Genomic DNA, 144,179 nt, shown 5'->3' with positions numbered 1-144,179 from the left:
AGTCCTACTTTATTTTGGCACATAAAATATACATGTATATATTTTAAATTTGGCAAAATACTTGTTTTCAATGCATTGCAGTATTTGTGCATTAGCATACATATGTGCATATGTTGTGGTGTAGAGTTATGCGTATTTTATAATACACGTGCATATGATATGCACAGATCATTAAATACTGTTGTAGATCTACTCCCAACCATACAGGTGCATATTTGTCGCCACGTGGAGTTGTTTGAAAGTTACCCTTACTGTTACTACTCCATGCATTTGCTGCATTTCCAAGGACTTGTAAGGAAGCTCTTTGCAAATAAAGTGGTTGGATGTTTCTTTTTTTTTTTTTTACAGTACACTTCATATTGATGGCAGTTCTCTTAGTCTCCAGCACAGATTCAGCCAGCAGACAGTACACAAATTACAGCATCAACATGTGCACGTGATCTACAGCCGCTCTTCAGTCAACTTCCACATCATATAGGATTCACTGCATATCTCTCTTTTCCTGTGCATCTAAAACATTGGGCCTCCATAATGCCCAAATCCTATTAAAATTGTCTTTTAGGTCTGTGAATTTATTCTCACACTCTATAACACAAGTACACAGCCCCCTAGACAATCTCCATTAGTTGATCTGCTCTCATATTTTCTATTTAAGCTATAGGCTGTTGGCAAACCTTACTAGTTCATATTCATAATTAAACTGTATGTTGGCATGCCATGAGAAATGCAGAGGTTACAAGTTGTTCAAACTTCGGTCACACATTTGGTAAAGGGTATTAGGTTCTGAGATCACATTGGAAGACACAACCTTGGCTTCCAGTAAAGTTGTGTGTCCAATTTAAAATTTTGGTACTCACGTTTAAAGCATTCAGTTGCTTAGGCTCTTCATATTTGAGGGCCAAATTGATTAAATACATCCTGACCCAACATCTCAGAAGGAAGAATTTCTTCAGTTGTCATTGCCAAGAGAAGTGAACTTACAGATAACAAGGAAATGCAGCTTTTCATATGTGGCCCCCATTTCTCTGGCATCAACTTGCAAGAGAAATTTGTATACTAAGTAATTTTGCTTCTATTTTGAAAAAGTCCTAAAACATGGCTGTTCTCTTTAATCTTTGCTTCCTGAGTTTTAAATGGATTTTCCTCCGGTATTTTTATTTGTTTTGTTTAGCTATCAGCTGTAGCAGTAATACTTTGCCACTTTTAAGTTTGCTTGTGTTTACTGTATACTTATTTTATATTGCTTTTATGTTACTATTGCATATGTAGTTTTATGTGTTTTTGTTTTAAACTGCATTGAACTGCAACTAGGGAATGTTATAAAATGTAAATAAATATTATAGCAGCACATATCTCCAAGAATTTCATATAAACCTGAATTACTATGATATATTCTCCACTTGTCTATTATATTTCATAGGAAATATCAGGAAGAACTTTCACATTGGGTAGATACACTACAGCACTCCAATTTGTTTTTATGGTAAATTTTTGCACATAATCAAATTTCAAGTCATGAACAAAATATGCAAGCAGATGTAAAACTCTAAAACTATACAAGCTTCATAGGAACCAGCTCGCAATAATTCCTCCTCACAGATTTTTTTGCAGTTAGACCAGTTGTAATCAAGTTTCTTACTTAAACCTAAACATGTCTTCCTCCAGTACTCTCCCGCTACCTTAAATAATCCTCCAGTGCTTCCTCTCTGATGGGACTGGCCATCAATGTATACTACAGAGCTATTGAAGCTGCGCACGTGCCTTTGTTCACTGTTCCCGTGGCAGTCTTATAGTCCTCTCTACTTTCAGTCCTGATGATTTGCATATACAAGACCACTGTGGGGACTGCATGGACACTTGTGTTGCTTTCAACAGCTGCACAGTGCACGCTGTTGGCTATGCCCTACTGTCGTGGGCTCCAGGTTTTTGACTGCGTGGGGGTGGGGTTAGAAGATAGAAGATCTAGATGCAGTTGACAGCCAGAGTGCCATGAGAAAGGAAAGCAAGAGAGTGAAAGAAAGTGTGTGTGTTGGGGGCAGAAAAGGAATAGGTGACAGAGAGATGGAGATTAGAAAATGGGAGAACATAACGTAAGACTTACCATACTGGGTCAGACCAAAGGTTCATTAAGCCCAGCATCCTGTTTCCAACAGTGGCCAATCCAGGTCTGAAACTCTACCTTATTAATAGTTAATGGACTTTTCCTCCAGGAACTTGTCCAAACCTTTTTTAAACACAGCTACACCAATAGCTTTCACCACAACCTCTTGCAAAGAATTCCAGAGTTTAATTATGCATTGGGTAAAACAATATGTTCTCTTATTAGTTTTAAATGTATTACCTAGTAACTTCATTGTGTGTCCCCTGGTCTTTGTACTTTTTGAAAGAGTAAACAACTGATTAATGTTTACTCATTCCATTCCACTCATTATTTTAAAGACTTCTATCATATCTCCCCTCAGCCATCTCTTCTCCAAGCTGAAGAGTCCTAATCTCTGTAGCCTTTCTTCATAGAGGCATTATTCCATCCCCTTTATCATTATGTTCACCCTTCTCTGTACCTTTTCTAATTCTGCTATATCTTTTTTGAGATGTGGTGACCAGAACTGAACATAATATGCAAGATTAGGTCACACCATGGAGCGATATAGAGGCATTATGATATTCTCTGTTTTAATCTCCATTCCTTTCCTAATAATCCCTAGTATTCTATTTGCTTTCTTGGCTGCTGCTGCACACTGAGCAGAACATTTCAACATATTTTCAATGATGACATCTAGATCCTTTTCCTGAGTGGTGACCATTAATGTGGAATCTTGCATTGTGTAGCTATTATTTAGGTTACTCTTCCCTAATGGGCAGATTTTCAAACGGTACACGCGTAACATACACGTGTAACCTGAGGAAATCTGCCCCTGCGCGCGCCGAGCCTATTTTGCATAGGCTCGGCGGCGCACGCAAGCCCCGGGATGCGCATATGTCCTGGGGCTTGCAAAAAGGGCCGGTCCGGGGCGTGGCCAGGGGCGTGGTGTCAGCTCGGGGTGTGGCGGCGGTCCGGGGTGGACCAGGGGCGTGGCCGAGTGCCCTGAGACAGTGGCCTGTGTTGGGGCCTGCCACACCAGCAGACATTCGGCGCGCGCAAGTTATGACTGCCCGGAGGCAAGCGTAACTTCCTGGATAAAGGTTAGGAGGGGGATTTAGGTAGGGCTGTGCGCGCCGACCCCGGATTTTAAAAGATACGTGCGGCTACGCGCGTATCTATTGAAATCCAGTGTACTTTTATTTGCGCCTGGTGTGCAAACAAAAGTACGCGCTCGCACTTTTTTTTTAAAATGTACCCCTAAGTGCATCACTTTGCACTTGTCCACATTAAATTTCATTTGCCATTTTCATACCCAGTCTCCCAGTTTTGCAGTGTCCTCTTGCAATTTTTCACAATCCTCTTGTGATTTAACAACTTTGAATCATTTGGAGACATTGCCAAATTTGATCACCTCACTCTTTGTCCCTATTTCCAGGTTGCTTATTTTCTTTTTCTATGTGTTTTATATACCGTCGTTCCAAAAGAAGAACACAACGGTTTACAAAATCAGTTTTAGAATTCTTGGTCAGCATTCACATCTTTGTTGGCTTTCATATTTTAGATCATGTCCATACATATTCTAGGTCAACGCATCATCATATCAATAATCTAGTACATATTCATACATTTTCTAGATTGACACAACAGCAACTACAGATTCTGATTCTAATAGCAATACATTTAATGTCATTCGGTCCTTATTGCTCACTCCGCTAACATAAGGGTAGATTTTAAAACGTGCGTGCGGGCATCCATGTGTGCACGCTACTCGGTGCGCACACATAGACACGCCAATTTTATAACATGTGCGTGCATGTTATAAAATACATGGGCCGTGCGCACATACGCGCCAGATTTTATAATCCGCTCCAATTTAGGAGCGGACTGAGAGGGAACTTTCCTACCCCCTACCCTAACCTCCCTTCCCCTTCCCCTCTCCTCCCCACCCTCTAAATACCTTTTTTTTTTTTTACCTTTTTTACTTTGAGTTACTTCAGGGCCCGACCTGAAGTAACCTGTGTGCGCCAGCAGCCGGGACAGTGAGGAATGGTGCTGTCCCGGCCTGCCCCGCTCCGCCCCCTGGACCGCCCATTTGTCAGGGCCCGGCCCTTATGCGTGTGGCCAGGCCCTTTCTAAAATGCGCGCAGCGCCCAGCCACGCACATAAGTGGTGATTTCTACGCCCGTGGCCAATTTAAAATCTGGCCGTTGGTCTCCGGTACTGACATTGCAGTTATCAGCATTTTTGGATTTGACGTTACGTCGTACGCCTTTCTGAAGAGCCATGTTTTCAGCTCATGCTTGAAACTCCTTATTTTCTGCTATTTGACGTAATGACTCTGGAAGACGGTGCCATAACTTGGGGCCCGCTACGGAGAACATTCGTTCTCTTATTTGCGTTAGGTGTGTGTTCTGAGTAGGCGGCACTTTTAGAAGACTTTTGTTTTGTGATCTTAGGGCTCTCTGCGGTGTGTAATGTTGAAGTGTCACTCCTAATAAGCATGGGTTAGTATTGTTGATGATACTGAAAATCAGAGTTAACGCTTTGTAATAAATTCTGGATTGTACCGGAAGCCAATGTGGTGCGATCGGCGAGGGGGTGATGTGGTCAGATTTCCCTGTCCATTTTGGAACCGGACCCTGATGGGCAGGAGAAACTGAGGATCATATCTGGCAAGTTTGGGCAGAGCCCAGGATGGGATAAAATACCTCAGTTTGGAAGGGGGGGGGGGTAATTTTAATGTTTTGGTGGCTCCCATTGCTTTTTTTTGTTGACTTTCAAAAACAAAAGTCAACAAAAATAACCCTGAATTTCTTGGGGGCGGGTGTTGTTTCATTTTTAAATGAAATGATGTGTAGGCATTCTGACCCTTTTTTTTTTCATTTTATTGAAAACTGAATGCATATCCTCAGTGTGGAATTTTCTTGGTGAAAATATAACTAAATGGTGGTGAACTTGTTGCTTTGTTTATGGAGCTGTCAGATCACATCGTCTTTTCAAAAGGGCTTAAAGTGGGACAGAATCCGGCTCCTTCCACTCTTTCACTGTAATGCATTCAAATTTTCTTTCTAATGAAAATGCCCCAGGACCTCCCTACTGCCACCCCACTCAGTCTACCTTTAGCATTAATATGGATTAGGAAACTCTGCAAAAATAACTTTTGCACAAGTTAAACCTACGCACTTTGGAAATGCTGCAAGTTTTGTTTAAGATCCAGGTTTTCTGCAAAACAAAAACATCCACAACACTTTTAAAAGCAATTTTAGAAATGCACCCTGGCAGTTTTGGGTTTTTTTTCCATCAGTCCTTAAATGTGGGATTAAATCCTTTCAGAAGAAAAATGAGGCCTAGTTGTGGAAGACCATGGGGGTCGATTTTAAAAGGCACGCGTGCACGCCGGATTTTCATGTCTGCGTGCGCATGTGCGGACAGGTGGCCTGCTCCGCGCCCAGGGGAGAATTTTAGAATAATACGCATGGCGACGCAAGTAGGGCTTCCTCAGTTCCCTCCCAGTCCGCTCCTACTCGTGTCGCCTTTATTGGAGCGGACTGGGGGGGGAACTTCCTTATCCCTAACCCTGTCCTTCCTCCCTCTTCTCCTCGACCCCTAAACTAACCCTACCTATCCCCATTTTTTAATTTTTTTGTACTTACTGCGCCTCCGGAGCAGAAGTGAACTCCGTGCGGCTGCCAGCATGCGCTTCCCCGGGACAGTGTCTAATGGCGCTGTCCCGGCCCGCCTCCCTTCCCGCCCAGACCCCACCCCAGCCCACCCCTTTTCAGCAGGCCCGGCACTTGTGCGCGTGGCCAGGCCTGTTCTGAAATGCGCGCAGCGAGCACGAGGCCCGACCACACACGTAACCCCCGATTTTTAGACGCCCAGGCCTTTTAAAATTTGGACGCATGTGTTTAGGCCTAAGGGAAAAGCCTTGATTCTGTCACGTGAGCTGATCTGCCACGTTTGAGTCAAGAAGGAATTTGTTTTCATTGGCAGATGATTAGCTCCAGAATGGGAGGGGGGTGGGGGGAGTGGAGAGTTTTCACTTTCCTCCGATCGTTTTCCAATTTATCCGGCTCTTCATCTAGTCAGACTTTCTGAGCTGTATAAATGGCTGACTACCTGGAGATAGTTGATCTTGACTTGAATTTTTCTCTCATTCTACAAAAAAAAAAAGTTTGAGCCTGTTCGGGGGGCTGTTTGGCTCTGTGTGGTGGAGATGGCTACCAGTGCATAATCGTAGTTTTAAAAAAAACCTCTCCAAATTTTGCAGAATGAAAATCAGCCTGAACACAGAAAACCTAAAGATTTACAGTTTTGCAGAATTATTTTTTGGGAGGGGGGGTCTCAATGTCCACTTTAACTTATTTTAAATTTTCTACATGCAGAGTCTCGTTTGACTTCCTTCACATAAAAAACTCATTATTGATTGCTGTCATTCCAGGCAAGCAGCCAGTGCAAGATCATGTATTTCTGTGTTTGTGTATTTAGACAAAAAACAGTGTCTGTTGTCTTTTTCGTACTCTGCAATTAAGCTATTACTGCATGATGGCACAATGCTGAATTAATTCCTTGCAGCATCTGTTCTATTTTTTGTTGTTGCTTACTGAGGACAAGCTTTTTGTTCAAATATTATGGTTGTTTTCCTAATAAGGCTGTTAGACATAGATACCCCTAGGGCCGGTACAAGGGTATTAGGTCCTTGCACCCACTCCTCCCAGCTCTCCCCACACAAAATTAAAAGTTATCGGCCAAATTTTAAATCCCCCACGCGCGTTAAAAACAGGGGTTACGCGTGTGGCCGGGCTTTGCGTGTGCCGCATGCATTTTCAAAGGTGTCCAGCTATGCGCATAACTCCCGATACGAGCAGAATTGCCAGGCCTGGGGGGGGAGGGGCGGGGCAGGGGGGGAGGCAGGCCAAGACAGTACCATTCATCGCTGTCCTGGGGCCTCGTGCGCCGGCCAGTTGCCAGCGCGAGCAACTTATTTTAAGTCGGGCCCTGAAGTTGTTGTGGGAAACCCCGGGTAGCGGACCCCATCTCTGGTGATTTTGTGTACCCTTGGGGCCACGAAGCAGCCACAGAGGAGCTCTGGCAAGCGCTGAGGCAGGTGAAGAGTGTGCAAGCATGGGCTGATGTTGCTAGAAGTATTGGAAGTAGCATCCTGGCCACTGTCGAACCTGTACACAGCAGAGAGACCCACAACGCAATGTGGTCTCTGGGGTAGTCCTCCGACCACTCGATAGCCCTTTCGGACCTGCCGCATGGGAGCAGCAACTGCAACAGGAGGACAGTGGTTGAAGGAAGAAGACATCGAACAAGACAAAGACTTGAAGTGAGACAAGACTCTGAACACGTAGAGAGAAAGATTCTGGATATGTGGAGTGAAGTGAGACTCTGGTCACGTAAGGAAAGAAACTCAGGAAGGTCATGAGTTGCTTGAAGAGTACTGAGTCGGTTCTGCACATCACGCGCCCTACACAACCTAGCCGGATTGGTCCTGGACCACACAGGCAGCGCGCCCTACACAGCCGGGTAGGCTGGTCGCAGACCACGCTAGTGGTTCCCCACTCAATTAACTTGCAGAATGCTGAGTTGGTACTACCACCTCACGTGCCCTACTCAGCCAATGAAGACAGGTCATGGACCACGCTGGAGGTTTCTCACACAGGGAGAAGAGAAGATGAAGTGAAGACTCCGACGAAACCTGCACCGAAGTGCGCCCTGCACAGCCAATCAAGGCCAGGCACGGACCGCACCGAGACGGAACAGGAAACAGAGTTCATTCATGGAGTGGAGGCAAGTAGAAGACTCCAAGGATCCAGACAAGAATCAGGATTCGAGGGAATGCCTCAGTGACGAAGTCAGGATAAGGAAGATAAAAGCTGGAACCTCTTGGAGACTTGCATTGCCATGAAGAAGGAAGGTCATCTGTAAAAAGGAGACATCTAGACATGAAGAAATCTGATGGACAAACATCAGGAACATCTGGAACACAGAAGCTTGACGAAACGAGAGACCTGGTGAAGACAAAGACACGGGATCCCACATAGAACGAAGTGCTTTGAGAAGCTTGATGACGAGAAGTCCTAGGGAGGACCGACTCCTTGCGAAGGCAAGGAAGGAATGAAGACTGACGCTTTTTATACTGCTAGAGAGGCGGCTCCCAAGATGGTGTCAGAAGTGCACCACTCCCACTCTGTCCCTTTAAGAAGGGAGAAGAGGCGCCGCTTTGCCCCTTAGGAGAAGGGGCAGGACCTTGGACAGCAGCCCTGCTGCGATGAAGATGCCGAGAAATGCAGGAGCAGGAACTAGGCTGCAGGACGGGCCCCGAGGTGAGCGGCAGCGTCCAGGCCGCTGAAGATGGATCCAGGATGGCCTCGGGCATCAGGCAAGGCCAGGGATGATGGCCTTCTTCCACGAAGGAACCGGAGGTAAGTTGGTGGCCTCCGGGCCACATGGGGATGTGAACGGCAGCCTCCTGGCCGCATTAGGAGTAGTCGCGCACGAAGCGTGTCAGTGGCCTCCTGGCCGCTTGGTGTACGGCAACGTGGCTCCAGCCGCAAAAAGAACGTTGGCGGCCCCAGGCCGCAGGAAATATTGTAGCAGCGCAGCTCCAGCCATGCTGAGGGAGCAGAAGAGAAGGGAAAAAGAGGTGAGATACTGCCCAATGGGGCAGAATCACAACAGAAGTAAGTTGAAAAACAAGGGAAAAAAAAAAGGTAACATTTAGGGGTTGAGGAAGAGAGGGGAAGGGGAAAGGGAAAGGGAGGTTAGAGTAGGGAGTAGGGAAGTTCCTTCCCAGTCCGCTCCTTAATTGTGCGGACTGGGAGGGAACTGGAAAAGGTACCAGCGCATTGGAGAAGAGGAGATTGAATCAAGAAACTTGCTCAACAGGAGCAAAGATGGATTTTATGACTTCAAACAGTCATCCCGCTAGGTATGAATAAAGAAACTGAGTGGGGTGCTTTTTTGTAGCCTTATTTTATGTGACATCGTTTTGTCACATCACCCAATGATGTCATTCACATATAAGCTACGTACATCGTAAATGAGTGCGTAAAATAAACACAGCACAGGTGCCTGTGTAATGAAAGCCGACACATGTGAGATTTCCTGGCATCCAGTAAGTGCTCTCTCGATGACATGAATATTGTCTTCTATGTGATGTGGTGTTTTATCGTTTTTCAATTTTTATTTTCCGGAGAGTCCTTCATCTAAACGTTAGTGAGAATTGTGACTGCCATTCTCCTCACCAGTAAAGAATAATTTGGGAGACCCTGAAGCAGTCACTATGAAACATGATATTGGGTCGAGCTTGTTTGAATTGGACTTGTTGAAGGGGAAGTATACACTTTTGTAAGCATTAAAACATTTTTCAAAAAAAAACCTTTTCTAAAGGAATTCACTGCCCTAGGACTGATGATTATAAGTGATCCTTGCTGGTATAAATACTGAACATAATTTAAGTTCAAATACTGTAGGGTGGTATGATGGTCCTTTCTTCCAAGAACTGGATTAGCTGTTGAATGTAAAGATTAACTTGCAAATGTCTTTTGTACTTTATGCCTCCCCCATGACATGGCTTCCTCTTCTGGCCCGCATCATCAGGAAAGAACAAGAAGGAGTAAGCACTGCAGTCCTGCCCACTACTGCGCCTCCCCTCTCCTCGCCAAAACAGTGGCACTCTAGAAAGCTACCCAATCCACCTAATGCTCCCACCACCCTGGCTATTCCCTCACTCCCATAAGCAGAAAGAAAGCATTTTTCTCTGGTGGAAAAGCGGTGTTACCTTCACCTTGTGCCTCTCCTTTCTAATCTCCCACTGCAAAATGTAAAGAGGTAAAAGTGAAACCTTTTTGTTGGAAAGCTTCCTCCACATTTGCAGCTTCCATTAAAGTGCTTTTTATCATTGCAGAGGTGAGCTCCGGTTCAATCGTGGGATAAAAAGGCTCTAGGGCTAAATAGTTCTGACATTACAACCTTACCAATAGACTGTTCAGAGTAGAGGGCAAGCATACCTTTGTGGGAACCATTAACGTGAGACCGGGGAAAGACCTGCTCTATTATTATTATTATTATTTATTTATTTTTTTGCAGCGGTCACACACTCCTAAAACCCACGGCCCTGCAGGATGTGTTAGTGATAGGCTAACAGACCTTCACCAGCCGTACACTTTACCCAAACTGGAAGCGTCTTTATTGCTTGGTCCCATCTGCTGCAAGCTTTCAATATTTGGTTCTCAGTCAGGGATCAGTCCGAGAGCAAATACAGAGCCCTGTATCTACCCAGCTTTATCAGCGAGTGCTAATTGAATTGGATTTGATTTGAATAAAGTGCTAGCATTTGAAAATTGAAAGAGCATTCTGTATAGATCTGGGAACGAATTTTGTTTTACACCAGTGCGACCTATTTATTTAATTAAAAGAGCTCAATCCAACAAGCCTCTTGCTGCCAAGGAAAAGGGAAAAAAATGCATTTGGTGAACATGAAAAGGGCCTGTTCTCCAGATTTCATTCTACAAAAACAAAGGCCAGAAACGGGAACAAAGAGCTTGCAAAAAACAGGGACTAGAAATGTAACTTACTAATACACACTGGAAATCTGAAAAATAATACATTCTTTTTACTCTCCTGTACTCCCTCCAGCAAACTACAGAATGGTGAGTTTGACATTCAGTGTTGGAAAAAATGGTTAAAAGGATTCTTAAAAACCCAAATTACTGGCTATATAGACAGACATGGGTTAATGGGAAACAGCCAACATGGTTTCAGCAAGGGGAAGTCTTGTCTTACCAATTTATTATATTTTTGTGAAGGGTCAAACATATGGGTAAAGGTGAGCCAGTTAATATAGTGTTTCCTTTTTATCCAGTTAGATCAATCCAGATGAGTAGGTTATGCATGCCAACCAGCAGATGGAGACAGAGGACAACAAGCTCACTGATGTCATTCCTTTTATGCATTCTGGCTTCCAGAGGCATTGCAAAAGGGGCTCAAAGTGTGAGTGTATGAGACCCCCTTTTGTTGCATAAGTTAAAACATGTCTGCAGCAGTCCATCCGAGGCTGTGAGATTTTTATTTTTTTGCGGGGCGGGGCAGGCCAAGATTCTAGCACAGGGGCATAGATAGGAGAACTGTCTGGCACAAAGCCGGACATCTGGTCACTCTAATGATATATGGTACAGGAAAAATAAGATAAGAGAGCATCAATGTAAGAGCAGACAATGTTTTGAGGCTTGGTAGTTTGGCTTCTGTTTCGGGTTCAGACTGTGCACACTGGTATCCTGCCCAGGGGCTCTGACCTGGGGGGCTAATCTCATATAAACACACACAATTACTGAGATTATAACTGGGGACTTGAACCCAGAGCTTATCCCATACACAAATGGCCACACATAATTACCGAGATTATACCCGAGGACTTGAACCCAGGAGCTTATCCCCTACACAAATGACCACACACAATTTTGATTCAGTACATCATGGTTCCAGGTAAGAAAGTAGGTTTATATGAGCAATAGGAAGATAGAACAAATAAAATCAGATCGTACAGAAAAAGTATTGGTAGATAATAACAATTGCTACCTAGATATAAACTTATATTTCCAAAGGATCAGCTGTACCATCACATCCAGGGATCTCTCTCCCCTCTCTTTCTCGGTTTCTCCTTATACACTACAAACACTTGTGAAAGCAGCGGTGTTCCCTTCCTTTGAGTTCTTATCAGATTTCAGACACAGCTGTGTGGCCTTCATTCTTTCTCTCAGGCTTTAGTTAATTTCTAGTTTTCTCATCATAAACTTAGTGGAATAACTAAATAAACAGACTTTTGCCTGTTCGTAAACATTTCACAGTGCAAGACAGTAAACAGTTCATTCAGAGGTTGGCCTGTGACCCTCAAACTAGTTTGTGTCTGGGTGAAAACTCTGAATCCATATGGCCTATCCTCTACATACATCCTCAGCAAAAGTAACAAAAAATGACTCCAACAGCTTCCCACTGCTATTGCTGATGGCGGTTGTGAAAAGTTTGAAAAGAAAGCCTTTCAGATAAGTTTGAACTAGAATTGTATTTCTACGCATGGCACTTAAATACAGTAGTTCTTTCAAGAAAGATTTCAATAAAGATTTTGTTTGGGGATTAAGGTAGTACATGATTATAGATGTACCATGTTTGATTAGACATAGAGCCCATTGCATGGTGAAAGGTTTGCAGATCTAAATCAGGCAATAAAGCTATTCTGAAACCACTTCTTTGGGCTAGAAGTTTGGCTTCCTTGATGTTTTTTGAGTGTATTGTTTCTCCTATTTTTTTGGACAGGAAAAAGTACCCACAAACTTTGCATCAGTATTTATGAAAATTACCCCTTAAGTGTGTTGTTTAAGATTTATGCCTGGCTTTTCACATGAGGCTGAGGTTATTGCAGTCACAGGGATTCTCAGCTCCATCCTCGAGGGCCACAAATAGGTCTGGTAGGCACTGAGCAGTGAGGCCCTGCGGTGCATAAGTTCTTAGTTGAAAATGTATAGATCACAAAGAACTTTGCGTTCTGAGGGACAATGTTTATTAGTGATCCTACAGTTTGTCAGGTTCCACTTGAGGACTCTCGCAAAAAGCTTTTTGCTACAGTGAGCCCGATCCTTTGGAACCCTTTGCTAGCAGCATTAAGGAAGTTATCCGTAGTAAGATTTTTAAAAAGGAATTAAAAGACCTTCCTATTTTGGAGGACCAAGATGGCCGTGGTCTGAGAAGCAGCGTTTTGAACCTTCTCTGTTTTCCTTTTGATTATTTGTTTCATTATGCCTCATACCGAGCGAAAGGGCTAGACTGAAGGAGAATATTCAAGCTTCTCCCTCAGCAGACCTTTCCCAACCATGGATTGAGGGTTTTCTTACCCCTACACCGTCGACTTGTCGGGGAGAAAGAACCATTGTGGTGTCTGACATAGAGCGAACGCCGACACTGCTGGCTGAGGAGACATCACTAGTCCCGGCTTTCTGAGGACACCTTCCCCTCCTTTTCATTTGATGCCCTGAGGTGCAGATTTGCTGCAAGATAGTCCCAGAATCAATCGGGGTTCAGCGATGCTTGGAGGGACTGCTCCCATTTTCAAATCCGGTCCTGGAACTGTGGTCCTTATGGAGGACCAAACTGATGTGGGGGGAATTGTTCATCTCCCATCTGGGTGTGTTTCTCTGGACAGTCCCCGGATTCAGGCCTCGACTCTGGTGCCTAGAAGGGATATTGATAACAAGAACATCGGTGAGAGGGAACGTGGCGAGGATTCCAGCTCGATTCAAAGAGTGACGCTAATCAAGCCTCCAGTTATTACCTTAGAGGCAGTTTGCAATGCCCTAGTTTCTTTGGAATCATCTATTTCCTGTCTAACTAATGTTACAATGGACACTAACCGGCGTGTGCAAGTTACTGAGGACCTTGTTGTTTCTCACGGAACCAGACTGGAAGCCCTGGATACTCATTTACCCAGGGTAGAGAAGATTGAACGTGGTTTGATTCAGGGAGAATTGGTACATGCAAAGAGACTGGCGAACATTAAGAATTCCATCAGAAGTTTAAACCTGAGGCTACTTCATTTTCCGGTTGTTAATCTTATCTCACCGTTGGATTTGTTTAAGAGTTTATGTTTCCCAGATTTTAAAAATTCGATCTGAAGCTATGCCTTTTATTTCCAAGGCATATTATTTGCCATCGAGGGAGGTAGGCGCCATCGGAGAATAGGCTCAAGAAACATCTTAAAACCTGCTAGATCTCCTAAAATCCCCACAAGAGCTTTCCATTTCAAAAAGAGGGACATTATTGATTGCCTTTGCTTTTTGGAAAGATAGAAATTCTGTTCTCAGATTCTTTTTCCGTAATAGGTTGATCCCATTTTATGGACAGAGAATATGGATATATCCAGACATTTCTAGGGTTACTCGAGATCTTAGGAAAAAGTTTCTTCTTATGCGCCTAGAGGTTTCTGCACTGCACTTGGGGCACAGTTTATACTGTGATATGTAAATGTAAATGTCTAGTGAAACATCATAATGTTAATTATGTGTATTTTGAACCTACCCAGTTAAGATCTTTCTGGACTCCCACCTTAACAATTAGCTCTCTTTGATGGCTCGGTTTGAAATAAAGGTGGGGGTAGCTTCTCATTCTTTTCTTTTTTTCTTATATTTCAAATATTATTCGCTCTTTTTCTTTTTGGTATCCCCTCAATTTTCTTATTACATAGAGGTATGTGTATGAGGAATTTATTACTGTGTTTATAACCCTTTTCTTTGTGATATTGTATTACACATTTCCCCTTCTCTTCTGGTACGAGGATGCTTGTGTTAGATGTATAAATTCATTAAAATAAAAATTTAAAAAAATATATATACGAGATCATTTTTTCAAAATGTGCCTTAACTTCTAGGGAGTCTGCTATTTTATTTTTTTATGTTTTAGTCTGTTTTATTGAATTTGCTTATTTGAATGGAGTTGTGTATGTGTTTTTATGAACATATCTTTGTAAACCGCTTAGAATTTTACACAACACGGTATATAAATGTTTAAATAAATAAATAAACATCTGTGCTGACTGCAGCCTGTCTCCAGCAGATGGTGGATGAGCTTCCCATGCTGGAGGAAGCTAAGGTCTGGTTAGGCTGGATGAACAGGAACATTTCGGTGGGGCAGCTCCTGTGATGACGGATGAATTCTTCCCCCCGCCCTTGGTTGAACGTGGCCCTGTTGTGAAGGAAATGACAGTGTGGTTGGCAACTCCTGAGATGAAATCTTCAGGCTTCCTCCCCTCCGTGGACCACTGCTGGTACCTCTCTCCCCCCATCCTCTTCCCACCCTCTGCTTCTCCTCTTCTCTTCCTTATCTGTTAACAAAAAAAAAAAAAACAACAAAAAAACCAGGAGAGGCATTGCTGCTTCTTGCAGTTTAATACTGTTATATTTAAAAAAAAAAATAAAGGGAAGGAAAAGGGGGAGGTGGGAGATAGGGGAAACAGCAACTCACTGGCAGGCACCAGGCGAGTTCGATGGCTTAGTTGCTGCTCCTTGAAGGGATGTTATAGCTCCTGCGGGGGAATGCAGGAATAGACTGCGCTGCTTGATGCCTGACATTATACCAGATGCAACTACACCTTGAGTATTTCAAAAAAAGAGAGCAGAACTAGAGAAAGTACGGGGGGGGGGGGGGGGGGAGTGTGTGTGTGACAAAAACGATGAGAGGCTGCACAGGTTAGGGCTCTTCGGCTCGGAAAAGAAACAACCGGGAGGGGACCCGATAGAGGTTTATAAAACCACGAACGGGGTGGAATAGATAAATACCCTTTCAACCAATACTAAAACAAGGGGACATTCCATGAAACTAACAGCCAGCAGATTTAAAGCAGATCATAGAAAGGTCAAGGCATCGAGCACAATGGGGTTTAACATTAGCCAGGCAGACTAAGGAAAGCCATTGTTATCCCTGTGAATGAGTAACAAGAAATAGATCTACTTTATTGGGATGGGCTTAGGTAGCTGTGACTTGGACAGAGACAGAATGCTGGACTCGATGGACTTTGTTCTAACCCAGCCTGGCATTTCTTACATCCTTCTGTCCTTAAATATTCATGGAAGAAACGGTCGGCAGTCGCCCTAGGTTATGACGTCACCGAGTCACGTGGCTGTCTCCACCCCCCCTACACTGCCCCGAACCACCCAAATCTCACACCATCATCCCCACCGCCCGATATCTCCTCCCCTCCCCCCCCCCCCCACGGACCTTCGTTGGTGCGCCGCTACCATCCCTCCTGCGGGCGCTGGAAAAAAATGGCTTCCCCGCCCACTTCTGGGGCCCTAGGCTATCACCTACTCCCACCTACTGGTCGTGTCAGGGCCTGGGTAGAAAGATTACTTGAGAATCCTTAGAAAAATAATGATAAAATAATAAGGGACGACATATGCTGCTTTTTAAATGACAGAGTTAAAGCAGCACCTTTTTTTTTCCTCAGAATATTAAAGTGCGACTTTCTTTAAAATTATTATTATTTTTTAAAAATTTTATTAAAAAATAAATGGGAGGGAATAGGGAGCATCTTTAGTGAAGCACGGGCACTCTCTTCCAGCCTTCTGGTAACATTCTCTCCTTCCTTTTTCCCCTGTTTCCTAAGTTTGACCCTTTCTGGCACACTACGGTCAATACAACTAGAAAATACATTCAGAACCCATTCTTCGTCCATCTACTTACAGGGGCTTAATACAGAGGAACATAATTCACCCCAAGAGAGGGCATAGTGACTAGCAGGATTATAGGGATTATGATGTTATCAGAATTCCTACTGCTCTTTGTGCCAAGGGAATTGGACTCTGTACCAGTGTGATAGTAGGGGCTTATGAGAAGGAAAATAGCATGAGGCGTTTGTTTGACTCAAATATACTCTGTCATGCTTGTTTGAGAGACAATTGGTTTTAGTCCACAGCTATTACCTGTTCTGGAGACCGCATCTTAAACGGGACAAAGACAGGATGGAGGCGGTCCAGAGAAGGGCGATCAAAATGGTGGGGGGTCTCCATCAAACGACTTATGAGGAGAGGTTGAAGGACCTAAATATGTACACCCTGGAGGAGAGAAAGTGCAAGGGAGATATGATAGACTTTCAGAAACCTGAAAGGTTTTAATGATGCACAATCGACAAACCTTTTCCGTTGGAAAGAAATCAGTAGAACTAGGGGGTCACATAATAAAACTCCAGGAAGGACGACTCAGAAGCAACGTCAGGAGATATTTCTTCATGGAGAGAGTAGTGGATGCCTGGAATGCCCTTCCGGAGGAGGTGGTGAAGACATAAACAGTGAAGGATTTCAAAGGGACATGGGATAATCACTGTGGATCCCTAAAGGCTAGAGGATGGAAATAACGAAAAGAGCACATGGGGGTAACTTGCTAGTGTGGCGGTTACTACCCTTAACCAATAAACCTTCGTACTGTTGATGCAACTCCATTATTGCTCTCTTCTTTAATGGCAGGAGGGAAAGAGGAAAAGGGGAATTAGATTCAGACAGCATCCAATAAGGACATTGAATTTTACAGTCTGGAAAAATAAATAAGCACGGGCTTAACTTGCTGATGTGGCTGTTACTACTCTTAACCAATAAGCCTGATACTTGTGATGTAACTCCAACATTGCTCTCTGCTTCAGTGGCAAGAGGTAACGGGGAAATGGACTCAGACAGCAACAAACAAGCGCCCTGACTTTGACGGTCTGGGAAGCTAAGTATGGGGGTGACCTGTATGGCACAGCAAATGCTATCATAAGCTTGTGGTCCTTTTCTGCCATCATTTCTATGTTTCTATGAATGTGTGAGCAGAGCCAGGATTCTTGGTTTGAAAGGGATCTCTATCAAAACCGTAGCTACTACCCATATAAACAGCTGAGCTGAGAGAGTGTCCCTCTATCCTTCGGGAGAACTCTAACCATGAGCCAGGGCCAATCGGAGGAGGGGGGAACAGGAAGGCCGTTTAGTCTGGGCCTCACGCTCAAAGGGAAGCCTCAAATTTAGACCACATCAATTTTGGTATCTGATAAGTTTCACACAATTTATTTATTTTTTTATGGCTGAGACCCTTAAAAGCTGAAGGCAGCGCAGGCCTTTCTGGCCCTCTGAAAGGACCTGCCAGAAGCAACTCAGGATGCAGGTTTCCAGGCACAACGATCTCTATAATATAAAACAACGCCTCCCCACCCCCCAACAACCTGGAGAACAGGCTTCAATGGAGTAACATCCTCAGGTGACCCATCCAAATGATCTCCATGGTTTCCCAGTACCTTAATGCCAAAGGGCCCCCCCCCCCCCGACAAAGTATGTCATCCTGAATATTGTTTCTGGGTATCCTGAAAGCAGGAGTTGTCTGTGGCACCTGAGCACCAACGCACAGGCTGCAGAAAGATGAGAGCATGCCCGCTACCTCTACTTGCCTACCAGGACCTGTGTTAGGGGACTGACAAGTGCCCCAGTGCCAAAGGAGGCCCCAGGAAGCTAAGTTGTGTCATAGCTTCAGAATCGCTGAGGGTCAATGCAGGGCTAAACAAATCCCAGCTGCTAGGTCGCCTTGAAATTACATTGTGGTAGCTAAGATTTGCTACTGCTCTACTTTATTTTCTGCCTGCCTTCCCTCAAGATGTCATTACTCTGCTCCAGCTCCCACCAACGCTCCCTCCTTTCCACTCAATCCCACCACCACTCGTCTCCGTCTCCCATATACCCAGTCTCTTTCCCAATGCCACTGCCACCCAGCTCCCTCTATCACCCACACACGCTCCCTAAAAATGCCGTTGCCGCTCGGCTCCACCTCCCTGCCTTCCCTCCTTTCTTCCATGTGCTGCCACTGCTCCGCCCTGGTCCCCACTCGCTCTTCCAATGCCACCTCGGCTCATCGGCTCATTCCCCACCCACTCTCTCTCTCACTGCTCTACATTTCATATCTACCCTCCTTCCCGGGACTGCTGCAGCTGCTACTCAGCCCCATACCCCCAGGCAGCCTCCATTCTTCTTTCCCGATGCCGCTGCTCCTCAGCTCCAACTCCCACCATCAGTCCATTTCATCTCCCTCTTTCCCTCCAGGTGGCGCCATTTCTAAGCTTCACGCCTCTGACTTGTTCGTACTTGCTCCCTCCTGATACTCCTGCCAGTCAGCTCCGGTGGCACATCCACCAGCCCTCCTGGTGCAATTGTCCATATCTCCCACCAACTCTCCTCTCTCCCCGCCTGAAGCCACCAGTAAGCTCTGCGTTTCCCATCATCCCACCCTCCCGATGTCACCACTGCTCAGTTCCATGTCTCCTGACCACTCTCCCTTCCAATGTCCCAGTCACTCAGCTCTGCATCCCTCATCCACCCTTCAGCTGCCACCGCCACCACTTAGCTGTGCATCTAGTTCCCTCCTTAGCCAGCAGGACGAGAGCAATGCTGCACACTACAGCACCCTCCTCCGCTTCAACCACACAGTGCCGTAGAGCATTATGGAACCTGCTGGCGCTGTACATTCAAATCATGAGACTGAATCCAGTTGACGTAGGAAGCTGACGCAGAGATAAAGGCTGCTCATCTCCTGCCAGTTGGGGGAGGATCAGGGTTGGAGTCCTGGGAAAGGGAGATAAGGTGGATGCCCACTCCTTAGTTTCTGTCCTAGTCGTCGTCACCCATTGTGTCTAACACCAGCCCTGCTGTCAGCCACTGAGCACAGGACTTAGTAAATTGCCTAATGCAGTAGGTTCACAACCTAATACTGGTTTAGTGGATGAGTAAAACCTCTTAAGTGGTCTCTAGTGTTCTCCCATTTGGTGTCTGAAGTGTCACGTTACCCTCCATTGCCTCAGGTACAAACAGGCCGGTGAATTTTCAAAGGAGTTGCACCCACAAATGTAACCTAGTATCGTAGCAATTTTCAAAAGCCGCTTAGGCGAGTAAATCCTACGGCCAAGTCAATGACATATATATAGTAGCAATGTTCAAAAGCCCACTTACACCGGTAAAGTGCACTCACACCTGTAAATATCGGTTTTACGCCGGTAAATGCTTGTGAAAATCAGGTCCTTCGATCGTGAGCCCTCTGGGGATAGGGAAATTCCCACAGCACCTGAATGTAATCTGCTTTGAAGTGTCACAAAGCAGAATATAAAATCAATAAGTACATACCTTTCCCACTGTATATGCCTTTAAGGGGGTGGGGGAAGCTAGTCATAGATGTGACTTGGTCACCTGAGGTGTAATGGCACGAGAGGCAAAGGCTCCCAAGCTTGAAGCCCACCAGCGCTGCTTTCTCAGCAGCTGTATAAAGCATGCAGGGAACACCATTACAGCTAAAATGAGCCCTTGGGTGTTAATATTTTAGCTTCTTGTGCTTTCCCTGTTTTTTTCTTTTTCAATTTGCCACTAGAGAAGCTACGACACAGCTGTTTTGGCAAATCAGTTTTTTCCTGGCAATTAGGAGACATTCTGTTGGGTTTATAATTACTCAGTAATTATAGTAAGCTTATTTGGCCACATGCTACAGGCACTCCACGGTCCAGGAAAAACAAATCGGCTTTATTATTATGGAAACATGACTGTGCAATCAATGCAGAGTCACAGCATAAAAAGCCAGGATAAATAAGGAATTTGTATAAAACAAAAAACAAAAAAAACATAGAAATATAGAAGCTATAGGCAAGGAAAGGATGATGTGGGTCCACCCAGTCTGCTCATTTGTACCTGCCTACGGGGGCTGTCCCAGGTCTTACTCGCTCTGTATTCTTCTCCCCCTTCCACTACTAATGTTCCTCTGCGGTCAATTTATTTTTCAAAGTGTCTGAGTGCCTAATTTTCAGAGTTAGGCTCCTAACTTTGGGAAACTAAAGTAGGGTTGAACTCCTAAATGTGGGTGCCTATTTTCAATAGGAGCCTACACTTAGGCACTTAAAAAGTGGGTGGCGGAAGGAAAGTTAGGCATTCAGCGTCGATGTCCAGCACTGGGTGCCAAATTTAAGCACTGACGTTTGTAAAATGAGGCCCCAAGCTGGCACCTTCTAGGCCTGGATGCCTCTACTGGGTCCAAAATAATGAAGAAGTTATAAGGATTCACATAAGGGTTATTGTACAAGCTTTCAGCTCTTGTTGCTTAACCTGTGGGGCCGGTTAGGCACCCCCTTAACAGAAAAACTTAACCACCAGCTGGGTTTTATGTCACCCGAGTTAAGCTGTTGGGAAATCAGCAGCCAGCTAACTCTCGACAGGGCGAGTCTCTGCAAGTCATCCGTCCTCCTCTCTCTGATGTCCTCCACTCCACCAAGTCTCTGAGATGCCCATTATATCTAACTCTTCATGCACTCTAACTCTCCCATTTTATTTTTTAGATTTTTAGCATTTGTAGACAGACATTTCAAAGTATGTTTTAGGTTTGACAAGGGTAATTTGGAATCGTTCTGCACTTTACTTAAAGGCTCCTGGTCTGCTTTAGCATTGATTGCAATCTCTCTCTGTTCTCTTAGTATCCTTCAAAGATACATCATTCCGAATCATGCACTTCTGAGCGACTGTCGGCTTTTCCCCATCATCTAGTTTAAAAGCTGCGCTATCTCCTTTATAAAGGTTCATGCCAGCAGCCTGGTTACACTCTGGTTCAGGCACTCCTTCCCCAAAATGAGGCCCATTTTCTAACAAACCTAAAACTCTCTTCCTCGCACCATTGTCTCATCCACGCATTGAGACTCTGGAGCTCTGCTTGCCTCTGGGATCCAAATATACACTTATTTCTCACTGTGTAATGGACTTATGGAGTGCAATTACTGTATGGACTCAGCAACCATCATATTGCACTAGGTTCCTGGATAATATAACGGGTAACCTGAAAGAGCTGAAATGCTTCTATGTGCAGGGGTTTTAATCAACTTCAGGGGTGCAGCAAGCTTGTAAATGCGGCAGATTCTGTGGACATACAACCAGATGTCTGCGCTAATCCCTGCATTGACAGGAAGATTCTTCAAATTCAGTGCTGATCGTAGACATCTGGTTGTATGTCCACAGAATCTGCTGCATTTACAAGCTTGCTGCACCCCTGAAGATGATTAAAACCCCTGCACTTAGAAGCATTTCAGCTCTTTCAGGTTACCCGGTATATTATCCAGGAAACTAGTGCAATATGATGATTGCTGAGTCCATACAGTAATTGTACTCCATAAGTCCATTACACAGTGAGAAATAAGTGTATATTTGTATTTGATTTGTTTTTCTCACTATAAGAGGTTCTTTCAATATATAGTATTGCCTCTGGGATCCTGCACATGGAACGGGAAGCATTTCTAAGAATGCTATCCTGGAGGTTCTGGATTTCAGCTTTCTACCTGAAACCCTAAATTTGGCTTCCAGAACCTTCCTCATACACTTTCCTGAGCACTAGCTATAATCCTATTGATGTGATGTGTGAGGTCCGCCATCTTTGCACCAGGAAAGCAAGTTGCCAAGTGATCCTGATGTCCACCAGCCACCCTATCAAACAATCTTCCTAATAATTAAATCCCCCAACTATAATGGCCGTCCTAACCCTTTTCTCCTGGGCATGAGTCCCTGGAAACCTAGCCTCTGTGAGAGAGGATATTACATCACCTTGAGGGCAGGTCCTAGTTACAGGATTGCTTCCTGCCTCATCAAGCTGATGCTCTCCTTCCAGGTGACCTTTCTCCTCTAAGGCAGTACAGGGGCTACCAGATTGGAGGTGGGACTTCTCTACTATGTCCCTGAAGGTTGCCCCTCTATACCTCTCTGTCTCCCTTAGCTCTTCCCAGTCTGCCACTCTACCAGGGCTGGTGCAAGGGGATTAGGTGCCCCAGGAGAACCTTCTGCCTTGCACTTCCACCACCCCCAGGTCACTCTGTCACCCCCCCCCCCCCCCCCCCGGGCTCGGACCTGACTCCTGCCTTGTTCTCGATCGCGTCCACCAAGTGTGTGGTTTTCTGGACAGTGAGCAGGTTGGGCGCTGCTCGTGGCCCACCAAATCTCCACTCCTCTTTGCCACCATTTGCAGCCCCATATGGCTCGCGCCAGTGGCGCACCAAGGGTCTCTGGCACCCGGGGACCAATGAATTTGTGTGCCTCTCCAGTGCCCCCAATCCTTCTTGTACTAATTCTTACGGCCACAGAAAATCAGTGGCAACTCTAGACAGAAGAATGTTGGGGGGGGGGGGGGGGGGAGGGAGCCAAAATGACATTTCCTCATCACACCCACCTCTATAGCATGACTCCCTGCTTTAAAATTGGTTTAAAAAAAGGTCTTAATAAGAAAGTCCAAAGGGTCTTCTGCATAATTTAAAAAAGCTGGCTAGTTTCACACTTATAGAAACATAGAAATGACGGCAGAAGAAGACTAAACGGCCCATCCAGTCTGCCCAGCAAGTTTTGCACTTTTTTTTCTCATACTTATCTGTTGTTACTCTTGGCTCTTAGTAACTTTTTGATTCTATTTCCCTTCCACCCCCACCATTAATGTAGAGAGCAGTGTTGGAACTGCCTCTAAGTGAAATATCTAGCTTAATTAGTTTGGGGTAGTAACCGCCGCAATAAGCAAGCTATACCCATGCTTATTTGTTTACCCAGTCTAAATAATTCAGACCTTGTTGGTTGTTATCTGTATCTAGATCCACTTTTCTTCATTCCCCCTGCCGTTGAAGCAGAGAGTTATGCTGAATATGCATTGAAAGTGAAGTATCAGACTTTCTCCCCTGCCGTTGAAGCAGAGAGCTATGCTGGATATGTGTGAAGTATCTGACTTTCTCCCCTGCCATTGAAGCAGAGAGCTATGCTGGATATGTGTGAAGTATCAGTCTTTCTCCCCTGCCGTAGAAGCAGAGAGTTATGCTGGATATGCATTGAAAGTTAACTATGAGACTTTCTCCCCTGTCGTTGAAGCAGAGAGCTATGCTGGATATGCGTGATGTGTGATGTATCACCTCTAGTAAAACTACTATTAAAATTGTTTGATAGCTTCATTCAACTAATTCTATATGGCTATAAGAGTGAAGTCTGGAATGTATACAGGAAGGGACAGAATGTCAATATAAATCCTGCACCTCCAGTTCTGTAACTCTGTGCATCCACTGAAATTCCCCCAAACAATGGAGCTTGGATGTTTCCCTTACAGCTCATCATACAAAAAGATATTTTCAAATTCTGATGTCACCTCACAGTAATAGCAGCACAAACACCTTCCACTGCCAGACACATTGTGAACTAACACAAAACCCTGCAAAAAAACCCACTCTAAATCTATACAGCAAGCCTATCGTAACATAACAGTAATAACACCAAAGACTCAAACAACAATAACCCTACCTGTGAAAAAGCACAGGCAGATATTACACTGGGTCCTAGAATACCACTACACAACCGACTGAGGACATGAAACAAATCCGATTGCTATAGATCCCTACACAGACACTACATGCTAGCAGAATCTCTCATGGTCACACACACAGAGCAGAGACAGACCCTCACCAAATACAGAATAAAGGATCCAAATTAGACAAAAACTGAAATGGAAACCCCAAGAAACCAGATTCTGTGTGTAATAATGGAAAAACACACCATTCCTGATAAACCAAATACAATCAAGAAACATAAAGCATCAGTTATAATAGTAAAACCATACTAATAAAAGAATATTTTAAAATTACTGATAAATAAAATAATTTATATTAATTAAAATCATATATATTTTTTAAACATTTCCCAAGCATCAATAAAATATTTCAGAACAGCATATACTGTATATCAAATAACACTCAATAATTAAAACTAATAAGTATTTTCAAAAGCCCCTGCTGTCTATACCTGGGAACTCTTGATTTCCAGTCACACTGAGATTGTCAAGGATTAGGAGGTTAGAGGAGCGCACAAACTTTATCCTCTCTCTCTCTCTCTCACACATACACTGTCACATATACACACATACATGCTGTTATACACACCCACAACCTCTCTCTCTTACATACACTGACACACTCTCATGCTCTAAGACCCTCTCTCCCCCCAACCCCCCCACACAAGCTCTTACTCCTCTGGATTTTCTCATACACACACGCTCTCACTGGCTCCCTCACATACACACAAACACACACTCAGGCAGGCTCCCATTCATTTTCACACCACTCCCTCCCCACCTCCCAGGCAGGCACACATTCATTCACACACACACACACACACACACACACACTTATTCTCACACACACAGACCCCCAGGCAGGCCCCAATTCATTCACACATACACACACACACACACACTTATTCTCACACACACAGACCCCCAGGCAGGCCCCAATTCATTCACACACACACACACACACACACACACACACACACACACACACACACTTATTCTCACACACACAGACCCCCAGGCAGGCACCCATGCATTCACACACATACACCCCCAGGCTGACTCCCATTCATACACTTGCACACACGAAAGGCAGACCCCCTCTCTTTCTTTTGCCAACAACTTTGGAGCTTCTCTCATTCCTCTGCTACCGCTATCACTGATGGCGCGTGGCTATTTGTGGAGGCGCTGATTGCTGCTACTGGCACTGAAGCCCATTCTCTGCCTCCTCTGTGCAGGCCTCGTAGTATTAAAAATTTGCAGGCTTTCACTTCCTCCATGCTGATCTCGTACTCTTGCACATTCCTAAAGATAACATATGACAATCACTAAAAAGTAATTTATTTTTTTTTACCTTTGCTGTCTGACCTTAGTTTTCTAATTGGTTGGTCACAGGCTTTTTTTTTCCACCTTCCCTTTCTTGTTTTTTTTTTGCCAATTCCTTTTATAGAGTCTTTTTTTTCTATTTCTTTTCTCTCCATCTGTCTTCATCCCTCAAATACACAGTCAGGTTCTCATTCTCACATGCTTTCTCTCTCTCACACATACACTCTGGCTCTCATGCTCACATGCTCTCTCTCACACATATACACCCAAGCACCCACAGCTCTCACTTTCACATGCTCTCTCTCATACATACATACACACACTCTCTTGTACATGCTGCCTCACTCTCACACACACAGGCTCTCTCACTCCCACATGCTGTGTTGCTCAAGCACAGGCTCTCACTGTCACATGCTGTCTCTCTCATACACACAGAGGCTCTCACATGCTGTCTCTCCAAACATTCAGGCCCTCACTCCCACACACAGTCTCTCAACTCATTCTCACATACACAAAAATGTCTCAACTCACTCTCATACACAGACACACAATCTCTCACACTCTCATATACACACACACACACACACACTTTACAGGCCCTCAGCCTCTCTCTCGCCTCTAAGCTTTTAGCTTTTTTATAACTTTTTTTTTTTTTTAACTTTTAAAAAGAAACTCAAGACATGGCTTTTCAGTCGAGCCTTTCCCTGTTCCTAGCCCAATAGCTTGACTCAGAATTGTTCCCATCTCCACTGTAATTAAACAAGCACTAAGTCATACAAATACGTCATTATGAGGTTGCTCCTCTGCCTCCCTCCCACACCCTTACCTGTATATAGTAAACTATCTCTGTTCTCCCCTCTTTATTTTCCTATCCCCAGTTTTTGCGCCCTTGTTACAATGTAACTTTATGCTTCATCTAATTTTGTCTCTTGTTATTTGGTTACGGTTAACCGCTTAGTTCGATGTAAACCGAGCTGATTTGATCTGTATCAAGAAAGTCGGTCTATAAAAGCCTTAAATAAATAAATAATAAATAAATAAGCCTCCTCTTCGTGGGTCGCAGCAGGATGGGCTCTGTGGTGGCTCTGATCTTCTTGGGCTACCCGCAATGTGGGATCCGCGGCAGCCCTGCTACCGGGCTTCCTCCTCTTCTCGGGCCACCGCAACATGGGATCTGTGGCGGCTCATAAACGCTGCTCCTCTTCTGTACGCGGCTGATGCTCCTCCTTCTCCTTCTTCCTGCCCGTGTGGCTCCAGCAACTTTTTTTTCTTACAGGGCCGTGCAGGCAGGAAGGAGGAGGAGCACCTGCAGGTTTGGACATGACGTTTTTCTTCGGGCTGTGGTGAGATGAGCTCCATCATGGCCTCGCCAATCTTCCTGCTGTGTGCGCCCAGCACACAGTACAGCAGTAGTTCCCTGCTCAGCCACTGGTGGGATGAGGTCCACTGGTGGCCACATGGGCCTCCATGTCGGCCATCAGTGCACCCCTATGGCCCTGCGCCCAGGGGCATTGGCCCCCCCTTCGGTACACCACTGCTCGCACCCCTTAATGGTCGGTGCCCTAGCCCCAGGCCTAGTTTGCCTAGTGCTTCCGCTGGCCCTGCACCCTACCCTTCAGAGATTGGACTTGTTCTCTGAGGGCTTGGAGCTTTTTGCTTTTAGGGGTTGATCTTAAAAGGCGTGCGCACATGGACGCACCGATTTTATAACACGTGCGCATGCATGTTATAAAATAGGGTTCCCGCGTGCCCATGCGCGCCAGATTTTAAAATCCATGGGCGCATGGGCGGGCGGGTCGGGACTCGTGCACATTGTGGGGGTGGGGGGGGGGGGGGAGATTTTGTTATCTACACGCAGCGACATGATTGGGCCTTTGCCCAGTTCCCTCCCAATCTGCTCTAATCAAGAAGCGGACCGGGAGAGAACTTTCCTTTATCCCTATCTACCCTTCCTCCCCAACCCCTAAACTAACCCTAACTAGCGTTTTGGGGGTTTTTTTTGTTTATTAACTTACCTGCTCCTTCAGAGCAAAAGTAAGTTACACGTGCTTGCCGGCTGCCGGCACACGCTTCCCCACGACAGGGCCTAATGGCTGCTATCCCAGCCGGCCCCTACCCTGCCCCTCCCCATCAAGACCATGCCCCCCCCCCCCCCCCCGGCCCGCCCCTTTTAGTTAGCCTGAGGGCCCCCTTTCAAAAATGTGCGTAGGGCCCAGCCACACACACGTAACCCCCAAAGTTTACGCATGTGGGCCTTTTAAAATTCGCCTGTTAGTGCACACATGCAACCTCTCGCCAGCTGGGAGATAATCATACATGGGGCACTCAGTCCATAAGACTGGAAAGCTCCCTCTCGCTGCTGGACTACTTCCTGCATCATAATTTTGGTAAATTGTTTTCGAGTTAAAATTGCTATGGAAGCAGGGATGTAAAGCTAACCTAAAGTACTTTTAGTCTATAGATTTATTTTGCATTTGTCTGTTAATGACCCTCAAACATTAGAATTGATCTACCTATATCTTCCTAGTTACCCAGCTTATTGATTCTTGTTTTCAATTAAATTCTGTATAAAATCTGTAGCAAATTACTCCTACCAACCAACATTACTATGTAAAATCAAAACATAAATCAAATTAAAACAGAGACATTGTAGTAAACACAAGGAATAGCAAGGTAAATGGACAGAGCACAGTAAGGAAGTTGAAGGTGCGGACGCTTCCAGTCTTCTTCTGCAAGGGGTGCGGGGCTTCTGGAAGCTGGAGCTGTGGAGTTTGAAGCCTGGATCGCTTGCTGTGATCTATGGCGTCCTCTCCCGGGGTCTGCTGGGAACCATATGCAGATAAGCCTTCCGGTCCTCCTCTGCTACAAGGGGAGTGGGGCCTCTGGAACTGGGGCTGTGGAGTTTGAAACCTGGACTGCTCGCTGTGACCTCTGGAGTCCTCTCTTGGGGGCTGCTGGGCAGGATATGCAAATGAGCCTTCCGGTCCTCTTCTGCTTTATCCCTTGCTTTTACCAATTTGGCAATATATGCCTCTGTCTGAGCCTTTGCCTGCTAATGGCCCTACTTAGATCATAAATACAACATAAAACAGGTAGACAGTGTCTCCATGTAAATGTCCCTCAGAGAGCTGAGTGGCACATTTAAGACTAATCGGAGAAAATTCTTTTTCACTCAAAGCACAATTAAGCTCTGTAATTTGTTGCCAGAGGATGTGGTTAGTGCAGTTAGTGTAGCTGTGTTTAAAAAAGGTTTGGATAAGTTATTGGAGGGGAAGTCCATTACCTGCTATTAATCAAGTTGACTTAAGGAATGGCCTCTGCTATTAATTGCATCAGTAGCATGGGATCTTCTTAGTGTTTGGGTAATTGCCAGCAGTGCCATAGCCAGGCCATTCGGCACCTATGGCCAAGTGAAAAAGTGCGCCCGCACCCTGAACACAACATACAACACCACAGTCTTAGAGACTCTGTAACATGTTGGGAGCTTTGATTTTTATATTTATTTTGATCCAGCAATTTCCTTCTGTTCCTTTGGGTTTCCAGCTCAATTGGAATCAGTACAGGGATCCTGGTGCCAGGAGCCTTATTTATAAAAATGTATAACCCCTCTCTCTGCAGTTTTAGGCAGGGTAAAAATGACATGCATATTAAAACTTATAACCATCAAAAGGCTCACAAACAAGACAACAATATTTATACATCTTCCCATCAAATATTGTTCACTGTGTTTAAATTAGTTGGGCTTCTAATGTTGGAATAATGAGCATGGACAACATTTGTATCTTATAGACAGATCAGATGATTCAGTAACATCAGACATCTCCAATGTACTGGGAAACGGCCTCTGGGGGCCAGCACACCCGCAGACTTTGCTCTTGCTTTATAGCAGATACAAATTCAACACCATAAAGGACCTGCAGGAATTGCAAAATGAAATCCCAGCATGATGTGTGCGGTTCCATCCTCCCCCTTAAAGCCTTGCACTCCCCCTTCCCCCACACACAATTAAAATTTATAGTTTAGAATACCTGAAAAAGAACATTCAAAGTACAGCCTTCTGAGTAAAAGTATCACTAACAACAAGTATATTATATTTACATGCACTGCTGCGGTGCCAACCAGAAAAGCAAAAAAAAGATGCTTGGAATCCACATGGTAGTAATGAGCGCTGGGTGTGGGCTTGTCCCCGAGAAAGCCATGAGTAAATACAATTCACTCAATGCACAATAAAGCTCTGGAATTTGTTGCCAGAGGATGTGGTTAGTGCAGTTAGTGTAGCTGGGTGTCTTCTTTAAGTTGGCGGGCAACCTGCCTTTTCTCCTCCCGACGATTCATCTCGCGCTCCGCTGACCGCACTGCTCCAGACTGCAGAGGGAGGGGGTTCTTGCTCAGGCCGCCGCCGCCATTGATATTTTTGTTTCGGTTTCCCCCTTCCCCTTTCAAGGACGGCTCTGAGGGAAGGGAGGACAACAAGAACAGGTGCAGCATTTCATTTTCTCCCCCCATCGGCAAACTGCTGAGCTGTGTCGGGGGTGGGAGGGGAGGCGGCTTTTCCGCAACACTGTGTGAGAGCAGCGGCGCCTTCAGGATGGATGGCGCCTGTGGCTCCGGCCTTATCGGCCATTGGCTAGCTAGGGCTCTGCTTGCCAGGTACTTGGAACCTGGATTGGCCACCGCTGGAAACAGGAGGTTGGACCCTTGGTCTGACCCAGTATGGCAACTTTTTATGTTCTTATGTTTTTTTTAAGCTGGAAAATGTAACGAAGTGTCGTAAAATTTCTGAGGCTAGTGTTAGTCTATGGCAGGAGTGGCCATCCTTTCACATCTCAAGAGCCACAAAACCCGACTCCATAGTAGCAAGGAGCTGTCTCACTTTTGGGAGAGGAGAAGCAGGATGCTCCTTGAAGGCTAATCCTCTCTCCCCCACCCTGCTCTCTCAATACCCCTCTCCATTCTTGCCCCATCAGTTGCACCCTAACTCCCTCTCCCTACCCTGGCCCCACCAGTTGCTTTCTTTCCCAATCCTCTACTTGTCCCCACCAGTCTTATTCTCTGCGTCCTCACTCATTTATCCAGTTCCTCACCGCCAAGCCAGTGACATTACCTCCATGTCCCTGCTGTACCTGTTTAACAAGAGGTTAAAACTTTTTTTTTTTGTTTTTTTGTTTTTTTAATACATTGGTGGCCAGTGGCCAGGATGCTGCCCTTTCACAGTTCTGAAGTCAGAAGGAGCTTTCGTGGCTGCAAAAGGCAGCAGTCCTCCACGGTTGCTTTTAGGAGAAAGCTGCCCGGAGCTCAGGGGAGACAGGAAGCTTGTGTTGACAAGACGAGCTGCCTGGAATCTCAATCAATACCATCCCAGAAGAGACAGGGCTCGTGCCACACTATTAACTTCCATTCGGTAACAAAGGCTGCTGACACAACTCCTTTTCTTATCTTTGGCCCACACAACTAATCACACTGCTGCATATTCCCTTACGCAGCATCGTCGCTCCGCATCTTTCTCTCTTTGGTCCATGCAGCCAGCGATGGCACCATCCCCTCCCTTCGGCCATGATGGCTGATGACCACATGGCTGCTGTTGCTGGCAGCACTGCAAAGAGGCACATGTTCAGAGTCAGGGAGCCCCTTCTGGCTTGTGAGATGCTGGCTGGCCGCTTGTGCTGGAGAGGATTGATTTTCATCAGTGGTGGCTCTGCCTACTGGGGAGGCAATTGCTGTGGGTGGTGCTTGAAATTACAAATTTGTTATTCTGCATGTGACCTCTCATCCTTCAACCAAAAAAACCTAGGACATCCCCTAGCAGGCACAGTAATGTCAGGGACGAAAATTCTGTATCTTCACTTGAAAGAAAAACAAAGTGTTAGCTGTCAAAATGATGTGCAACCCCCACAAGGAATGATTGCATTCAAATACTGCATTATAAGAGAAAGGTTTTAAAAAAAAAAATCCCATTTTATTGCAAGAGTCCTTTTCACCTTGTAAGCCTCTGAGTAGTTGTCAGGAAACACTTTACAGCAGTTTGATGTTACCTGGAATTGATGCCATTCACATTAATGTCCACAGGGAGAATTAGAGCGTTGATCATTAACCTACTCCAGTCTAATTTCCAGCTACTCACAGCTGCTTTGTGCAGGCAGCCCATGAATGCAAATTATATGAATCATTTTACTAAAATCAGTTCACGTGAGAAAAAACACTTCACAGCTAGGGTGAGGAAAGCAGGGAGAAGTTCACCCTAGTGAGGGTGGTGGTGGAGGCGGTGCACTGTACTATTTATATATTATACGATGCACTGCTCACAAACCATGCTCTTCAGCTGTTTGATCCCATGAAACTGATTATTTGTATGTAAACATGTAGACCACAAGATAAAATATGATGAGTATTGTAAATTCAAGAAAGCAGAGGGTCCTCAGTGGTGAGTATAGCGAGGACAACACAAGCAATCAAATACGAGTCTGTGATTCTGCCACCGGAAAGCAAGATGGGCTGACAAGCTGGGGCTTTCTCCGGGACGTGCTACCAATATTTTAGCATGGGGCTTTTGCCAGCACTGCTCCACTTCATGAGGCCCTCAGTTTTCATAGAATGATTTAACAAGAGTGTCCACGAGCCTCTGGGAATCACCTCCAGCACATCCGTGGGCCATTTGGGTTTTAGCTGCTGTCATTTTCTCTAATAAATAAATAAATAAATAATAATTACACATGAACTAGCGATAACCAACACTTCCTGTGGGGGGCTGAACAAGGACATCCTTTGAGTGAGAAATATTCAAGCAAATGGCTGAAACTTCAATATTTCACAAGGATCATGATAACGCTTCTAGCAAGCATGAGGCAGACACAAAAGCTCGTTAGTTTCAGGGAAGCAAGAGTACAGCTAGAGATCAAAGTAGGATCTGTGGTACTACAAGATGTAAAAAGATAAGAACATAAGAATTGCCATGCTGGGTCAGATCAAGGTCCATCAAACCCAACATACTGTGTCCAACACTGGCTAATTCAGGTTGCAAGTGTCTCCGTTCCGCCCTGATAGGTAGATCTAGGTAAGAGAAACATTAATAAGGAGTTCCCTTATGTTGATCAAGCCATGTCCTAGATACAGAAAAATAAATAATAAAATTAATGGTTTCTTATCATACACAAATTAATTTGCCTTAGTCCTGGGCAATAAATACATTGGAATGTATTGCAGCCCCGAGAACTTACATTTCATTGTATTTATACCTTTTTCTTGCTGTCTGCTTATAGCCTTAATGATACTTGTGCTTCCTCTCAGAGGCACATGCTCGCATTTTTATATACAATATTTCTTATTAAAACTGTGTAAAAGCAATAGTATTAAAATTGATATATTTTTGATAGCTGTAGATTGTAATATGCGTGCATATATATTTGTATGGAGAAGTATTCTGTACTAAAAATTATATCCATGGAGATTCACATCACACATGCTCAGCTTAGCTGGTTAAGTGCTTTGCCTTGCCTTTAATCAAATATTCAAATATATAATTATGTATTAAAAAGAAGTTGATATATTAAAAGAAAACCCTATTTAATGTAGTCTGTAATACAGATAGGGGTGGATTTTAAAAGAGTTACGCGCGTAACCCTTAAAAAAAAACCCTGCGCCCGCCGAGCCTATTTTGCATAGGCTCGGGGGCACGCGCAAGCCCCGGGATGCGCGTATGTCCTGGGGCTTGCAAAAATGGGCGGGGTGTGGGCGGGGCCACGATCCAGGGGCATGACAGTGGTCCAGGGGTGTGGCCAAGTGTCACGCCCCCAGACCAGACAGCCGGCGCGTACTCAACAAAATAAGGTATGGGGGGATTTAGGTAGGGCTGGGGGGAACAAAAAAAAAAGTTCCCTCCAAGGTTGCTCCGATTTCGCAGCGGCCTTGGAGGGAACGAGGAAAGCCATCGGGGCTTCCCTTAGGCTCGGCGCGCGCAAGGTGCACAAGTGTGCACCCCCTTGTGCACGCCAACCCTGGATTTTATAACATGCGCGCGGTTATAAAATCGGGTGTACATTTGTGCGTGCCGGGTAGCGCGCACAAATGTACCCCCCCCCACGCGCGTAATTTTAAAAATCTGCCCCATTATTTATAAAATAAAACTCCATAAACTAGTGAATAAGTAACTATAAATGTGTTTCTTAAACATACTAGAAAATAGATTTTCTTGATTGTCAAAGACCTCATTCAGAAAGCTGGAAGCATTGCTCAGATCATCTCCTATTACTGAGCCATCTTAAAGCTGGGCTTTCTGCCAGGGCTTTCCGTGGCTGTCTTCCTATTTAAGCACACAAACTGTGAAACCATGCCTTGGTTTTTAAATCAGAGATGTTTACTTTCAAACACACATACTTTAACCATATTTAACAGGTAAGGAATTCCTGAACACTAATGGGGGGATGGACCCAGGGGTCAGATCCCATGTCACAAGAAGCTGGGAGATCCCATAAAGTAGATGCAACTCCTGTCACTTACTCCCAGGGATAGGAACAGTCTACCTGGCTAATAGTGTGTTATGGGCTTTCCCTCCAGGAATGTTAGCCGCCTTGATTACATCCTCTAGAAACAGATCCCACAGCTTGATAGTTTGCTAAGTGGAAAAGTACTCTACGATTTGTTTTGAATCTGCTGGTTGCTAGTTTCATGGCATGTTCCCTTGGGTTTGTATTTATTTGAAAGGGTAAATAACCTTCTTTTAATTACCCATTCCACCTCCCTCATGACTTTATAACTTCTATAATGTTCTAGCCTAAGTAGCCTCTCATCCTACCAGACACATTCCATCCCCTTCATCATGTTTGTTGATCTTCTTTGCAACTTTTCCAGCTTGCTATATCTTTCTTGAGAGGGGGGAGACCAGAACTGTACACGGTACTCACACCATAGACTGATACAGAGGCAACATAATATTTTCTGTTTTATTCTCGGTTCCTTTTCAGATCATTCCTAACATTCTATTTGCTTTTTTGTTTTTTTTAATATTTAAACTTTTATTAGTGTTGTCAAACATATCTGTACAACGTGAAACAAATGTGATACATCAATAAAAATGACATAAAAAAAAGAAAATCAACACCGATTTTTTTGTTTTTCCCCAAATCCCTTAACTTTTTCAAAAACCAAACCCTTCTAAACCCTCCCCAAGTTTAATCTACAGTATGGTTGAAAGGCCCAGAGGCCCACATTTGCTCATATGGAAGGAACACATATGAACCATAATACAAACCTGTATGTGGCCTTATACATGTCGTAGCTTAGTTTAATCTATAACATCTCCAAGCCTTAGGTCAGTATTACAGTATACTATCCCTAATTTAGTTTTTGATACCACCGAAGAAACGGTTCCCATACTTGAAGGCAACAGTGTCTCTCTGTGCTGCTGTCAGATAAGACCAATAGTGCACATTCCAGTTCCTCCTCAGAAAAGCTAATTTGGTGGGGGCTATCACTTTTTGCCATCCTGCCGCCACTTCCTGCCTAGCTGCACAAAGTATGAAATTTGTAAGCGCCCGATCTGCTTTTGGCCAAGATTTTGAATAGTCTGAGAGAAGATATATAGTGGAGAGAAAAGGACCTTTAATTTGAGCAGCTCAGAAAGCACCTTCTCAATCCACCTCCAAAATGGTATTGTTTTGGGGCAGGTCCACCAAATGTGATAAAACGTACCCTCCAAGTGGCATTGTCTCCATCGTTGATTTGAGTGATTAGGATATATCTTACTCAGTTTAGTTGGGGGTGAGATACCAGCGGTACAAGAGTTTGTAATTAGTCTCAAGAATATTAGCCGATATAGAACTCTTAGCAATATTCAAATAGCATTTTCCCCACTGGTTCTCTAACCAAGTAAACCCCCCATCCTCTTCCAGTTAGAATGATAACCAAACTTGGATCCCCATGTGAGCCCCAGCTATCTGTAGAGTCTGGATATTATCCCCTTCTTAGCATTATGGTAAAAGCACATTGTTTCAAACTCAGTCATCTCTCTGGTAACCTGATTCCATAGACACCTATCTTTAAGACTATGTTGCAGCTGTAGGTATCGAAAATATTCAGATTGTGGGAGATTAAATTGTAGCTGTAAATCAGAGAAAGGGATTAACTTCAAACTATCGACTAGTTGCCCGCAACACCAGATTCTGCATTGCTTCCATTTCCTAAACAGATTCTCTGTGTGGGGTACCAGGTGCCGTCCCTTATATATTTATTTATTTAACTTTTTTTATAGACCGACATTTGTTATGAACATCACATCGGTTTACACAGAACATGAAAGCAGCGTAAAAGGCTTTACAAGGAACTGGATTCAAACCATATAATATCTAAAATTGGAACAGAAACTTTAACAAACAGTGCCTAAACATTTTAGTAACAAAAGGTATTGCAATGGGAAGGGAATTGCATTTCTAAGAAAAAATAAGGGTTTAGAAGTATGAAATGCCATAGAGTAAAACATTTCTAGGGAGAGGAGAGATAACAAGGTAGAAACACTTCACAGAATCATCAGATCCAATCAGGTAATAAAACATATCAATGTACTCTTATGAATCCTCTTTCCAAAAATGCAGAATATATATTTACAATAAAACAGCAATAATCATAAGAATGATAAGAACTTAAGATTTGCAATGGTGCAGAGCATAACTAGGATTTTTCATATTATAACCCAACATGCAGAAAAATATATATTCAAATATTGGTGTCTCCTCAGTAACAGTAAAACAAATTCCCTCCACTGCCAAGTAATACAAACCCCTACAAAAATATAATAAAAAACCATGTAGAATCTTGCCATACCATACCATAACAGCAGTAACTCTCAGGATTTAAACAGCAGCAACCTTATCTATGAAAAGGCAGCAAAGCAAACATTACACCAGGCCCTAGAACAATAATGCACCACCTACTGGGCAAACAAGCTGGACTGCTACAAATCCCGATAGAGAAACTGCATGCTAGCCGAAATACTGCAGTTCTGTCACACATGCGCAACACAGACAGTCCCTTACCTAATACAAAATAAGAGATTACATATTAGAAACAGAAACATGCAGACAAGACTGAAATGGAAAACCCAAGAAACCAGACTCTGTGAACAGTGGAATACTGAAGAGAAAGTTAAATACGAATATATAAGAAATGTACATTCCCAAAAATGGCATATTTCAATCACTGAAAGTCAAAATATTTCTTTTTACCTTTGTTGTCTGATCTAATTTTTCTACTCAGTTGATCAGTCTCATTTTGACCCTTGTTTTTCTTTTCCTAATTCCTTTTTCAAGTTCTCTTATCTTTCTGTTTCTTCTCTCTTCTCCTGTCTTCTTTCCTTCCTCCCTCATATAGGCTTCCATTCTTACACACTCTCCCAGGCTCCCACTCTCACATGCAAGTTCCCACTCCCACACACTCTTTCACACACACACACACACACACGCACAGACTCTCCACTAGACATGCTCTCAATAACACATATAGGCTCACTCCCAAATGCTCTCTCTCACACACACTCCCAATCTTTCTCTTACACACATGCTTCTCACTCCTATGCTGTCTCTCACGCATATGCACACAGACAGGCCCCTCACTCCCACACACTCTATCAGGACTTTCCCTCTCTTCTGGGCCTCCTTGTTGCGAAGACCTCCTTTTATCGAGCCGTGCGGGATATGCTCCATGATGGCCCTTTGATGGGCCTCCTCTTCTTGGTGCCAGGAAACTCTAGGTAGGCCTGAGTGCAAAGTAGGTGGGCCACGGCCCACCCAGACCCCACCTGTGGCTATGCCACTGCCCCGTGGTCTAGTTTAAAAGCTGTTCTATCTCCTTTTTAAATGTGGGCATCAGCAATCAGGTTCTATTCTGCTTAAGGTGAAGCACGTCCCATCGGAATAGGGTCTTCCTTTTCCAAAATCTTCCCCAGATTCTAACAAATCTAAAACCCTCTTCCCTGCACCATCATCTCACCTAAATATTGAGACTTTAGAGTTCAGCCTGCGTGCAACAGGAAGCATTTATGAGAATGCAGTCCTGGAGGTCTGGATTTCAGTTTCCTACTAAAAGCCTAAATTTATCCTCCAGAACCCTCCTTCCTGTACCTTCCTATCATTGGTACCCACATGACCTATGGCAGTCAGCTCCTCCTCAGTATGCTCTAAAATCTTATCGAGGTGGCGAATGAGGTCTTCTACTTTTGCCCTAGATATGCAAGTTACCATGCAACCCTTACATCCACAACCACTCAGCTATCTCCATTCCTAACGATCAAATCACTTGCTACAATAGCCGTCCTAACCCTTCATTCCTGGGCACATGTCCCTGGAGAGAGACATCCTCAATGCGAGAGGATAAAGCATCACAAGGAGGGCAGGTCCTAGCTACAGGATCACTTTCTTCCACACCAAGGAGATGGCCTCTTGCCAGGTGACCTTCCTCCTCCAAAGCAGCACAAGGGGCTGATTGACTGAAGTTGGAACCACTCTACTATATCCCCAAAGATCTCCTCTGTATACTTTTCTGTCTGCCTCAGCTCCTCTAAGTCAGCCACTCTGACCCATTCTCATTCTCTGAGAGCCAGGAGCTCTTTGCACCAGCCGTACACACAATCAGCCTCTCACCATGTGGCACTCAGTGCAGAAGACTGGATAGTCCCCACTTTGCTGCTGGACTTCTGGGCACATCTTGGTTTTATTGAACTGCTAAAGTTTTAAAAGTTGATTAAGGAGTAGGTATCTCTCTCTCTCGATTTAAGGGTTTTAAAATTATTTATTTGTAGGTAAATATTCAAAAGCCATTTAGATGGATAACCTAAAAGTTATCCTTCTAAATGACAAGTTTTGGTATATTCAGCACCTTATCTGGCGGAGGATAAAAAAAAAAAAAGAAGTATTCCGGGAGCATTTCGGGATGGAGTTAGATTATCTGGCTAAGTAATCTGATTTTTAATGAAACTGGCAAGGTTAGCTGGATAACTTTAATCCTGCTTCAGAGCAGGTCTGAAGTTATGAGGCCTTAGTAGAATATCTTGAAAAGATATCCAGTAAAGCAGCACTGTTAAAGGCAAGGGAAAAAAAAAATTAAAGGGGCCTATGGCCCGATTCTTCCCACGCTCCCCAAATTTCGTAAATGGCCCTGTTGGCCATGTACTGCCCACATCGCAAACCCCTCCTAAAATGTTTTAAGCCGCCGTATTCAGCAAGTCACCAGCCCTCACAACCCATTTAACGAACATATAAAACCTGCTTCCTCCCTTCTTCCACTCACTCACCCATAGTCTCCATAGGCCAGCCAGACCCCCCTATCCCAACCCCCACTACTAAAAATCAACCTCTGCTTGATCTGTGATCTTAACGGCTCCCGGCGATGCAGCATGGCTTCTGCGCTGGAAGTGTAACTGCCCACAGTAACTTTGAGATATTTAAATATCTGTTACGTCCCATATCCCACCCTTCCTCAAGGCATACATATGTAGGTGTAAGTTTCATTTCATAGGGTTTAAAATGCACTACATTGTCAAAGGGAAGTTGCTGTATGTAGATGTGGATCTGGAGCAGAGTAAATGTTAGATTAATTACTGTATATGCACTCACTGAGCTCAGCTAACACTTAACCGTATTAGTAAAAGTGTCACTCTGCTGTTTCTAATAGAATAATTAATCTGACAGGAGATTTTAGCACAATCATGATTAAGGAGGATAGGAAATCCCACTCAGAGGCAGAACAAGATGGAAGTTCCTCTATGCTAGCTAATTTAACCTAACAGAGGATTTGGGGTTCCAAGAAGTGTTCAGAGAGGTGCATCCAGGCAATTCTAGTTTCATGTAGAAGAACGACAGGGGTTGACATTTGTCTGTTCAAGTGCATAGTGCGCTCTTTGATTCTGTCTCTTTCACAGACCATCAGCTGCTTACGGGGGGGCTGAGTTGTGAGAAGGTGGAAGGCGGCTGAGGTTAGTGGAAGTTAAGTGTGGAACTGTTAAAGAACAAGAAAATAGTGCTACAATATGGCAGAAGATATCAATATTGGCAAACGATTAAAGATTTTTTGATTGGGTGACTAGAGAATTGGATCGAGGAAGAACTCTTGATATGATCTACTTGGATTTCAGCAAATCTTTTGATACTGTCCTGCATAGAAGACTCTTGAACAAGATGAGAAGCTTGGGAGTGGGTGCTAAGGTAGTGGCATAGATTACAAACTGGTTGACTAACAGGAGACAGCATGTAATGGTAAATGGAACCTACTTTGAAGAAAGAACAGTGTTCAGTGGATTTTGGGGCCAGTTCTGCTCAATATCTTTCTGAACAACACAGAGGAATGGATAGAGGGTAAAGTTTGTTTATTTGTGAATGATACTAAATCTGCAACAGAGTGGACACACCTGAAGGAGAAAATGAGACGTGATTTAAGAAAGCTTGAAGACTGGTTGAGGATTTTGCAACTGGGATTCAATGCCAAGAAGTGTAGAGTCATGCATCTGGGGTGTGGTAATCCAAAAGAGCTTCATGTGATGGGCAGTGAAAGACTAATATGCATGGACTGGGAGAAGGACCTTGGGATGATAGTGTCTGATGATCTAAAGATAGTGAAGCAATATGACAAGGCGATAGCTAAAGCTAGAAGAATGCTGGGCTGCAAAAAGAGAGGAATATCCAGTAAGAAAAAGGAAGTGGTGATGCCCTTTTACAGGTCCTTGGTGAAGCCCCACCTCAATACTGGAGCCCATATCTAAAAAAGGATAGAGACAGGATGGAGGCAGTCCAAAGAAGAACAACCAAAATGGTGTGGCGTCAGCATCAGAAGACGTATGAGGAGATGCTGAAGGATCTGAATATATACACCCTGGAAGAGAGGAGATGCAGGAGAGATATGATACAGACCTTCAGATACCTGAAAGGTTTTAATGATGCACAATTATTAAACCTTTTTCATTGGAAAGAAAGCAGTACAACTAGGGGTTACAAAATAAAACTCCAGGGAGGATGACTGAGAACCAACAAAATATTTCTTCACGGAGAGGTTGGTGGATGTGTGGAATGCCCTTTCGGAGGAGGTGGTGAAGATGAACAGTGAAAGAATTCAAAATGGCATGGGATAAAAACTATCGATCTTTAAAAACTAGAGGATGGAAATGAAGAAGGGTGCATGGGGTAACTTGCTGGTGCAGTTGTTACTACCCTTAACCAATAAGCCAGATACTTTTGATGCAACTCCAACCTTGCTCTCTGCTTCAAAGGCAAGGGGTGAAGGAGAATTAGATTCAGACTGCAACCAATTTTACAATTTGGGAACAGTGGCAGATTCCCAATGAAGACCGGCCCGGGGATTCGCCGCCCAGGCCTGCCCAGGAGATACCACATGGTCTGCTGAGCGCAGCTCTGTCACGGCCGCGCTCGGTAGACCACATGACTAGCGTGACCGGCCCACTGGGGGATGCCCGATCCCCCGATAGGCCAATCCGCCCCTGTTTGGGAAACCGATAAGCATGGGGGTAACCTGCATGAAGCAGCAGATACTATTATAAGCTTGCTGGGCAGGCTGGATGGACTATTTGGGCCTTTTCTGCCATCATTTCTATGTTAAAATAGGCAACTGGCTACATTAAAATAAGCTAAGCACAAACCTAAAAAAACCCCAAAAAACCCAGATGCTTTTGATCAGGAACAAAAACCCATCACCTCCTCTCAAATGTAACTCTCGTCAGAACAACCCTAACTTTCACCTGGCAAATACAGAGGCTTCATACTAGACTCCCAACTGATCAAAGCCCAGATCCAAGCTGTATCCAAACTGGCTTTTTTCCAGCTCCATCACTTCGACCCATTTTGGACATTACCAAAGCCTGAATGACAGCTGCTAAGGTAGACTTCCACCTTGACTACTGTAACTTCCTCTATGTTGGAATCCAACGCCCTATATATCACCACAAGCAGCTCATACAACACACTGCAGCCCACAATATAGTGAAGAAGCAAACTTGGCCACATAAACTGTTCTAAAAACAGAGAGTAGGATTATATGGTCGGTTTTCACAGTGGAAAAAGGTAAACAGTGGAGTGCCTCAGGGATCTGTACTTGGACCGGTGCTTTTCAATACATATATAAATGATCTGGAAAGGAATACGACGAGTGAGGTTTTCAAATTTGCGGCTGACACAAAATTATTCAGAGTAGTTAAATCACAAGCGGATTGTGATAAATTGCAGGAGGACCTTGCGAGACTGGAAGATTGGGCATCCAAATGTGGACAAGTGCAAGATGATGCATATAGGGAAAAAATAACCCTTGCTGTAGCTATATGATATTAGGTTCCGCTTTAGGAGTTACTTTCAGGAAAAAGATCTGGGTGTCATAGTTGATATTACATTTAAATCATTGGCTCAATATGCTATGGCAGTCAAAAAAGCAAACAATGTTAAGAATTATTAGAAAGGGGATGGAAAATAAAACAGAGGCTGTCAAAATGCTTCTGTATCGCTTAATGATTAGACCGCATCTTGAATACTGTATGCAATTCTGATCACCGCATCTCAAAAATCTTAGTTGTACTGGAGAAAGAACAGAGAAGGGCAAACAAAATTATAAATGGCATGGAACAGTTCTCTATGAGAAAAGGTTAAAGAGGTTAGGGCTGTTCATCTTGGAGAATAGATGGCTGAGGGGGGATATGATAGAGGTTTACAAAATCATGAAAGGACTTGAACAGGTAAATGTGAAATGGTTATTTACTCTTTTGGGTAATACAGTGACTAGGGGGGCACTCCATGAAGTTAGCAGGTAGCACGTTTAAAGCAAATTGGAGAAAATTATTTTTCACTCAACTCACAATTAAGTTATGGAATTTGTTGCCAGAGGATGTGGTTAAGGCAACTAGTGCAGCTGGGTTTAACAAGGGTTGGAAAAATTCCTAGAGGAGTCCATAAACTGCTATTAATCAATGTATTTATTTATTTATTTAAAATTCTTTTGATATACCAATGCTCAAGACTAGTGTCTTATCGTACCGGTTTACATTGAAACAAGGGGTAACCAATTAACTAAGAAGATAAAGTTACAATGAACAAGGGGTCTACAGAGTGGGAGAGTTGAGATCAAAAGCATACGATTAACATATCAAAGAGAAGCATAACAAAGTTTAAACATAACAGAGTTTAACATAGGGATAGGATGTGGCAAGCTTTGACAATAGCTTAATCTTTGGGTCTATAAAACTGCAGGCACGAAGGTGGGAGAAGGAGGGGCGGATCTGTGAAAATGAAGTGCAGGGCTGTGCTGTTAGAAGGGTGTCCATCAAGGGAAGGCTTGAGTGAACAGCCACGTTTTTAGTTTCTTTCTGAATGAATACAGGCATTGTTCTAGCCGGAGTTCCAGGGGAAGAAGGTTCCAATGATACGGTCCGGCCGTGGACAAGGTTCTTTTCTGGATGGAAGTGTGACTAGAGGCTTTGTTAGGGGGGGCTTGGAGCATTCCTTTGTAAGCCGATCTGATTGGTCTTGTGGAAACGTGAAGTTCGAGTGGCATTTTGAGTTGTAGAGTAGATCGGTGATAGATGTTTTTGTGGATGGTGGATAAGGTCTTAAACATTATTCTGTGGTTGATCGGTAGCCAGTGTAGGTTTTTTAGGATTGGTGTGATGTGGTCCTTACGCTGAGAATTAGTGAGAATCCTTGCTGCGGCATTTTGAAGCATCTGTAGTGGTTTCGTGGATGCGGCTGGAAGGCCAAGGAGGAGCGCGTTACAGTAGTCAATCTTTGAAAACAGAATGGCTTGTAGTACTGACCGATAGTCTTGAAAGTGAAGGAGAGGTTTTAGTTTTTTCAGGACTTGAAGCTTATGGAAGCATTCCTTGGTGGTGGTGTTGATGAATGTTTTGAGGTTCATTCTGGTGTCAAGTGTGGCTCCTAGATCTCTCACATGGTTCACAAATGGTGAGAGATGGAAAGTGAGGGGGTTGTTGTCCTTAGGAGAGATTAATAGAAGTTCTGTTTTAGAAGTGTTAAGAACTAGATTGAGACTTGCGAGTAGACTATTGATGGAGTTGAGGCAGTTGTTCCAGAAGTGCAGGGTGCTGGAGGTGGGATCTGCGACAGGGATTAAAATCTGTACATCGTCTGCATATACAAAATGGGTTAGGTTGAGGCTCTCTAGATGCTGGCATAAAGGTAACAGATAAATATTAAACAGTGTGGGGGATAGCGAGGATCCTTGGGGGACGCCATGGTTAGAGTGGATGGGTTGGGATTCTTTATCATTTATTCTCACTTTGTATTTCCTATTATTGAGGAAGGATTCGAGCCATTTGAACGCCAGGCCTGTGATGCCGATTTCCATTAGACAGTTGATGAGAATTGCATGGTTTACCGTGTCAAATGCTGCTGAGATGTCGAGAAGGGCCAGAATGTAGGATTGGCCTTTGTCTAGGCCCATTAGGATATTGTCAGTTAAAGATAGTAGGAGCGTTTCCGTGTTTAAGTATTTACGGAAACCGTATTGCGATGGGAAGAGGATGTTGTAGGAATCTAAGTAGTCTGTGAGTTGGTTGTTGATTAGTTTTTCCATTAGTTTGGCGATAAATGGTAGATTTGCTATAGGGCGAAAGTTTGCAGGGTTGGTAGGATCCAGATTAGGTTTTTTTAGTAAAGGTTTTAGAGAGGCTGTTTTCAGAGAATCTGGAACGTATCCTTGAGTCAGGGAACAATTTATGATGTCTACCAGTGGTTTAGTTATGGTGTTAGGGATTGTAAGCAGGAGTTTGGTGGGTATTTGATCGGATGGGTGTGACAATGGCTTCATTTTCTTGATTAAAGATTCGATTTCCAGGGCAGATGTGGGTTCAAATGATTCTAGAAGCGGTTTGTGTGTGGAAGGGAATAGGGAATAGCCACTGATTGTTGCCAGCATTAGTAGCATGGGATTTATTTAATGTCTGGGCACTTGCCAGGTACTTGTGGATTGGCCACTGTTGGAGACACTGTTGGCCACTTGCCAGGTACAGTGGATTGGCCACTGTTGGAGACAGGATACTGGCCTTGATGGACCCGTGGTCTGATTCAGTATGGCATATCTTATGTTTTTAAGTACATAAAATTAGGTTAGCCCTACATCGTAATGGCATTTTATAATTTTTCTAAGTTACATAATTTTAACAGTAATTCCCCAAAACCACAGGTATACAATTTTGCATATTTTCCATTCTGATGCTGAGAAGTGAATAAGCAGAAACGTTTTACCTCAACAAAAGTCCAAAGAAGGTCCAAATAGTTTCCACTCCATTCACTCCGGGAGTACGCGAAGGCGCAAGCCCCTTTGTTGTGCTCCTTCGTGCATACGACAGGAGCGTGCGGCCCTCCGGCGTCCACTCCTGCCATTTAAACTCCATGCGGCCGATGACATCAGTGGGTGGGGTTAATGACCCGGAGAGGAAGGATATGACAGGCAACAGACTCCAGCGGTGATTGGGTAAGCAAAGCCACAAAAACGCTGGGGAATAATGGGAGCTAGGTTTGGTTTTTTTCTGTGTGTGGTGGGTGAGGGAGAGATAGCAAACACATTTCTTTGTTTGGGGTGGCTGCTGAAGAGATGCTGAGAGATTTTTATCGTACGCCACCTTGCTGTGTAAAGTGAGGGTGGTTTCTCAAACTTTATTACAAATAAAGAACCAGCAGTGTGGATAGAAGAAAGGAAGGCATTGGCCATCTGTGCTCTGATCCAGGAGTCAAGAGGAGAAAAGAGAGAAGAAAGAAAGAAAGCACAAATCAAGTAACCAAGGAGAGTCCTTGAGAGGCAGGGAGCCCAGCATCTGTCTATGGGAGTCTAAATCCTGAGGAGGGAGTAACAGCCAAACTTAGAAACCCCCTAGCTCCCACCTTTTCATTGGTAGCTCAAAGCGATTTGCATTCAGGTACAGTAAGTATTTTCCTCTCTAGTCTCGAGAGCTTACAGTCTAACTGCCTGATTTACTAACGCTTTTCTCCCAGTCTGTCTCAATGGGAAAAATGCTTAGCAAATGAGGGCCTAAGTTTGTACATGAAGCAACGGAAGTGAAGTGTTAGGATTTCATCTGCTACACAGCCTCATCCTACCTTGCTGCCTCCTGCAGTGATGCCTCCCCACCAGCAGAAGCCCTCAGTAAGCCTCGCCAAGCTCTTCCTCACTGCTCTTGCCACACCCAGGCTCCTTCCCTATGTAAACCTGCCTTCCCATTGTTTCGTCGTCTTCGCATGGTGTCACTCTTGGCTCTGTGACCTGAACCTCATTTCTTGCCTTACAGGCTATGGGCATTCTTGCTCTGTGCCTTGAGGTCTTTGGGCCTACTCTGTCTCGTATTTTGCCTTGAGGTCTTTGAGTCTACTGTTTAGTACCTTGTTTTAAGGTCTATCTAGGCTTTCCTATTGCCTTTGGCCTACAGGCCTCCTCCCTTGTAGCCTTCAGGCTTATATGTTCTCTGTTCGGTGTTATTCTTGTCTAACTCCTGCCTTAATGTGCCTTGTTCTTGATTAGTCTTGGCATGCCCTGCTAGTCCTATTTGTTCTAGTATCCTGTCTAGTCCTGCCTGTACCAGGGGTCCTGTCCTTGTCTTGCCTCAGCTTGTGTCTTGTCTAATTCCAGGTCCTGCCCAATACCCAGTCTTGCCTTGACTCCATGTACCAAGCCCTGTCTTCCTCGTCCAGCCTCGCCTTGTCTAGTCTGGTTCCAGCTTGTATGGACTCATTGGGGTAGATTTTAAAAGGGTTACGCGCATAAGTTGTGCGCGTAACCCTTTAAACCCCCCCTGCGCGCCGCCGAGCCTATTTTGCATAGGCTCGGCGGCGCGCGCAAGCCCCGGGACACGCGTAAGTCCCTGGGCTTTGCTAGGGGAACGTGTCGGGGGCGGCGCGCTATTTGGGGCGTTCTGGGGGGCGTGATCCCGGCCCGGGGGCATTTCGGGGGCGTGGCTGAGGCCTCCGAAATTGCTCCCAGGCCAGGGAATTGTGCGGCAGCCAACCGGCAGGTGTAACTTTCGCGATAAAGGTAGGGGGGGTATAGATAGGGCTGGGGGGGTGGGAGGCTGAAGGAAAGTTCCTCAGAGGCCGCTCCAATTTCGGAGCGGCCTTGGAGGGAACGGGCAGCGCACGCAGGGCTCGGCACGCGCAAGGTGCACAAATGTGCACCCCCTTGTGCTCGCCGCCCCCGGATTTTATAAGATATGCGCGGCTACCCGCGTATCTTATAAAATCCGGCGTACTTTTCTAAAATCTACCCCACTGTGTACTGTCACTGCAAAGATCTACTGCTCCCCAAAACCCAAGGGCTCACCCTGTGGGGGAGGGGCTGGCTAGGCAGAAGACCAGCCCTTGTTCAGTCGAGTCCTGCCTTGCGTCCTGTGCCACTCCTCCGGTGGGCTTCCCCTGACTCCAGATACCCCAACATGAAGGGATTTACCCAAGGTCACAAGGAATGGCAGTGGGATTTGAACAATGGTTTCCCTGCTTCTCAGCCTGATGATCTAACCACTAGGCTCCACATCTCAGTACCTGTTTGTGGGTTCTAAATGCTAAAAGACCATTTGAAACATTTTGATTTTGAATTGTTTTAGTAGACTTTAATTTTGAAACACCAGACCTCATGTGACGTAACTCCTTGGTGCAAGACAATTAAAAAAACACACCTTGGGCCCTGAAGGTAATCATTCCCCCTGTCAGATCCATGCCAGAGTTTTCAGGTCTAAACTAAGCCCTGGTACTGAGTGTGAACCCCTGAAAAATGTACTGGGTAGGGAACTACATATGAAAAAAAGGGAGCAGTGGGAGGTCAAAAATTGGAGGCCAATTATTCTGTTAATCTCCAATTATAAGTATTCTTAACACTGCAAGAAGTAATGACATCGATAAACAGGACCAGAACAAACTTGTGGAATCCCAGGAAGACGACCAGCCATGGACACTCAGGCTTTGATAAAAGATGCTATTTTATATTGAGGTGGTAGGAAGGTAGCTTTGTGTTGTCATCTTTAGAGCAGGAGGGAGCACACAATAAACTAAATATGTTTTCCCAAATAAAATGATGGAGAAGGTGGGAATGGGGCAAAACTTTAATAGCTGAATAAATACATTGTATGAGAATGGTAAAAAGAAAAGTGTTAGTGAGTGGGCTCCTGTCAGAAGCTGGGGGTGTCCTCTATCACCATCATGATTTGTGCTAAGCATTCAGCCCCTGGCATGCACAACACCAACCCAGTCTCTTTAGGAGAGTGGGGATGATACTAGAAAAGTCTAGGGAGGAAAATTCAGTTTTAGCAGTGTTTAGCACAGATAACCAATCCATTAAACACGTGGGATGGTGTTGTGAAGAACACAGGAAAGAACCATGAAAAAGAGTGAACGTTATTACCAATGTCAGATTACATCTTGTTACAGCTAGATCAGGGCAAGTCCTTCATTATGATTTCACTGGATATTTCAGCTAGTTCATGTTATCTCAGAAAGACTCTTCTCCTGGCCTAGATGAAGATGTTCTCTGCTGGCTTCGTTCTTACTTAGTGCAACTATAATTCCAAATCAAGTGGGTCAGGAGAGATCATCTTGGAAATCTATAGTTAAGGGAGTTCCTCAAGGCTCTACCCTCTCTGCCTTGCCTTTTAATCTGCATATGTTGCCACTTTGTGCAATTCTGTTGACTTTTGCAAATTAATTTTAAATGATGATATTCCGCAACTTATTTCAGTTGGTTCTTGTTCACCATCGATCACTTAAGTCAATACAAAACTGTCTACAAGCTGTTAAATCGCTGGCTGGGACAAAACAATTTCAATATAAATTTTCCAAAGATGGAGGCAGTATGGATTAGCAAATCTTCCATACGGTCAGAGCTGCACAGCCTTATTAGCTTTTTCACAAGCTAATAAGAGACTTAGGTATTGTCAATGCCTCCGCTTTTCTGTTTCAAACCCCAACGTTATAAACGTCTGCCTGTTTAAAACTCGGATTGCTACATCCTGCCTGCTGTGGATTTTAGGACTACTCTAGACTATTGTAACCCACTATAAAATAGGACTTCCTAAACAAATGATAGGGTATCTTCCATTGGTCCAGCATGCTGCTGTGCAACTGGTTTCATCTTGCCCATTTAGTGCGCACCTGACTCCAGTACTTAACAGTTTCACTATCCTCCACTCACGCAAAGAATAGCAGGAAGATGGCCCAGTCTGTTCGGCCAATAAATTGTCCTGACATATTCCAACACATGTTTTAAGGTCTGCCAACAAGGATTTCTTTACAGTCCCTAGTGTTAGGATAGCATGCTTACAAGTTACCCGTAGCAGCGTTTTCTATAATAGGTACTATTCTTTGGACTGAACTTCCCACTGAGTTTCGTGAAATTACGGACCTTAAACTCTTCAGGAAAACCCAAAGGCCCATTATTTTCAGATGATCCTCCCTTGATGGACTCTGCTCATCTTAACTTATCCATTTTTAACTAGGCTTGTTTACTGTGTGCTGCATTATTTTGATTTAGTTACCATTGTGTTTTATATAGATTAGTAAATTATATATTGTTCGGTTTGCTATTTTATGATTGTATATTGCATCACTTAGGGCCTCATTTTGTAAAGTATCGCAGGCCTGCAATACTTTAGAAAATTGCGCCACTCTGGGGCGGGGGGGGGGGGTCGGTCCTACGCTAGCCGGCAGCGATCGCACCGCCGCGGTGTGATCGCTGCCAGCAACGCGCCCAATAACTACACCATAGAAAGTGTAGTTATTGGGCGCGAAATAGTGAGCGAAAAGGGCCTTACCTTTCTGCTCTGCACGCCGTCCTCACGGAGTCGGCCCTGGTGACGCCTCCGACTCCTCCTCTTCCGGGGCCGACTCCGCCCCGATTTCAGTAGCGCAGGCCTGTGCTACTTTCGCTAGCTATCGCAGGCTTGCGCTAACAGTGCAAGCCTGCGATAGCTTTGGAAAATGAGGCCCTTAGTGATTTGCAAAGCAAGCAGTATATAAGCACTTTTAAATAAATAAATAAATGTATGAACTAGTGGGAGGTGGTGCTTAAATGGGTTTAAGGACAGTGTAGGATTATATATAAAAAAAAAAAAATTGGAGCTCCACTTCGGGACACAATTGGGAAGAGGGAATTAAAAAGTTGAAAATAAGAGAGAATGTTTTGGCATTTATGATCTCTAACACTGTCCTGGTGATTAAGAATAAACTAGCACCCATATTTCCCATTAATCAACACTGCCTGAAGGTTGTGCAGAGGCAAGAATTCTTGCTCCTTTGGGGAGAAAAGATCAAAAAATTTAAAAAAATCTTTGAGATAATGTAAAGCTTACTCTATGCTTATGGCCAGGGACACAAGAACACAGACTCAGTAAAAAGTATAATGTATTTTTATTAGTCAATATAAGTGTTCTTGGGAGATGCTGGGTACTGGGTGCCCTTAGTCTTACAAACTGGTATGGACGTTTTTTTAATTAACTTTTGTTTACCTTTTTTGTACATCATAGATGGGGAGAGAGCCTCTAGGAAATGCACCTCGTGCAGAGAACTACCTGTACTTACCTCAAGTTGGAAGGCAAAATGTTCAGATGTTTCATTTGTGACATTTCTAGAAACTATCTTCAATAAAGGATAGAATAGAAAAATTAATTAATGTTCCTGCTGAGAAAACTGAAAAAAAAAAAAGATGAAAAAGTAGAGCCGTGTGGAAGAACTTAAGGGCCTACTACCTAATAAATGTGCAGAAGGTTCTTGCATGGTGTGTTAAAAGGGCATCTGCCAACATGTAACTTTTTCTTTAAGAGGAATCAGTCTCCAATGGCCGAATGTGTAAGGGAAGAGCATGCAGGCAAGGAGTTAGCTGTGCACCTCTTCTGGAAATGTTACGTGGCAAAGGGGGTGTGGACCTGCATGGCAAATTGGTTGAAAACTTTGAACCTCAACCTAGTAATTGCAGGAAAGATGGTTATGAACATACGGCTCAATATCATCAACCCCTTGCAAAAGACTATAGAGTGTGACAAACTGCTTGATGGAGGTCTTGTGGCAGGCAAGGAACTTGCCTGCCACAAGAGGAGGAGTTCACATATTGTCTTGGTAGGAAGATAATGGATTGTGTGATATGAGAATCCAAAATGGCCACCTATCAAGAAGCACAGGATGTGTGGAGGCAGAGGATCCATTAAGAACACAGCTCTGTAGGTAGCAGTTAAAAGGCATGGTTATGGAAGATACTAAGGGGTGGACTTTACAGACGTAAGAGTATCATGTTTATGTAAATATGTATATAATTATGTGAAACAGTAAATATTTGTGTTTTGTTTTTTTGCTATTTCACAACTTGATTTTTTAATAAACATTTTGAAAAAGGGAAAAAGATGGTCTCCGGTTTCCTGTGGATTATAGTATCTATAACATAATATACTTATTAGCCATTTTTATCCAAATACAGGGCATGGATAAACATTGGCATGAATATTCAAAGCCGTCTGGGCAAGAAAAGGTAAACTGGTAAGTTTACCGGCTTATCTTTACACAGACATTCAGCCACATCTACCGGGCCTAACTATGGCTGAATATATCGGGCAAGATTTGAGCGGGTAGATTTAGGTCAACCATTTGTGTGGGTAAATTTAACTTGCTAGCACTGAATTTTGTACTAACTGGCTAAATCTGTATGACCAGTCCTGGCAGCACCCCCAACTAGCCCTTTAGCCTAGATAAATTTGTATGGCTTGCAAGTTTTCCTGCATACATGTAACTGGCTAGAGGGGCCAGATTTTAGCCAGGTACATCTACCTGCTGGAGTGGTCTAAATTGACCCCTTAGAGCTTGACTCACTAAGGCTTTCCTTACATTCTCTGGCTATGGGAAATAAAGATTAGCAAAGCACACTCTTTAGACTATTATGACAGTGAGAGCATTAATGCATAAAGATAGAAGGGGAAAAAAACTTAAAAAAAAAAAAAAAAAAAGAGCTGGTCTAATAGAATCCCATTTAGGTAGATTAGAAAGCATGTTTTCACAGTGAGATGTTCTGTCTGAAGCACTCCCACATGCCTATTTCTGGCAAGCAGATGTCCCAGACCTGCGCATATCTAAGAGCTCCAGGTGCATTGGTTCGTGCTTTGGGTTCTGCCAGCTTGCTGCCACAGCAAGCAACCATCCAAACCCCCCGTTTCCCCTTCAATTTAAGAGAATGAATCTGCAGGGAGATGCTAAGTCCTCATGCTAAAAATGCAGATTGGTATGGAGCCCCAGTAACTGAAACCAGATAGTCCCCCAGCTTGGTATGGAAAAAGGTGTCTATCCCTCCTGTAGCATCTTCAGTAGGAATCGGTTCAGGTCATACATAAAGTGTGGTGACAAAAGATATTATGCAGATATGGTCCTGTGCTGATCTACACATTACTGTGCAGACAGATGTTAAACAGACATTAAACCTGCCCTTCTACTCTGATTTCAGATCAGATTAGGCTGGGGCGTGATTGACCAACAGATAATAGAGCATTTACTTTACAGCAACTCTGCCACCATGATCACCTGCTCCCCACCTCCTTTTCCAATTGGGAAAAAAAAATTAGAGAATGGGGAGCACCTTAAATAATATAGAGATTTATATTTAAACCGAACTGTTGTTCGGTTTATATAGAGCTCTTCTGTTCTTCCCCCACTTTTCCTTCTACCTTTATATTCTGTTAATGTCCCCCCCATTACCTTTTATCTCTATCCTGGTTCCACCCACCTCACACCCTCAATTCTGCTATATCTCATGCAGCATTCTACTGTACCTGCTTCTTATACATAGTTATACATTTTTTAATGTGAATTTTACTCTGGTTCGATGTAAACCGCTATGATATGACTTGTGTCATGAATGTCGGAATAGAAAAGAATTAAATAAATAATAATAAATATATATATATATATATTTTTTTTTAAATATCAATGTATTTTATTATCCTCCTCCTGGGGAATTTTTAAATAAAAACCCACTGCTGGTCACTGTGCATTACTGAACGAACTGCCCAGGACAGTCGCAGATACAAGAACAACCCAAATCCGCCCCGAGACAAAAAGCAGCCTATCCAAAGGGCAGTTTATCAGACAGGTCAGCTCACAGAAAAGCATCAAGGGGTTACAGGACCAGGATCAGATCCTTGGCAGAAGTTGTTACCTAATGGGAAGGAGGCCAGCAGTCTGCAATGGAGAAATGACCCCGTCCGTGCCGCTGCTTGACAATGCATGAGCCTCTTAAATATTCATGCTTTACCTGTAAAAAGCATCCGGGGAAAGGGCTCAAGGGGTCTGGCGAAAGAAGAACCATTAGCACCTGAAGACTACGCCTGAGCCTGCACCCCCTTTGCCCCTCCTGGTGATGAAGCAGAGGAGCTCCGGTGTCCTGTAAGAGTGTTATTAGGCTGCTCATGTCAAACCTGTCTTTTCTTCTCCAGGGCTCAGACAAGCAGGCAACTGAGGCCAGGAACGCCTATTCCCTTCGGTAGAGACTGCCTCCGAGACCTCCCCACAGATTGCACCAGGGTGAAACAGAAGGTAATCTCTTAAAACTATTGGGGGTAGTTAACTAATTACGTTTATTAATATATCCTAAGCAAGACAAGGTTTCTGATATGTTAAATTCACTAATGATGCAGAGTTTTACTCAGTATAAGCCTGTGCTGTATTAAGAGGCATATGTTTGTCTTATTCTAACTGCTAGGCCTGAAATGTCTCAGACAAACAGGTGTCCTTTCCTAGACTTTTCGGATTGCATATAAGGTAACACGTGGTAAATTTCTGTAGCATGGCAAGGGGAACGGAAGGCGGAGCAAGCAGCCTCCTCTCGGCTACAAACACCCTTACATTGCTTGCAGGTCTCATTATTGTGCAAGCTGTAAGTTTGCAGTCTTGTGTCATCCAAGACTGGACAATCTATAAACCTAAAAATAATTTGCCTAGACTTTTGAAATGTATGCCAGAGGATGAGAATGATTTTTGAAAAATCTTTTTCCCGTCGATAGCAGGGCTGAATTAGCCATGCTGTCATGGGATCTGTCAATCAGGCCCGGGAGGCGGAGCTTGTCAAAGCAGAGAACAGAGCTTTGCTCTCTGCGGCTGCGCGTGTGTTCCCGCGCAGGAAAGTAACGGAATCTCCTCAGTCTGTTTTTTCCGCGAGCGGGATTGCACGCGGAGCTGATCTCTCCTCAGTTTTAAAAACAGAATTAAATATCAAAACGGGGTTCAAACCCTGTCACTTTTTTAAAATTAAGATCGGATACGACCGCGATTACAAATGTCTCGGACCGAGTCACAATCGAGACAATTTGTAAGTTCCTCTAATCACAGAGAGCATTAAAACATAGGGCTGACAGGCTTCAGGACATCGCTGGGCCCGCTAACTTCATCGGCTCCACCAGAGAAGGAAACTTTGCCGTCGGATCCTAAGTCCTCCATTCTAGGAGGTAAGGGAAAGGCAAAAGACAAAGGCCAGTGGGTTCTTGAAAATCCCCAGTGCCTAAAGAGCCGCAAAATACCTCATCGGAGGTCAAATCCTCGGCGCCGATGATTTATGCGCCTACGGTACCGTCTGCGCAGACTGACATACCGGCGCCGAAAACGGAGTCTGTGCGCAGCCTACAGCTTCCGGCGCGCATAGCGCAGAGGAAATGTATGGCGCCGGAAGAGCCTGCGCGCACGGCGCCGGAAGAACCTGCGCACACGGCGCCGAATACAGAGGCGTATGCGCACGGCGCCAACTACAAAGGCTTATGCGCACGGCGCCAACTACAAAAGGCTTATGCGCACGGCGCTGACTACAAAGGCTTATGTGCACGGCGCCGACTACAAAAGGCTTATGCGCACTGCGCAGACTACAAAAGGCTTATGCGCACTGCGCCGAACATCGGCGCCGATAACCCATGTGCGCGCCACATCAGGAAGATATGCGCATACAACTACAACTGTGCAGAAATCTACTTCCGCGCACAGATATATAAGTGCGCATAAGTTCACAGTCGCGCATACGCGCATATCCGCGCATAAGCATATATACGCGCATAAAGCTAACTTAGCGCATAAACCACAATCGGCGCGTGGAAACCATAATTATTTCACTAGGAAATTAAACACGAGCTTGAAGCGGGAACAATACCCTTCACACAGCTCTTTTCCAGAGACTGGAGTCACAGATACTGGTAAATCATCTGACTATCATAAGTATTCCAGTCACTCCCACCGTACTAAATTACCAAAGAGGAGTACAACATGGGAGATAAGTCCTTCGACTTCTATATCATCTCGTACAGCTAATACCTGCTCAAAAAGGAAAATAGTGAAATTCTTCCTCGGACACTTCTTCAATTCGGAAGGGTTCTAAGGAATACTTCAGACAATAGACTACAAGGAAACAGTGAAGTTCTTACAACTTCACCTGAAGCAGGTATCACACAACAACGAGACAGTCGCATGGTATGCCTTCTCGTACAAGAGACGCATTTTTCCAACTGTCTCAATCTTTAACAGGCTTTACGAGACGCTTTCATCATCATTTCAATGACCAATATTGCTACTAACCAGCAGTTGGTACCGACATCTCCCAGGTTAAACCAACCAGCCTCACCAACTCATATTCAGGAGACATCTTTAGATTCTCCTTCAATACAAACATTCCCATCATCATCGGTGGGATGTCTCTTAGACCTGCACGTCCACATACAGGAGCCGTATTCCCCTCCTGAAGACCTTATGTACCCAAAATTCCTAGGAAAAACGGGTACCATTCTACATCTAGAGGTCCAAAAAGAAACAGACCTTAGGGCAGAAACCCCTGGTCTTCTAAAGATTTTGATACTCAGGTGGAACTAATTTTCTTCCACCACAAGATATCCTGCATTCAGTCTCACAAAATCTTGGGAGGCTCTTTATACAATAACAGCCATTTCCAGGGAAACAGACATAAAATTTCGTTAAAAAAAAAAAAAAAAAAAAAAAATCACTATACACTCTACCACAATTGCCTCACGCTTTGAGTGTAATAGAGTCGACGATGCAAAGGTTTAAGAAAACAAAGTTGCATACCACTTTCCCAACGAGGAAAGACAACAAATATTTAGATGAGTTTGGCAGGAAAATATACCATAACTCGATGTTAACTGCACGAATTATGCAACATCAGTTCTACAGGGTGAGTGCATGCAAGATATGAAAGGTATACATTCCTCTGTTGCGGAACATATACCTCAACCTCTTCATGACATGGAAGAGTATTCTCAACACCTCTTGAGGTCAATCTATGAAGCACATGAAACATCATCCAGAGCATCTGCAACAACTATTGCAGCCCGCAGACTACCATGGTTACGTTCAAGTTCGAGAAGAATTGCACGAGAAACTAACAAACCTCCCATGTACAGGAGATAACCTGTTCGGAGAGAAATTCCAGGACGCAGTAACTAGATTAAAAGACGAAGCTCTAGCAGTACAATTGCTAACATCGAATCCTATTACTCGACTACACGTCGTTATGTGGGATCTAATAGTAGGCAACCATATGCCAGAAGACCCTACATATCTTATCAATCTTCGTACGCAGTCATACCCTGCCGACCAGCGTCCTGCTCCACAAAACAATACTTCACATCAACGAAGAGGTAAAACACGTAACCAGAGACAGCGGGCACAACAGCCGACTGCTGTAACAAAAGCGACGTCATCTTTTAGTTACTCAGACACCACCACAACATCAAGCTCCTCCAGGCAGAATTCATGCTTGCCTGAAAGCCTGGGAAAGAATAACATCGGATCAATGGGTTCTGGAGATAGTACGTCAAGGCTACCAACTCCAATTTATAACGAAACCCACATTGCCTCATCTTTCCACACTCAGGATTTTCAATTCCCATCCACAACCGGGGGACGAAATTGCTTACTTCGCAAACAACAAGCAATTCGACAAATCCAACCACACTCCAAATTAGCAGCATTTTATTCCCCGTACTTCCTCATACCCAAGAAGTCGGGGGGCCTTCGACCCATAATAGACCTAAGGGAGTTGAACAATTTCTCACCAAAGAGAAATTCAAAATGGTATCGTTGAAGTCAATTCTCCCTCTCATTCAAACCAACGATTGGATGTGCTCAATCGACCTGACAGATGCTCACACACTCATTCCAATCCATCCATCCTCGTGGCGTTACCTGTGCTTTCGCTACAGACATCAACACTACCAGTACAAAGTTCTTTCCTTTGGGCTATCTGCTGCACCCAGGGTATTCACCAAATGCATGATAGTGGTGGTGGCTCATCTCAGGAAACAAGATATAACCATCTTTCCATATCTGGATGATGGGCTCATAATCGCCTCAACTCCAATGTCTTACTGGATCACCTCCATCGGGTGATACACTGTTAGCAAGAACTAAGATTGGTGATCATTTTTCAGAAATCACACCTACAACCAACACAACAGTTGCAGTTCATAGGCGCATGCCTAGATACTATGTGCAACAGAGCATACCTCCCAGTTGACAGAATATCACATTTCCGTCAACTTCTACACCCCTTGAACCATACTCAGAAGCCGTCAGCAAGACAAGTCTTGGTAATTCGGAGCCACATGACAGCAGTAAACTTCATGGTTCCCAACACCAGGTTACACATGAGGTGCCTACAATGGGGTCTAAAGCGCCAATGGAAACAGCATTCACAACCATTGACGCAGAAGGTACCGCTGACCGCAGAAATGAAAAAAGATATAGCATGGTGGCTCCTATATTCCACTCTGTCCAAAGGAGCGTTGTTCAGCCCCCCTCCTCACAATGCAGTCCTACCACAGATGCGTCTCGCAAGGGATGGGGTGCACACCTTGAGGTTTACGAAACCCAAAGGTTATGAACACTTTCAGAACAGAATCTACAAATAAATTTATTGGAACTCAGAGCGATTTGCAATGCATTGCGAGTCTCCCAAGACCACCTAAAGGGACGCAGGGTCATGATCTACACAGACAACTAAGTAGCGATGTTTACATCAATAAACAAGGAAGGTCCGGTTCATGGTCCCTCTGCAAGGAGACCCTGACAATCTTCGAACACGCTCACAAGAATTGCATACACCTCCAAGCAACTTACCTACAGGGAGTTGCAAACACAAGAGCAGACAGACTAAGTCGCATCTTTCATCCCCACAAATGGACACTCAATACAGAAATAGTCCAGGACATATTTCTACAGTGGGGAACACCTTTGATAGATTTCTTTGCAACAGATATCAATACACAAGTTTCCAACTTCTGCTTGATACAACCGAGCCAACTCAGCATCGCCCAAGATGCCTTCCTCATTCCGGGAACGACAGGCCTTCTGTATGCCTTTCCTCCCATACCTCTCATAACAAGAACAATTCAGAAATGTATAGTGGACAAATTCAACTGATACTCATAGCCCGGTCTGGCCGAGGCAGCCATGGTACAGTTCCTGCTTCGACTATCCATCAAGGATCCAATTCTATTGCCGAATCGTCAAGATCTTCTCAGCCAAGATCAAGGAACAGTACTACACCCGCTACATTTATCTCTACACTTGACAGCGTGGAGATTGAAAGACTCCTTCTGACAAACAAGGAGTTTCCTCTTCAGCACAATTCTTTTTGTTACAATCAATGACACTCTCAACAAGGGAAAATTATAGCTATAAATGCAAACGCTACTTTGCCTGGTGCAATTCCAACGATGTACCACCATTGGATTGCTTCCCAGAAGTGCTCATTGATTATCTTCATACACTATATGTCGCTGGTCTACCAACTTCATCCATCAGAATTCACCTCAGCGCCATAGGCGCTTCTCATAGACCAATCAATAACATTCCTATATCCAATCACCCATTACTGACTCGTTTCATGAGGGGTTTAACACACATTCGTCCTCTGGTATCCAAACCTCCAGTTCCATGGAACCTCAACATAGTTCTGGAACAGCTCATGCTTTATCCCTTTGAGCCCATGAACTCGGCACACATTAAATACATCACCTGGAAGGTGGTATTCCTGGTTGCAGTAACATCAGCACGAAGAGTTAATGAGTTACAAGCTTTGATCCATTATCCTCCATACTTGTAATTTCATCACCAGAAGGTAGTTCTAACGAACGTAGTTACCCATTCCATCTCAATCAGACAATGGAATTACCAACCTTTTTTCCTAAACCCCATGCAGACGGGGGGGAAAAACTACTGCACATACTGGAGTGCAAAGAACGTTAACACACTATAAAGAGAGAACGAACTCGGACTCCCGTGTCTCTCAACTCTTTGTCTCCTGTGACCCAAAGACACCTGGACTACCAGTGGCTAAACGCACCATCTCCCGTTGGATAGCGCAGTGCATCAAATTCTACTATGAAAAACAGAGTTTGCATTTACAGTCTACTCCTAAAGCTCACCAAGTTAGAGCAGTAGCAACCTCCTTAGCACACCTAAAGAATGTGCAAACCATAGACATTTGCAAGGCAGCTATATGGTCATCACTGCATACCTTCACATCTCATTACTGCCTTGACCAACAACCAGCCATGGATGCGAAGATAGGGCAAACAATACTGCAATCTCTATCCTCCTGTCCACGGTGACTGCCACACTGTCAAAGATCACGTCCGTCCATATATATCATATAACGTGATCGGGAGCTTTGGACTCCCATGACAGCATGGCTAATTCAGCCCTGCTATCGACGGGAAAAAGCAAGTTTGCTTACCGTAAACGATGTTTCCGTAGATAGCAGGATGAATTAGCCATGCTGACCCACCCTCCTCCCTGGCAGTCACCAAGTCTTCGACTACACTACAGCTTTATTACAGACTGAGGAGATTCCGTTACTTTCCTGCGCGGGAACACACGCGCAGCCGCAGAGAGCAAAGCTCTGTTCTCTGCTTTGACAAGCTCCGCCTCCCGGGCCTGATTGACAGATCCCATGACAGCATGGCTAATTCATCCTGCTATCTACGGAAACATCGTTTACGGTAAGCAAACTTGCTTTTGCCAAAGTATGACTTTTCCTGCATCCCATTCCTAGATTTTTTTTACCATCTTGCATTCTTTTATGCCCAGAATACAATAACCCTCATACACCCAGAACACACCACCACTGTATGAGCTAAAAAGTTTCAAACATGAGCTAATTCAACTGTTTCTCCGCCGATATCTGTGACTGAAGCAATATTAATGGACTTTGACTACCGAACACTCTGTGCTCCCTGCTATGGGAGGCTTTAGCTGCAGGACGTCCTGAAAAGCCTGTAGATGGTATGAAGATGCCATTGGCCGGAGTTTGTGCTCCTCTGCTGCTGTAGTGTGACTATATGCATTCATGCATGTCTGAGTAGCACATCACTATACCTTGCAGTCAGTTACAGCTATGGCATTACAGGCAGCACAGGCAGGGAAATTCTGCTGTCTGCAACAATATTAAATATCAACCATACTGAAAGCTTCTCTTGTTCTGCGCTCCCAACATTATAACTATTAGAAAAATGGAAGAGAGATGTGATCAGAACCTCACGCAGGCATCAAACATGATAACTGCCAGCAATTGCTTAACTTTTTTTTTTTTAAGTCACACATATGATTCTGAAAGAGCCAGATTAAAATATTAGCATGTCTTTAATCTTAAAACGCAACTATTAGCATCTTTGTTTTCCAGATGACTTAGAAGACGTCCTGAGGACCCTGAAAAGCCGCATGTGGCTCCCAAGTCAGAAGCAAGAGCATCAGTCATGTAAAGGGGAACCATTCCACCAACACCTGAGCAGGAGCTTCCAAAGACAGATTTTAGAGACTGGGAGTGAGGCACTTTGATCTAACAAACCTTTTTACAGCTCTATCACCGGGTGGGGGATACAGCAAGGAATGGAATAAAAAAAACCATGTGGAGCTCTGGGGTCAAGTAAAAAAAAACCAAGTGATCATTAAGGGGAGAAATAAAAAGGAGGACTTGAAACCTTTAGCTCGTCCTCCCTAATATACATTTTTCGCGTGGGATATATTAAAAAAAAAAATTAAACATTCTTTAAAAGGAACCAGAAACATCTTGAAAAATAAGCCCTTCAGTTTGCAGCCCCTGGCGCCACTGCGCAGTCTGTCATGGACTGAAGAAGCTTCTCCTTCCAGGTGCGCACATGACAGAAAGGGGGGGGGGGGGTCACATCGACGCGCTCTCCAGAAACTTGCAAAACCCTCCACAAAGAAAAAAAAGTGTGGCAGTCACAGACTTTGCGTACTACAGGGACCAGCTTCTTACTTTGCCTCCCAAAAAAAGCCCACACCAATGCTTCCAGATTTTAGATATGTGAACTTTCAGGACTTAAATGCAGCAAGCATTTTAAACAAAACGTCGATGGTTTTACCTTCCAAATTCTGATCTAGTGATTTAATACTAGCAGGCAGCTGCGCCAGCAGCACCAACTCTAACCAGGGATTAATGGTTACTCTCAAATCTCCTTATGGTCCACGAGTCCAATTAACAAAACTTCATTTCAAGCAGATCTCAACATCCAATGCAGCCACACCAAGACAGTGACGGGTTGCTGAATTCACACTGCACTGGTGAAACTCTACCAACTAAAGAGAGATCCAGAGTTATCTTGCTCAGCTTCATCTTCATCCATCATGGAGGCCCAGAGAGAGCAAGATCGGCATCACGGCTCCCACTATTAAGGTCAGGCTCTCCAGTATTCCCAGTCCCTGCTGCCTGTGCTCGGGGGACCCATGGTGGTGGCTCTGACCTCGGCCGCTAATCTCCGGTAAGACGTGGACCATTGCCACGTACAGGAAGGTCCCTGCAGAGAACAGCATTCCGTTTCCCGTTGCGCTGAGCTTGTGTTGGGACGTACCACCGGTCTGGAGGTTAACAAAATAAATAAAAGTTAGCAGCATCATAACCATAGCCTGCCTCCCTGCTACCACTGTCGTTTAGCAGGTATTATCTGACCAGCTTGCTATCACACAGGTATACGGATATGGAAATACTGTCCTTTAACTCTGGAAGTTGGGTTCAAGGAAGTGAAAGACCAAGGGTGGCCAACTCCAGTCCTCAAGAGCCACAAACTGGCCAGATTTTGAGGATTTCCACAATGAATATGCATGAGATAGATTTGCATACAATGGAAGCAGTGCATGCAGATCTATCTCATGTATATTCATTGTGGATATACTGAAAACCAGGCCTGTTTGTGACTCTGGAGAACTGGAGTTGGCCACTCCATGATAGACTCTAGAACTAGCAACAACAACTCTGTTAACAGAAAATGTTTTTTTCCAGCACATCCTGCCCCACAAGCCCTCTCTTTTCACTCCGTCCCACCACCATGTACAGATTTTCTAGTATCTGCCCAGTCTCCCTACTGCAGAGTCCACCTGTGGCTAAGAGGGCAGGATACAGCTCCCTCCCCATGGGATTTTATTTGGCCTACATCCAGGCCTCACACTAGCGTTTGGCTCCCTTTCCTCCGTATGGACCACGGGTGCCTACTTCAGTAGTCCAAATGCAAGCAGCAGGAGCCAAAATATGGAAGCCAAACCCAGATCATCCACTTGGCATTACAAAACTAGAGATCACTTAGGGAGAAGGGAACTTCAGGTGGCACAAGGAAGGAGAAGGAAATGGGAAGATCCCCGGATTTTGAGGAGACAATAAAAGCTTCAATATCAAGCATTTCAGCCGTGTAAGTGAGGAGCAATGGACAGTGATGGTGAGGAGAGCATTGGGTACTGAAGCCCTTCATTTAATTGTACCAAGCTGACCCGCCCCAAATTTTGTTTTCTGCTATTGTATCTAAATGTATTATTTTATTTTGTACGCTATAATTAGGGACCTTCCTTTTCAGTTTTTATTTTATTTTTCCTGGGAATTTCAATGTTAGAATAAAATCAGTGGAAAATGATTGTTATAGCATACAGGAGATCAGTATAAAAGTTATTTTTTCACTGATTTTTTTTTTTTTTGTTGCAACACTGAAATTCCCGGGAAAAATAAAATACAAACTGAAAACCAAGGTCCCTGGCTCTAATTTGCTTTTCTATGTAATTTTAAATACCGCTGTGCCTCACTAAAGGTGCTCCCCTGTGAAGCAGGTTACGGATTTTATACATAAATAAATACGATTTTGACTCCGTCCTTGTCAGCCTTACATTGAAAGAATAAAGCAAAAGGATTACAGTAGGCGACTGGGCAACTTCTTTGGGTGTTTTGGGGTTTTTTTTTTCCTGGTCCAGCAGTTTTCTCTTTCTTCTTTGGTCCTCCAGCTTCATTGAAACCAGAGTTGGGATCTGTAAACATGGACCCTTTATTCACAACTACCTAGGGCAGTGGTTCTCAACTGGTGGGTCACCACACTTCCTGGTCCCCCGCTGACCCAGCTGCTCCCCGGTCCTCCTCCGCCCGGGCTTAAAATGCTGTCATCCCGGGCAGAACGCGGCAGAACAGCTGGAGTCAGCGGCACCGGCATGGTCTCTTCTTTCCACCCCCCGGAAGAGGAAGTGGTGAGCATTGGGTGCGTGCGCGGGAAGAAGAGACCATGCTAGTGTGGTCAGCGTCGGCCCAAAGAAAAGAAGAGAGGCGCGGCCTAAGGAATGAGCAGCGAGGCTCGGAGAAAAGTGAAGAAGAACGTCAACCCCCGCGGCCGATGGGACTCCTCCTCTGTGAGGGCTGAAAATGAAGGAGGTTAGGGTTGGGAGGAGGCTGCTGCTGCCGCTAGTTCCGGAGGGAGGGGGAGGGAGAGCGAGTGAATGAGCAAGCAAGCATGTGTGTTTGGGATCCTGTGTGTGTGTGTGTGTATGTGAGTGAGATAGCATGTATGTGAATGACTGAGAGCCTGTATATGTGAAAGAGAGCATGTCTGTGATTGAGAGCCTGCCTGTGAGAGAGAGAGCATGAATGTAAGTTTACCATTGGGAACCTGTATGTGTAAGTTTGTGAGTGAAAACCTGTTTGTGTGAAAGAGTATGTGTGTATGATTGAGATCCTTTGTGTGTGAGATAGATCATGTCTAAGCATGATTAAGCGCCTGTGCGTATAAGTAAGAGAGAGAGCATGTGAATGAGAGTCTGTGTGTGAGAGAAAAAGAGCATGTATGTGTGTGATTGAGAGCTGGTTTAGATGAGGGAGCATGTGAGTATGTGATTGAGAGCCTGTGTGTAAATGAAAGAAAGAGAGAGAGCATGTTTGTAAGCATGTGAATGAGAGTCTGTGTGTGAGAGAAAACGACAGCATGTTTGTGTGTGATTGAAAGCAAGTGTGTGTAAGCGTGAAAAGATAGACAGCATGTGTGTAAATGTGTAATTAAGAGCCTATATAAGTGAGAGAAAAAGCATGTGTATATGTGAGTGACTGAGAGCATGTGTGTATAGGTGTGTAATTGAGAGACAGTGTGAGAGAGAGCGCTGACTGAGAGAGAGGAGAAAGTTCCAAGCAAACCACCCCTCCTCCTGCTAATTCAAAACAATCTCAGGAGACCTGGATATCAAACATTCCCAGGTATGCAGAGGAAAAAAATTTTTGTATCCTTATTTTTCATTACTGGGTCTTTGTGTCTGCTATTTTGAAATATTTTATTAGTATCTAGAAATTTTTTATATGAGTTTTTAATTATTGGATATTCCACTCATCAGCTGTTTCAGAATAATCTGTTCTTTTTGTTAGTATGGTTTTACTGCTACTGATTTTATATTTCTTGATTTGTTTTATAAGGATGGTTGATGTTTCTTTTTTCCTTTGTTGCACTGCATACAGAGACTCTGGCTTGTTGCAGTTTCCAATTCAGTTTTTGTCTGCATGCTTCTTGTTATGCGTTTTGGTCTCTTTATTCTATGTTAGGTGAGGGTCAGCACATGTGATTCAGGTGAGGTTTTCTGCTGGCGTGTAGTTTCTGTGTAGGGCTCTATAGCAGCCTGGCTTGGTCCGTTTTCCTAATAGGAGATGTATTGGTGTCTTAAGGCCTGGTGTAATATGTTCAGTTTTGCCTTTTCTTAGGTAGGGTGGTTACTGTTAAGTGCTGGAAATTGGTGCTGTTTTGGTGTGGGATGTTTACCGTTTATGCAATTTCTGTTCAGACAGAATATGTATCTTTTCCTTGTGTCATTCTTAACAATAAAAATAATAACCGGACCTTTACTTTTTATTTCCGCCGTGAATTGTAATGAGCAGTGTGTCACACATGTGAGCGTGGCCTGTCCGGTGAGTCTCGATGGGAAAAAGGTTGAGAAACACTGATCTAGGGATTTCCTCCCCCAGCCCTGCACCTATTTTACATCCCCTCCCAATTCACCTAAGCTTAGTGCTGGGCTAGGGTGACCACGCACCCATGATTCTTCCCAAACCCTGCACTCATGGGGCCCTAAATTCGTCCACTAGGTGTCTCTATGGTGTGATGATGGGGGGCTCCCTCCTCCACCCCTGCTGCTCCAGCGGTTGAATGCCTCCCCAGTCAGTCCAAGAGAACCAAGGAAGAATAACTTCTTGTCACATGAAAGCACCTCCAAAACTTAACAAAATGATGCGAGAGCAAGTTTTAAAGCCAGTCTTCATACCCAATGACACACTGGCAATTTGAAGTACGCTGCAGCTCACAGACCCCTTGTGAACACTAGAAATGACCTTTCCCCCCTCTGCTTTAGCGCAGACTTACCGTGCTTAGGATCAGGTACGTAGTGACCGCCAAGAGTGGTGCTGCCGCGGAGAATGCCAACAGGTGCCTGTGAATGACCTTCTTCTCCAGGCCGGCATGCAGGAGAAATGAGACCAGCCCAAAAGCGGCAGGAGCCTGGAGAGAAAGGACACAGAGGGTCAAGCAGGCCCCAGAGGGAAGTTTTCCCATTCACAACAAGAGAAAGAGTCTCCTCTTCCCCTTTCCAATCTTACCCCAGGACCAGGCCAGCAAAAGGCCAGCATCCTCGCTCTTGTTCTGAGAGAGATCTAGAATCTACATAAGGGATACGGGCAGAGAGTGGGAATCATCGGTCATTCAGGTTTATTGATGCCGCTGGAGCCTTACACATTAGAGGCAGCACAGCATCAAGCACTAATTAGAAAGTCTTGGACAGTGCAGAAGGGGCTGTTACCTGTGACAGCTCAGCTTAGGTCTGGCACCGCTGCTCAAATCTTTTTCCTGTCCCTCTGCCCAATGGATTTCATAGATTAAGTGCAGGGCAGGCCCCAGAGAGGTACAGGACCAGGGGCAAGTGCACGACTGTGGGGCTTCTATTCAGGGAAGTAGGGGGACTGCAAGAGAGGGGGGCCAGATGTAGAGCGTCTTGCTGGCACCTCTGTGCATGTGTGCGATCAGAGGATCCTGGTTTCCCTCCCCCACCCCCATCTGAAGTGATAAAGCACAGGATCTGGGATGGTCACCCGCTCGCCACCACTTGAGGCTGATCCTCAATAGAGCAAATGTCCCGATGAAGGAAGCTTAACTCCGAAAGCTAGCCAGAAACGTGCTGTCAACTTACTCCTTTATAAAGGTATCACCTATACTTTATTCGTTGAGCTTTACTTATATTTTTTTGAGTTGACTTTTTAGATGCATTTATCCCCTTAAACCCTGGCTGTATGCATGTAAAGCAGAGGTGCTTACCTGTAACAGGTGTTCTCAGAGGACAGCAGGATGTTAATCCTCACACATGGGTCACATCATCAGCTGGAGCCCTGATGCAGAAAACGTATGTCAGAGTTTCTAGAACTTTGATTAGGCACACTGAGCATAACTGAAAATGGATGGTTTCTGCCATCCCCCTCACAAACCCTGCGAAGGTCAAGTCCTCAGGTGGAGACGTCCTTCGCTCCTCTGGAGGAGAAGGGTCTGAAGGGAGGCCCTTAGAGGACTCTGAAACGTCATCCCCCCAGGGGTCCTCATCCTCACTGAAAGCGACAGGGGATGGGTCCCTCATCCTCACTGAAAGCGACAGGGGATGGGTCCCTCATCCTCACTGAAAGCGACAGGGGATGGGTCCCTAGGTGCTCAGCCTACGTCCAGAAGTGCAGGCACCAGTAGAACTGGATGGGAGCCGGCAGTCCTCAGCATCTCCACTGGTTTCTGTGGAGCTTCCTTTTTGGTGGAACTGGGGATTACCATCATATCAGTAGGGGGAGGCCTTGGTGACCCACTTGGCTCTGACAGTTTTCCGGGAACAGACGACAACTGGGTCGGTAATGCACGGATGTGCATGTTGAGCTTCATCAGGTTAGTGCTAAGTTCACTTAGAGAATAGCCACTGCCATTACCAATGGTAACATGGAATAGACTTAGTTTTTGGGTACTTGCCAGGTTCTTATGGCCTGGATTGGCCACTGTTGGAAACAGGATGCTGGGCTTGATGGACCCTTGGTCTGACCCAGTATGGCATTTTCTTATGTTCTTATGTGCTGTTAGTGCCACAGGACCCAAACCCTGCAGCACCCAGTCCACCGCTAACTGGACTCTACGCTTAAGCTCCTCCTCAAATGTTGCCAATGCCAAGACTGAAAGAGGGGTAGTCGTATCCTCCTCGAACCCTCGAGGTGGATTGGTGACTGGCATCAGGACCGGTGGAAACTGTCACGGACTCCTGGCACCGATGGAGGCTTGGCATTCCTTGTGAGTATGTGATTGAGAGCATGTGTGTAAATGAGAGAGAGAGCATGTGTGTCTGTGTGTGATTAAGAGCTGGTTTAGGTGAGGGAGCACGTGAGTATGTGATTGAGAGCCTGTGTGTAAATGAGAGAAAGAGAGAGCATGTTTGTAAGCATGTGAATGAGAGTCTGTGTGTGAGAGAAAAGGACAGCATGTATTTATGTTATTGAAAGCCTGTGTGTGTAAGCCTGAAAAGAGACAGCATGTGTGTAAATGTGTAATTAAGAGCCTATATAAGTGAGAGAGAAAAAGCATGTGTATATGTGAGTGACAGAGCCAGTGTGAGAGAGAGAGAGAGAGAGAGGAGAAAGTTGCAAGCAAACCATCCCTCCTCCTGCTAATTCAAAACAATCTCAGGGCACCTGGATATCAAACGATCCCAGGTATGCAGAGCAAAACATTTTTTGTATCCTTATTTTCATTACTGGGGCTTTGTGTCTGTTATTTTAAAATATTTTGTTGGTATCTGGAAATGTTTTATATGAGTTTTTAATTATTGGATATTCCATTCATCGGCTGTTTTGAAATAATCTGTTCTTTTTGTTAGTATGGTTTTACTGCTACTGATTTTATATTTCTTGATTTCTTTTATAAGGATGGGTGATGTTTCTTTTTTTCTTTTGTTGCACTGCATACAGAGACTCTGGCTTGTTGCGGTTTCCAATTCAGTTTTTATCTGCATGTTTCTAGTTATGCGTTTTGGTCTCTTTATTCTTTGTTAGGTGAGGGTCAGCACATGTGATTCAGGTGAGGTTTTCTGCTGGCGTGTAGTTTCTGTGTAAGAATCTATAGCAGCCTGACTTGGTCCGTTTTCCTAATAGGAGATGTATTGGTGTCTTAAGGCCTGGTGTAATATTTTCAGTGTTGCCTTTTTTTAGGTAAGGTGGTTACTGTTAAGTGCTGGAAATTGGTGCTGTTTTGGTGTGGGATGTTTACCGTTTATGCAATATTGTTCAGATACAATATGTATCTTTTCCTTGTGTCATTCTTAACAATAAAAATAATACTAGACCTTTATTTTTTATTTCTGCCGTAAATTGTAATGAGCAGTGTGTCACACATGTGAGCGTGGTCTGTCAGGTGTGTCACGATGGGAAAAAGGTTGAGAACCACTGGTATAGGGCATGCTCAGTGTGCCTAGTCAAAGTTCTAGAAACTTTGACCTAACGTTTTCCGCATCGGGGCTCCATCTGATGTCTCATGTGTGAGGACTACCATCCTGCTTGTCTTCGAAGAAAATTGGCTTTTGAAAACAGTCCAGGGGGTTTGTGCGCATAAAGCAATCGCAGAAGGGGAATTCCGTGCATACCTTTACCTGCACTGCAAAAAGGCATTTGGGGTGGGGGGAGGGCGGTGCAAGGAATTGGGGGTGGGTAAACCATTTATGTGCACGTTTCGGCTTTCCAAAGTCCACACAGAAACACATGCATGTGTCCTCCTGCTCCCCTAGCAAGCCGAAACATGTGCACGCAAGCCGCTCAGGGATACACCCATATTCCACCAATTGTCAAAGCAGGGCTTATGCGCTTAGGTTTACTTTAAAAATTCAGGTTAAAAAGTCAGCGGGGCACTTACTCCACACTGGTGGTTTAAAAAAAAATGACCCTCTATTTTTAGGATTCCATATGCAAGGAAAACTCCACGTTCCAACCGACTTGATGGGTAAGGATTCACCAAGAATTGCATGCAGTGAGCAAGACTGAGCCCAAGATGACCAGGAAAAGTGCAGTTACCAATCGAAAAGCAAGTCCCACTGTCAAAAGACCATTTGAAGTTCCAGGACTAGCAGTTTATCCTGAGACCAATGCAAACCTCATGTTTATAATGAGTGAAAAGAGAAAGAGGGGGCTGGGAGGAAGAGGAGGGGGCACTCAGAAATGCTCATCATCCTGTGACTTTCTGCCTGCAAGCCCCGCATTATACAGCCCGAGATACCTGTTCATGTGACGGCAAACTGGGACTTAAAACTTAGCTTTCCTTTGCTGGATATTTCTCCCTTTGGCTGGAAACCATCCCCCTTGTCCTAGACTGTAGTGAATGGGATTGAGGTTGGTTTCCTCTGAAGCTCAGATAGGGAGAAGCACGCCAGGCTCACCTTGTGTAGGATTACAGCAAAGAAGACGATGACCTGCACAGAGACCTGAGACGATGCTACAGCTGCACCAAGAGCTACACCATCAGCTGCAGAAAAAAAAACAAACAAGAGTGGTTTTCCCCCCCCTCAGAAGAGTAGGAAACTACAGTTGGCAGATTCAGTGCCAACGGTAACATCTAATATACTCTTTAATTAATTGCATTTGTTGTCTTTTAGCTTTACTTCAACTACTGCAGAACTCCAAAATATCATAAGAATACTGGTGCATGCTAGCAAAACAGCCTTCTCTGTGATGCTGATGTGTCCATTCTGCATTACCGCCTGCCTCTTCTGACAATGCATGGACAATTGTCCTTGCAACACCTACAGGAGGAGTTTGATCAACTTTCCAGAGAACAATATGACTGGTGAAAATACTGACCTACTTAGATTTTTAAACACTGAGCCAGGGAAATCCTTTTTTGGGTTCAGGAAGGCTTCTTCTATTGGCAGACAAAAATTGTCTCTGATAAGTATTTTACCTCCACCTGAATCACTAAAAGGCAGTTGAAGGCCAAATACAATGGGCATTTACCTTCCCTTCAATCTAACCTGCTGCATCACTAATTTAGGTCATGTCTTCTCCCCTTAGCCACATCTGGGTTGGAACACAGCCAAGATCCACACAGTGCTGTGAGTGCAGCGCTGAATACCCACATCCCAACCTAAAAACACTCCCACGACCTCCAGAGCAAAATCCAGTAGGCCTGGAATGGGTCTTGGGAGACAGGAAGAGAGAAGGATGATTTGAGGGGCTTTTAACAAAAAGGTGAAAGGTCCAGAACATTTATATTTAACCTGTTGGATATTAGTATTGAGTTTTCAAAACACACATTCATCTAGAAAGATTCATTTTCTTTAAAGGTCTCACAAAAAGGAAAGGAAAAGTAATAAAAACTACCCATAACCTCCATTTTAGACTTGTCAGTTACTATGTTAACAGGGCATTGAAAAGTTAAGACAAAATCCTTGCATTTAAAGATCAATAAAATGAAGACAGGAGGGCTGCAATCTTAGCTTCCAAAGGGTTCCAGCTCTCTCGATGCACCACAGATGTCATACTCCTGATGAGGAGTACATATGAGAAAGAGCTGGAGGCACCATCTGTTCGGGTGCTGTAACCGATGGAGGCTGAACTCTTGGAACTGGGCGACTGCCTCTTGAGAAAAAAAATAAATACATCTGCAAAGCTACAAAACGTTCGATAAATTTACAAAACTTCTTCTGTGCTGTTGCCAGCGACAGGCATGGCTGCTTCTGTCGGTGCTGCAACATCATTTCTTATTTACAAGAACGTCAGCAAAAGCAGAGCTTTGCCCTCTGATCTCCGAAACAATGCAGATTACTAAATACTACGTTTCAGAAAAAGCTCAAGTCACTTCTTTTTTTCATTGGCATTTTAGTAAAATCCTGTATAGGAGATAGTTGTTAAGAAATGTGTTTTATATTTGTGTGTGTTTGTTCTGTTTTATTTGTTTTGAATGCATGATTATTTTTGTCAGCTGCACTTATCAATCCTGTATTGAATTTGCGGGGTATAAAAATCTGCAAAATAAATAAATAAATGGCCGACTGAAGAAAAAAAAAGTAAAACCAAAACACAGTAGGCAAATGTAGGCAAAGCCAAGAGTGACAGAAACATTTTAGAAAATCTCCTGCAAAACAGAAAAAAAAAATCCCACTTTTTTTGAGGCCATCTCTAAGATATTTAAACCCCCCCCCCCCCCCAAAAAAAACACCCCACAACATCTTTTTAATAGAGGAAAATCTTTCTGATCACCCAAGTATACAAATAAATGTACAAAGTTTCCTGCCAGCTTTATCTTTGGCTGATGGTCTTATCTGCCACTTCTTTTCAGATTTCTTTTCAAGACAGATTAGGCTATTTAAGAAACCAAGTGGGAGAGCTGCAACTGTAGGAATGAAAACCGCTGAATGTGTTGCCCCTGGAAGATTTGGTTTGGAGCTGGGCAGGCAGATGTCAAATGCTCTGACAACATCTAATCTAAAATAACTGCAGCCTTCAAGAGCAAGTAAAAGGCTTTTCCTTGTAGCATGTGGTCTAAGAACAGCAAACAGCAATGGCACAACCAGAGCCAACAGACAAGCACGTTGCATATCGCCCGGGAGGGACGGTTTCATTAAGAACTGCAGCGCGTACACTGAACTCTGGAAAGTTTTAATACTGCTTAAGTTGAAGCTGAAAGCCTTATCCTGACGGTGGCTTCTAACAGCAACTGCCATTCCTTTCCTCTTTCTTTTCTTTTTAAATTAAATGTGCTGCTCTGAAAGGCTAGGAGGGGGAGCAGATTGGCAGTTAAGCTGCAAACTGCTCTCTTTACTGCCCCTGGAAGGAAAGGTCCTTGAGAATCTTCCTCCTTGTATCAATGATATAATAAATCTATGATTTCCCAACACCTCATTAACGAGGAGGTAGCTTCAGCGGGATTAGCGCGCTTCATCAACCCTTGGGCTGGAACTGGGCCCAGAGCTGTTTCCTATCTTTCCTGCTTCTTCCTTTTTAAAATCCACAGTAAAATAAAACAAACAGAAAATACATTTTGAAGTGGTGCCGGAGGCAGAAAACACACTCTTTAGCTTCTAAGAGTGAAGTTAACGAACGGTATTTTGCTTAAGTGCGCAAGATTTTTCCAGAACCGGGACCAGCTTCATGTGCTTAAGCTTTATTTCTGGCATTTCAGCCCAGTGCCCCCCTTTTCAGCTACCCTAGTAACACATGGCTGTTCCACACCCATCTCTTCTAATTCCTGCTGCAGTCACAAACTAGTCAGCCTTCTGCCTTCGCCAGTAAAATGGTTCAGGCGGCTGGCTATTTCTGGTCTGCTGCGTAGCATTGTTCAATCATGGTTGGGACTAGCCCAAAGTTCAAATGCAAGAGCCTCAAAAAGCCACAGCTTGGCTTCTGCCCCACTGCTCGGTGCCCCACCTCCGTATTAGGCCTGCACATACAGAGCAAAGCCTGGGGACTGGGGTGAGCCCACTTGCTGGTTTACCTAGAATGGCAGAGGACCAAGAAAACAAAACTGACTTGGATAAGGAGCGATCTCCTGCAGGAGGTCAAGCTCGTACAGCTGACAGGTGGGGTATATCCTTAGCTAGCAGAATAAGTGGGCCAATTAGTCCTTATTTGTTGTCATCTAATATGTTTTAAAGTGCACAGAGAGGGTTTTTGGCCAGCTCTTACCTTTCCTTCAGTTCTCACTACGTGACAAAGACCACAATGTTTCAGCTTACCGGCGGCATGTATCACTAGTCCCAGGGTCGCTGTGATGCTGGTGCCGGCAGACATTCCAGTTCTGGGGTCTAAAAGCAAATACAATTTAAGATGTAAACACCTTTGTGGCTCGCAGCTTAAAATATTGTAGAAAAGGAAGAAACAACTCAAAACCTGGGATAGCCACAGAGCATAGAGAAACCGAGCAAGAGAGAAACATGTCCCCCAGCCAACTGTGAGTGATGTGAGAACTAATCTTATAAAACATCCTCCCAAAGCAGTAAGCAAAAAGGAAGACGCCACATCTATTTATTTATTGAAAACAATTTCTGGAGCGCAACAGCTACAATTCCAGGCGGCGTGCAATAAAATCATTCAGAGTAAAATGGGAGCAACACATAACCGACAGTACACACGCTGCCATCTCGGCACAAGTTTCCCGCACGGTTTCACTTTCAACGTGCTGCAATGCTTTCACACAGGCTGATTCAGAAGAACCTACGGGAGAGCCGGTGCTCCGTGTTGAGCGCACGCTCTCCCAGCACGCGCCCAGTCACCTCTCCTGGGCGCGCGATGCTCTATTTAAATTAGGGCCCCTGCTAATAAGGAGGCGCTAGGGACACTAGTGCGTCCCTAGCGCCTCCTTATTAGCGGAAGCGGCAAGCTGTCAGCGTGTCCGACAAACGATGCTTCATTTTACCGGCATCCGTTGTCGAACCCGCTGACAGCCACGTGCAGGCAGGACGAAAGGGCTCTGACTTATCAGCCCAGCGAGCTGTTTCAAGAGCGGGAACTTACAGCAATGGGCGGGAACAAGGCGTTCACGTCGCACCCGGTCTCAAGACTCGCTGGGAGGTCACAGTCCAGGCCTGCCTGAAACCTTCCCCCTCCTGGCCCCCGGTTTGGAGGGCATCCGGACCAGCTTGCAGGCGGCACTGGCTCTGATCCATTGTAGGCGATCATGGCAGCCTCGCAGAGTCGGTGGTTTCTCCTTGCACACAGCCCCCGTGTGGGCGTCCGGAGTGCTCGCTGCATTGACCTGTGCAACGTTTGTGCATGGACACAGGCGCCTGTGCCTCACCCCTGCCAGATAGACCATCGTACCCACTGCTCCCAAACCTAACACTCCCTTCTGGATTTAAGGAGTGACCTTGACCCCAAAAACCAATCAATGCAAAAAATCACACACAAACACTAGGAGGCCAGTATTGAAAGCCACTGCCTACATGGCAAGTTTTTGAACAGTCAAACCACTTAACGGATAGGGGGTAATTTTCAAAAAAGAGTTACGCATGTTATTGTAACTTCTATTGTAGCAATTTGCAATTTACTCAAGTAACGTGCACTTCCATGTGTAAATCCTATGGACAATTCAATGGCATACAGTGTAGCAATTTTCAAAAGCCCACTTACTCCAGAAAAGTGCATTTAATGGAGTAAATCATAGTTTTACTCGAGTAAATGCTTTTTAAAATCAGACCCTTAGATTTTAGCCAGATAAGTCATTATGCGGCTAAAATCTAGCCATATTAAAAAATAAAAGACACACTACAGGGTGTCCCCTAGGTTATCCAGCTAACGCTGCCATATTTCAGTTCTTTCCGATGAAGTCAGCCGGATAACTTTCCACCTGCTTCAGAGCACCTCTAAAGCCTTGAGTGGCCAGATAACGTTATTTAACCAGATATCTTCAAAAGATAACGAGACAAAAATACGAGGAAGTAAGAGTCCTATAGCCTGATTTTCTCCTTCCCCCCCCCCCCCCCCGGATATTTTCATATATGACCCTGTCAGGGGCTTTGCACACCCACCTCCTAAACCCCTCCTACAACTGACAATAATGTTCCAGGACCCACAGGTCAAGCCCCCACTCCCACCCCAGTTATGTTTATGCAGTAAGATACGGCTGCCCCTCTGGACCCCCGCCCCCAGGGCTCCCAACTCCCTTCCCCCCAGTGGCAAGGAACGAACTTGTCCGATCTCCTCCTGCCTCCAGCGCTGCTTCTGTCAACTGGGGTGCTGGAAGTGTAACGTGTGGAAGGGCGAGGAGCGGAGAAGTTCAGGGTTATTCCAGCTCTCCGGCGGGTGGGGCAGGCCCCATCAAGACCGGTTCTGCGGAAGGTTGGGAAGGGGGTCCAAGGTATATGAAAACACATAACTGGGGAAGAGGGAGCCCCTGACCTGTGTTTTCGAGGAGCGTCTACTACCCTTTATACTGTAAGGGGTTTAGCGCCTCAAAAACGCGCGGCTAACCCCTTGAAAACTAACAGTGCTCATCACATGCAAATACATGTTGATGAGGTAATTAGTTAGTCCCCGGGATTCTGAAAGTAAAATGTGCGGCCATTTTCAGCTCATAAATTAACGCCTGCCCAAGGGCAGGCGTTAATTTATGAGCTGCCAGGAAAAGTCTTAATATCCTAGCGATATTAAGTCGGAGGAACCAAAAATGTTAAAAAATAAATAAATAAATATGCTGGCCAGTCCGGTTAGGAGAATGGATGCTCGATTTTACCGGCGTCCGTTTTCCTAACGATCATTGTCAGCGGGTTCGGAGAACCGACGCTCGTAAAATTGAGAGTCGTTTTCCTGAACCCGCTGACGGAGCCACCTCTCCTGGGCCAAGGAGGCACTAGGGGCACATAATCACCCCTAGCGCCTCTTTTTAGTGCGATCCCTCATTTAAATGTAGGATCGCGCGCCCCGGAGAGGTGGCTGGACGCGTGTTGGGAGAGCGGGCGCGCAGCATGGAGCGCCTGTTCTCCCGTGATCTTTACAGGACTGTGAGCCCTCTGGGGACAGGGAAATACCTATAGTACCTGGATGTAATGTTGTGAAGTGCCTGAAAGGCAAAATACATAAATAATTTATATACACTTCAAGGATGCTATTTTCTCCTCGTGCTGCTAGCTGGTAACATGGACGGCTGCTATGAAGGCCGTGTGACAAGCAGCTTATGAGTAGCTGCAGTGTAAGCCTTCAGTTGCAATCAGGGGACCAGTTATGGCTGCAGCAGTTTGCATGAAACATCATTCAAGTCAATGCCTGTGTACTTTGGAAAAAACCAAACAAACAGCTGACATGGCACAGGTTAAATCAGATATCTTGTTGACATTACACTCCGACCCAGACAGGAAGAGATGTAGAAATATATCTGTGGGCACGATTAAAACTAAAATAATTTATCTGCTCAAACTGCTTTCCACAGCAGAGATGTGGTCAGTCCAGACACCTCTATGCATTACCTGGGAGTTTCAGAAAGTCAGGCCTCAGGATTCCAGACCTGCTCTGCTTTACAGGAGACTCAAATTATGCAAATAAACCTGATTCTGAGGCCATATGTATGCAAATATTCCTTGTGGGCAGTCCCAAAATCAAACCTGGCTGAAGGCTGGGAATCCCTGATGCACCCAATAGTATGAATTGGGCCTTAAGTGTCTTTCTTTTATTGCCTTGTTTTCTCCTCTCAGATGCCTTCTCACATTTATATTACAGATAAAAGGATCTGTATTCAGCACATTTATCTGACTGTGGTGATGCATCAAGTTGTACCTTAATTCCCTGCACAGGAACTGGTGCCTCAAGCATTGAACCAATATCTGTTTAGGATCTGAATAGTCTGAAAGGAAAAAAAACAAACTACAAAAAGGGCAACACTAGACAATTACATTTCCTTGCAGCCTGGTGAGAGAGTCTCAGTTGGGAGGAGCAGGCACTGGGCAGGGTCTCACTAACCCACAGATTGGGTATGAGTTGTATAAATGTGAAGGGAATAGAGGGAAGCACAGCAGGGGCTAGAGCTCCCCAGCAGGGGCTAGAGCTCCCTTGTACAGGTCCTTGGTGAGGCCTCACCTGGAGTACTGTGTTCAGTTCTGGAGACCGTATCTACAAAAAGACAAAGACAAGATGGAAGCGGTACAGAGAAGGGCGACCAGGAAGGTGGAGGATCTTCATCGCATGACGTACGAGGAGAGATTGAAGAATCTAAATATGTACACCCTGGAGGAAAGGAGGAGCAGAGGTGATATGATACAGACTTTCAGATACTTGAAAGGTTTTAATGATCCAAAGGCAACGACAAACCTTTACCATAAGAAAAAATCAGCAGAACCAGGGGTCACGATTTGAAGCTCCAGGGAGGAAGATTCAGAACCAATGTCAGGAAGTATTTCTTCACGGAGAGGGTGGTGGATGCCTGGAATGCCCTTCCGGAGGAAGTGGTGAAGACCAGAACTGTGAAGGACTTCAAAGGGGCGTGGGATAAACACTGTGGATCCATAAAGTCAAGAGGCCGCCAATGAAGAGTGGGTGACTCGCCAGAATGATGGCTACTGCCTGGAGACAATACCCTTAGTCAATAAACATACACATGGTTACTGTGACTCCAACATCACTCTAAGATTCAACAGCATGAGGAAATGTGGAAAAAAGGATTTGCACTCACAATGACGGGAGTAGCTGGCTTGTTACGGCGGTTACTACCCCAAACCAAATATCCAGATTACTACCTCCACCTTCCTCTATTCCTGATGCCTTTCAACTAGCTTGATCACTCCATTCTTATACTTCACTTTCAATGCATATCCAGCATAGTTCTCTGCTTCAACAGCAGGGGAAAAGAAAAACTGTTACTTCACACATCCAGCAGAGCTCTCTGCTTAAACGGCAGGGGAGAAGAAAAAAGGGTTCGCACTCACAAAGCGGGGAGTAGCTGGCTTGTTACGGCGGTTACTACCCCAAACCAATGTACCTGATACTTCACTCTCGACGCATATCCAGCATGGCTCTCTACTTCAACGGCATCGGAGAAAGACTGATACATCACGAATTTCCAGCATAGCTCTCTGCTTCAACGGCAGGGGAAAAGAAAAACTGATACTTCACGCATATCCAGCATAACTTCAACGGCAGGGGAGAAGAAAAAAGGATTCACACTCACAAAGCGGGGAGTAGCTGGCTTGTCACGGCGGTTACTACCCCAAACCAAATGTGCCTGATACTTCACTTTCGATGCATATCCAGCATAGCTCTCTGCTTCAACAGCAGGGGAGAAGATAAACAACCAATAAGGGCTGTATAACATAATCTGGGTAAAAACAAATAAGCATGGGTGTAGCTTGCTTATTGCGGCGGTTACTACTCCTACTACCTCTAACTAATCAAGCTAGATATTTCACTTGGATGCAGCTCCTCCACCGCTCTCTACATTAATGGCGGGGGTGGAAGGGAATTAGAACCAAGAGCTAAGAGAAACAGATAAGTATGGGAGAAGAAATGAGGGAAGCTTGCTGGGCAGACTGGATGGGCCATTTGGTCTTCTTCTGCCGTCATTTCTATGTTTCTATGTTTCTATGTTACTGTGTGTGAAAAAATGGAAAATTCTGCATACTGGTCAAAATAACACAATATGCATGGCAGCCTAAATAATTACATTTAAAATGTAAATACAGAAAAGTTATTGCTCAAAGATGCAGAGTTTTAAATATTTTGAGCAGAATCTCCCTAGCAGGATCCCTTTCACTCTCACACCGGCTACCTAGCTCTCTCTCTCACACACATACCTCTGCACATTGGCTCCCTCTCTCATACACACACACATATATCCCTTCACACAGGCTCCCTCTCTCACAAACAAGCGCCCGCACATACACACAATCCTTTTTTCACACATACCAGCTCACAATCTCTCACACATATACACACACAATCTCCTCCCACAGACTCCCTCTCTCTGGCACACACACCCACCCTCACACATGTTCGCAGCCGCTGGGACCTGTACACTCTTCACCATAGAGCGGCATGTTGGAGCCTGCTCCCTTTTTGCCACGACACAGCATGCTGGGGCCTACTCCTTCTTCACCACAAGTGGCATGGGCTCCGCTTGCAGCATCCTGGGGCCTGCTCCAAATTCTGCGCTCTGCAGTAACGCCGAATTCCCCCAGGAGTAAGGGAAGTGGAGCAGAATGGAGGAGTCTGAAGATGAGCTGGAACCAGAAATAGGGACAACTAGACAACACACAGATGAATGTTTAGGTGTTTAATGCTTGTGAAAGAACCCTGGAAGATTTAACCACTAGCTTGAGAGAAGAATGGGTTTTAATTGATTAACCAAACTATGAACAGATTGCTCTGAGGAAAAAAAAAAAGCATTGCACTGCAGCTAACAAACCGATCTGCACAGCGGCTGAATATGAACCCCTGGGCGTTTAACTAAGCCAGATAAATTTATCCAACTAACAAACCGGAAATAAATATCCAAACACTGCTCAAAACAGAATCTCTGAGCTAAGCGGATAACAAAAATACAAACAATGTTCAAACACAATGACTGAACCCAGTTACCAATCATATTGACAAAATATCAGAAACTTAACATGTTGTCAGCTAAAACAATCGGCTAAAAGCTTGAGTAAAGAAAGTTGTAAGAGACTTTTAAACAGAGCATAGCCAGGTTGTTAAAGCTTACAGGGTTCAGGTCCCTGTTCAGGTGCCAAAAATGTTAAAGCTTACTCTGTGCTTATGGCCAGGGACACAAGAACACTTGGACTCAGTAAAAGTATAATGTATTTTTATTAGTCAATATAAGTGTTCTCGGGAGATGCTGGGTACTGGGTGCCCTTCGTCTTACAATCTGACCAGCATCTCCTCGTATACAGAAAGTGATCCTTGTTTTATAGATAACATTCAAATACAGGGTAGAAGGTTCTAGAGACTTGCATGACTGCCCAAAGGATCATTTACATAAGTTGTGATGTCAACTGCATGATTAAATCATCGCTAACTATCCCTGATTGGCTTCCCAGGATGTGTAGCCCATTTCCCATGACTTTCTTTGTTCTGGTAAACTCTTACTGGTCAAGTCAATCAACAGGTCTGTAACTGTGTGGATTACAAACTCCTGAGAATAGTGCCTGAAGCTTCCCTGTGGTGACTCTATGAATAGACATCACCTGTCTGGTGCCAGCTTGCCTCCACAGATATCCAGGGACATTCTGTAAGTCACTCAGAGTCCATTCAGCCCAGGCAGGCCAAAGACACGCAGAGGGTTCTGGGGATTTCCTTCTCCATTTTGGTCTTCTGTATTCAGGCATACTTCTCAAGGTACAGTAAACAACTTGGAGGGCAAGGACCTTAATGTAGCAGGACCAGCTTATGAGAAAGCTCCAGAGCGCACACAGACTGAAAAGGCCCAAACTCCACAGTGGCTGTAAGACGCTGGCCCAAGAGACACACATATCTCCTGGGCTTTGGCGCACGCCGAGCTTTTAAAATTCACCTACATGTTTAAGTGTTATAAGGTCAATAAAGCTTTAATTACATTAAAAAAAAATAGAGAGTCTCTGTACTATGTCCTGTACAGAAGCCACACTAATGCTGGTTTAAACAACCAGCACCAGTCAAAAATTCATTAAGCTGATCTAACACCGCTTTTTCAATCAGCTTCCCTAGCCAACCAAAGGCTAGAAACAGAACTGGACCTAGACAGACTATCTAGAGGAAGGTTTCCTCTTTTTAATGCAGGATGCACTATAGCACGCTTGAGAATAGGCGGCATTAACCTTTCCTAAAAGAAAGGTTCACAATTTTACTCAGGACAAAACATTCAAAAAGGATCCTCATCTAAAGGAGACCCCCATGGATTTAACCCTCTGCACAATACTGCTCACCGCTACCTTCAATATATACGGAAATTCTTCCCAGAGTTTAACAGGATTGCCCCTCTGCATCGACAGAACCGTACCACCAATGGGCCCCAAAAGCGGCATCAGTCACCGACACCTCCGCCAGTTCAAAAGAACTCTCTTTTTAAACTCCCTAACTAAATGTAATTATTGCCTAGGCCTAAAACCTCACAGAAGAAATGCTTAAGTACTTATCTTATTTATTTATATATTTATTTATTAACTTTTATTTACCGACATTCGTGAAGCACATCATGCCGGTTTACAATGAACTCAGGTGGGAGATACAGTAAAACAATATGACAATAAAACAGTATGATATTACTAACGCAAGAGCAAAAATAAAAACAACAAAATACAACAAAATAAACAATAAATGAAACCAAGGAATAGAGATTTGAGGGAGGGTAGGGGATGGAGGGTAGGCTGAGGGGCAGGGCGAGGGGGGGGGAGGGAGGGGAAGGGGTAGGAGGTGGGTGGGAAAGGGGGGGGGAAGGGGGGAGAGGTAAAGTTAACAGAGGTAAAGGGAGAGAATAAAGCAGAAAAGAGGGATACTATGTACAGATGACTAATGTACTGGAATCACTTAACTAAATAGAATTATGGAACAATTGAAACAGGTGGTATTTACTGGGATAAAATTTCTTCAAAGGTATGCTAGGGGTGTAGAGGGCAAAGGGACAAAAGGGGGGGGTAGGGTGGTGGCTGGGTGTCGAGGTTAGAGGGAGGTGACCAGGGGAGGAGGGGAGGGGATCAGGGGAGAAATTAAGTTTGGTTTGTGTCAGGGTAGGCCTGTCGGAAAAGCCAAGTCTTGAACAGCAAGGTTCCCACTGCGCGTCGCAGTGGGACCTTGCTGTTCCCATGTCTTAGAACAGCAAGGTCCCCACTGCGCGTCGCAGTGGGAACCTTGCTGTTCCCATGTCTTAGAACAGCAAGGTCCCCACTGCGCGGCGCAGTGGGAACCTTGCTGTTCCCATGTCTTAGAACAGCAAGGTCCCCACTGCGCGGCGCAGTGGGAACCTTGCTGTTCCCATGTCTTAGAACAGCAAGGTCCCCACTGCGCGGCGCAGTGGGAACCTTGCTGTTCCCATGTCTTAGAACAGCAAGGTCCCCACTGCGCGGCGCAGTGGGAACCTTGCTGTTCCCATGTCTTAGAACAGCAAGGTCCCCACTGCGCGGCGCAGTGGGAACCTTGCTGTTCCCATGTCTTAGAACAGCAAGGTCCCCACTGCGCGGCGCAGTGGGAACCTTGCTGTTCCCATGTCTTAGAACAGCAAGGTCCCCACTGCGCGGCGCAGTGGGAACCTTGCTGTTCCCATGTCTTAGAACAGCAAGGTCCCCACTGCGCGGCGCAGTGGGAACCTTGCTGTTCCCATGTCTTAGAACAGCAAGGTCCCCACTGCGCGGCGCAGTGGGAACCTTGCTGTTCCCATGTCTTAGAACAGCAAGGTCCCCACTGCGCGGCGCAGTGGGAACCTTGCTGTTCCCATGTCTTAGAACAGCAAGGTCCCCACTGCGCGGCGCAGTGGGAACCTTGCTGTTCCCATGTCTTAGAACAGCAAGGTCCCCACTGCGCGGCGCAGTGGGAACCTTGCTGTTCCCATGTCTTAGAACAGCAAGGTCCCCACTGCGCGTCGCAGTGGGAACCTTGCTGTTCCCATGTCTTAGAACAGCAAGGTCCCCACTGCGCGTCGCAGTGGGAACCTTGCTGTTCCCATGTCTTAGAACAGCAAGGTCCCACTGCGACGCGCAGTGGGAACCTTGCTGTTCCCATGTCTTAGAACAGCAAGGTTCCCACTGCGACGCGCAGTGCGAACCTTGCTGTTCCCATGTCTTAGAACAGCAAGGTTCCCACTGCGCGTCGCAGTGGGAACCTTGCTGTTCCCATGTCTTAGAACAGCAAGGTCCCACTGCGCGTCGCAGTGGGAACCTTGCTGTTCCCATGTCTTAGAACAGCAAGGTTCCCACTGCGCGTCGCAGTGGGAACCTTGCTGTTCCCATGTCTTAGAACAGCAAGGTTCCCACTGCGCGTCGCAGTGGGGACCTTGCTGTTCCCATGTCTTAGAACAGCAAGGTCCCACTGCGCGTCGCAGTGGGACCTTGCTGTTCCCATGTCTTAGAACAGCAAGGTTCCCACTGCGCGTCACAGTGGAACCTTGCTGTTCCCATGTCTTAGAACAGCAAGGTTCCCACTGCGCGTCGCAGTGGGAACCTTGCTGTTCCCATGTCTTAGAACAGCAAGGTTCCCACTGCGCGTCGCAGTGGGAACCTTGCTGTTCCCATGTCTTAGAACAGCAAGGTCCCACTGGGCGTCGCCAAGGTCACAACACCCGACGTGAGCTCCCGTTTCGGTGGACTCTGCCGTCTGCTTCAAGGGTTCCCTTCTCATACTGTTTCTCTGATAAAACTGTCTGAGAAGGGTCTCCGCCCATTTTAGTTTGGAAGTTTAAAAAGAAAGCTCTTCTGAACCGGCAGCCGAATGAGAGCGGAGGAGGTGTGTGCCGCTGATACCGCTTGGGGCGAGAGGCCACCGCCTCTCGCCCCAAGCGGTATCAACGGCACACACCTCCTCCGTTCTCATTCGGCTGCCGGTTCCCACTGTTAACGGGTAACAGATTAAATGAATGGTTATGAATGCTGCTTTCTAATAGCTTTTCTGATCCCTTATTTTGTGTTGTAGTTTCTGTTTGAAGGGGTCTCTACTTGGGTACATTGCAAGATTTCATCCCTGCCAGCGGAGGATATGCATTTGCAAGCCTTCTCCGCAACACCAAGACAGAAAAAATTAGCATCCTGCTAACGAATGGAAGGCCATCGCCTAACCAACTCCTGTCAGAGCTAGCTTATGGGCTTTAAATACTATTTTCACATTTACAGCTTTATGTTTTACAGAAGAAAAACTGTGATCTGCTAATATATTTGTAAGTGCATTTTCTTGATTTGTCTATTACATGCCAGCTGCAAACACAGAATAACCCCCCTCATCGCCCTCCTGAAGAGCACTTTCCCTAGATGAGTTTCACACCTTCTCAATCTCTACTGCAGTTCTTTTGACACTCATTAGGTTTCAACAACTAGATTCAGCCTGTGATAATTGAAACCTCCCAAGAAATTGGTTGCTGCTGTGAGCCTCTTCCTGACGCCTGTCATTAAGCAGCCTCCTGCCTTTCTCAGCACAGATGTGCAGTACCTGGGAATTTGAGGGAGCAAGTTATGCTCATTCATTTTCCAGGGGATAGGAAGTTCTAGAGCAAACTGTCATGACAGGTGATTGGAGGGAGGCAGAATTAGGTGTAACCCAAGGAAACTTTTCTTGGCAGAAAGGGCGAGGATTGCATGGAACAATCTCCCAATGGAGACAGAGGAAGCAAAAAATGGTATCAGAATTCCAAAAGGCATGGGACAAGCAGAGGGCCTTAAAAATGGGCAGATCTGGCAGTACTGATCCATTATCCAGTTTCAGTGCTAATCCAGACATTCTCTGCCTATCATCACTTCTTCAAATACCTCCACCGCTTAAAGCACAAACAGGAATCAAGTTTGAGTCTTTCCTCTGTGCAATTTCTCTTGATATTATAATCAAAAGAGCTGCATCTCATAGAAATCATGTCCTCAATTATCTTCCCACCTTTCCTTATATACAATGTTGTGTCACTTAGACTTCTTCAGCAGTTCTTTGTTTGAAAAGAAAATTCTGCCCTCCTAGGCTCACTTCATGCATTTTTTCGGCAGATATTGTTTCTCAGGTTTATCAATTCATTCTTTTTATCACGTGGTTTCTTGGCTAGGACAGGAGAGCTCGGACCCACACGTGTGCCCAACAGACATCCCTGTGCCAGGTGCACGCTCACTGATCTGAGAACGCCTCCTGACACAGTAACATGGACAGAAACACTCCAGTTCAAGTCTGGCACTGATCCACTGTTATACAAAAAAAAAAAAAAAAAGCTCATTTGCATTAACTCTCTCACACTGTCGCTTTCATCCCCAGAGAAAGGGAATGTTGTGCCTTCCATCGCACATTCGGCATCTGCAAAACGACAGCATCAGACAACAGAAATCTCCCGTGTCAAAACAGAGCTAACAAGGAGGAGGAAGTGACGTCACTTCCCATGCCGGCTGCTTCTTAGAGGAGCTCCCCGTGCCCCGGAGCAAATTTTGATTTTCGCCGCGATCACCCACGCGCTTTTGATCGCCACCCCCCGATTCCACTGGCTGCTGCTGGCGGGCACATGACGGCGCGGAAAAAACCGATCGATTTTCAGCGGTTTTCCTACTCGAAAGGGGGAGCAGCTCCGGCTTCACAGGATCCCAAGATGGCGGCCGCATGTGACTCGGAGGGCTCCGGGTGCGATGAGGACCCCCCGGGGGCCCAGGACTCTTCCCTGCCTTCTCGCTCCGAATTGAGATCCTGGTTCATGGAAATCAGGCAAGATATCAAATCCTTTAAAAAAGAAATTGCAGTTACCCTGCAGGGAATGAGGGAGGACCATGCGGATCTCTGCCACCGGCTGGACGAGGCTGACACCCGGCTAGATGATCATGAGGAACGCTGGACCCAACAGCATACAGAGGTGGTGGCCCTTCAAACCTCGCAGGGAGACCTGGAAGAAAAGCTGGAGGACCTGGAGAACAGGTCCCGGAGGTGCAATCTGCGTTTCAAAGGGGTTCCTGACACCGCAGAATACTCCGACTGTACCCAAGTTATTCAGCAGATTTGTACTTTAATCCTGGGAGCTGCTGGAGACGCTGGTGACGTGGGTGGAGCTGCCAACACTGATCCCCAGATTGACCGAGCACACCGGACCTTGGGCCCCCGGAGCGATAATCGGCCCAGGGATATAGTTGTTTGTTTTCACTCTTTCACATACAAGGAACAAGTTGCTACGGCCGCCAGAAAGCGACGCACTTGGCTTTGGAACGACCATGAGATCTCTGTCTACGCGGACCTGGCGTCTAGTACTTTACGCAAGCGGTTCACGTTTCGCCCCATCACTTCAGCGCTTTCTGCTGCATCAATTCGCTATCGTTGGCTGTTCCCTTTCAGCTTATGGTTTCAAGTTGAAGGACGCTCCTTTAAGCTTCGCACTCTGGATGCCGCCATGCAGGCTTTGAAGGAAGTGGGACTCTCGGTGGACCTCCCAGGATTACCAACTGCAGTTGCTCAGCCCACCAAATCTGCCGCTCCTCGTTGGCAACGAGTCACTAAGGGAGGTCGTCGGCTACGCAGAAATATCAGTGGAACTCTGCCACCGGCTACTCCTACCTGACTTACTTTGCTGCACTGATTCCGTGATGATCCAGTTTCCTGCTTATAGCAGGGATGTCTAGGAACTATTTAGCTCTTCGATCTTAATGGTCTCGCTGTCGCGTGGGTGATCTCAGTTTAAGCTATGTTAGCTATTGTTTCTACTTCTTTTCTGGCTCTGAGGGCGGGAGGACTCGTTCACCGGTATGGGGACTTCCTCCTATTCTCTCCAGGAACGAGTTGCTCCTTCCTGGGTTTCGTTGGGGATGGTGGGGGAGGGGGGAGGGGGAAATTGCCTCAATTGTATGTGTTTTGCTATAAGGATAGTTGGGGGGGATGGTCATATTTGGGGGCTCAACCACTTTTCTGCTGGGGCAGAACTCATTCTTGACGCTTGCTGGCCCGCGACTGCGCGTTTAGCTGGCTGCTTCGCCTCCCCTGGCCTTTGTGGGGTTCCTGAGCACGGGATGGGGATTGATGTCATTATCCATGTCTACAGTGACCTTTACTTCCCTTAATGTGAAAGGTTTAAACTCGGGGCGCAAGCGCCGGCTTTTGTTTCAGGAGCTGGGGCGGTTATCCGCTGATGTAATTTTCCTGCAAGAGACTCATCTTAGAAAGCGTTATGAGGGACTGTTGCGCTCCTCTGTTTTCCCCAACCAATATTGGGCGGCGGCGACGAGCGATTCTAGATATGCCGGGGTGGGTATACTCTTTCATAAGAATGTACAGTTTGAACTCCGCGGCTCCTATCCCGATCCCCAAGGTCGCTATCTGTTGCTTAATGTGCTGATAGGGGGGGAAGCTTTTGCCCTGTGTGCGCTCTACGGCCCTAATTCTCAAAAAGCTGAGTTTTATGACATGCTGTACTCCGTTCTGGCGGATAAAGCAGAGGGCAGTGTCATTTTGGGGGGCGACTTTAATTTAACTCTTAAGCCACATCTTGATAATTCCACTGGGACAAGCTCTGATTCCATCCGATCTCGGAAGGCCCTTAAGCGCATCATCACTATGATAGCTGGGGTGGATGTCTGGCGCACTCGCTTCCCCTCCTCGCGTTGTTATTCATATTATTCAGCCCCTCACGATTCCTACTCTCGCATAGATATGTTTTGGATTGATAAAACGAAAATTACTGCTGTACGGGAGGTGGACATTGAACCTATTGTATGGTCTGACCATGCCCCTATTTGGTTTCAGTTGCGCTTGGATCACCGGGACCCTGGCCAGAAATATTGGCGCCTTAATGATTCTCTTTTAGAAGACAGCGCCTTTCAGAAACAAATGGTGGCAGAAATACAGGAATATGTTAGGCTTAATGATACGGGTGATGTCTCCCCAGGGACACTATGGGAATGTCTGAAATGTGTTTTACGGGGTTCTCTAATAGCTCGTGCAACTTATGTCAAGAAGCAGAGGGAGGGGGAACGCCAAGCATTATTACTCACTTTACGGAGGCTGGAACGCACGCATATGAGGGGTGCGGTTTCCTTGTCCTTAAAGCGTTCCATTAAGGAGACCAAGGACAAACTAATGGCACTCGACTCCGCCAAAATTGCCCATCAGTTAGAGCTAGCTAAGCAAACCTTTTTTGAGGGTGGTAATAAGGCTGGTCGCTACCTCGCCCAAACTCTTAAAAGGAGACAATCTCAAGCCTTTATTTCTAAACTAAAGGATCCCACGGGGATTCTACTTACTGATGATCCTTCCATTAGACGGCGTTTCCATCAATTCTACTCACAGTTGTATAGTTGTGATACTACTATCCCGGAGGGTGCCATATCAGCCTATCTTGCCCAAACTCCCCTACCTACTTTAACGGCTGCCCAGCGGCAGTTTTTAGATAAGGATATCACTGCCATGGAACTGGAGGAGGCCATTAACTCTCTCAAACTGGGCAAATCGCCTGGGCTTGACGGCTATACCCCGCGGTTTTTTAAGAAATTTGCCACAGCTTTGTCGCCCCTCTTATTACGGTTTTTTAACTCTATCCGTGACGGGGCTTCTCTCTCCGCTCTAGCCAACACAGCTGGGATCACACTCCTGGTCAAGCCCGGGCGGGATCCAACTGTCTGTGGGTCGTATAGACCGATCTCTCTTCTGAATATTGACGTTAAGTTGTTAGCCAAAATTTTAGCCAATCGCCTGAACTGCTTTATTGCTCAGTTAGTCCATATTGATCAGGCGGGGTTTATTCCTGGCAGAACTACGGCGGATAATGTACATAGAATTCTCGATGCTATATGGGCAGCCCGGAAACGGAACGCCCCAGCGCTCGCCCTTTCCTTAGACGCTGAAAAGGCGTTCGATATGGTACACTGGCCTTTTCTTTTTCACACTCTGCAGGGGATGGGATTTGGTACTTTCTTTCTGACCTGGTTACAACAACTGTATGCCTGTCCTAGAGCCTGTTTAAAGGTCAATGGGGGATATTCCTCGCCCTTCCTTGTGCAAAGGGGTACCAGGCAAGGTTGTCCCTTATCCCCATTGCTTTTTGCGCTTTTTCTTGAACCTTTTGCCATTAACATACGCCGCAATCCCAGTATTTCTGGTGTGGGATTTGGGGATGTCTCTATAAAAATCTCTCTTTATGCGGATGACATTTTATTAACTTTAACCGACCCGGAGAACTCTTTGGAGGGGCTCATGAGCGAAATGGAATCTTTTAGTGGTGTTTCAGGCTTTAGGGTAAACTGGGACAAATCCGAGATTCTTAATATTACCACCCCGCCCAGGTTAATTGGCTATTTGAAGGATCTGTACCCCTTTAAATGGGCTACCTCCCACATCAAGTATTTGGGGATTCAGCTTAGCGCTACTCAGGACCTACTTGACATAAATTATACTCCTTTATGGAAAAAACTTGATAGGGACATGGAAGAATGGAGTCGTTATCATATCTCCTGGCTGGGCCGAATGGCGGCTTCTAAAATGACTCTTTTGCCTAAACTACTCTACCTCTTTCAGGCCCTCCCTGTTCTAGTCCCACCCTCCCTTCTTCGGCAGTGGCAACAGCGCTGCATGACTTTTATCTGGGCAGGTCGTCGACCACGGGTGGCCAGAGCGGTGCTTATGCGGTCGAAGCGGGGTGGGGGTCTCAGTGTGCCTGATCTTTCCCGCTATTTCCAAGCTGCTCAGTTTAAAAAATTGGTGGATTTGCATAGGACCCGTCGGCTGCCGGCGTGGGCACGTTTTGCTCAGGTGTCCCTGGGTTCTCTTCCTATTCACAGCCTACTCTGGCAGCCCAAATCTACCTGGTTACTTGACCCTGCTACGGTGCTTTCCCCCTCTACCCACATGTTATTGCAAGTGTGGCTTAAATACAGATCTTCCCTGGTGGGTACCAGGGAATATCACCTATGTACTTACTTATATGCTAATAAGGCTTTTAGCCCTGGTTTTGAGAATCCCGCCTTTCTCATTTGGCAGAGACGCGGTATTCTCCAGTGGGGGCACGTTTGGGGCTCCACCGCCCTGCGATCTTTTCCTGACTTACAGCGGGCTTATTCACTACCGGCCTCGGCCATATACCCATATTTTCAATTGTTGCACTTTACAAAGGCAGCTATGCTGGCGGCCCATTTTACCTCTGAGCCCTCCGCTTTCGAAACCTTGTGTGAGAAGGCGAATACCTGCTCCAAGCCCTTATCCCAAATTTATCAAATGCTATTACCCCAGTCATCCTCTAGCTATAAATTCCAACAGTTGTGGGAACAGGATCTTCAGGTCTCTTGGACCCCACAAACTTGGAAAACTCTTTTTCAAACCATGGGTAAAGGTTGTATAGCGGCCTCGCTTATTGAAAACTCTTATAAGGTATTATATCGGTGGTATTTGACTCCCGCCCAATTGCATAAGTTTACCCCTCTATACCCCGATCTATGCTGGCGGTCCTGTTCGCTTGTAGGTAGCTACTACCATATGTGGTGGGTTTGCCCTAAATTGCAGGCGCTTTGGGGTGATGTCCACCAATGGTTGTGTGTCCTGATGCCGGGGATACCGGCCCCCACCGCCGCGCAGGCGTTATTGGGCGCAAGGATACCAGGGCTTACTGACGATCATAATCGGCTGGCTCATTTTGTTTTTACGGCCAGCCGCTGTGAAATTGCTCGTCTGTGGAAATCCCCCAACACTCCTACAAAAAATGATGTGCAACGCAGAGTCCACAATATCTTTTTATTATCGAAAATCACAGCATTTAAGCACAATAAGCTTGCTCACTTTAATATGATATGGTGCCCTTATGAGCGGTGGCTCTCATCCACATCTTCTGCTCCTCAGGGCTAGTGGTGCGCCTCCATACTGTTATTACATACCAGCTCTTTATATCCATTAACCCCTTTTGTGCTGTTGTCTTTCCAACTTTCTTTTAACTTAGGCACTATTGAGGCGGGGAGGGTGGGGGGGGTTCAGTTTTCTAAAATCTAGCACTGTTATTAGTTCCGGTTGTGTACCTCAACTGTACAACATATTGCTTAGTTTCTGTAGCAGTCTTCCTGTATGGTTGTTTTTTTTTTGCTTGTCTGTACTCCATGTGTTGGACTGCACACTGTTGTTCTGCTGTTCATTTTTGTGGTATACTACAACTGGTTTTTGCTTCAATAAAAAACCTTTTCAAATTAAAAAAAAAAAAAAAAAACAGAGCTAACAAAACTGGAGCTGCCTTCTCAACAGGCATCAATACAAGCCCTTGTACTGGCCCCTACCTACCTTGTCAATACAGATTAGTTAGCAGCCTGGCCTGAACTCTGCAAGTTCAAACCAATCTTAACCTATCATGTTTACCAAGCTATCCAGCCCCTGCCTCTGGACGCATAGTTTCAAGCTGTAAAGAGAATGCTTAGTGCTGTAAATCTGAATGTCTTACAGCCTTCCCTGGTTAGCTGGGAAACAGCAATCTATAAAAGAGTCCTAGGCCCTCATCAAGAAGGTGTCACCTTGCCCTAACCAGATCTAGCCAAACAAGCAACTTCTGGACCATGTTCTTGTCTAAAAACCATGGCCTAGATTCATCATTCCGCTATAAATATAAATATGGCGGAACGATGAGCCGTGAAGAAAAAAAGGGGCGGGAGGGGGGATAGTGTGCATCTGGCCGCATCGCGGCGGTGCGTTTTCGCCCGCCACGGTTGTGGCACGGCACACGCTGTCTCTCTCCCATACCGCTACCGTAAAAGGTGGTGTTATTTCCGGCGCTACCGCCAGCGATAATGTTTGAATTATCGCCCGCAGTGGTACCGCAAAAATGTTTTTCCTAATCCCGCCCTAAACCCCCCCCCCTTTCCCTCATTTAAATGTTAACGTTGCAATGTGGTCGCTATCACGTACGTTAAGGTGTTATCGCACGTGATAAGGCCCTAATGCATGCGATAAGGCCACATCACGTTTTAAAGAAGGACACAGCAGCTTGCAGTTTTTTCATGGTGAAAGACAACTCAGAACTTTTATGTCAGCTAAATGAGAGCAGTATTCAGTCTTAAACTATGAATCCCTTAGCACCAAAGGTGTTCTAGGTAGGAAATACCACTACAGAATCAATGCAGATGCAGTTTCAAAACCTGATCATTTGGACTCCTGATTTCAGATTACTGCATGCAGGTGGTGACTATCCTTTATAATCATTTATTGCAACCACCAAATTTTATGACTGAGTTCCATTATTTGAGAGAATGACTTATTTATCTAGGGAAAACAAGTCATGATGTAATAATCCCTTTAAAAGTCTTCAAAACGGCTTTGTTCACTCCTGGTTTGGGCTGATCTTGCAAAGTAATTAATCATGGGAGGATGTGTGACCTAGCTGTAAGACAACATTGTACTCAGAATATAAAGAACTCCTGGACTTTGCTCTAAACTCGGCTATTAACTGAGGCTTCAAGCCAGCCACACATTTATAAAACTCTTCATTTATCCAAGGAGCAGCTTTCTGTTAACTCCCTGGGCTTCAGATTGCCCAACAGTAACAACATTACTCCTCGCCCCTTCTATAACTACTCTTTTTTTTTTTTTTTTATTCTGGTCACTTTACGTTTTGAGAACAAAACTACAACACCAAAGCAGGGAACCCACACCAAAGAGCTGAGAAAATGGTTGTAGACCTAGCAGGACATTTCCAGGTTTCACAAAGCACTTTTGAGTTCTAAGCAATTCATTGGGGGGGGGGGGGGGGAAAAGGAGGTACTGTATTTTTGGAAAGGGACACAAACCAATGGAAATAGATTACTTAGATGCTTGAGCAATAAAAGAAAACAAGCAGCAACATTCCTTATCCCATAGCCGCTATATCAGTGTTCACAACAGCCTACCCAATAGGCTGTTTTTCAGGATTTCCACAACAAGCATGCACAAGATCTATTTGGATACATCAGGACAGCAAAGCGGATTGGGGGCCATTGACACTGCCCAGGGGGTAATGGGGGCGCCTGCAATAGGTCGCTCACAGTAGCAGAGTGCACAGGGAGCTGGGAATGTTTCTGTGCTGCCTGAACTCGTTTCTTCTTTCCCATCCATGGCAGCATACTAACTCATAGCCCGATCCAGTAAAGTCCGTGGGAGAGCGGACTAATGCCCGCTCTCCCGGCGCGCGCACCGGCGAGGGGCCGGTGCGCGCGATCCAGTATTTAAATTAGGCGACGCGGTGCAAACGAGGAAAAGGAGGCGCTAGGGACACTAGCGCGTCCCTAGCGCCTCCTTTTGGCCTGGAGCGGCGGCTATCAGCAGGTTTGACAGCCGACCCTCAATTTTGCCGGCGTCGGTTCTCGAGCCCGCTGACAGCCACGGGCTCGGAAACCGGACGCCGGCAAAATTGAGCGTCCGGTTTTCGGCCCGACAGCCGCGGGCCGAATTCAAAATTTTTTTTTTTTTTTTTTTTTTACTTTTTTATACTTTTGGGGACCTCCGACTTAATATCGCTATGATATTAAGTCGGAGGGTGCACAGAAAAGCAGTTTTTACTGCTTTTCTGTGCACTTCCCTGGCGCCGGAAGAAATTAGCGCCGACCTTTGGGCGGCGCTAATTTCTTAGAGTAAAATGTGCGGCTTGGCTGCACATTTTACTTACTGGATCGCTCGGGAATACCTAATAGGGCCATCAACATGCATTTGCATGTTGAGGGCGCTATTAGGTGCCGCGGGTGGGCCGCGTGTTTTCCTCCCCTTACTGAATAAGGGGTAAGGGAAAACCCGCGTCCAGAGCAGGGTGACAGTGCGCTCCGACGGAGCACACTTTACTGGATCGACCTGTCAGTCAGCAAAATAGTTTCTTTTTGTTCAAACTTGAATTCACTAAAGTCCTAGTGGGCTATAAATGAGTTTTCCTGAGGACCTAAGTTACTGGCCCTGTATGACAGTATTAGAAATGGGCCAAAAAGCTCCTAGAGTAATAAGTCATTCTCTCATGTTAGTCATGAGTGTTTCTAAGGAAAAAAAGCACAGGACTGTTTCTATGGCCAAGTCCACAAGCAGAGCACATCAAGCAGCACTGACTGCTACATGGAGATAACCTGCATGGTGCGGCAGATACTACCATGGGAAGCTTGCCGGGCAGATTGGATAGACCACTGATCCAATTCTGCTGTCATTTCTATGTTCCTATGGTCTAAGACTGTGATTGTAAACCGTACCCATAATCTGGAGATTTTACCCTGGGCAGGGCTTAACAGACCTCAACCCCCTTAAAACTGTGGAAAAACATGGCAAAATCCTTGATTGTAGAAGCTCAACAAGCTTGAAAAACTTACCATGATAGGAGCAATAGCTGCCAATCTGATCTACGATGAACATGAGAAGAAATCCCATGACCAAGGAGACACCAATGAAGAAATGAACTGGGAATGATGAGCCATCTTCCATCAAGTCTTCAGTTAACACATCTGATCCCGTAAGATTGGTATTCAGCACTACATTTCTGCATGGTACTTGAGCTCCTGTATTAAAGGAAAAAAAATGACAAAAATTTGAAAATACAAGATACATTTAATATGGGCTGATGGGCAAAATGGTAGACGTTATTCAGAAGAATAAAATTATTGTCCATCTGGAGAGATATAGATTAGTGAGGCAGAGCCAACATGGATTTAGCATAGGGAAGTATTATCTTACAAATCTATTAGATTTTGTTTAAATGGTTAATAAACATGAGGATAAGGACAAGTCAGTTGATAGTGTTTCTGGATTTTGAAAAGCTGTTTAATAAGGACCCTCATGAAATGCTCACAGGAAATTAAAGCGTCATGGGATAGAAGACCATGTCATATTGTGGATTGGTAACTTTCTAAAAGATAGGAAACTGAGTAGGAATGCAAGGTAATTTTGTTCAATAGAGAAAGATAAATAGTAGAGTATCCGGGAATCTTCACTGGGACTGGTACTTTTTAATATATTTCTAAATGATCTGAAAAACGGAGTGATGAGCGAGGTGATCAAATCTGCAGAGGACACAAAATTATTCAAAGTAGTTAAACCACAAATTGATTGTGAGGACTTGCAAGATTACCTTGTTAGACTGTAGGATTGTGTGTCTAAAAGGCAGATGAAATTTAGGGAGGACAAATGCAAAGTGATGCACATAGGAAAGAATAGTCCAAACTATAGGTACAGGATGCTGGGTTCCGCATTAAGTGTCACCACCAGGGAAAACAATCTTGGTGTCACAGCTGAAATCCTCGGCTCAGTATGCAGTGGTGGTCAAAAAAGCAAATGGAATGTTAAGTATTATAAGGAAAGGAATGGAAAATAAAATGAAAGATATCGTAAGTGCCTCTCTATTGATCCAGGATACAATCACACCTTGAGTACTGTGTGCGGTTCTGGTCGCCCCATCTCACAAATGATATAGCAGAGCTAGAAAAGTTTCAGAGAAGGGCAACCAAAATGATAAAGGGTATGGAATGGCTCCCTTATGAGGGAAGGCTAATGAGGTTAGGGCTATTCAGCCTGGAGAAGAAATAGCCGAGAGGAGATATGATAGAGGTTTATAAAATCATGAACGGTGTGGAACAGATAACTAGAAAAGAGTTATTTACTCTTTCAAATAGTAACAGGATGAGGGGAGACTCCATGAAGCTAATAGGCAGCACATTTAAAACAAAATCAGAGAAAGTATTTCCCCCCCCCTCAGTGCACAATTAAACTGTGGAACCTGTTGCCAGAGGATGTGATGATAGCATTTAGTGAAGCTGGATTCAAAAGAGTTTAGTCAAGTTCCTAAAGGAAAAGTCCATAAACCACTATAAGCCATGTAGACTTGGGAAAGCTACTGCTTGTATCACAGCTATGAGAAAGGATTGGACCCATTCTTTTCTTAAATTGGAAAACAAAATTTTAAAACAGTATTGGGCACACTGAGCCTGGTTGCACCGCTGGAAACAAGATATTTTGGATCCAGTTAGGGAATGGTGATGGGCCGCAACCAATTGCCTAGATTGAAAGGAGGACGGGGGAACAGCCCAAAGGAAGGCCAGGGTTCTCACTGTGGATCTGCCGTGATACTCAGCAAAAGAAAAGGAAAACGGCCAACAGTAGAGTGTATTCTGGAGCTTCTAATTCTTTTTATTGTGATGATATGGTGAAATAAAGAAGCAGACACATGATGGCAGTAATGTTCAGACTGGCTGTGCATCTGCAAACTTTGTGAATGCTTTTTACCCTCTAACATTGCACTTTTTGAAAGTGAACGCGTGCCTGAACTTCCACTGAGAACCCAAGGAAAATTGCTCGCACAGGATTACACCTGCTATTCTGTGAGGGGAATTTTCCTGACGTGCATACTTTTGAATTTTCTTTCTACTGGCAGGGGGGAGAGCAGTTTTGAACGGGGCATTCTCTGAGGGTTAACATCTGTTCACCCACGGAGAATCCTTTTCAAAATTGTCCCCTTTCTGTTGCGGGCAGAGGCTCTCAAAGAGGGTAATTTTCAAAGCCATTTCTGCAGGTGAATCCAGTTTTCTTAACGGTAAACAGAATTCTCCGTGGCCAGCAGGATGAATTAGCCACATCGCGTGGGGAGTCCCAAGCAGAGGACTGCACAGTGGAAGTACTTAAGAGAACTCGGTCCCACCAATTAGAGAGTGGACTATTGGACTGTGCAGAACTGCTTGTCCAAAGTTACTGTCTCCTTGGAACGTGCTGTCCAGACAGTAGTGGACATGAAGGTGTAAAGTGATGGCCATGTAGCAGCTTTACAAATGCCTTCAATAGAAGTGGCCCTGAGATGAGCCACTGAAGTTGTCCTGGCTTTCATTTGATGAGTTTTGACAGAGTGTGCAATCTGTAAACCAGCTAACGTGCAACAGCACATGATACAGTCTGCTATCCAATTAGAGTTCATTTAGCAACTGCTTTTCCCAATCTATTGGGATCAAGGACACAAACAGTTGAGAAGCTTGATGGTGACGTTGAGTCCTCTTTAGGTAATATGCCAGGGCTTTTACAATTCAAGGTGTGAAAACCCCATTCTCCTTCGTACGCATGAGGTCTTGGAAAGAATGTAGGTAGCACAATAGCCTGATTAATATGGAATGCACATACCACTTTCAGAAGGGACTTGGGGTGAGTCTGTAGAACCATTGTACTGTGAAAAAATTGAAAGTATGATGAATACGAAACCAGAGCCTGTAGGTCACTTACTCTTCATGCTGCAGTGAACCTTTCCAAGTGAAAATTTATAAGTCCACAGACTTCAGAGGTTCAAAAAGAAAGGTTCATGAAATGGGCTAGGACTACATTGAAGTCCCAAGGTACTGAAGGTTTACTGACCAGACATTTAGAATGCCACAATCATTCCATGAACTTTGATAACAAAGAATGGCCAAAAATTGGAACCCTTTCCACCTGCTGGTACTACGCCACAATGGCACGGAAATGAGCTGTGACCGAAGAGATGCTAAGGCCGGAGGACAAGAAGAAGAATGGAAACTGAAGTATTGCTGTGGTTTCTTTAATGATTGTGTTATTCTGTGATGCTTAATAGTTTATTATTTTTAATGTGTTTCAAATTAAACGTGTTTTATCCAATCACTCATGTTTTCTTAAAATGCTATACATCTTACAAATTCTGTCAGGGGTATGTAAACTTATGAGCACAACTGTAAGTCCCTTGGGCTGCAAGAGAAGAGATCCAGCTGGTTGGTCCCACACCAAATTGAAAAGTTCTTCCATCTGAAACAATAGAATCTTCTGGTTGAAAGTTTCCTGACGGAAATCAGTACATCCTCCAACTCCTTGAGGAAGAATGAGGCGGTATTGTGATTCCTGCCCATGAGCAGATGACTCGAAGGGCCTACTGGCCCTGTTTGTTAACTTAGAATATAGCTGTCCGTCTGGATCATGATTCTCTTTCCTGACAGAAGGTGAGAGAAAGCCCATAGAGCACAGAGAATAGCTCATAGTTACAGGTAATCAATTTGCAGATGACTTCACTGCGGACCGCGGTCTTTGGATCCTCATTGCACTGGTTGGTGGAGGCATCATTAGACAATCATTTAATGCAGTGGGACATGTAGTGAGGGACCTGCCTTTAGAACTTCTGGATTTATCCACCACTGAAAGGATGCTCTCATCCAGGATGTCATGGAGATTTGGTGGATAATGGTTGATACAGCTGATCCTATTGGCTTCAGAGACCCCAGAAGTGCAGATGAGTCAGAGGAACAAAATGCATTGCAGCAGCCATGCAACCAAGAAAGACCAGGACTGACCTTGCTGATGCTCGGACTTGTTAAAAGAAGATCTTTACTAAGCTCATCAGCAAAGTGACTCTTTCAACAGGAAGAAATGCTTTTTCCTGAAGTAAGTCTGTCCAGGCTCCAATGACCTGAATTATTTGCCAAAACTAGGTTTGTCTTGGTAAGGTTGACCAGAAAGCAAAGGGACTGGAGGAACCATATGGACTTTTTGAGGGATTCCAGAGCTCCTGACAGAGATGAAACAGTTACCAACCAATATCCAGATATGGGAATATGCAGATTCCCTCTCAAGAAGCTGTGCCGCCACTACCACAAGGCATTTAAGTAATCACACTTTGGGCTGTTGAGAGGCCAAAAGGGAGCACCTTGTATGGGTAGTATGCATCCTTTACCATGAACCCGAGAAACGTCTGATGGGTGGAATAATGGGAATGTGTGCATAAGCATTTTCAGATCTAGAGCAGATATCTAATTCTTTGGTTGAATAAAAGGGAGAACTGTCTGAAGGGAGTTCATCTTGAAATCTCCCCTGATCCAGCAACTTGTTCAGTCTTCATAAATCCAATATGGGCAACAATCCCTCTGAATTCTTGGAGATTAGGAAATACCAGTAATAGAATCCTTGGCCACACTGCTGCGAAGGAACAAGTTCAACCACCTTCTGCTGGAGGTGTGACTCCAACTCCAGTTAGGCAGACTGAGAAGGATTGGAGCTGAAGACTGAAATCCGCTGGGTTGGAGGAAGGCGAAAGAAGCATAAGTGATAGCCATAGTGTACAATTTTCAGGTCCTTACAAAGTTGAAATAAACCCGCCCAACAAGGTTACAATACTAAAATTACCACTTCCAAATATTGGTTTGATCCATAGCCCACCTGGAACACTCCAAAAAGACTGCTCTCCTCTAATCGAAATCTTCACTAAAGCGTTCCCAGCTCCAGAAACAACTCTAATTGTAGGGGACTTTAACCTACAGGTAGACAACATGCCTAAATCTACAGCATGTGAAATCTTTCTAGACACTATGGAAGCCATGGGTTGGTCACAATTTGTATGCAACCCCACTCATAAAGCAGGACACATCTTTGATCTAATTTTCGCCAATCACAATTACTGTATAATCAATTCTTCTCACAAAATATTGCCCTGGTCTGATCACCTACTAATAAAGGCAGAAGTAACCCTCCTCACCACACAACTAAAATCTTACATAATAATCTTTCACATACAGAAAAAAGATAGAACCGGAAACACTTGAAGAAACTTAAAAATAAAATAACTGAGTTTGATCATGATAATGCCTCATCTTTTGACTGCTGGGATAAAATCATCAATGAAAAGCAAATGTTGCTTACCTGTAACAGGTATTCTCACAGGACAGCAGGATGTTAGTCTTCACATATGGGTGACATCACAGGATGGAGCCTGATCACGGAACACTTTTGTCAAAGTTTCTAGAACTTTGACTGGCACCTACTGGGCATGCCCAGCATTGCACTGACCCTGCAGCCAGCAGGGGTCCCCCTTCAGTCTTGTTTAAAGCTACAGGAAGTGCCGAAAATAAAATAAGAAAACGTAATGAACCCAACACCGCGGGGGCGGCGGGCGGGTTTCGTGAGGACCAACATCCTGCTGTCCTGTGAGAACACCTGTTACAGGTAAGCAACATTTGCTTTCTCACAGGACAAGCAGGATGGTAGTCCTCACATATGAGTGAGTACCGAGGAGGATGTCCGAGAAATGCACCAAATGTACCCAAGATGTGCAATAGGCACAAGAACATAAGAACATGAGAAAATGCCATACTGGGTCAGACCAAGGGTCCATCAAGCCCAGCATCCTGTTTCCAACAGTGGCCAATCCAGGCCATAAGAACCTGGCAAGTACCCAAAAACTAAGTCTATTCCATGTTACCATTGCTAATGGCAGTGGCTATTCTCTAAGTGAACTTAATAGCAGGTAATGGACTTCTCCTCCAAGAACTTATCCAATCCTTTTTTAAACACAGCTATACTAACTGCACTGACCACATCCTCTGGCAACAAATTCCAGAGTTTAATTGTGCGTTGAGTAAAAAAGAACTTTCTCCAATTAGTTTTAAATGTGCCCCATGCTAACTTCATGGAGTGCCCCCTAGTCTTTCTACTATCCGAAAGAGTAAATAACCGATTCACATCTACCCGTTCTAGACCTCTCGTGATTTTAAACACCTCTATCATATCCCCCTCAGTCGTCTCTTCTCCAAGCTGAAAAGTCCTAACCTCTTTAGTCTTTCCTCGTAGGGAAGTTGTTCCATTCCCCTTATTTTGGTAGCCCTTCTCTGTACCTTCTCCATCGCAATTATATCTTTTTTGAGATGCGGCGACCAGAATTGTACACAGTATTCAAGGTGCGGTCTCACCATGGAGCGATACAGAGGCATTATGACATTTTCCGTTTTATTCACCATTCCCTTTCTAATAATTCCCAACATTCTGTTTGCTTTTTTGACTGCCGCAGCACACTGAACCGACGATTTCAATGTTTTATCCACTATGACACCTAGATCTCTTTCTTGGGTTGTAGCACCTAATATGGAACCCAACATTGTGTAATTATAGCATAGGTTATTTTTCCCTATATGCATCACCTTGCACTTAGCCACATTAAATTTCATCTGCCATTTGGATGCCCAATTTTCCAGTCTTACAAGGTCTTCCTGCAATTTATCACAATCTGCTTGTGATTTAACTACTCTGAACAATTTTGTGTCATCTGCAAATGTGATTATCTCACTCGTCGTATTTCTTTCCAGATCATTTATAAATATATTGAAAAGTAAGGGTCCCAATACAGATCCCTGAAGCACTCCACTGTCCACTCCCTTCCACTGAGAAAATTGTCCATTTAATCCTACTCTCTGTTTCCTGTCTTTTAGCCAGTTTGCAATCCATGAAAGGACATCGCCACCTATCCCATGACTTTTTACTTTTCCTAGAAGCCTCTCATGAGGAACTTTGTCAAACGCCTTCTGAAAATCCAAGTATACTATATCTACCGGTTCACCTTTATCCACATGTTTATTAACTCCTTCAAAAAAGTGAAGCAGATTTGTGAGGCAAGACTTGCCCTGGGTAAAGCCATGCTGACTTTGTTCCATTAAACCATGTCTTTCTATAGGTTCTATGATTTTGATGTTTAGAACACTTTCCACTATTTTTCCTGGCACTGAAGTCAGGCTAACCGGTCTGTAGTTTCCCGGATCACCCCTGGAGCCCTTTTTAAATATTGGGGTTACATTTGCTATACTTTGTTGGACAGCCGATCTCTGAAAGCCCACAGTGTGCACTTGATCTCCCGGAGCTCCAGGAAACTGATTTGGCAACAGCTTTCCTGGGCAGACCAAAGACCCTGGGTGCTGAGCCCATCTACATGAGCTCCTTTTCCCAGGGTGGACAACCCGTGGTTAGGACAATTTGGGTAGGATGACTTTAGAATGAGATCCCCCGTTCCAGATTTGAAAGTACCTGCCACCAGGACAATGAATCCCGGATGGGCAAGGTGATTTGAATGCAATCCTGGAGGTTCTGTGTGGTCTGGCGTCACTGCGACCTCAAAGTCCATTGGGCCTTGCACCTGTGTAATCTAGCGCCACTAGATTTAGATCAAATTTGAAGACTTGGCTCTTCAAACAAGCTTACCCTCAATAGGTTTCCTGCCCTTTCTCCTTAATCCCTCCCAGTCCTCTTGTTTTATAGATTTTTAGCATTGTATATCAGTCTGTTACATTTATTACTACTACTGTATTATTATTGCCATGTTCCTTTTGCAACCGTTATGCCTTTTTAACTCAACAATTTCTGCCTGCCTTCTTAGTTCCTTTCCTCCCATCCCCGTAACCTGTTATTTGTAAATTTTTCAACCTCTAGTTCGAATGTAAACCGATATGATGTTGCTACTAATATCGGTATAAAAAAAGCTTTAAATAAATAAATAAATAAATAAATAAATAAATAATCATGCCAAGGGAGTGACATGGGTGGTTGAGACTATATAGCCCAACAACCACAACATGTGCCAGGCTGACACCTGCTGAATCTCTGCCATGATGGACGTCAAAGTGACAGCCCTTTGACGAGATAGGAAGGCCTTGGCCTGAGCCATGTCTAGCAGGGCTCCTATGAAGTCCAACTGAAGTGACAGGCTGAGATGGGACTTCGGGTAGTTGATGACTCCCAACACCTAGATAGCCAAGCGCATGGACCTGACGGCCTTGCCTGAAATATGTTCTTGACCAGCCAATTGTCCAGAAAAGGGAAAACATGCACCCCTTAGCCTGTGAAGGAACGTTGCCACCACAGCCAGGCATTTTGTGAAGACCCGTGGGGCTGAGGCTAGCCCGAATGCAACACCCAATATTGGATGTGCTGTTTTCCCACCACGAATCTGAGATACTTCCTGTGACCGGGAAAGATTTTGATGTGAGGGGATCGCCCCTTCTTCAGATCAAGGGAGCATAGCCAGGGAAACCATCCTGAACTTTTCTTTTTTGACAAATTAGTTGAACGCCCTTAGGTCTAGGATGGGAAAAAGTCCTCCTGTTTTTTTGGAATCAAGAAGTACCTGGAGTAATATCCCTGCCTTCTTTGCCCTGGTACAACAGGCTCGATCGCTCTGGCCATTTTAAGAGGGAGGAAAGCTCCATTAATAGTACCTCCTGATGTGCTATTGGCCCCAAAAATTGGCTCGGAGGGCAATTTGGCGGGACACCCAATAGGTTCAATTGGTACCCTTGACAGACGTTGGAAAGAACTCACTGGTCCGAGGTTATACTGGACCACTGGTTCGCAAAGTACCACAGCTTTCCCCCTGACCGGTGGATCCATCATCCCAGGTATGGGTGACTGGACTACGCTCCCTACAACCTAGTCAAAATCCCATCCCTGGAGTTGTCTGAGGTGCCGGCTGGGCCTTGGAGGCTCTCTGCTGCCTGAGACGACTGCTGGAGCCCTGATGCTGATGACAGGAGCGAGGGGTGAAGGACAGTACTTCCTCTGGTAGAAGGAAGACTTATGCCCCAATTTCGCCAACCGCCTAGCCGAGAGTTGTTGGAAGGTTTCATGGTGGTTCCTAAGCTGAGCCACTGCATCCCTCATCTTATCTCCGAAGAGATTCTCCCCAGTACATGGCATGTCCACGAGTCTTTCCTGTAACTCCAGTTGGAGACCCGAGGCCTTCAGCCATGCCATTCTGCGGGCACCGATTCCTGCTGCAGAGATCCTCTATGCAGTTTCAAAAATATAGGAGGTCGACCGGACCTTGTGTTTTCCACATTTCAGGCCCTTATGCACCAAAGACATGAGGGTATCCTGCTGCTGCTGAGGCAACTGCTCGGCCACCTCTTGCACCTGCTTCCATATGTCCTGCGAATACCGGCTTATGTAGAGCTGGTAGGAAGCTATAAGGGCAATGAGCTTAGCCCCTTGAAACACCTTCCTCCCAAAAGCATCCATCGCTTTGTGATCCTTCCCTGGGGGTACTGAGGAATGGATCAGAGATCGCTTGGCTCTCGAGAGCGGATTTGTCTACCACTGATTGGTGGGGAAGCTGTTGCTTATCAAATCTGGGGACCTTTCGGACAAAAGAAACCCCACCCACCTTCTTGTTTACGGGAGGCACTGTGAGGCGGTGTTCCCACATCCTCAGAAGTAACTCCTTAAGGATCTTGTGCACGGGGCCCACCACAATCTCCTTAGGAGGCTCCACAACCTGGAGGATTTCAAGCATTTTGTGTCTGTCATCCTCCTCCACCAATAATTGAACTGGGATGGCTTTTGCCATTGCCCGTACAAAATCTGTGAAGGTCAAGTCTTCAGGTGGAGACTTTCTTCACTCTTCTGGAGGAGAGGGATCTGAGGGGAGACCCTCACAGCCATTGGTTGAGGATTCTATAGTGTCATCCCCCAGGAGTCATAGGGGCTCTAATCCTCAATGAAAGAAACAGTGGATGGGGCCCTTGGCGCTCGCCCTTTGTCCAGAGGTGCAGGCACTGGTGGAACTGGATCGGGGGGGGGGGGGGGGGGGAGAACTGCAGGCCTCTGTGTCTCAGCCGGCCTCGGTGGAGCTTCCTCTTTGGAGGAACCAGCCATGACTACCGAATCATCAGGGGGAGGCTGCGGTGCTCTGAAAGGCACCAGCGCCAGCCCAGGAACAGACACCAGCTGGATCGGTAATGCACCAATGAGCCATGGAGCTTCTCTGACAGTGGTTCCAAAATGGACGATGCCAGCTCCAGTGTCATCGGTGCCACTAGAACAATGTCTTGCAACACCTGCTCGACCACCAGTTGGACTCACTGCTCAAGCTCTTCCTCAAACATTGCCAATGCCAACACCAACTAGAAGGAAGGCATGGTGGCCAGATCCTTTTCGGAACCGAGAGGAGGATCGGTGTCTGGTACAGGACCTATGGAGATGGTTGCGATCCTCCGGCATCGATGAAGGATTGGCTCTCCTCACCACGGGGTTGCTTCAGGGGCATCACAGCAGGAGCTGGCGCATCCCTGTGCCCGGCACCATGCATTGACGGAGACCAATGACAATGCTTCTTCGGCTTCCCTCGATTCCTGGCACAGTCTTTCCTGGTGCCAAGGTCAAAGACGAGGAACATGACATCTTTGACCTGGAAAAGTCCGATGCTGGCCAGTCTCCAGCACCCTTATCCACCAACGGTACAGCCGATCTTGCTGCTGTCGTCGGCTTGGTGTCCATCAGTGCAGCTTCATGGTTCTTCGATGCAGATCCTTGTATTAAACAAAATGCATGTACTTCTGCAGCAGTGATATTTATTTAATATTTTTATATTCTGCCTATATTGATAACTAACATGCTAAGCAGATTACAAACAAACAATCAAAAGTACAATACACCAACACATAAAAATACATAATATAAAAACAATATACATCACAATCTGTATTTCAATTTAGAAAAATGCCTCAGTAAATAAGAATGTTTATAAAATATGCAGTATTTTATAAACTATACTGCTTCTGCTGCACAATTTATTAAATACCGGTGTCACTTTCGTGCACCTATTTATGCATGTATGTGACCAAGTAATGCACCCTATCGAAAATTATCATCAATAAACATATTGGTCTACAATTTTAATTCCAGAAATTAAATTTACCAAATCCCACCTTGTAATCAACCACCACCAAAGGCAATTTCTCATCACCACTTGAGCACTGAGCTTTCATGTCTTAATTCAATCTACAAGGGCTGAAAACAACATGATAGACAGACAGCTGGCTGGCAAATGTACTTCTTTTCAGCAGAGGTTATGGTGTATGTGACCATAAATTCTAACACAAAAACGTACCTGCTTCCTTAGGATCTGCCAAATTAGCAGACACTGAAGTGAAGGCAGTGATATGTAAACTTCCTTACTTGATACACGTGCATTTTTGTATCATCATTCCGTTCAAGAATTTGCTACAGTACATGTGGTGTTCTTGCTGGATGTAGAGATGCTTTCCCATCATGGCGGTATATTTTACAACCAGCCGTGACCTTTTTATCCTCAAAATGTAATGCAATGTTCCCAATAACCATTATCCAGGAGCCTGATTCACTGAGATTTCCTCTCATTCTATCCTAGGCTACCCAATAAAAATCACAGCAAATAAATGGTGACCAGCACAGGAGTTATTTATGAAGTGTTTACATTTCATGGTCTTATCTGCTTTTAAAGATAAAAAGAACAAAGCGATATTTCCAGGGCTGAGTTAGACTGTGGAGAGGATGCATCCGAGCTCTGGGGAGGGAGAGTGGAAGGTAAGGCAGCTGTCACTACTGTGGTGACCCAGCTGGCATAAGAGGGGTTTCTGAGGGGCATTTCATTTTTGAGAGCTTTTCCTCCTGTACTTGGTAGGCAAGCATCCTAGTCTGTCGAACAGAGGGTCTGGGGAAGGGGGAAGAAAGAGAAAAACACTTCAGCTTTTTCAAGACAAAAGGCTGGCCATGTGACATAATACTTTTTCAAGTTAAGGCTTTTCCCTCAGATTCTGGACTGGGCATGAACCAGAGAAGCTTCTCTTGCTGCTTCCAGCAATACCCTAAGCCCTCTAATCACCCTTGGACTCCAGAGAGCCATGTTCAGCTGACTGCCTCCCTGGCAGGCCTGCTGCATCTCCACCACTATCTGAAATTTCTGCTAGCAGCAACTGGATGCATCCATCCAAACTCTGAGCACAGCATAAACAGCTGGAGAAAGGCTGGGGGAAGGGATTTCTTGAAATAATAAAAACAGTGGGTGCACACCTCTAATTCCAAATGGATGTACAGAAGAACAAACAAGCGAGAAAGACAAGAAGAAGGCTGTCTTACTTGAGGTTGCAGACAGTAAAGTTAACATTTGATGTTAAATCTGGCAGACACAAGGAAAATGGCAAGACTGTGAAGAAAGCAGAGTTGCTTACCTGTAACAGGTGTTCTTCTAGGACAGCAGAATGTTAGTCCTTACATATAGGTGACATCAGCAGATGGAGCCTGGCATAGAAAACTTATGTCAAAGTTTCTAGAAATTTTGACTGGCACACTGAGCATGCCCAGCATGCCACTATCCCATGCATCCACATGGGGTCCCTCTTCAGTTGTGTAACATAGAATTACGAAAAAGTAAAATAAGCACAGGAGAAACCCAAATCTGTGGGGTGGCGGGCGGGTTTCGTGAGGATTAACATCCTGCTGTCCTAGGAGAACACCTGTTACAGGTAAGCAACTCTGCTTTCTCCTAGGAAAAGCAGGCTGGTAGTCTTCATACATGGGTGAATCCCATGTATGAATTCTTGTGTTAGGGAACAGCTACAGGCTGTTCCCTAACACAAGAAGAACCAACAGGCTCTAAACCAGGTGCCAACAGGCCCAACACAGGTGCTGTTGGTAACAGTGGGAAACAGCCTGAACCCAAAAAAAGGGCCCTAAGCAGGAAGAGTTGATTTCTACAGCTGGAAGAGATTCTGAAGGACAGACTGGCCGAAGTGCTATCATGTCGGCCATCCCTGTCCAAACAGTAGTGAGCAGCGAAAGTGCAGAGGGAACTCCTCGTCGCCACCTCGCAGGTCTCAGACACAGGGAACGCTCTCAGGTGGGGCCACTGAAGCCGCCATGGCTGACAGAACGCGCCTTGACATGGCCCCCAAGCTGCAGTTCTGCTTGCGCATAGCAGCAGGAGATTCGATCCGCCAGCCATTTAGACAGGGTTTGCTTGGCAACCACAACTCCCAATGTTCTTATCAAACGAGATAAAGAGTTGCGTGGACTGCCTGTGGCTTGCTGTCCGCTCCAGGCTCTCTTACAATCCAAGCCAAGGCTCTCTTACAATCCAAGGTTTGCAGAGCCCGTTTGCCCTGGTGCAAATGAGGCCTGGGAAAAAAGGTGGGCAGGACGATTGACTGGTTCTTACAGGTAGGAATTTAGGGTGCAATCGCAGGACCACCCTATCATGAAAGAACTTTGTGTAGGGTGTGTATATCACCAGCGCCTGAAACTCACTGATCTTATGCGCCCAAAAACATGACCATCCAGGTCAGGTACTTCAGGTCACAGGTGCGCGGTGGCTCGAAAGGATCCTTCATGAGATGGGCCAACTCCACATTAAGGTCCCAGGACACAGCGGGAGGATGCAGTGGAGGCTTTAATTGAAGCAAACCTCGCATGAAACACCCCATTAAGGGCTGCATAGAGACTGGCAAACCATCCACCCCCTGGTGGTAGGCCCCAATGGCACTCAGGTGTACCCTGACGGAGTTGGTCTTCAAACCAGTATCCAACAGGTATAGCAGATATTCAAGCAGTTTCGGTGTAGAGCAGGAGAATGGATCCAACTCTTGATGCTCACACCATACGGCAAACCTCCTCTACTTCAGGCCATAAGACTTCCTGGTGAAAGGCTTCCTGGAAACTACCAGGACCCAAGACACATCATCAGACAGGTCAAGAGATTGCAGAATTAGCCTCTCACCATCCAGGCCATTAGGGATAATGCCCTGAGGTTAGGATGGTGCAGCCTGCCCTGTTCCTGCAAGACAAGGTCGGAGGAGGTCCCCAGACCGATTGAGTTCCTGATAGAGAGATCCCATAGAAGCAGGAACTAGATCTGCCTCTGCCAAAAAAGAGGGGCTATGAGGATCATGGTTCCCTTGTCCTGCTGAAGCTTCAGTAGAGTCCTCATCAGAGGAAGTGGAGGATACACATACAGAAGGCCCCTGCCCCAATTGCGGGCAAAGGCGTCTGTGGCTGGTTTGCCATCCCCCATTCAGGGAGCACAATTGTTCCACTTGCTGTTGCAGGGGGAGGCAAAGAGATCCACGTCTGGGTTTCCCCAGAGGCAGAAGATCTGGTCCGCCACTGCCAAATTCAGAGACCACTCGTGGGGTCGGAAGGCCCAACTCCTGCAGACTGCCACCACATTCTCCATCCCAGCAAGGTACACGACTTGGAGCAGCATGCCCTGAGACTGAGCCCATTACCAAATCTGAACTGCTTCCTGTTTGCTGATGTACCACATTGCCATCTGGTTGTCGGTCTGGATCAGGACCGCCTTGTTGGACAAGTGATCCCGGAACGCCCAGAGCTTGTAATGAATAGCTTGAAGCTCCAGGATATTGATCTGGCACCGAGCTTCCTGAGCAGGCCATAGGCCCTGCTTCAGGAGGCCTTCCACATGGGCACCCCACCCACCCCAAGTTTGGTGCATTTGTGGTGAGTACAATCTGGGAAGGGGGAATCTGGAAAATAACCCCCTATTCCAAATTGGGCAGACTCTCCCACCAAGAAAAGGAGACCTGGAGTGGCGGAGTAACGCAGATACGCAAGTGGAGGTTCTGGGTGGCCTGCCGCCCCTGGGTCCATTGAGCCATGAGCATATGCAAGCAAGCCAAGATTGTAACATGGGCAGTAGCTGCCATGTGACGCATGAAGTGGGCCAAGACCTGCCGGCTCCGGCGAACCAGACCCACAAGGGATAATGTGAGCACCCAATCGCAGGGCAGATAGGCACTGGCCTGAGCCATGTCTAGCCAGGCCACAATGAAGCTATACTGCAGCGAAGGGGTCAGATGGGACTTCGGGTAGTTGATGACAAACCAGAGGGACTCCAGCACCAGAATGGTCAAGTGCAGAGACCGAAGTGCCCCCTCCTCGGTGGCGCTCTTAACAAGCCAATCATCCAAGTAGGGGAACACCTGCATCCCTAAATGGCGGAGGTGTGCTTTCACTGCTGCCAGGCACTTGGAGGCACTTGGTAAAGACACGGGGGGCTGAGCCAAGGCCGAATGGCAACACCTCGCATTGGAAATGCCTCTTGCCAACTACAAATTGAAGATATTTCCTGTGGCTGAGGAAAATTGCAATGCGGGTGTATGCATTCTTGAGATCAAGGGAGTAAAGCCAGTTCCCTCCTTGCCGGAGGGGAATCAGAGTGTCCAAAGAGACCATTTTGAACTTTTCTCTTTTTAGAAACCGTTTCAAAGTTCTCAGAATAGGGCAGAGTCCCCCTGTTCTCTATGGAATCAGGAAATAGCAAGAACAGAACCCCCTCCCTTGCTGCCACAATGGGATGGGTTTGACTGCTCCGGCCATTACGAGGGTGGAAAACTCAGTCAAGAGTATTTCCTAATGCAAGGACTAACCCCAAGAGGGACATGGGGAGTTTCCCCGGGAACACCCAGAAAGTTGAGCTGATACCCTCAACGAACGATTGACAGGACTTACCAGTCCAAAATGACACTGGGTCAGCAGTCCACGAAGAACTGTAGCTGGCCTCCAACTGGAGGGCCCAGCATCGAGGGTACAGCCTATTGGCTTATGCTCCCCCACAGCTAATCAAATCCCCATAGTGGGGCTCGGCTGGGGTGCAGGCTGAGACTTGGGAGTCTGCTGCTGTCTGGGGCGGCCCCTAAAGCTCCCACATTGAGCATGAGAGGCCAGAGGATAATATCTCTTCTGGCGGTAAAAAGACCTCCGTGAGACCTATCTTGAGGATTTCCTGGCAGAAGACAGTGGGTCCGATGTACCGGCTGATAGATGCTGGAGGGTCTCATGGTGATCCTTCAACTGAGCTACAGCATCCCTCACCTTATCACCAAAAAGGTTCTCACCAGTGCATTGGAAATCGGCGAGCTTCTCCTGGACCTCTGGGCGGAGATCCGATGCTCGGAGACAGGCCATCCTGCAAGCATTAATGCCAGCCGCTGCCACCCTAGCAGACATTTCAAACACGTCGTAGGTAGAGCACACTTTATACTTGCCACATTCCAAGCCTTGCTGGACAAGAGCCATAAAAGTGTCCTGTTGCTGCTGGGGCAACGCTCGGACAACTCCTGGACCTGCTTCCAGAGGTTCTGCGAGTATTACATCATTTACAACTGGTAGGAAGCAATACGAGTGATCAACATGGCGCCCTGAAACACCTTCCTGCCCAGTGCTCTGTGCTCTTGACCCAGAGGGACAGAAGTATGGGTAGGGGAATGCTTGGTTTTCTTGAGAGCAGACTCCACCACAACAGACTGATGTGGGAGTTGACGTCTCTCAAACCCCAAGGCCTACTGTAGTAGATAGAAAGCATCAGCCTTCCTATTTACCGGAGGCACAGAGATAGGGTGTTCCCAAAATCTAAGGAGTAACTCCTTGAAGATCTCATGTACGGGAACAGTCACCTCTTCCTTTGGGGCATTGACAAACTGGAGAATCTCCAGCATCTTATACCTGATATCCTCAGAAGCTGAAATGGAATGGTTTCTGCCACCAGTCGCTATATTTGCATGGCATCAGGCTTGGATTGGCACCGGCACTAGCTGTGTTGCCACTGAAGCGACCCCACGGAGAGGAGACACCGTCCTCCATCGAACCCGGGAGTCCCAGCTGGTGCTGGGCTCGGTGTCCATTGGTTCCCCGCGACCTCTGAGTCGATGCCCACGACGGCGGAGTGGAAGGTTCAGATATTTTGGAACCGAAGAGCTTCTCCATTTTATCTAAATGGGCGCGACGGCCTTTGGGGGTTATCTGGTCACAAAAACGACACCCCCTGATGTTGTGCAATGCTCCCAGGCAGAGGATACAAACCTCATGTGGGTTTGTGAGAGGCACTGAGGGCATCTACGAAAACCTGACGCCATTACAAAAAAGACCTGGCGAGCGGTCAGTGCCCAGCAACCACAGAGAGCGAGACACCACTGGGAATCAACTGCAGAGAAGGGAGAAAACTTACCCCACTGCCCTACTGACCTGGTAGGAAGAGGGACCCCCTATGCAGGCAAAGTCAGACCAGGAATTATTCAAAAATACTGAAAAAAGAGCAGAGCTCCACAACCACGAGATGATAGTTCTGCGGAAAAGAAGACTGAAGAGGGACCCTGCGAGGACACATGGACAGTGGCATGCTGGGCATGATCAGTGTGCCAATCAAAGTTTCTAGAAACTTTGACATAGGTTTTACATGCTGGGCTCCATTTGATGTCACCCATGTGTGAGGACTACCATCCTGCTTGTCCTAGGAGAACATTCACATCAATAGCTTTTCGAAATTAAGGGAGAACATTCTGACCTCTTGAAGATCCTTCCAGTAGCTCAATTCCTTCAGGAATAATGATAGCCAGAGCTGTGCCACACAGCAGCCCGGCACCCAGCACGCTCACAAAGTGCAGCTTCTGCTGTAAAGGAACACAAACAGAGCCATTAACACGAGCCATCCTCTACCAATTCCAATGCCACTGACATAAGCCATCCTCTACCAACTCCAATGGTACAGGAGATGAATCAGTAAACTGTGGTCCGTTAATGGGGCCATTTTAACTTACATGCTTTCATGTACAAACTCTTACTGGCTCAAAAGCCATAAAGAGCAGGTTAGCTTGGGGGCTGGTGAAAACCATTCCTGAGGTTGCTCTGTGTATACCCTTAGTGCAAAGAGATTCCTTCTTTGTTCTGCTGAGTGACTTCACACTAGGAGAAATACAGATCTCGTCCCACACTGTAGGCATCAATACCAGTAACCTTAAAGTAGAATTACTGACAGACAACAGCAGCAGCAGCACCACCACCACCACAACCATTTACATTACTCCTTCCCCCTGCCCCTACAACAATTTCACGTTTGGAGTTCTGCTCTGGTTCCCACCCCAGCTCCACCCATTACAATGTACAAACCAGTTTTCAGCGAGCAGTCACACTCTGCCTCTGCCAGTCAATGACGTGCACCATCTGCCCCAAGAGATGGTGGGTGTGGCGTAGCAGCAGGGTGCAAAGCTCAGCCTCCTAGAACAGGACTTCCTGACCTTCAAATGCTTCCTCATCCCTTTTCTCTCTCTCTAGATCAGAGAGATCCCTGATGAAAACATTTTCTCTTCAGCCTGAGGAAGACTTATTAGAGCAGGGGTGGCCAACTCCGGTCCTCGAGAGCCACAAGCAGACCAGATTTTCAGGATATCTACAATTAATATGCATACGATAGATTTGCATGCAAGGGAGGCAGTGTGTGCAAATCTCTCTCATGCATATTCGGTGTGGATATCCTGAAAACCTGGCTTGCTTGTGGCCCTTGAGGACCTGTATTAGTGTGACCAGTGGTGGTCCCTCCGCTCAGGGTCCCATCAGTGCTACCGACTCAGAGTTTAACGTTTCATTTTGTGGTATCGTGGCTTAGGAAACAGCCAAGAGAAAAAAAGAAGGCAGATCCTGGCTGTTTCCTTAGGTGCATTTTTTTTTTTTTTTACAGTGAGAAAACCAAAAACAAAACAAATAATGAAGCTCAACTTAAATTCAGGTGACACACAGTCCTCAAACATAGCAGGTCTATTCATAAGCTGGGTCTCTGCCTGCTTCCCGGGGCCTCTCTAACCCTTCTAGGACCTGCCTTCTTATTCTAGACTGAAGGAATCTTCCTAGGCCTAGAATCTCTTGCTGGGCTGGGACTTAGCGAGTACCAGGCTGGATAGCTGTGGCCGGTATCCTAAGATGACCTGAGGGAGTTTCCTGTAGACTCCCTCACACATTTATTTATTAAATTATGCTTTTAAATCACTTGTTTCTCAAATGATCCAAATGAAAAACAGCAGCTTAAAACAATGTCACAACATATAATATACAAACATATACATAATTCAGCCACGGGCAGACCAGGTAAGTTACGTGAATAAATTTATCCAGATTAAAAAAATAAATAGATATTCAGTGGCACAGCTGCACCGCTGTATATACTCAAATAAATCAAAGTTATCCAAATAAGTTTATCCAGCTAACTTCAGGACTGCTCCACAGCATGACCACACTTATCACGATAACTTAGTGGGATAACGCCACCCAAATAAGTCAGCCCTGAGGCAGAACGCCCCCCACCCATCCAGCTAAGTTTTTCTCTGTAGAAAACATATCCGGATAATTCGGAGTTGGTGAACGCGGCAGGAAATTCCAGGGTCCTTGGCTCATGCCGTGGCCTGGATGAGCGGAGGCTGGACTGCTCCTTGGGCAGATGCCCTTCTTTGGGTGGAGGCCTCCTGTTGAGTAACTTTCCCTCCTAGGGCCTTTGGGTTTCCCCTGGTGGAGTAGGTCTCTGTGCTAATCCTAGTTCCTTAGTGGTCCTGACTGATTTGCCCTTGTAGGCAGCTCCCAGGCATTCTGGTCTTGTTGAACCCACAGGGAGGGGGGGGGGTGGAGAGGAAGCAGTGGTTCCCTTAGAGAACTTCTAGAAGTATCTCCTTTATTCTCTCTCTCCCCCTCCCGCCCGTTTTTCCCTGGCAAGGCCCTCCATAAAAGTTTTACTAAAAAGAAGAGCTGTACTACCAGGGGCAAAATCCTTTGCTGTGGCTCCAGAGGATATTTAAAGCAGCTACCTGGTCGTCCTTGCAAACTGGGCATGCAAACTAAGGCAGATGCTGCAGCTGGAGAAGACAATCTCAGATCAGCCGTCTTCCTCTCACCCAGGATAGTCTAAGCTTGGGTAATTCTCACTTGTCTGGGCTGGTCTAGCAGGATGATAAAGAAGGAGAAATGTATCCAGACCTGTTACCTTTCCCTCAAGTCCCGCTACACCAGTCCAGGACTCACCCAGGAACTCAGTGGCTGTATACATTTCTCTCGCTCTCTCACCTTGCCTATCCTTTGGAAGGCACGACTGAAGTCCTCGCCTTAGGGAAGCAGCTAGATCAACTGTCACCTGTTCTGCTTCTTCCGCCTCACCTTGGTGATACTGGTGGAAGTTCCCTTCTCATGGTAAGGGAAATAGTACTATTAGTTTAGGGGCTTGCACTATTGCTTTGCAGAAGGTTACTGGCAAGGGTCGAGACTACACCTCCCTTTATCCACTGATGATGTCACAAAGAAAAATGCATGTTCTCTGTCTCCATGAGCTAGGGGCAGAATAAAACCCACTCATCTGGACTGGTCTAACAGGAATCCAGGCAAAAAAGATTAATAGTTATGACTAAACTTTCTCCATATATTAAACTAACATATCATTAAAAAAATTAAAGATAGGTACTATTCTACAATACCTCCTTTTCATAATCTCCTTCATCTAATACATATAGCTGGAACCTAATAGACAACCTATATCAGAACATGCAAGACAAAGCTAAAGTCAGGTTAAATAGGTTAGCTGAAGGCTATCATGAACAGCCAAGTCTTTACTGATTTACCGAACACTAAATAGTGCTGCCGTGACCTGGCTTCCAGGCCTGGCCGCTTCCGAGCTTCCAGCTTTAACAGGCCTCAGGAGCAGGGGAGCAAGTCGAGAAAGAGAAGTGAGGGGAAGGGGTGAAAGGGGGCCTGGAAAGGCTTCCGCGGGAGTTGTAGCTTATACATACTTCCTTATTATAAGACACAGGACACGCTGTGCCACTAATGAATTGTGCGTAAAATACCCCAGATAGAAAGATCTAAATGTTTCATGAAAAGTTATTTTCTCTTTAATACTGTGCCTCTCTAGACTCAGCTGCCCTCTCGCCCCAAGAGAAGTTGGAGAGCGGGCAGTTTGCAGGCTGATGGGTTCAGGGAGGCACTGGGGCATTGCAGGAAGAGAGACCACATTATTTCCTCCATTGGGTGGGGTGCACAGCACCTTATTTTAGTGCTTTATGCCTGCTGACACTTCACCCAATAAAAAAACTGTTTCTTTAAGCCGTAACGATGTTCCTCCTGCCCATGGATCTTTTCTTCTGTTTATTTTCAGGCAGGCAGCCTGTGGAGGGGCTGAAACCTTAAAGAAACCGTTCTCTGGCAGCTGCTGAGGTGCTAAAACAGACTGCAGGAAGGAAGTGAAAGAAGCCTGAAGTCCAGAAAGCTAGTGAGCAAAGCAGTTGCATAAAACAAAAACAAAAAAATTTTTTTTGCAATTTAATGTTTGTTAAAAAAAATTAAAATTTTTAATGACATAAAAGTTGCTTGGTATGGGAAAAGCAAAACAAAGGTTTCCGATTAAAAAAATATATGTATATTCATTTTCACAAATCATTTGCTTGCACGCAGCTCACTCCAGTGGAGGAAAGACACATCCCAGCATGCAACCACAGCGCTGTGTCGGAAAGGTTTCAGGAATGGCAAGTGCAGGGCCTCGTCAGACGGGGCCAATGGCCAGCTCCTGTGTAAGCCTTACTGCTGCCCCTTAAGGCCGCTCCTGCACTTTAATGGACTGTTCCACCCTTTACACTGGGGGATAGACTTTGGAAGGAGTGTCAATAAAATACCCATTGATTCTGTTTGTAGCATCCTCTGCTATTCATGATGGACCAACAATGCCAGTGCAGCACGTGTGCTGCTGTCCCAGTGAATGCTAGGTGACCATCTAGGTGTCCAAAATGGTTGCACGGGCCCCGTCTGTAGCCATGCCCAGCTATCTAGCACCAACTTCCTGCCCCTTCATCCCCTCACAGTCTGCCCTTGTTTAAAGCCGTACATATGAAAATATAGATTGTTTTAGTTCACAAAAGAACCTTCCAGGAGTCCCATTTTCACAAGCACGAATTAGTACAGCAGCATTGCTAACCTACCTCCACGTCCTCATGAGATCAGTCCAGTCCTGGTTCTTTAACTCCCAGCTCCATGCACTCTGCAAGAAATTAATGACTGAACTGCAATGGGACTTCACATTAAAAACCAGGACTGGCCTTATATTCTGTAAGACATGGAGTTCAGCAATTTCTGAAGGGTCCTGGGCAGGGCCCAAGCTTGATCGGGCTTCTTTGAGTTGGTGCCTGCTTCACACTGATTAAGGCAAAACTTCTTAATTTACTGCCCACTTTGCCCCTTATAAAATGGTCACATTCTTGTCTGGATATGCAGCAAGAATTCTGGGTATCCCTAAAAAGACAGACTAGGGCTGGGTGACCAAGTTCAGACTCCATGCAAACGCCACTGGAACCAGCAGGATGTGTGGGTAAGCGCGACAGGCCACAAACTGGCTGGATAAATCCAAGCCATTGGTGGCTCGAGTCCCCATTTTTGTCACCTTCTGACTTTTTTTGATGAGGGTCGGATGCGGATTCGCTCTGTCATCCAAAATATTTGAAGCATCATCTGATCTACCGCTACCTCAAATGGATCACAACTCCGCAAACACACGCAACCCCAAATCAATCCATGGAAACCCAGAATTTAAAAAAAAGTCAAAGCTGACATTGAGGACCTGAGGGTAAAAATAAATAAATAAATAAATTATTCATAACATTCCAGATCTGACCCTTGATTAAAACATCTTGAGAGAAGCTCTGGCCCATTTCTAAGCAAAACAAACATCTAAAGAACAGTGCTGGCTGTTCTATCACTGTAAATGATAAAAGCTATTTTTACCCGAGCTTATTACCCCAATATATTGTGCATTTCACCTATTGTTCTCAATGCCTACACAATTGATAGAAACATTTTTTTTTTAAATATTTTTATCCCATCTAAAACCACAAATTATTTTTGGAGTAGGTAGAAGGTTTCATACATGTGTGTAGCCATCCCTGCACTGTTAATGCAATATAATCATTAACCTCCTACAACTTCCGTGAGAGATTTTATGCTCAATTTTTAAAAAAAATTAAAGTCCCAAAACTTTCACGACATCCATGGTATTATTGGCTGGCTGTAACCTTCAATGATGTTTGAACTTGTAACTTGATGATTTTCAAAGCAAATACCTTCCAACCTCCTGTGTGCTGTCTAACTAGAACTCGAACCTCAATCCCATTTCTCAGCAAGACAGCTGCATCAGTTTTCTGGATTAAATGAAAAGTACAGACTTTGTGCCTTATCTTGTACTGACTGAGCCCTGAAAGTCTGAAAATTAGGTTTAGTCTCCCAGAAATAATTTGCAAAAGTGAACCCTCCAATTTCCCTTTGGGTATAAAATTTCTTCACACATCCCCAGATGGCAGCATATTGATTAGAAAAAGGAGACTGTGCTTGTGGCAATCTCTCTGTAACCACTTAGCGAGAACAGCAATGAGTTGTAATTGCTGTTGATTTTTGAACTGGTCACCCCAATCAGTTACAGTTCAAAAGGTCACCGGGGCAAGACAACTGGAGAGTTCTTATCGCCGCCTGCATCAGCCAAAAGAGTCAACAACAAGATGTGGAAACTAGAAGGACCTAATAGGTAGAAGGCCAATGTATTTTAGATTTCATAACAGGCTAACGTTGAAGACCGTGTAGTAGTTCATAGGTCAGTGTAGAAACTATTGCCTGGGGCAGCACCTTACAGAAGCAGATGACTCGAAGGAAAAAGTTAATAATGTAGAAAGCAACGTTCTAGAGAAAAGGTGAAAAGGTAAAGCAATAAAACGGGGAGGTGAAAGTTCTGAAACAATCTCATGAAGATCTTATGACAAGATTGCTTACATCTTGATGAAAGTTGCTTACTTTTGGAGTTTAAAATGCTATGTAGCGCAGATTATTGGCAGGAGGCAGTAAGATAAAGAGCTAGTAAAATATGTGTGATTTAGGTATGAAAGAGAAATTATTATTCATGTATTCTGATTAGGCTTATATGATAAAAGCGATAAGTTGAACGGGATGATTGTGCCTCTTATGGAGATTGAATGGCTTGCAGAAAATAGAGGATAAATAATTGACATGTTCTTGTTTTTAACACACAATTAATTAATTAGTTAAAGAAAGGGGAACTTCTAACTACAGCAGCTTAGGGCGCTGGTTGTCATCTTTTCAATCTAATGTGGGGATTTAAAAAACGAACCACGATGGTCTATAAAATAGATTTTCGACACAGCTATAAAGCTGCTGTAGCAAGCATGGAGTGGGGCAAACAGGTCTGTCAGAGCACAGGGAACAAAGCAAGCCAGACTGGAGAGGGCAGTAAGATAAAGAGCTAGTAAAATATGTGTGATTTAGGTATGAAAGAGAAATTATTATTCATGTATTCTGATTAGGCTTATATGATAAAAGCGATAAGTTGAACGGGATGATTGTGCCTCTTATGGAGATTGAATGGCTTGCAGAAAATAGAGGATAAATAATTGACATGTTCTTGTTTTTAACACACAATTAATTAATTAGTTAAAGAAAGGGGAACTTCTAACTACAGCAGCTTAGGGCGCTGGCTGTCATCTTTTCAATCTAATGTGGGGATTTAAAAACGAACCACGATGGTCTATAAAATAGATTTTCGACACAGCTATAAAGCTGCTGTAGCAAGCATGGAGTGGGGCAAACAGGTCTGTCAGAGCACAGGGAACAAAGCAAGCCAGACTGGAGAGGGCAGGTGTCATGACACCCTCCCCCCCCCCCCATTAATCCCCCTCTTTACAAAAATTCTATGCCTCGCAGCAGAGACTGGATCCCCTCTTTCAGAATGTCCGTGTTTATATAATAATTCAGTCCCAAAAGGGAACCCTCTTTCTGCTTCCACCAGCAGAGACATTTGGGGGGCCTGAGGTAGCCTCTGTGTGTATTTTCCCCCCCAGATCAGACACTCACACACAGTAACCTGCTCTGAAGCCTCTATCCCCTCACCCAGAGGCAGTGATCCCCAGCTTCCAGAATGTAACCGCACACCTTTAAACCAGGTGCAAATGTATGACAAAATACTCACATCGGAGGCAACGGACTCATTCACTGAATAATAAGGTGAGAACAAAATTTAAAACTGTATTTCACCTCTATATTACCAGACAAGATATATAACAACAAGAACTCAGGCTCTGCTTGGGGCAGCTATTTTTTCTTTTTTTTTAAGTATCGCAAACCCTCTTTTTAAAATTATTATTGTGATGTAGCCTGGAGTATAACATGAAAAATAGCAAGGCCATCATCCCAATCCCTTACCTGTAAGGCTTCCTCCCTCCCTCTAAGCCCAGAGATCAGCTCCCTTAAGCTGCCTCCCCCTCCTTCTGCCTGTACTGCTGTCCATGCCATGGACCCTGGATGCTGACAATAGCTGGGACCGCTGGTGCTATAGGCCAGCAGGCTGGCAAGCCTGTTCATTTCATGAAAGAATTGCGGGCCAGATTAAAGGGTCCCATGTGCTAGTTTTGCCCTCTCCTGAGAGACAAGACAGTATTTCCCTTTGCCACGTGAGATTTAGAATTTTATGACCTTGCAGCTTTCTCAGATCACTGGGACAAAAAGGCCACACACTGCCAAGCCACATCGCTAACCCCCATTACTGAGAACAAAGGCCTCGTTTCTTCCAATAAATCCTGCAAACAGTAAACACCATTTCTCACCCGCTCCACCTACTCTCATTCAGGTCAATACAGTAAAGAGCGGCCGCGATTACCCTGCTTCTAACCCGCCTTCTACTCACAATTTGGCTGCGTTAGTCCAACCTGCGATTCACTATCCCCTTTAACCCATTCTTACCGCCTCTTTAAATCAACGAGTAACCCTTTCCGCCCGCGGCATGTATATGGTATATAAACGATCGGATTAGCTATTCCCTCCCATACAGTAACGCACGCCCCGACTATCACCTTTTTAATCTGCAGTTTAGCCGCGCGTTTAACCTGCTAACTTACCGCCTACTCTTACCCCTGCATTAGAGGCAGGGGTAAGGGTAGGCGGCAAACTTTCCCCCAGCCCTCGCTCGCCTGCCCTGGCCGCGTCCATGGGTGCCGGTCTCCGGGGCAGCCCAGTCCTCTCTACCCTCCTCCCGAAGCAACGAAAAGCGAAAAAAGCGAAATTTGGGCGCTCAAGCGACATTTGAAATCCCCTCGCGACCCGACACGCAAAGTTTAACTTACTTTTCCCGCAGCCCTCCCCCGGAGACGGACCGCGGCCCCCCCTGCCTCCCGGGGGCAGCTGGCGGCGAAAGCGGCCCCCGCCGCCGCCGTAGACGGATGCCTGCACGGGCCCTCTGCCACGATCGCTCCCGGGAGAATTCCTTACCAAAGCGCGGCCTCTCCTACGAAGCTTCTCCGCCCTTCCGCCGTGATGTCAATTCGGGCCCCCTTTCCTCAGTTCTCGGGGCAGAGGACTTCCTATAACCATGCCTGGGACCTCAAGGTGTCAGAATTACACTTTATTTGTAATAAATTAGCTGTATTTTTCCTTCATAATCATTACACTTGGGCCCCCAGCTTGAAAAGCCAAATGTATAAATCCCGCCTCCCCCCCAGTTCTACCTAAAATCAGCCCTGGATGAATTTTGCTTGTCTCTTTATGTGGGAGCATCTAATGAGTATAGGAAACAGACAGAACCCTTCGGACAAGGCTCTTCCATCCTCTCTTGTTCCCCCCAGAGTCCCAGCATGCCCAATACGTCCAATGCATGCTGAAATACAGTCTGAGGTTGTAATAGATATGCATGGTCCCTTCGGGACAGCTCAGTTACTACTGGCTGGGCTTGGCCTCGTGGATCTCCATCATAAAGGCCGGAGCATTTCTTCTCTGCAAGTCATCAAGGACAATGGTCTACGCTCAGATGCGACTGCTGCACCCTACAAGGAGAGTTCTAACCACGTAGGCCAAGCCTTGTGAATATTTAGCCTTTAGGGAAAGGTTGCAGAAATTGGCTTTTTACTGAAGCTTTTATCATAGCAGTAAGATCAAATTAATTATGATTTTATGAGATTAATGGTCGTCACCCTCTATTCTCTTCAGGACTAATTTTAATTTATTTTCCCATTTTTTGGGATTTCTTTTTTTTTAATTTTGCCTATTTTATAGTTTATTGTACATTTCTGTTATATAGAAACATAGAAATGACGGCAGAAGACCAAACGGCCCATCCAGTCTGCCCAGCAAGCTACGCACTTTATCCATTTTTTTCCCCTTTTTTTCTCCCCCACCTGTTACTATTGGCTTCCAGTACCCTCCAGCCCTAATCAATTAGGGGTAGCAACCGCTGATTGATTAGGGCTGGAGGGTACTGGAAGCCAATAGTAACAGGTGGGGGAGAAAAAAAGGGGAAAAAAATGGATAAAGTGCGTAGCTTGCTATTATATTGCTATTATTAGACATTTTTCATTGATATTGGTGTTTTAATATTGTTATTGTATGTTACTGCTCTTTGATGTCTGGTCGACCTTGCTGAATGCCACCTGGAGTCTAAATCAATTTGTTACATCAAACCCAGGGATCTATCCTCTGTGACAACCTTCCTCTCCCTCTGTGCTTATTTCAAATTGTTAGATGAACCATGATACAAGAGAAGAAAAAACGTCAAAACTTGGCAAATAACAGGAGAGAAATTAACTACGATCTGTGTTTGTGACAAGAGGGTGAAAGAGGGGAAGAGAGAGGTGCGAGCATGGAATAAGAGAGCTTCACAGGCAAAGGGGACTAGGTAGAAAGTTTCATAGATTTTATACTCATCTAGTGACAGATTAAATCTGAGTAGCGATGGAAAGTAAGACTTAAAAGCCTCTTTAATCTTCAGACTCGCTCCTTGATGTCACCTTAAATAACCTCATCAGTCACAGCCACTTACACTCAATCCAATATATTATTACAGATGAATTTTCATGCACTATATCCTCTCTCACTGCTCTACAGCTGATTTTCCCAATAATTCTACACCATTCACTCACTTTCATTGTTCTCTTCCTTTCCCGTAGCCCTCCCCATGCTAACATTCCTTTCTTTTCTGCCCAACCTCTCCCTATGTTATTCTAGGCTGTGGTTGTGTAAAGGGTGGCGTGAGCCCGTTGTGCTACAGCATAGCTGACTCAGCCTCGTAGGTAAACCTATGCGGCCTACCCCAGCAGCTGACAAATGCACCCTATAGTAAGACAAACTAGAGCTTCACCTATACCAGCTGCCTCTCCTGCAGGTTGGGATGAAAGAAAAGAAATAGATGCCTGTAGTCTTAAAACAATCCTTTATTGCAGTGGAGACACAAGGGTAGCCCGACTCTGGCCGAGTTTCGCCGTTTCAAAACGGCTGCCTCAGGGGCTAAAAACATAAATAAAAAACTTTAAGAATAAGAATAAAATAAAAAATGGCATCATCAATAATTGTATAGTTATTTGAATCAATCAACCACATTTGAGTGAATCAGTCATTTAAAAGTTAAATAAAAAAGCCAAGGTGATTTAATAGACGGCTCTCCTGCAGGTTGTACCCTTGGGTTCGGGTGGCCAGCAGGTCTTAGGCGGATCCCTAGGCCCGAGAGCAAGAGACCATTAGCATACCAGGGACAGGATAGACAGCGGGCAGATGGAGTCAGAGACAAGCCAAGGTCGGGGCAGGCTGTAAACAGGTGTGGTCAGGTCCAGGCAGAAGGTCAAGATCCAGAAAGTTACCAAGGAAGGAAAATGACACACTAAAGACGCTGGTCGAGATGAACGAGACAAAGCTGGACAGCATGGGCTGGACGAAAGAAGCAGGAACAGGCAAGGCAATGCAGGAGGAGGCAAGGCTGGACAAGGCAAGGCAGAAGGCAAGCTGAAGGCGCAAGAACTTGGGAACGCTGGTAACCCGCACTGCAAAACAGGAGAATCGTCGCTGAGGCGAGGAACTGCTGTGGGGCCTTGGTTTAAATAGTCCAAAAGGCTGACATCATCTGGAGGTGTCACTCAGGAGTTCCCACCACAGCGTGCGTCTATGGGAAGGCTGGGTCACAGCGGCATGATGGCATGGGATGCTAGGTCCAGCAGCGTTCCTGCCACTCTTCGAGGCCAGGCCACATCGGGGATGACAGGAGAGACAAGGTGGCTTAGGAAGCTGACTCAGGTGGCTTCCAGCCGAGCTGAGACTGACTGGCATCGGAGGCGAGTGCTACGGCTTGCAGAGACTACCTGCGGTTCACAAATATTAACGGCCTGTCAATCCTTTGATCCACTTCTGAATTCAGCTGGGCCCTATTTCATAGTAGGCTGAATTCATTCCTACAGAAACACAGCAGAGAAAGACTGAAGTTCCCATCCACATCTCCTGCTCACCTTTAGGGTCCCTTCCTCTCCCCTCAGATACTCTCTGTGCATGACCCAGATTTTCTTGGATTCTGATACTGTCCCTGTCTCCATCACCTCCACGGAGAGGCCATTCTATGCATTCACCACCCGTTATGTAAGGAAAGACTACTCCAGAATCTACCCCCTTTCAACCTCATCCCATGACTCCTCATTCCAGAGCCTCCATTCCATTAAAAAAGCCCCGTCTCCTATGTATTTATTTAAATGTCTCTAGTCTATCTCCCATTCCCCGCTTTTCCTCCATGGTTTACATGTTTAGATCTTGATGTCTGTCCCCAATATGCTTTATGATGAAGAACGCTGACCATTTTAGTAGCCACCCTCTGGACTATCTGGGATGTGCTAATCCAAAAGAGTTGTATATGATGGGGGTGAAAGCTTGCTGGGCAGACTGAATGGACCATTTTGGTCCTTTTCTGCCCTCATTACTATGTTAGTATGTTATCCAGTTTATATTCTTTTGAAGGTCTGGTCTCCAGATTTGTTCATAGTTCACTGAATCAGGCCAATGCAGTACCAAGCGCTGTGGCCAGTACACGGCTCAACATGTGACTGGACGCATGTCCATAACCTCTGATGCAAGACAGGGGTTAGCAGGTCCAAAACATGCATCCAATCCAGCGTGTAGCTAATAGCACTCTCACCTGTAAAGTACATGTAGATGAGACTATTAGTTAATCCCCTTGATGCAAAAAATGTCCCGCCTGGGCAATGCACCCTTGCAAAGTAGCAAATTTAGGTCTGCCGCACTCAAGAGTGCATTGTAAAAACCCCAAATTCCTGCTGTCTGTGATTCTAAATAGGAGGAACCACAGAAAGCGGAATCATTAAAAATAACTAAATAATAAAAATCTGTTTGCGGGGGGGGGGGGGGAATTCTGGGTGCCCAATATACACCCACAATATACAAGGCCCAGGCCATGTATATTGTACCGGTAGCGGGAGAAAACGGAGCTTGTATTGGGCGTCCGTTTTCTAACCCACTGACAGCCACCTTTCCTGGATGCCCGATGCAGAGGCAGCGCTAGGGATGCACAATTTTCCCTAGCACCTCCTTTTTACCACGGCAAAGGATCGGCACATGTTAAGAGAGCGGGCTCTCAATCATGAGTGCCCGTTTAATGCACCCAGATACTGCCTCGGCCTGAATGAGATCTCACCAGAGACATTATCTTTTCCTTATGTTCTGCTGGCTATTCCTCTCCTTATGCACCTAAGGCAATGGCACAAGCCAGAAAGATGCTTATCTACCTTTTGGTTACCTTAAAAATCATCAGATATGATCTTCTCCAGATCCCACTCTTGTTTCTGCACAGAACGTCTCTCTCGTATACTGTACTGCGCCCGTGATTTTTGCAAACCAAATGTATCCCTGTGTATTTTTTTTTAGCAGTAATTCTTAGCTGCCAGTTTCACAGATCATTCCTCAACCTTCTCTAAATCCATCCTTAAGTTTTCCATAACTTCTAGAGTGTTTACCCAGTTGCAGATTTTGGTATCACCCACAAAAAGGCAAATCTTTCCAGATAGCCCTTCCGCAGTATCACTTACAAAAACGGCAAACAGAACCAGAACGAGGACTGATCCCCATGGCACAACCTCCCCTTTCCTCGGAGTGAACTCCATTTAATATGCTTCCCTTTCTTCTATCCTGTGTTCAGGCCTCAAACTGACCTGTACGTATACTAGTTTCCTGAAGCCACGTTTCTTCTACCTGCAGCACTTACTGACTCTTTTCCAGATAACTTAACTGGAGCGGTTCTGCTGTTCCCACACACACAATTCTGCATCCAAAGAAAACTTCAAACTGGGTGAAGAAACTGCTAGCCAAGCCATTCCTCTAATCAGCAGAAGCGAGTTTAAGCTTGGTATATAAGCATAGTATCAGGCCAAGCTAGATTTATTTCAAAGCAGAAAAAAACATTTTTCTTCTTGTTCCATGGGGAGCTTTTGCTATATCCAGTTACCCAGGAGTTATTTATATGACGAAAGTCAAAAATGCTGAATAAAACCCTCCTTCCGTTTCATGAATTCCAGGCTTCGGCTGGTCGGCACAGTCTCCATGCCCAGAATGTGTTTAAGACTTCCTTTGTTCCTGTGATTTTGCTCTTTCTTGGCTAGCACTATTTGGTCACCGGGGTGACTGGCTCATGGCTGTAGTACTGTTCTGTCTCATGACCACAGAAAGGGAGGGGGGGTCTGCTTGGCATCAGTATCCAATACCAGGTACTAGCTGACTAGGAATGTCTCATACGCAGTGCAAGTCCAGCTCTCTCAATACTATGGCATTTTCCCGCTTCCCAGGGTTGTGGTAGCTTTGTGCATATTGAAGAACAAAAGCACTTTACTGAACCAAGAACACCCTCGACAGGGCAGAAAGCAAGTTTGCTTACCATAAATGGTGTGTTTCATAGACAGCAGGATGAATTAGCCGTTACATGTGGATAACATCATCTGGTGGTACCAAACGGACTTGTCTCTCCAAGCTGTAAAGCTCTGAGCTCTACTGAGCATGTGCGAGACTTCCCATGCAGGCGCTGCCTCTTAAGCCTCCCCAGTCAGTAATAAAGCTGAATGTAGTTGTGTAGTTGACTCTCCAGGGAACTGGGCAGGTATTCCATGGCTAATTCATCCTATCTATGCTATCAATGTCATCATCCATCTGAGAAACAATGACCTCATTATGAACTGTGCCCACATGGTACAGGAAGATTTCAAAATCTAGGAGAGAAGATTAGACACTCACCAAAGTCTATTGCCTTTTCAGAAGTATTACCTGTTCATGGAAAGGGAAAGGAAAGGTTATGTCATTATAGATAATTTCAATATCTGGCTCAAAATCTGGTATAAGAAAAATGGTTTTAGATACATTGGAGGCTGGGGATGTGTTTGGAACTTACATTTGTCTGTGGCAGGAAAGAGGATGCTAAGAGAAAAATTCAGATCATACATTACAGGCATTTAATCTAGGGAGTGGGGGTGGTAGAAGGTGGCCAGTGAAATTTGGAATGTCACCCCCAAGCAATACAGGAAGTGGGAGGAGAAAGTAACAAAATCAATCAATTCAAAAAACAGAAAAAGACAACTAGGAAGAGCAACTGGAAAGCTATGACCACAAATGCTGGTAGTTTGAGCAATAAAATCCCAGACCTGCAGGCGAAATTGGACATTGTTGCTGAAATGGCGACATGGTTCACTGAGTATCATGATTGGGATGCAGCCACCCTGGGCTATAACTTGTTAAGGAAGGTCAGAAAGGACAGAAAAGGGGGAGGAATAGCTCTTTATGTCAAAAACAATATACAAGCAACTGAACTGCAAGAGACGTGGGGTAAAGAAGCATTATGGACTGTCCTAAAAAGAGAAGATGGTGTTATCTACAGGCCTCTAAACCAAACAGATGAACTAGAGAGACCTGACAGAGGACATCCAAAAGGTGGGAAGGAAGGGAGAAGTGTTGCTCGTTGGAGATTTTAATCTTCCGGATGTGGATTGGAGCATCCATCTGTGGAATCTACAAAAAGGTAGAGAGATAGTGGATGCCCTTCAAGGTGCTCTGCTCAAAGAATTGGTAATGGAACCCATGAGGGAGGGGGTGAGCCCTGATCTAGTGCTCACTAAAGGTGATAATGTCTCTGATGTTTGGGCAGGGGCTCACCTGAGCACTAGTGATCAGACAGTATGGTTCAATATCTCAAATAGGATACAGAGAAATCACACAAAGACCCGAGTTTTGAATTTCACAAATATGGACTTTGTCAACATAGGGATGTACCTGGAGGAAGAACTAGAAGACTGGGAGACAACAGGTGAGGTGGAACAACAGTGGGCCAAATTACAAGGAGCTATTACAAAGTGATATAATTCATAACTCTGGTTCATAATTTTGGTTCATTCAGCCATTCCCAGAATCCTCAGAGGGCTGATTCACACTGACACTGCTGAACTATAGTGAATTTTCTGACCATCTCAAGAGTCAAAGAATGTAGAAGAGTTGGGAAACTTGTGGCTCTGCAAAGCCTATAATTAAAGGCTAGGTGGGCATCAATGACAATATTTGCACCACAATACAGGGAAGCTTGGTTCGCATGAAGCCAAGATGCAAGCTTTTGTCTTACAGATGCCTATCTCAACGACAGGAGCCAGGTGAAAAGAAGACTTTTTAAGGTTACAGTTTTAATTAAAGTCCTGGCGCCAGCAAACGGAATTCAGGCCGAGCTTCTATTCAGAATACAGACTTGCTATCTATTTACACAACACAGCGGATCAAGAGAAGATCAGAAGAAACAAAGGGCATCAAAGCCATGTTGATAAAGGAACTTTTATGGTGGGAGGATGGACAGGTTTAGCTGGTGAAGAATTCTCAGTTGGGGGGAGTGATCCTCACAAGCATTTCCTATACATGATAGATTGTCATGACAACAGCATAATGTATCTTTGTAAATGAGTCTTTGGGCAGTCACGCCATTCTGGAAGTTTCGGCAATACCGTATGTTTAACTATAAAAGAAGGTTCTCTTCCTGTATTAGAGGAGATGCTTGTTATTTGAAAGACGAAGGGCACCCATTATATAGCATCTCCCAAGAACACTTTTAAAAAAGCCAAATAAAATGTATTTTATACCTTTTACTGAGTCTAAGTGTTCTTGCGTGCCTGGCCCTGAGTCCAGAAATTATGGACAAAAGGCAACAAATCTATATGTTAGGAACGTAAAGAAGAGTAAGAGGCAAAAGAAACCAATCTGGTTCTCTAAAGAGGTGGCTGAAAAAATTAAGGCAAAAAGTACAGCATTCAAGAAGTATAAAGGATCCCAAAAAAAGGAACACAAGGAAGAATATTTATTAAAATTGAGGGAGACGAAGAAAGAAATCAGGAAAGCAAAAAGTCAAGCGGAAGAAAGGATTGCCAAAGAGGAGACAGAACATTTTTCAGATATATCAGAGAAAAAAGGGAGGTCTGAAATGGTATAGTGAAATTGAAAGGTGACAAGCATTGTGTGGAGAGAGATGAAGAAATGGCAGAAATATTAAACAAATACTTTAGTTTGATGTTCACTAAAGAAGGCCCATTGCTGGTTGACAAGACCGTAGATGAAGATGGTGTAGATGAAACTCCGTTTACAGAAGAGAATGTATGGGAAGAGCTAGGAAAACTGAAAGTGGACAAACCATGGGGCCTGATGAGGATCATCCCAGGATACTGAGGGAGCTCAGAGATGTGCTGGCGAGTCCACTGCATGACCTGTTTAATAGATTCCTGGAAATGGGAGTGAATGGAAAAGAGTGGTGGTGGTCCCACAAGATTGGGAGCAGAGAGGAGGATGGAAACTACAGTCCAGTTAGCCTCACCTCGGTGGTGGAATAAATTAATAGAGATTCTGTGGAAGGAAAGGATAGTGAACTATTTACAGTCAGGAGGATTGCTGGATCGGAGGAAGCATGGATTTTCTAGGGGAAGGTCCTGTCAGACAAACATGATTGATATTTTTGTTTGGGTGGCTATAGAATTGGGTCGAGGAAGAATGCTCAATGTGATATACTTGGATTTCACCAAAATTTTAGATACAGTTACGCGTAGGAAACTTATGAATAAAATGAGAAGCTTGGGAATGAGCGCCAAGGTGGTGACGTGGATTACAAACTGGTTGACGGATAGAAGACAGTGTGTGATGGTAAATGGAACATTCTCTGAAGAGAGACCGGTGTTAAGCGGAGTGTCACAAGGATTGGTGTTGGGGCCGTTTCTGTATAAATATCTTTGTGAGTGACATTGCAGAAGGGATAGAAGGTAGTTTGTCTATTTGTGGATGATACTAAGACCTTCGACAGAGTGGACTCACCGGAAGGAGTAGAAAGAATGAGACGTAATTTAAGGAAGCTTGAACAGTGGTCGAAGTTATGGCAGCTGGGATTCAATGCCAAGAAATGCAGAGTTCTGCATCTGGGGTACAGTAATCCAAAAGAGCTTTATGTGATAGGGGTGAAAGGTTGTTGTGCACAGACCAAGAGAGGGATCTTGGGGTGATAATGGTCTAGTGATATTACGGGACCAGGCCGTGCCCCGGTCCCTTCTCCTACCTCGGGGCCGGCCCAGCCCGCACGCAGTGCTCCCCGGCCGCGTAGGTCCAATCTGCTGCCTGCTACAGCTCTCCCTCGAGCAGGGAGACACCGCCGACACGACGCGCTGGGCCCCGCCCCCTAGGTGCGCGCGCAAGGGGGCTCAACCCTTAAAGGGGCCAGCGCGGGAAATTCGAGGACGGCCTCCGGGTGACGTCACACGCTGCAGGGTATTTAAACCCTGCAGCTCAATCAAGCCTTTGCCTTGAAACGAGGTTCTTCAGCTTGTCTGACTCTTAGTTGCTGCTACAGTCCTTGGATTGCTTCTGACTCCTGGATTCTGACCCGGCTTGCTTCCTGACTCGTCTTCAGCTTCCGCCCTTTTGGTTTTGGTATCAACGTCTGACTTCTGGCTTCCGACCCGGCTCCGTTCCACGACTTAGTCTCCAGCTTCTGTTCCTGGTGTGGTTTTGACTTCTGACCTCTGGCTTCCGACCCAGCTCCGTCCACGACTGTCTTCTGCTTTCGTCCCTGGCTTTGGTTTGGATCTCGGACTTCTGGCTTCTGACCCGGCTTCGCTCCTGGACTCCGACTTCGGATTCTTCCTCACCTCAGGTACCCGGTACTCGCTGGCCCAGAGGATTCTCCTAAGTCCCAGCGGCTCGGGCTCTCACGGGCTCCTCCCGGGGGAGCCGCGGGCTTCCGAGGGCGAAGACTCTTCAGCTACCTAGGCCCAGCCTTCATCCATCCCTTCAGCCGCTGCTCGGATCCTTGGTCTCATAGGTCCCTACGGGCTCCTTCTGGGGGGACCTCGGACTTCCAGTGGTGAAGTCTCTTCCGCGCTTGCTGTGGTCTTCCATAGCGTACCATCCACTGTCCCAACAGGCCCAAGGGTCCACGACCGTAACAAGTGATCTGAAGACTGCGAAGCAATGTGACACAGCGATAGCTAAAGCCAGAAGAAAGCTGGGCTGCACAGAGAGAGGAATAACCAGTAAGAAAAAGGTGATAATCCTTTTGTACAGGTCCTTGGTGAGGCCTCACCTGGAGTATGTGTTCAGTTCTGGAGATCGTATCTCAAAAAGAGACAGAGTTAGGATGGAGGCGGTTCAGAGAAGGATGACCAAAATGGTGGGGGGTATACATCAAATGACTTATGAGAAGTTGAAGGCCCTAAATATGTATACCCTGGAGGAGAGGAGGTGCAGGGGAGATATGATACAGACCTTCAGATACCTGAAAGGTTTTTTGGTTTTTTTTTTTGGAGTAATGTGAGATTTTATTTTTTTTGTAGAAAACAATTTTTATTAGCTTTTCAAGTTTAACAATAAACAGTCATTGTGGAGAGCAAACACTTGGCCCAGTCACAACGTCCATACAATGAGGTACGCAACCAGAGTACCAGTGGATCAACCCCCCCGCCCATTCAGGAACTGCAAGGAGTCCAGGTGTTTCAAAATCAATCATTGAGTACGAGGCTGCGAGCTCTCGGGGGAAGCGCCTGGATGTAGGGTTGCCACACCGTGAGAAAGTGCTGTCTGCGTCGCGGAGAGTCCCGTGTGGCCAAACGTTCCATATTCATCATAAAATGCCAACTGTTCCTCCAGGTCCAGTAAGACGGCACTGTTGGTTCTCGCCAGACGGCCAGGATCATTTTCATCCCCACTAGACAGGCCTTCCTGAGAAGCAGGCGGGAGCCAGGATCACGAATTCTAATCGGTGACACACACCCAAACAATATCCACAGCGGGGTGACTGGGAAGGCAATATCTAATAAGTCAGCCATATAGTCCATCACCTTATGCCAGAAGCACTGCACGAAGGCACAGGACCAAAACGCATGTGAAAGCATCCCCACCGCACTCCCACACTTAATGCAAACCGCGGATGTCGCTATACGTGCCTGATATGCCGCCTGTTGAGACATATAGGCCTTACTTAAAAATTTGTACTGAATTTCTCGATATGTCATATTGTTCGTGATCCTGGCTATCCGCTTATAACTGGAGCGCAGAATGGCCTGGGTAACCACAAAGTCTCCATCAGTGTTCCATCTCATTTCTAAAATAGCATATAGATCAACAACTGACGAAGAACATAATCGCTTATAATACTGTGACAGTGTAGGGGCTTTAACTGACTCAAAGCTAAAGACTTGATCTAAAGCCCGGAACGTTGAAGGACTCCAGGCAGCCTCCGGGATCGCCTTTATATAATGGCTTAACTGCAGATACGGGAACGCTTGTGTAAGCCCAAAGCCATATGTAGTTGCAAGCTCAGAAAAAGGAAGGGGTTGCCCTTCATCTGTCATCATATGCCCTAAGTGTGTAATACCCCGAGCCACCCACATCTTAAAATAGGCAGACTGTGACCCCTGGCAAAAATCTAGGTTCCCCTTAACCGGCAAGAGATAGGCACACCCCGCCGGCAACTGCAATTGTTTGGTCAGGCGCCTCCAGGACTGCCGTAACGGTCTCACTCTGAAAGGTTTTAATGATGTATAATCGACAGACCTTTTCCGTTGGAAAGAAATCAGAACTAGGGGGGGGGAGGGGGTCACAAAATGAAACTCCAGGGAAGACGCAGAACTAACATCAAGAAATATTTCTTCACAGAGAGTGATGGATTCCTAGAATGCCCTTCCGGAGAAGGTGGTGAAGACAAAAACAGTGAAAGAATTCAAAGGGGCATGAGAAGCACTATGGCTGCCTAAATGCAAGACGATGGAAATGAAGAAAAAAGTGCATGGGGGTAACTTGTTGGTGTGGCGGTTACTACCCTTAACCAATAAGCCTGATACTTTTGATGCAACTCAAACATTGCTCTTTGCTTCAATGGCAAGAGATAACGGGGAATTTGACTCAGACAGCAATAAAAAAGGGCTCTGACTTTTACGGTCTGGGAAACTGAAAGTATGGGAAACTGAACTGGATGGTGCAGCAAATACTATCATAATAAGCTTTTTGGGCAGATTGTATGGACAGTTTGGTTCTTTTCTGCCGTCATTTCTATGTTTCTATGGAATACACTGTTTATGGTAAGCAAACTTGCTTTTTCTGCCAATAAGCAGGCTGCATTAGCTATTATATAAGAGGAGTCTAAAAGTTGAGGATTGCAGCAGAGCAATCATTTAGTAAGCAACCTGGACTTCGCCATGGAGAGCGTACTACAGCAAGAACAAAACTGCTTGTTCAAATCTACTGTTAGTCTTTGAAATGTTATCAAGGCAGTAATGGGATGTGAAGATGCTGACTGAAGACCACATCGCAGCTTTGCAGATATCTTCAATGGGTATTTCTTGAAGATGAACAACAGAAGCAGTCATGGCTCATACCTGATGAGCCTTGATTAAGCCTATAATTTGAAGCCCTGCCAAATCATAGTAGTAACCAGTTGGATAAAGTTTATTTGGCGATCATTATCCTGAATGAGACAAAGAGCTGATTGGTTTAATAATGAGACTGAGTACGTCTTTCGTAATATGCCAAGAACCATTTGCAGTCAAAAGTGTGAAAAGCTTTCTGCCAGTCATGCACATGGGCCTTGAGAAGAAGGTAGGTAAGTACTCTAGACTGATTGGTATGGAAAGCGGAGACTACTTTCAGTAGAAACTTTGGGTGGATTCGAAGAACCACCCTGTTGTGATAAAACTGTAAATAAGATAGTGGACGAGAGCCTGGAATTCACTAATTTGTTTCACTGAGGTGAATGCAAGGAGGAAAAATATTTTCCAAGACAAGAACCACACTGAGATCCCATGGAACAAAAGGCTTCTGTATCGCGGGTTTGACATGCCAGCAATCTTTCATAAAATGAGATACGAGCGGGCGAGTGGAGATTGGCCTGCTGTACAACAAAGTGTGGTATACTGCGATGGTGCTCAGATGTACTCTCACTGAAGCATTTGGAAGGCCCAAGTTAGAAAGGTGAAACAAGTACTGTAAGAGTGGTGGAAGCTCACATGAAAAGGGATCAGAATCATGTTGGCTCCAGATGGAAAATCCTTTCTATTTGAAGGCAGTTTCTTCTGGTTGAAAGCTTTCTAGATGAAACCAATATGTCTTTGATTTGATGGTAAATGGAGATTTGCAATCACTGAGTGCTCAACATCCAAGCCATGTGGCTGATGGCTGAAAGACTGGGATGAAAGAGTGTCCCATATTCTTGAATCAGGAGAGTTTGAAAGCTTGACAAGATACATATACCAAATTTGTCTGGGCCACCGAAGTGCTATGGAGGATTAGCTGGCTGCAGTCCTGAAGAACTTTCTGTATTTGTCTTGGCAATGAGAAATATCAGTGGAAAAGTGTACACAAGGCTTTGGCCAGAGTCAAAAGCGTTTTATGCTAGTGTGTGATCACTTGGTAGAATTTAGTTTTGTGTTTTGCTGTGATGCAAACAAGTTCACCGTCGGTAGACCCTCAGATGCCTAAATTTGTTGCTACCGATTGTTGCAGAGACCAATCATGAGGCTGAAACACTCTGCTGAGGCCATCTGCTAGAATGTTGGAGACACTAGGTAGGTAAGTGGCCTTAAGGGTGTTTGATGTCATTCTACCCAATTCCATTATTTTCAGTGATTCCCGGCTGTTAGAATCCAGCTGCCTTCCCAGACTCCTTGGCAGTGGATGTTCACCATGCGGCAGGGAGCCGCCACTGGACGCTCTGACGCATATGATACTAGGTCCCGGGGAAGAGATGCTTAGAGCGTGCATATGCACATTGGTGGGAGATTCGGGTACCTGCCCCAATGATGATGTCACACGCTCAAGACTACTCAGCCTGCCTGGACTTGGATTGGTTGCCTCAGCAAGGTGGTCCTGGTTCCTGCTCCTTCTGGTTCCAATCTTCTGTTTTGCGCAAACCCTCCAGCCTGGTTCCTGCTTCCTCAGCCTTCAGCTTTGCTTCAGTCTTTGCCTGTGGCTCCACTGCAGTCTTCAGCTCCGCTTCAGTCCTCAGCCTTATTTCAAGCCATCAGCCTTGTCCTTGCCTGGCTTCAGCCACAAGCCTAGTCTTTGTATAGACATTTGGACACAGTCACAGTCTGGCCTGTGCCAAGACTCGCTCACCCATCATTGGTGCAGTTCTCAGGACTATACCTACGAGGCTGCGTCATGGCAAGAGGGGCTCACACATACGCAGTTCCTTAGCTTGCGGAGGCCATGAGCTCAGTGAATGTGTCCCCGCGACGGGCCATCACTGCCTTAATCACCCAGATGCAGGAGCAAAAAACAGAATTATTCTCCTGCACCAGTTCATGCAATAGGCCCAGCAGCAGTCTATTAAGTAAAAACTGATTACGGAGTTGAATGTCCAGCTTCAATCTCAGTTCTAGTTCTGGTGAACCCTACACCGGCACCTAACTGGACTGGTGTGTCCATGATTAAACTACCGCTGCTTCCAAGGTATGGGGTGATCCATCAGTCTTGTTACAAGCTGTCAGTCTTGTCCTTGTCTTGCTTCAGCCACAAAGCTGGTCTTTGTATAGACTTTTGGACTCAGTCATAGCCTGATCCATCCAAGACTCACTCACCTGCTGTTGGCATGGGTCTCAGGGCTCTACAGAGCTGTGTCATGGCAAGAGAAGCTCACGCATATGCAGTTCCTTACACCAGCAGAGGAGCCATGATCCTGTTCCTCCCAGCTTGTTGACATAGAACATAGTAACTTGATTGTCTGTTAAATTAGGATGCTCTTCCCTCAGAGATGATGTGTGAATGTGATGAAAGCATGCCATATTGCTTTTAATTTCAAGAGATTGATTTGAAAGAGGAATTCCTGAGAAGACCAAACTCCTGGGTGTGGAAGGATCCCACACGGGCTCCTCAACCTCTGGTAGAAGCATCCATCGTGAGAATGAGCTGATGGGGAAGCAGGCGAAGTGCTCCATCCTGGAACATGAGGGGGCCATAACCATCACTGTAACTCCCTTGCCATTGGCAATGTGATCCACACTAGTGAAGAGAAGGGATGAGTGAGTTGATCCAACTGAAATTTCAGAGCCCACTGGAGATAATGGATGTGAAGGTGGGTTAGAGGAACCACATGGATAGCTGCCGCCATAGGACCCAATATTAAAAGAAGCTTCCTGACCTTGGACCATGGATTAAATAGTTGCGTTTGGATGAGCGAGAGCATGGTGGATATCTGGTTGCTGGACAGGAATGCATTCTGTAGTGGTGAATCTATACATGCCCCTATGAACCAGAAGTGCTGTGTGGGCTCTAGGTTTGAATTCTCAAAGGTGATGAGAAAACCCAAGTTCATTAGAAGATGAATGGTCATGTCTAAGCAGCAGAGAACTGCTTCTCAAGACAGCTGTGATCAATCATCAAAGTGTATTACCTGGTGAAGAAGGTGCACTGCTACTTATGAAGATTCTGGAAGTGGAAGAGAGACCAAATAGAAGGATTTTGTATTGTTAGAGCAACAAACCCAATTGGAAGCACAGGTAGCGACAATGGGAAGTATGAATTGGAAAAGAGCATAGGCATCCTTGAGATCCATGGCACACACATTCATTCATTCTGTTGAATAAATGGGAGACTTGAATTGAGGGAGTTCATTCTTATTTTCTTTCAGAGAATATGTTTGTTGCGAAGCCTTAAATCCAGGATTAATTGTAATTTCCTGACTTCTTGGGGATGAGGAAGTATCCGGAATAAAAACCCTGAGCATGTTGTGATGTAGGGATCATCTCCACTACCTGTTTGAGAAGCGATTACACTTCCAAATGGATTTGTGGGAGAAAAGATGGATCCAGATGGGGAAGCGAAAAACGTGGAAGGGATGGGGACCAGCACCCATGCCGCACAATGTTGAGGACCTAGAAATCTGTGGGTATTTAATGCTATTTCGCAAGAAAATGCTGAATTTGTCCCATTACCGGAAAGGAAGGTAGCCGATTGGTCAACAGGATCAAAAATGTGGCCTTGATTTAGATTGGGCCTGCCAACATCCTCAGAGATGGACAGAGAAAATCTCCACTTCAGCTACACTACTCTTTTCTCTAATTATTTTCATGGTATCCTGCTGGCATCTTGAGATCAATATTCAAAAAAACCTCGAATGGCTAAAATTATCTGACCGATGTTAGCTGGATATTTTCCTGGATATTCAGGAATATCGCTGGTTAGATTTAGGTAGCTGGCTAACTTTGGCCTTAACCAGCTACCTTCAAAAGAATGTAGCTGGTTAAATGGTAACAAGTTAAAAAGTAAATAAATAAATAGACAAACGCAAAACAGAACACAAGTCTGTACCTGCAACCATGCCCCCCCCCTTTCAAGGGGATTCCAAAATGAGGCCGGTAGGCCCGTGCCCCCCCCATTCCCAAACTCCCAATAATAAAAAAGTATCCACTGAAAAGTCTGAGGAGGTAGGCCAGTTCCCTGCTCTCTCCACCCCCCTTGGCAATGTAAATATTTTGTAGAAGGGGGCTCCCTTTTTCCTACCCACCAAGCTGATCCCATCATTTTGATCATTACCTCGATGTCTGCCATCCTGAAAATGTAAAGGCCGCCAGGACTACAGTTCAAGTATACTGGTCCTAGCTGCATCAGTCGTTGCCTCAACAACACGTCTTGTAGCGTAAGCCTCTTACACTGAAAAATTGCCTGTACTGGGGCCATTTACATTACAATAAAAACATTTATGTAATGCCCTATGTATGCTCCCTTTACTAGCTTAGCGGCCCTCCTCTGTACCCTTGCTAACATTTGTGGTAAGTGTGGGCTACAGAGTCAAGACCGTGCCCTGAAACAGACCTTTCCTTTCAATTTAGAAATAATGTTCCCCAGAAACTGCGCACCCCTAAGTCCTGTACAAATCTCAAGGGACATGAAAGAAGCACAGGTCCAGCATCCTGGAGTAAACAAGGCCTACAAGTGCACATATGCAATGGAAGTTTAAAACAGACAAGTTCACAGATGAGCCCTCTGGTGCCCATATCCAAGGCAGAGTCACTGATACAGCACAGACAGCACTCGCTCACAGCAGCAGGCTTGGCGTCAGGGTGGCAGAGACGGTGAGCTAAACACTACCCACCCAAAAAAGCACTCAAATATATTTAACAGTGATATATATTCATCTGCTCTCACTCGGGGCCCTTCAGCCTCCCTGCAGAAGACAAACACATTTTGAAGCAGTCACGTTCCTGCCTGGATCACCACGTTAACGAAAGAGGGAAACCGATGATAAAAGATGACTAAACCCAACCCAGCTGCTGCACAGCTGCAAAACACTCCCGATCTCCATCTCACCATCACTGAAGAGGCTCTGTGCCTGGCTCATGCCTTTCTGAATTTCAGTGTCATCATTTGCCCCACCATCTTTTCAAGTAAAGTAATTCTTCCTGGGCCCGGCCAAAGACCCAGCGGCAATGTTGAGTGCTACCATGTACACAGGACCAGCTCTGGGCAAATGGTGTTCCCTTCCCCCTCAACTAATCTCACATATATGGAGGTCCTTCACTCTCATCTCACTGGGCTTTTGGTACGAATCCTGCACTATTTTGGTTGCCTTTTTTTGGACCGCCTCTATATCCTCTCTGAAATACTGTGTTCAGTTCCGGAGGCTGTACGTTGGAGAGGCTAGAGATAGTCCAAAGGAAAGCAACCAAAATGGGGTAGGATTTGTACCAAAGCCCTATGAGAGGAGACTGAAGGACCTTAATATGCATATCCTAGAAGAGAGGGGAATATGATAGAGACATGTAAATAGCTGAAAAGTATTAATGCGCAAGAAGTCAAGCTTTTTCAATGGAAAGGAAGCTGTAGACCTAGGGGTCACAATATAAAACTCCAAAGATGCAGACTCAGGAACAATGACAGGAAATATGTTTTAATGGAGAGGGTGGCAGATGCTTTGAATGCCCTCCCAGAGGAGGTGAAGACAAAAACAGTAACAGACAAAAAAAAAAGCATGGGATAAACATGGAGGATCTCTAGAGGCAACCTTCACTGAGTGACAGCTGCAGCCCAGGGTAGCGGCGATACAGCTGCATTGTACTTTCTGGAAGGCATGGGGGAGCCTGCACAGAGGAGAGATTGCAACCCTAAAAGGACACACAGCAGGAGCGGGGGTTGAGTTCCACGCAGGAATTGGATCTACTCTGGGGAAATGCTGCTGGGCAGACTGGTTAGGCCATTTTGGTTTTATCTGCTGCCATTTACTATGTTACCAGCATATGCTATGGTCCTTCTGCTCCCATGGGATGCAATATGTGGCATTCTTTCCCCCCTTCTCTCCACCTCCCTTCCTTGCCTTCAGGCATTCTCTCCCTCCTCATCTCTTCCTCCAAGTATTTTCTCCCTTACCCAGACATGTTCTCCCCCTCCTTTCCCTACCTCCCCTCTCTCCAAGCACTTCCTCCTCTCCCTCCTTCCCCCACACGTTCTTCATCCTCTCCCCCCTTCCCCCATTTCTCTCACTCCCCTATTCCTACCCCCTCCCATCAGGTATATTTCTCTCTGGCCATCCCTGCACTCTCTCAAGGGAGGTTGTGGTGGCTTTGTGGAACTCCTCAGCCCCCTTTCTTCTTCCTCAAGATCAGCAGCAGTGGCTTTTTGGGCTTCCCCAGACCCTCCTTCCGATTTCCGCCCAGTAGCTCCTCGCCCTGCCTGTTTGGGCAGGCACGATACGTGACTCTTCTCCTCCTTCTTACTGGCCACTACTTCTGGCTGCTCACTCAGTTAAACCACCCAGTCTGCCCTACCCAAAGGGACCAGCCACAGGAAAGGGGAGGGGGGTGGAATTTTGGTCACAGAGAGGGGCTCTGGGCAGGAAAAGAAACCTCAGGACCTTCAGGAATCAAAGTCTCCTGTCACTGTCACTTGACTCTTACCTACTTCTTTAAGCATGCAGGTTCCTTGTTTATGATGTGACCAAAGTTTACTGACAAGATCAGAATTCCTGTTTTTCAAAATTTTGTGATGATACCAGAATTGGCCTTCAGTCTGCAGCGATGCACCTGCTCTTTGCCTGCAGTCATCGTGCGGCGTATTCTCTTTTGAGACCACCTCCTTAAAGGTGTAGAGAAGCATAGGCCAGCAGCAATTCCATTGCCACTGGTCCAGGCTCTCAGGTGCCTTTAAGGGGACAGACTCTCTGCTACTAGGCTGCTTTGTATGGGTTGCGTCCCCTGCACTAGTTTCACCTTCGTCCAATACCACTGCTGCCCAGTCCACTAGCTGACCAGCCCATCTCACAGTGCCCTAAGCAACCACCCAGCTCACCTTTCCCAAAGCCTGCACTATATGCAGAGAAAATGGGGTTTGATTCCCAGGCTAGGTTGCAAATTCCCCTGGTCAGCTGATACTGGAGATGATGTGGAGGAAATGTTCACTGCCCAAGGGTAGGAGGAGGGAGTCTCAATGACATATAGAAACATAGAAACATAGAAATGACGGCAGAAGAAGACCAAATGGCCCATCCAGTCTGCCCAGCAAGCTTCACACATTTTTTCTCATACTTATCTGTTTCTCTTAGCTCTTGGTTCTATTTCCCTTCCACCCCCAGCTTTAATGTAGAGAGCAGTGATGGAACTGCATCCAAGTGAAATATCTAGCTTGATTAGTTAGGGGCAGTAGGGGTAGTAGCCAACACCTATTGGCCTAATTTAGGGTACACATATAATGGACTCTGAAAGGAACCACATTCTCTTGCCCCTGGCCAATGAGTCTCACTGCAGAGCCTGGCCTGGTGAGGGGTTAAACAGAGGAAAATCCCTAGGTAGTTGTGAATGAAGATTTAGGACAGGGCTTCCCAAACCTGTCCTGGGAGAGCCCAACACCAGTCAGGTTTTCAGGATATCCACAATGAATATGCATGAGATAAACTGCATATACCGAGTCTCCATGATATGCAAATTGAGAAGCTCTGAGATAGGGGCTATAAAACAATAGAGAACGGGTCATCCAAAAGAGTAGGAGGAAATTCCTGGGCCAAAAATACAGAAAAAAAAAAAAAAAAAAAAGGAAATACTTCCTCATACTACTCTTCAATTTATCCTCTCCTGCCTCAAGCCCCCTTGCCCTTGAACTTCTTTTCCAGTGAAAACTGAATTAAGTAGTGTGGATGGCACGAAAGATCACTTGGATATATAGAAATAAAGATCAACAACAAGATGTAGGCGAGATCTTTTTATCACACCTGCTGGTTAAAGTACAAAGTGCCACGCAGTGGCTATTACAGGAACTCACACTGAGCCCACAGAAGGCAAAGACCTTTCCTGCTGTCAGCCAAAAGAGAAGGGGGTCTTTGGGGTGGGGAAGATGAGGGGAACCTGGACAGAGAGATGATGTTGAGAAAAAGTTCCCAGCTGTTAGTATTTTGCATAACAACACCAGCAGGGAAGAGGAGAGACAGAGGACACTAAACAAGGATTGAGATTTGGGTGGGGGGGCCAGAGCACTGCTCCTTCCTACCAGTAAACTGCTAGAATAAACTACCTTGCTATGCAAAATCAGTGAGCTAGCAGTTTATTATGCTTCCCACTGTGGAGCAAATTACTGCTTTCATAAAGATTGCATTAACAGCGAACAAGCTCATTCTCCCAGTATTTACTTGCCTTCAATGTGCAGCCATGCTACATCTAACACGTATGTATTATTTTTAGTACTGTGGCTCTAGTTAGCTTTACCATGTGCGTTAGCCCCACAGTACTAGTTTTAGCATAGTATTTAGTTTAACACATTAAATACAGTGCAGCTTAGTGTGTAGGCCTCTTAGTCTGGCTCCAATTTTTTCTGGTTGGTGTTAATCCCAACAATTTCAAAAATGTGTATACGATTTTCTTTTAATGTTCCCGATGTTCTACAAATGTTCTCATTACTCTAAAATAAGTGTGTGGGGGGGGGGGCTTTCTTTCAGGCAAAGGAAAAAAAAACAAACCGACCTACATTCACACAAATACAAATTGGAGAAGTGTTCACTGGCTGTGTAGCACAAATAAGGTGTATTTCATAGCGCAGCAATTCCAGGGTCTCTGACACCGAGTGGAGTCAAAATCAAGCCGAGACCAACAGAACCTACCAAATCGAGTTGGTTGTGACAGGACTGGGTGGGGTCCTGAGCAGAGTAGTTGTAGCAAGACTGTCATGAAAGGACCAGGGTCACATGACCTAAAGAGAGAGGATGATAGCAGTGCCAGTACTGTGACTCCTGCTATAGCAGATAAGAAGGGGGCAGCAGTTACAGATGTTACTTCTACCGGGGACCCATAACATTTTTCCTGAGGGCAGCCATCTTCTCTGAGCCAAAACACTGCTTGAGACAGGCCAGAAAGATACCCCAGCACAGGGCTTCTTACAGGGCCAGGAGTCATTTTTGTAAGATGTGGAGTGCACCACCTTATCAGCTCCAGAGCTGCTCATTACTCATTTCCCCACTAGCTGCCCAACAGGAAGAAGCGGAGGCTATTGTGCTGGCCAGCATCACTGTTGTATACAGGACTGGGGAAGGGGACAACCCTTCAAAACAGTGGATTTAGATGGGAGCTGCAGCAGCAACACCGGGGAAGATATTTATGCATTTCAGGCTCTTGAGCTTTTTCATGTTTGAGAGCTCTTATCTGAAGGTCCCAGAGATTTCACTTCTTATTTTTAGTTTTTGATTTTTGTTTAAAAATACTTCAGCTTTTATACTATTTGTTTTTAATTCTCTAAACTGAGCAATGTTTAATTTATTCTTAAGGCTTTAAAACTGGTTTTGCTTTTTTTTTTTTATATAACTTTTTATTTGTTAACAAGGCAGAGCAGCAAACAGTACATCAACCATACTTCGGAAGATCAGTAAGCTTATCCCAATTGAGTAAAGGCTCTCTTCACAAGCATGTAACATATGCCTCCTCAAAAAATTGTTTTGGCATTTACAGTATAATTTCACCAGCTCCAATACTTTCCCCGCACCCCATCCTATATTGAGGAATTCTCTTTCAGAGCAAAAAGTTACACGTTCTAAGATGGCCAGTTTTGAAATTTTATTCTGCCAAAAAGTCACCTGGGGTTAAGTCTTCCAAAAATATGCTATGGTTATCCTTTCCGCATGTAACATATGCATTTAATCACTTTTGGACAGGTCCTGATCCTCCCACCTATTTGACAAACATAATCGAGGGGAAAGAAAAATTGACAAATCCACAATTCTTTACATTATAAAGCATTTTTACAGTCTTGCTTTTTAAAACTCTGCCTTTTGTAATGTTTTGTTACATCAATCATGTTCTAGGAGGCTTCCTATTGGTCAGAGCTCGAGAAATGAATGCATACGGAAACAAGAAGAGTCCCTATTGGCCCGACATCTACGTCTTGCCAACCAATCTGCCTTTGAGCAGTAGCCAAGCAACCGGGCAACCACACTGCCCCCTTCTGCAGCTCTAATTTTATTGCTGAGACAAAAAAAAAAAAAAAAAAAGCTTTCCTCCATTTTATAAAACCATCTGGAATAACATTTTCTAAGAAATATTCACAAAGAAACATGCGTAAAAGGGTAATCTGCTATCCTCCAACATTATAAAAATCAGAGCCTCCCACTCTAGGGGCCTTTCCATTGGTCAAACGAATCCTGGCTCTAAGTCACATAAGCGGGGCCTCCACTCAGCCGCGGTGGCTCCAAGCGTGGAAGGCCACTGGAAACAGTCTGGGAGGGGCGACACCAGGCTCGGCCGCTCACAGACCACCTTCCTCTTACACAGGCCCACCCCGTAAAATACTCCCTCCGGCTAAGCCTGGGCAAGCTGAGCCACGCCAAGCTATGCTGTCCTCCCAGGCAGCGGCGATTTGCAGGAGAGAAAGTGAAAGTTATTTCCCCTCCTCCACCACAATAAATTCCTGTCATTTTTGCAAGATATTTTGTCTGATGAATATAATAAGCTAGCAAGGCTGGATTTCGGCATACGTAATAGGCATGCTCCTACGGCACCGAATTGTAAAGGTGTTGAAAAACGGATTCCCCTCTTCTGCTTTCTGACTTCTGGAGGAGAAACCCCTCTCTCTTGATCCTCTCTGCCTATGGACACCATAATCTTAAATCCGGCCCTGGAGGATGTTAATGTAGGAAGTTAGCCAGAGAATTCAGCATGCTATGTGCACCTCATTAGCTCCAAACATAAACCAAAATAAATGGCTGAATTAGCACTGTGAGCTGCAGGTTTGAACGTCACTACTATTCAGAAGGCTCTGACTTGTGTCAAAAAACACTTTCTTTTTTTTTTTTTTATCTGTACGTGCTGTGTTTTACAGTGTCCCCAATAGATGCACATGCACGTTTTCATTGCATTTTGTCTTTCCTTCCTAATGCCACACTGGTCCCCTTTCCCTTCATGAGTGGCCCTGGCTGACTACTCAAAAGTCCCGTTACTCCAACTTCTCAACCCGTTTATAAGTTTTCCTTCCAGATACCAAAGGTATCGAGGCAACAAACCAACACATAGCCTAATTTAAAAGGCAAAGAGTCTGCAACGTGATCCGACAGTACCCTGAGAAACGCCACGTTTCTGCTGGACCGAGGACGAGCAGCTGACTAAGGATGGGAATCCTGTATTGTGTCACCCAGCCTCCCACCCGCCTGGACTGGGGTCGCTGGTTTCTCTCGCTCTCTCGATTTAGGGAGCCTATACAGAAACTAAACTGCACGATTGAGAGTCAGACTGCTTCTCACCGATCGGTGGCGGAGGAATGCAACAGCAATAGATGCTTTCAAACTTTCCCATGGCTCGGATCACAACAAACACGATCCAAACACGCCGGGGGAAAAAAAAAGTCACGAAGAACGCAGACTGCTAAAAGTTTCGAAACTGTGCACGGGCAAAGCCGAAATCGCCATCAGATGAACACCTCCCTTCTCGTTCCGGATATGCTGACATTAAACTCGGCAGGAGGCAGATCTCGTCGCTTTCACGCACATACATCATTCTCGTCCACCCAAAAATGCGCACAAGGTTTATTTCTCAAGCAGGGATGCAAACTTTGGAAAGCTCCAGGCAGAAACTTACCTCCGAGAGTTTAACGGCAAGAGGAATCAAGCCTAGAAGAAAGCAGCCCAGGAACATGCCCAGGGAGATTAAAAACACGACCACCAGCCCGTCCATGCTAACGGGAGGCACAATTTCCCTCTTACAGGGTCGGTTTGCGGTCTGCGGCTCTCCCGCGGTGACACTTTCCCTTCCTCGGCGCCTGCTGGCTGCGGGCTCGGAGAGGGGAGGAGTTCCTGGGGCACTGAGCGGTCCCCCACCCCTCCCTAGCGACTAGAAACGGCCGGTTCCGGGAGAGTAACCAACGGTAAAAGCATCGGTGCCACGCGACGGATCCTGGTAAGGGAGGGATCGCAGCCGGGCTCCCGGGCGCTGGCCCACGAGAGCCTCCTGCTGCTCCCCGCGCGCGCGCGGGACGTGCACTTCGGACGCCCCGCATTGAGCTTCACGGGATTATGACGTCACCCGGGCTTCAGCGCTGCCCGAGTCTGTTTTACTTTGCAAAGAAAAGGGGCCTGCTATTTTCCGTAAGCCGCGTCAACGCGCAGTGTTTTGAAATAACACGCCGCATTTGCGATTATGACAAGCTCGCCTGTTGTTCCCTAAATCCGGTGCAGCCGGGCTACGGGAATGAGCTGTGTTGCACACAAAGCAGCTCATCACCATGGCAAGCAGTGTCGTGCGGCGCAGCAAAGAAAACCAAAAACTTTGCGCACTGCGCTATTGCCGAAAATTAGCCTACTCCACTCAGGCGTGTGGACAAGCTAATGGGGACGGGGACCCCAGGCTTCATGTCCACAGGGTCTCAGCTGGGCATTATCAGCCGGCCT

At 45.4% G+C, this 144,179-nt stretch overlaps 1 protein-coding gene across 2 annotated transcripts; it reads right to left on the bottom strand.

Moving 5' to 3' along the window:
* Positions 1-59,918: 59,918 nt before the first annotated feature.
* Positions 59,919-143,830, bottom strand: LOC115086787 (zinc transporter ZIP9-like). 2 transcript variants are annotated; one of them, XM_029593112.1, is made up of 7 exons: positions 143,371-143,830; positions 110,517-110,619; positions 92,986-93,171; positions 72,334-72,402; positions 69,040-69,125; positions 64,965-65,099; positions 59,919-61,179 (listed from the first exon to the last, which is right to left on the bottom strand). In XM_029593112.1, the coding sequence occupies exons 1-7, from the start codon at positions 143,464-143,466 to the stop codon at positions 60,940-60,942; spliced, it is 915 nt and encodes a 304-aa protein (XP_029448972.1). In that variant the 5' UTR covers positions 143,467-143,830; the 3' UTR covers positions 59,919-60,939. The 2 variants fall into 2 exon arrangements, with proteins under 2 accessions (XP_029448972.1, XP_029448971.1); XM_029593111.1 differs by having other exon boundaries at positions 110,517-110,622; positions 143,371-143,828.
* Positions 143,831-144,179: the final 349 nt, after the last annotated feature.

The sequence above is a fragment of the Rhinatrema bivittatum genome, chromosome 3 (assembly GCF_901001135.1).
Source record: "Rhinatrema bivittatum chromosome 3, aRhiBiv1.1, whole genome shotgun sequence".
Classification (NCBI taxonomy): Eukaryota; Metazoa; Chordata; class Amphibia; order Gymnophiona; family Rhinatrematidae; genus Rhinatrema; species Rhinatrema bivittatum.
This window is presented reverse-complemented; position numbering and strand designations above follow the sequence as displayed.

Excerpts from the sequence above, each read along its gene's own strand:
- LOC115086787 (XM_029593111.1), bottom strand. The coding sequence starts at position 143,466 with ATGGACGGGCTGGTGGTCGTGTTTTTAATCTCCCTGGGCATGTTCCTG. Across the intron at positions 110,623-143,370 it reads TTGCCGTTAAACTCTCGGAG|CAGAAGCTGCACTTTGTGAG; the intron begins GTAAGTTTCTGC and ends GTTCCTTTACAG. Across the intron at positions 93,172-110,516 it reads ACTGGAAGGATCTTCAAGAG|GAGCTCAAGTACCATGCAGA; the intron begins GTCAGAATGTTC and ends CCTTTAATACAG.